Genomic DNA, 144,179 nt, shown 5'->3' with positions numbered 1-144,179 from the left:
TTGAATCCTAGACAGGCTCATTGGTCGCTGTTTTTTGCCGGTTTTGACTTTGTGATTTCGTACCTTCCGGGCTCTAAAAATGTGAAGGCGGATGCTCTGTCTAGGAGTTTTGTGCCCGACTCTCCGGGTTTATCTGAGCCGGCGGGTATTCTCAAAGAGGGAGTAATTGTTTCTGCCATCTCCCCTGATTTGCGGCGGGTGCTGCAAAAATTTCAGGCTAATAAACCTGATCATTGCCCAGCAGAGAAACTGTTTGTCCCTGATAGGTGGACGATTAAAGTTATCTCCGAGGTTCATTGTTCGGTGTTGGCTGGTCATCCTGGAATCTTTGGTACCAGAGAGTTAGTGGCTAGATCCTTTTGGTGGCCATCTCTGTCGCGGGATGTGCGTTCTTTTGTGCAGTCCTGTGGGATTTGTGCTCGGGCTAAGCCCTGCTGTTCTCGTGCCAGTGGGTTGCTTTTGCCCTTGCCGGTCCCGAAGAGGCCTTGGACACATATGTCTATGGACTTTATTTCAAATCTTCCCGTCTCTCAAAAGATGTCAGTCATTTGGGTGGTCTGTGATCGCTTCTCAAAGATGGTCCATTTGGTACCCATGTCTAAATTGCCTTCCTCCACTGATTTGGTGCCATTGTTCTTCCAGCATGTGGTTCGTTTACATGGCATTCCAGAGAATATCGTTTCTGACAGAGGTTCCCAGGTTGTTTCGAGGTTTTGGCGAGCCTTTTGTGCTAGGATGGGCATTGACTTGTCTTTTTCCTCGGCTTTCCATCCTCAGACTAATGGCCAGACCGAACGAACCAATCAGACCTTGGAAACATATCTGAGATGCTTTGTTTCTGCTGATCAGGATGACTGGGTGTCCTTTTTGCTTTTGGCTGAGTTCGCCCTTAATAATCGGGCCAGCTCGGCTACCTTGGTTTCGCCGTTTTTCTGCAACTCTGGGTTCCATCCTCGTTTCTCTTCAGGGCAGGTTGAGTCTTCGGACTGTCCTGGTGTGGATACTGTGGTGGACAGGTTGCAGCAGATTTGGACTCATGTAGTGGACAATTTGACCTTGTCCCAGGAGAAGGCTCAACGTTTCGCTAATCGCAGACGCTGTGTGGGTCCCCAACTTCGTGTTGGGGATTTGGTTTGGTTATCTTCTCGTCATATTCCTATGAAGGTTTCCTCTCCTAAGTTTAAACCTCGTTTCATTGGTCCGTATAGGATTTCTGAGGTTCCTAATCCTGTGTCTTTTCGTCTGACCCTTCCAGATTCTTTTTCCATACATAACGTATTCCATAGGTCATTGTTGCGGAGATACGTGGCAACTATGTTTCCATCTGTTGATCCTCCTGCCCCGGTTTTGGTGGAGGGGGAGTTGAAGTATATTGTGGAGAAGATTTTGGATTCTCGTGTTTCAAGATGGAAACTCCAGTATCTGGTTAAGTGGAAGGGTTATGCTCAGGAAGATAATTCCTGGGTCTTTGCCTCTGATGTCCATGCTCCCGATCTTGTTCGTGCCTTTCATATGGCTCATCCTGGTCGTCCTGGGGGCTCTGGTGAGGGTTCGGTGGCCCCTCCTCAAGGGGGGGGTACTGTTGTGAATTCTGTGGCAGAGCTCCCTCCTGTGGTCACAAGTGGTACTTCGGCTGATTCTCTCTGTGACCATCCGTTGGTGGAGGAGAGTGGTACTGCGGCTTCTGAGTTTCCTTCCTCAGGTGATGTGGGGAAGTCGTTAGGTGCTGCTCTATTTAACTCCACCTAGTGCTTTGATCCTGGCCTCCAGTCAATGTTCTAGTATTGGACCTGTTTCCTCCTGGATCGTTCCTGTGGCCTGCTGCTCTACATAGCTAAGTTCTGCTTTTGCTATTTTGTTTGCTGCTTTTTCTGTCCAGCTTGCTTATTTTGTTTTTTCTTGCTTGCTGGAAGCTCTGGGACGCAGAGGGTGTACCTCCGTGCCGTTAGTTCGGTACGGAGGGTTTTTTTGCCCCCTTTGCGTGGTTTTTTGTAGGGTTTTGTGTTGACCGCAAAGTTACCTTTCCTATCCTCGCTCTGTTCAGAAAGTCGGGCCTCACTTTGCTAAATCTATTTCATCTCTACATATAGTAACATAGTAACATAGTTAGTAAGGCCGAAAAAAGACATTTGTCCATCCAGTTCAGCCTATATTCCATCATAATAATTCCCCAGATCTACGTCCTTCTACAGAACCTAATTGTATGATACAATATTGTTCTGCTCCAGGAAGACATCCAGGCCTCTCTTGAACCCCTCGACTGAGTTCGCCATCACCACCTCCTCAGGCAAGCAATTCCAGATTCTCACTGCCCTAACAGTAAAGAATCCTCTTCTATGTTGGTGGAAAAACCTTCTCTCCTCCAGACGCAAAGAATGCCCCCTTGTGCCCGTCACCTTCCTTGGTATAAACAGATCCTCAGCGAGATATTTGTATTGTCCCCTTATATACTTATACATGGTTATTAGATCGCCCCTCAGTCGTCTTTTTTCTAGACTAAATAATCCTAATTTCGCTAATCTATCTGGGTATTGTAGTTCTCCCATCCCCTTTATTAATTTTGTTGCCCTCCTTTGTACTCTCTCTAGTTCCATTATATCCTTCCTGAGCACCGGTGCCCAAAACTGGACACAGTACTCCATGTGCGGTCTAACTAGGGATTTGTACAGAGGCAGTATAATGCTCTCATCATGTGTATCCAGACCTCTTTTAATGCACCCCATGATCCTGTTTGCCTTGGCAGCTGCTGCCTGGCACTGGCTGCTCCAGGTAAGTTTATCATTAACTAGGATCCCCAAGTCCTTCTCCCTGTCAGATTTACCCAGTGGTTTCCCATTCAGTGTGTAATGGTGACATTGATTCCTTCTTCCCATGTGTATAACCTTACATTTATCATTGTTAAACCTCATCTGCCACCTTTCAGCCCAAGTTTCCAACTTATCCAGATCCATCTGTAGCAGAATACTATCTTCTCTTGTATTAACTGCTTTACATAGTTTTGTATCATCTGCAAATATCGATATTTTACTGTGTAAACCTTCTACCAGATCATTAATGAATATGTTGAAGAGAACAGGTCCCAATACTGACCCCTGCGGTACCCCACTGGTCACAGCGACCCAGTTAGAGACTATACCATTTATAACCACCCTCTGCTTTCTATCACTAAGCCAGTTACTAACCCATTTACACACAATTTCCCCCAGACCAAGCATTCTCATTTTGTGTACCAACCTCTTGTGCGGCACGGTATCAAACGCTTTGGAAAAATCGAGATATACCACGTCCAATGACTCACCGTGGTCCAGCCTATAGCTTACCTCTTCATAAAAACTGATTAGATTGGTTTGACAGGAGCGATTTCTCATAAACCCATGCTGATATGGAGTTAAACAGTTATTCTCATTGAGATAATCCAGAATAACATCCCTCAGAAACCCTTCAAATATTTTACCAACAATAGAGGTTAGACTTACTGGCCTATAATTTCCAGGTTCACTTTTAGAGCCCTTTTTGAATATTGGCACCACATTTGCTATGCGCCAATCCTGCGGAACAGACCCTGTCGCTATAGAGTCCCTAAAAATAAGAAATAATGGTTTATCTATTAAATTACTTAGTTCTCTTAGTACTCGTGGGTGTATGCCATCCGGACCCGGAGATTTATCTATTTTAATCTTATTTAGCCGGTTTCGCACCTCTTCTTGGGTTAGATTGGTGACCCTTAATATAGGGTTTTCATTGTTTCTTGGGATTTCACCTAGCATTTCATTTTCCACCGTGAATACCGTGGAGAAGAAGGTGTTTAATATGTTAGCTTTTTCCTCGTCATCTACAACCATTCTTTCCTCGCTATTTTTTAAGGGGCCTACATTTTCAGTTTTTATTCTTTTACTATTGATATAGTTGAAGAACAGTTTGGGATTAGTTTTACTCTCCTTAGCAATGTGCTTCTCTGTTTCCTTTTTGGCAGCTTTAATTAGTTTTTTAGATAAAGTATTTTTCTCCCTATAGTTTTTTAGAGCTTCAATGGTGCCATCCTGCTTTAGAAGAAAATGCTTTAGAAGCTTTAGAATTGCTTTAGAAGCAAATGCTTTCTTTTTACTGTTAATTGCCTGTCTTACTTCTTTGTTTAGCCACATTGGGTTTTTCCTATTTCTAGTCCTTTTATTCCCACAAGGTATAAACCGCTTACACTGCCTATTTAGGATGTTCTTAAACATTTCCCATTTATTATCTGTATTATTAGTTCTGAGGATATTGTCCCAGTCTACCAGATTAAGGGCATCTCTAAGCTGGTCAAACTTTGCCTTCCTAAAGTTCAGTGTTTTTGTGACTCCCTGACAAGTCCCCCTAGTGAAAGACAGGTGAAACTGTACAATATTGTGGTCGCTATTTCCTAGATGCCCGACCACCTGCAGATTTGTTATTCTGTCAGGTCTATTAGATAGTATTAGGTCTAAAAGTGCTGCTCCTCTGGTTGGATTCTGCACCAATTGTGAAAGATAATTTTTCTTGGTTATTAGCAGAAACCTGTTGCCTTTATGGGTTTCACAGGTTTCTGTTTCCCAGTTAATATCCGGGTAGTTAAAGTCCCCCATAACCAGGACCTCATTATGGGTTGCAGCTTCATCTATCTGCTTTAGAAGTAGACTTTCCATGGTTTCTGTTATATTTGGGGGTTTGTAACAGACCCCAATGAGAATTTTGTTACCATTTTTCCCTCCATGAATTTCGACCCATATGGACTCGACATCCTCATTTCCTTCGCTAATATCCTCCCTTAAAGTGGACTTTAGACAAGACTTTACATAGAGACAAACCCCTCCTCCTCTCTGATTTTTACGATCCTTTCTAAACAGACTGTAACCCTGTAAGTTAACTGCCCAGTCATAGCTTTCATCTAACCATGTCTCGGTTATTCCCACTATGTCAAAGTTACCTGTAGATATTTCTGCTTCTAGTTCTTCCATCTTGTTTGTCAGGCTTCTGGCGTTTGCGAGCATGCAGTTTAGAGGATTTTGTTTTGTTCCAATCTCCTCGCTGTGGATTGTTTTAGAAATGTTCTTACCTCCCTTCTGAGTATGTTTTCCTGGATCTTCTTTGTTCAAGTCTAATGTTTTTCTTCCCGTCCCCTCTTCTTCTAGTTTAACGCCCTCCTGATGAGTGTAGCGAGTCTTCTGGCGAATGTGTGTTTCCCAGGTTTGTTGAGGTGTAGTCCGTCTCTGGCGAGGAGTCCATCGTACAAGTAATTCACACCGTGGTCCAGGAATCCGAATCCTTGTTGTCTGCACCATCGTCTTAGCCAGTTGTTTGCATCAAGGATCCTGTTCCATCTCCTGGTGCCATGCCCGTCTACTGGAAGGATAGAAGAAAAAACTACCTGTGCATCCAGTTCCTTTACTTTCTTCCCCAACTCTTCAAAGTCTTTGCAGATTGTCGGTAGGTCCTTCCTTGCCGTGTCATTGGTGCCAACATGTATCAGAAGAAATGGGTGGACGTCCTTAGAGTTGAAGAGCTTTGGTATCCTATCGGTCACATCCTTGATCATCGCACCTGGAAGGCAGCATACTTCTCTTGCAGTTATGTCCGGTCTGCAGATGGCTGCTTCTGTGCCTCTCAGTAGTAAGTCTCCCACCACCACCACTCTTCGTTGCTTCTTGGCTGTACTTTTTGCTGTCACTTGTTGCTGTGTGCCCTTTTCTTTTTTGCTTGCTGGTATTGCTTCATCCTTAGGTGTGCCATCTTCATCCTCTACAAAGATTTGATATCGGTTCTTCAGTTGCGTGGTTGGTGATTTCTCCATGGTCTTCTTGCTTCTTTTGGTCACATGCTTCCACTCATCTGCTTTTGGAGGTTCTCTGACACTTTTTTCACCTTCTGTGACCAGTAGAGATGCTTCTGTTCTGTCTAGAAAGTCTTCATTCTCTTTGATGAGTTTCAAGGTTGCTATTCTTTCTTCCAGACCCCGCACCTTTTCTTCTAAAAGGGCCACTAGTCTACACTTCTGACAGGTGAAATTTAATTCTTCTTCTGGTCGATCTGTGAACATGTAGCACATGCTGCAGCTCACCATGTAGGTTGTCACATCTGCCATGTTGCTCCTAGATCCTGCTGACTTGCTGTGTGTTTTCCTTCTTGTGTAATCTACTCAGCCAAGCTCTCTTGCAATAATGTCCTACAGGCAAAAATTCTACGTTTGTCTTTTCATCTTAACTCACAGTCATTATATGTGGGGGCTGCCTTTTCCTTTGGGGTATTTCTCTGAGGCAAGGTAGGCTTATTTTCTATCTTCAGGCTAGCTAGTTTCTCAGGCTGTGCCGAGTTGCATAGGGAGTGTTAGGCGCAATCCACGGCTGCCTCTAGTGTGGTTGGAGAGGATTAGGGATTGCGGTCAGCAGAGTTCCCACGTCTCAGAGCTCATTCTATGTTTTTGGGTCATTGTCAGGTCACTGTATGTGCTCTGACTTCTATGTGCATTGTGGTACTGAATTACCTTATCATAACAATTGCCCTCGAAGTGTACTGATCCAGAATCAGACCCTGATGAGACTATGGTGCCCCGTCACGAACGCTATACCACCGGCTTACACGGTGACACAGACGAAGTTGCACACGAGATAGAAGAGGAGGTCATAGATGACCCAGTTGTTGACCCCGATTGGCAGCCATTTGAGGAACAGGAGGAGGAGCCGCAGCAGGCATCAACATCGCAACAGGTTCCATCTGCCGGGCCCGTATCTGGCCAAAAACGCGTGGCAAAACCAGTTGTAGGACAGTGTGGCCATCCGTTTAAAGAAGCTCAGTCTGCAATGCCTGAAAAGGTATCCGATAGTAGAAAGAGTGCAGTCTGGCATTTTTTTAAACAACATCCAAATGATCAGCGCAAAGTCATCTGTCAAAAATGTTCAACTACCTTAAGCAGAGGTCAGAATCTTAAAAGTCTAAATACAAGTTGCATGCGTAGACATTTAACCACCATGCATTTGCAAGCCTGGACTAGCTACCAAACGTCCCTTAAGGTTGTAGCACCCTCGGCCAATGAAGCTAGTCAGCAATACTACATCCCTTCCCTCACTGTAAGCCCACCGTTTACCGCACCACCTGCAGTAAATGTGCAGGTTTCGTCGCCAGGCCAAAGCAGCCAGGGAATCACCAGGTTCGTGGTAGGAAACACTGCATGTAGGGCACCAGCAAGAATACCATCTCCAACCCTCTCTCAGTCTGCCATGTCCACCGGCACCCCCGCTAGTTCCACCATCTGCAGCTCTCCAGTCCAGCTCACCCTACATGACACTCTCGTTAGGAAAAGGAAGTACTCATCCTCGCATCCGCGTACACAGGGTTTGAACGCCCACATTGCTAGACTAATCTCATTAGAGATGATGCCCTACCGGTTAGTTGAAAGCGAAGCTTTCAAAGCCCTGATGGACTAGGCTGTACCACGCTACGAGCTACCCAGTCGACACTTCTTTTCGAGAAAAGCCATCCCAGCCCTCCACCAGCATGTAAAAGACCGCATCGTCCATGCACTCAGGCAATCTGTGCGTACAAAGGTGCACCTGACAACAGATGCATGGACTAGTAGGCATGGCCAGGGACGTTACGTGTCCATCACGGCACACTGGGGTAATGTGGTGGATGCAGGGTCCACAGGGGACAGCAATATTGGGACAGTTCTGCCTAGCCCACGGTCTAGGAAACAGTTGGCTGTAGGCGTTCGCTGCCCCCCTCCTCCTCGTCGTCCTGCAGAAGCGAGAGCTCGTCCACAGACCGCAGTCGCACAACCACTCCATCCGCAGCTGCCACTGTTGCACACGAGGTGTCCCATTATGGGACAGCTAGTGGCAAGCGTCAGCAGGCTGTATTGGCAATGAAGTGTTTGGGCGACAACAGACACACCACGGAAGTTCTGTCCGAGTTCTTGCAGAAAGAAACTCAGTCATGGCTGGGCACTGTACATCTTGAGGCAGGCAAGGTAGTGAGTGATAACGGAAGGAATTTTATGGCTGCCATAGCCCTTTCCCAACTGAAACACATTCCTTGCCTGGCTCACACCTTAAACCTGGTGGTGCAGTGCTTCCTGAAAAGTTATCCGGGGTTACCCGACCTGCTCCTCAAAGTGTGCAGACTTTGCACGCATATCCGCTGTTCGCCCATACACTCCAGCCATATGCAGAACCATCAGCGGTCTTTGAACCTTCCCCAGCATCGCCTAATCATCGACGTTGCAACAAGGTGGAACTCCACACTGCACATGCTTCAGAGACTGTGCGAACAGATGCATGCTGTTATGTATTTGTGGGAGGATACACATACACGGGCAGGCAGTTGGATGGCAGACATGGAGTTGTCAGGTGTGCAGTGGTCGAAGGTACAAGACCTGTGTCAAGTCCTTCAGTGTTTTGAGGAATGCACACGGCTGGTTAGTGCAGACAATGCCATAATAAGCATGAGCATCCCCATAATGCGTCTGCTGATGCAAAGTTTGACGCACATAAAGGAGCAGGCGTCTGCAGCCGAGGAAGAGGATAGCCTTGATGACAGTCAGCCATTGTCTGGTCAGGGCAGTCTACAGGACGAGGTAGCGGGCAAAGAGGAGGAGGACGAGGAGGATTATGGGGATGAGTATTTTTTGAATGAGGAAGCTTCTCATGGGCCAATAGAAACTGTTGGCATTGCAAGGCCGGGTTCAGGTTTTTTGAGGGAGACAAGTGACGTAGATTTGCCTGAAACTGCCCCTCAACCCAGCACAACCGCAGATTTGAGAACTGGAACTTTGGCCCACATGGCAGATTATGCCTTACGTATCCTCAAAAGGGACCCACGCATTATTAAAATGATGACCGATGACGATTACTGGTTGGTCTGCCTCCTTGATCCTCGCTATAAAGGCAAATTGCAAAATATCATGCCACATGAGAACCTTGAACAAATATTAACAACCAAACAAGCAACTCTGGTAGACCGTTTGATTCAGGCATTCCCAGCACACAGCGCCGGTGATGGTTCTCACGCGAGGTGCAGGGGGCAACAGGGCAGAGGTGTTAGAGGTGCACAAATCAGAAGTGGTGTTGGACAGAGGGGTTTTCTGACCAGGTTGTGGAGTGATTTCGCAATGACCGCAGACAGGACAGGACAGGTACTGCAGCATCAATTCAAAGTGACAGGAGACAACATTTGTCCAGTATGGTTACTAACTATTTTTCATCCCTTATCGATGTTCTCCCTCAACCGTCATTCCCATTTGATTACTGGGCATCCAAAATAGACACCTGGCCTGAATTGGCAGAATATGCTTGCTTGCCCAGCAGCTAGTGTGCTATCAGAAAGAGTATTGAGTGCTGCTGGTTCAATATTGACTGAAAAAAGGACTCCGCTGGCTACCCAAAATGTTGATGATCTAACCTTCATTAAAATTAACCATTCATGGATTTCGAATTATTTTGCCCCACCTTTCCCGGCTGACACCTAGCTTTCCTATAAAAAGGTCTTGCTTGTGGACTGGTCTTACTGACTGTTGCAATCTCTTAATCTGCAGCAGCTGTTTGTCCAGCATACGACATGTTTACACCTCCCTAAATGCGCTAATTCCCCCCACGGGGCCGTGGTCTCGCCACTTGGCGCAAGCACCCGTGAGAGTGCCGTTTGTCTGAAGAGGTGGGTGTGCCCGCTTTTGGCCGACGGCACTGCCACTGGGTCCCTCATAGTACAATAAAGTGTCTCTGGCGGTGGTGGTGCGCAACCAACGTCAGACACACCTTTGTAACATGAAGGGCCCTGGGCCTGTACCGCCGGCCACAAGAGAGTTTCCCCCCCCAGCTCAAACAGTGCTCTACCACTTGCAAAATTATCTCTCACAGCTCCACCAATGTTTAGTCTATGCGCTGATATCCTTCAATGCCTGGCACTGACAATACCAATTTGTTGACACGTATGATGCTAGTTAAAATAGTCAGGGTCAGTGTCCTATATTGACACCAGTAAATACTTAGCGGCGCCAAATTACTATGTCTGAAACTCAGCAGAGGAACCCGCCCCTGTACCTAAGTATGCCACCCTTTTGTTTTTTGGATTAGTTGTTTTGAGAGACATTAACATCTATTTATTTTTGGGGAGTACTAACTGTGTCAGACACTCCTTCCAATCGTCCTCCGCTGAACAAACCAATGCTGCCTGTGTACCCCTGCAAGATAATTCGAACTGCATTGAGCCTAATTTTTTTTATTTTAGGACTACTAAGTCTGTCTGTGGTCCCTCCTTCCAATAGTCCTCCGCTGACCACACCAATGCTGCCTGTGTACCCCTGGAACCTATTTAAAAGTGCATAGAGCCTATTTTCTTTATTGTAGGCCTACTAAGTCTGTCTGCGGTCCATCCTTCCATTTGTCCTCCGCTGAGCACACCAATGCCGACCGTGTACCCATGTACCTTTTTTTCAACCTGCAGTGAGCCAACTTTGAGGTGTAAGGCCTACTAGCAGTGTCTGTCTGCGCCACTTAATACAGCTGTTCTCCTCTAAAAAAAAAAAAAGGCTGTTTTTCAGCCTGTCAGAATTATAAAACTGCATTGGGGCCACAAGTTTCGTTGTGGTCTACAAACTGATTCTTCCGCTCCAAGGTGTTCTCCTGGTTGCCTTTCCTGAGCTTCAATCTTCAGGCTCTCGTTAAATAGTTTTTTAATGGAACAACTGCAGTGGGGCTACTAGTTGGGTTGGGGCCTACTACCAGTGTATGCCGCTCCAAGGTGTTCTCCAGGTTGCCTTTCCTGAGCTTCAATCTTCAGGCTCTCGTTAAATAGTTTTTTAATCGAACAACTGCAGTGGGGCTACTAGTTGGGTTGGGGCCTACTACCAGTGTAGGCCGCTCCAAGGTGTTCTCCAGGTTGCCTTTCCTGAGCTTCAATCTTCAGGCTCTCGTTAAATAGTTTTTTAATGGAACAACTGCAGTGGGGCTACTAGTTGGGTTGGGGCCTACTCCCAGTGTATGCCGCTCCAAGGTGTTCTCCAGGTTGCCTTTCCTGAGCTTCAATCTTCAGGCTCTTGTTAAATAGATTTTTAATGGAACAACTGCAGTGGGGCTACTAGTTTGGTTGGGGCCTACTACCAGTGTATGCCGCTCCAAAGTGTTCTCCAGGTTGCCTTTCCTGAGCTTCAATCTTCAGGCTCTCGTTAAATAGTTTTTTAATCGAACAACTGCAGTGGGGCTACTAGTTGGGTTGGGGCCTACTACCAGTGTTTGCTGCTCCAAGGTGTTCTCCAGGTTGCCTTTCCTGAGCTTCAATCTTCAGGCTCTTGTTAAATAGTTGTTAAATGGAACAACTGCATTTGGCCTACTAGTTGGGTTGGGGCCTACTAACGGTGTATGCCGCTCCAAGGTGTTCTCCAGGTTGCCTTTCCTGAGCTTCAATCTTCAGGCTCTTGTTAAATAGTTTTTTAATGGAACAACTGCAGTGGGGCTACTAGTTGGGTTGGGGCCTACTACCAGTGTATGCCGCTCCAAGGTGTTCTCCAGGTTGCCTTTCCTGAGTTTCAATCTTCAGGCTCTTGTTAAATAGTTTTTTAATGGAACAACTGCAGTGGGGCTACTAATTTGGTTGGGGCCTACTACCAGTGTATGCCGCTCCAAGGTGTTCTCCAGGTTGCCTTTCCTGAGCTTCAATCTTCAGGCTCTCGTTAAATAGTTTTTTAATCGAACAACTGCAGTGGGGCTACTAGTTGGGTTGGGGCCTACTACCAGTGTCTGCCGCTCCAAGGTGTTCTCCAGGTTGCCTTTCCTGAGCTTCAATCTTCAGGCTCTTGTTAAATAGTTGTTAAATGGAACAACTGCATTTGGCCTACTAGTTGGGTTGGGGCCTACTAACGGTGTATGCCGCTCCAAGGTGTTCTCCAGGTTGCCTTTCCTGACCTTCAATCTTCAGGCTCTCGTTAAATAGTTTTTTAATCGAACAACTGCAGTGGGGCTACTAGTTGGGTTGGGGCCTACTACCAGTGTCTGCCGCACCAAGGTGTTTTCCTGGTTGCCTTTCCTGAGCTTCAATCTTCAGGCTCTTGTTAAATAGTTTTTTAATGGAACAACTGCAGTGGGGCTACTAGTTGGGTTGGGGCCTACTACCAGTGTATGCCGCTCCAAGGTGTTCTCCAGGTTGCCTTTCCTGAGCTTCAATCTTCAGGCTCGTGTTAAATAGTTTTTTAATGGAACAACTGCAGTGGGGCTACTAGTTGGGTTGGGGCCTACTACCAGTGTATGCCGCTCCAAGGTGTTCTTCAGGTTGCCTTTCCTGAGCTTCAATCTTCAGGCTCTCGTTAAATAGTTTTTTAATCGAACAACTGCAGTGGGGCTACTAGTTGGGTTGGGGCCTACTACCAGTGTCTGCCACTCCAAGGTGTTGTCCAGGTTGCCTTTCCTAAGCTTCAATCTTCAGGCTCTCGTTAAATAGTTTTTTAATCGAACAACTGCAGTGGGCCTACAAGTTGGGTCTGGGTTCTACAAACGTTGTCTTCCGCTCCAAGGTGTTCTCCAGGTTGCCTTTCCCTAGCTTCTATCTTCAGGCTCTCGTTAAATTGTTTTTAATATAACACTGCATTTGCCCTACTTGTTTTGTTGGCCCTACCAACAGTGTCTGCCGCTCCTTGATGTTCTCCTACACTGAACAAACCAGTGCTACCTGTTTACTACTGTTACCAATTTTCAACTGCATTTAGCCTACTTACTGATTTGGGCCTACTCACTGTGTCAGCCTCTCATTACAGTTGTACTCTACTGAACAAAGCAATGCCCCCTGGTTAGTCCTGTTACCAATTTTGAACTGCATTTAGCCCACTTTATTATTTGGGCCTATATCTGTGTTTCCTCCTCATCCTGCCCATTGCCCAGCCAGTGATAGATGAGTCTGCTGGTACATTGACCCAGAACGCTACATTCCCCGTGCACGCTACACAGCAAGAATATGACCCTGCTGAAAGTCAGGTTCCCCTTCCCGCATACCATAACACCTTACACGGGGACAAAGAGGAAGGTGCAGATGAAAGTGCAGGTTCCTTCATCAGGCGGGGGGGGAATACTCGTTGGCGACGTCACTGGCACAGGGCCCCTCATAGTATGCAAAAAGTGTCGCTGCCGGTGGGAGGCGCCCCCGCCGTGCAAACACACCGCCGTACTTTGAGGGGCCCTGTGCCAGTGCCAATGCCAACGAGTGCCCCCCCCTGCTTGCTCAGGATCACAGCACTTGCAAAGTTTAAATACTTACCTCTCCCTGCTCCACTGCCCTGATGTGGTCCAGATTACCTGGGCCCACTAAATACTTGAACCAGCCCTACCCCCCACAACTTTAGCCAAATGACCCCCAATTTCCAATGCCTAACTATTATTATAAGGTAAATTAAGAATGACAAGCTTCAGTAACAAGAATGGATGTTTTTGCCATTAAAATGGGCACTGTAGGTGTTTTCCTGGCCTCCACTCACTGCCGACTATGCTTCCTCATTGACTTGCATTGGGTTTCGTGTTTCGGTCGATCCCCGACTTTTCGCGATAATCGGCCGATTCAACTCGACTCGACTTTTGAGATAGTCGGGTTTCGCGAAACCCGACTCGACCCTAACAAACTAAAAGTCGCTCAACCCTAGTCCCAGTGTGTCCAGCATATTACCCCCAGTGTGTCCAGCAATCTGCCCCAGTATGTCCAGCATTGCCCCCAGACAGTTTGTCCAGCAATCTGCCCCAGTGTGTCCAGCATATTGCCCACAGACAGTGTCCAGCATTCTGGCCCGCCTGGGCCCCCCGGATTGCCGTTAGCAAAAAAAAAAAAAAAAAACCCGAGTTCTCCTCACCTGACCTGTGCGCTCCAGCGGCGAGCTCCCTCCAGCAGCGCGCACTCGCCAGCGACTGACAATGACATCAGACGCCAGCAATGTGTGCGCTGCGACTGCGGCCGACTTCAGCTGCCAGCCTCCAATTGGCTGGCGGCTGTTGTTAACTATTGAGGTGCGGGCGCGCGCGTGTGTCCAGCATTGTTCCCAGACAGTGTGTCCACCAGCAATCTGCCCCAGTGTGTCCAGCATTGCCCCCAGTGTGTCCAGCAATCTGCGCCAGTGTGTCCAGCATTGCCCCCAGACAGTGTGTCCAGCAATCTGCCCCAGTGTATCCAGCATTGCCCCCAGTGTGTCCAGCAATCTGCCCCAGTGTGTCCAGCATTGCCCCCAGACAGTGTGTCCAGCATTGCCCCCAGACAGTGTGTCCAGCAATCTGCCCCAGTGTGTCCAGCATATTACCCCCAGTGTGTCCAGCATTGCCCCAGACAGTGTGTCCAGCAATCTGCCCCAGTGTGTCCAGCATAGTACCCCCAGTGTGTTCAGCAATCTGCCCCAGTATGTCCAGCATATTGCCCCAGTGTCCAGCAATCTGTCCCAGTGTGTCCAGCACATTACCCCCAGTGTGTCCAGCAATCTGCCCCAGTATGTCCAGCATTGCCCCCAGATAGTGTGTCCAGCAATCTGCCCCAGTGTGTCCAGCATTGCCCCCAGACAGTGTGTCCACCAGCAATCTGCCCCAGTGTGTCCAGCATATTGCCCACAGACAGTGTCCTGCATTCTGGCCCGCCCGGGCCCCCCGGATTGCCGTTAGCAAAAAAAAAAAAAAACCCAGTTCTCACCAGACCTGTGCGCTCCAGTGGCGAGCTCCCTCCAGCACTGCGCACTCGGCAGCGACTGACAATGACGTCAAACGCCGGCGACGTATGCGCTGCGCCTGCGGCCGACTTCAGCTGCCAGCCTCCAATTGGCTGGCGGCTGTTAACTACTGACGTGCGGGCGCGCGCCCACACGTCAATAGGTGAAACTGCCGCAGCGCCGGTAGGGGCCTGGTGAGCAGAAGAGACGGGGCCCGATGCGGGCCCCCTCTGCCCACCAGGCCCATATGCCAGTCAGGGCAGTAATGCCCTGATGGCGGTGGGCAATCTGAGTGGTAGCCCAGGGCTCCCCTCCACCACTGGGCCCTGGGCTACCACCCTGATTGACCCTATTATAATCCGCCCCTGATCGCAGCGTTCCGGGGGCATAGGGAAGCATCGCACAGGGAGGGGGCTCCCTACGGGTTTCCCTGAGACACTCGGTACAAGGCGATGTGCTCATCTTGTATCAAGCATCTCCTCCCTGCAGGCCCCGGATCCAAAATGGCCGTGGGGCTACTTCCGGGTCCTGCAGGGAGGTGGCTTACAAGCGCCTGCTCAGAGCAGGCGCCTGTAAGCCTGCAGCAGTGCATGTCAGATCGCTGATCTGACACAGTGCTCTGCAAAGTGTCAGATCAGCGATCTGTCACTATATAGTGATGTCCCCCCCTGGGACAATGTGATAATATAAAAAAAAAATATTTAGATGTGTAAAAAAAAAGTAATAATAATAATTTCTAAATAAAGAAAAAAATATTGTTCACATAAATACATTTTTTTTATCTAAATAAAAAAAACAATAAAAGTACACATATTTAGTATCGCCGCATCCGTAACGACCCGACCTATAAAACTGTCCCACTAGTTAACCCCTTCAGTGAACACCGTAAAAAAAAAAAACAAGGCAAAAAAAAACGCTTTATTATCATACCGCTGAACAAAAAGTGAAATAACACGCAATCAAAAAGAAGGATATAAATAACCATGGTACCGCTGAAAACGACATCTTCTCCCGCAAAAAAACAAGCCACCAAACAGCATAATCTGCGAAAAAATAAAAAAGTTATAGTCCTCAGAATAAAGCGATGCAAAGATAATTATTTTTTCTATAAAATAGTATTTATCGTATAAAAGCGCTAAAACATAAAAAATTATATAAATGAGGTATCGCTGTAATCGTACTGACCCGAAGAATACCACTGCTTTATCAATTTTACCAAACATGGAACGGTATAAACGCACCCTACAAAAGAAATTCATGAATAGCTGTTTTTTGGTCATTCTGCCTCACAAAAATTGGAATAAAAAGCGATCAAAAAATGTCACGTGCCCGAAAATGTTACCAATAAAAACATCAAATTGCCCTGCAAAAAACAAGACCTCACATGACTCTGTGGACCAAAATATGGAAAAATTATATCTTTCAAAATCTGGAGATGCAAAAACTATTTTTTGCAATAAAAAGCGACTTTTAGTGTGTGACAGCTGCCAATCATAAAAATCCGCTAAAAACCCGCTATAAAAGTAAATCAAACCCCCCTTCATGACCCCCTTAGTGAGGGAAAAATTAAATTTTTTTATTTATTTAGGGTTAGAGTTTTGATTACATTTACGTTTGGGATTAGGGTTAGGGGTGTGTCAGGGTTAGGGGTGTGGTTAGGGTTATGGTTGGGATTAGGGTTAAGGGTGTGTTGGAGTTAGAGGTGTGGTTAGGGTTGGGATTAGGGTTAGGGGTGTGTTGGGGTTAGGGGTGTTGTTGGGGTTAGGGGTGTTGTTGGGGTTAGGGGTGTGTTTGGGTTAGGGTTTCAGTTACAATTGGGGTTTTCCACTGTTTAGGCACATCAGGGCTCTCCAAACGCGACATGGCGTCCGATCTCAGTTCCAGCCAATTCTGTGCTGAAAAAGTAAAACAGTGCTCCTTCCCTTCCGAGCTCTACCGTCGCCCAAACAGGGGTTTACCTCAACATATGGGATATCAGCATACTCAGGATAAATTGGACAACAACTTTTGGGGTCCAATTTCGCCTGTTACCCTTGGGAAAATAAAAATTTGGGGGGCTAAAAAGACATTTTTGTGGGAAAAAATGATTTTTTATTTTCATGGCTCTGCTTTATAAACTGTAGTGAAACACTTGGGGGTTCAAAGTTCTCACAACACATGTAGATAAGTTCCTTGAGGGTCTAGTTTCATATATGGGGTCACTTGTGGGGGGTTTCTACTGTTTAGGTACATCATGGGCTCTGCAAATGCAACGTGACGTCTGCAGACCAATCCATCTAAGCCTGCAATCTAAATGGCGCTCCTTCCCTTTCGAGTTCTGCCATGCGCCCAAACGGTGGTCCCCCCCCCACATATGGGGTATCGGCGTGCTCAGGACAAATTGGACAACAACTTTTGGGGTCCACTTTCTCCTGTTACCCTTGGAAAAATACAAAACTGGGGGCTGAAAAATAATTTTTGTGGAAAACAAATGATTTTTTATTTTCACGGCTCTGCGTTATAAACTGTAGTGAAACACTTAGGGGTTTAAAGTTCTCACCACACATCTATATAAGTTCCTTAGGGGGTCTACTTTCCAAAATGGTGTCACTTGTGGGGGGTTTCAATATTTAGGCACATCAGGGGCTCTCCAAATGCAACATGGTGTCCCATCTCAATTCAAGTCAATTTTACATTAAAAGGTCAAACGGCGCTCCTTCCCTTCCGAGCTCTGCCATGCACCCAAACAGTGGTTTACCCCCACATATGGGGTATCAGCGTACTCAGGACAAATTGCACAACAACTTTTGGGGTACAATTTCTTCTGATACCCTTGGGAAAATAAAAAATTGGGGGCAAAAATTTCATTTTTGTGAAAAAATATTTTTTATTTTTATGGCTCTACATTATAAACTTCTGTGAAGCACTTGGTAGGTCAAAGTGTTCACCACACATCTAGATAAGTTCCTTTAGGGAATACATCCAAACAGAGAACAAGAGAAAGCTATAGCCTTAAAATGATATACATACTTTATTTCAATCAATTAAGAATAAACAAAAGGAAACAACGTAATAACGGTAAAAAGACTGTGTGGAAACACACCTTCGTTATATTATACACATGTTTTCACATTCCCTTAGAGTCGGCAGATAACTGTCCTTGTATTAACCATGCATTCCCCACGGCGCATCAGTTTCTGTATTTTCCCCTATCGCACTTTAACCCCATCGTGGGCTCACCCTTGGATACTTAAGTATTATGTCCACGCCATTAGGCCTCCCCTGGTATATCTATCCCCTTTAGACAGCAAGCCGTTCTCCTCTTCGCTAGCCCCATATACGCTGCCCGATGCACATACCCTTACATCCATAGGCCGCTCTTGCAGCGGTGAGCGCTCCCGCTGGGTTTCCTGCTCTGGCGTTGCTGGGGCAACGCGTCTGCTGTGGCGCGGTACCACCTCCCCGCTCTGACGCGTCGAGCGGGGAGGAGCGCCGCTGCCGCGTGACGCCGAGGCCCAGTGACGTCTGTGGATTCCCCCGGCGGGAGCGCCGCCTCAGCCGCTGCCAATTATGTTCGCTTATGATATAAGCTGCAAGCATTCCCTCTTTACACCTTACCCCTCGTAAAAGCTACACGCGAAACGCGCGTCGGGGAATCGCTCCACTGCTAGCAGGTAAATGTGTCTTTGCCACTGTGCGTTACTGTTTCAGGGTCATCACCCTTGGTTGTTGCATTAGGACTTGCTCACTCTCTTGGAGCCTAGTTAGGCCATATATCCTACTCAGATAACTTCCATTTATGTGAAGCCCCATAGTCCTTCTCCTACCAGCCTCCCTCTGCCGCATAGGCACTTTGCACTAAAGCACATTAGCACTTTTACAAACTAATATTGGCACTTATACGCTCTTGGCTGCATTTTGCACTTTATATACCCTTTTTTGATGACCCATGACACTGCCTGTTTCCAGTTTGGAACGATTGCATCAGTTGCACTTTGTTTCCACACAGTCTTTTTACTGTTATTACGTTGTTTCCTTTTGTTTATTCTTAATTGATTGAAATAAAGTATGTATATCATTTTAAGGCTATAGCTTTCTCTTGTTCTCTGTTTGGATGTATTTATCTATTACAAAAGCTGCCTTTCCTAGGCATGTATTTTTTCTGAGGTTAAAGTTCCTTTAGGGAGTCTACTTTCCAAAATGGTGTCACTTGTTGGGGGTTTCAATGTTTAGGCACATCAGTGGCTCTCCAAACGCAACTTGGCGTCCCATCTCAATTCTTGTCAATTTTGCATTGAAAAGTCAAACGGCACTCCTTCCATTCCGAGCTCTGCCATGCGCCCAAACAGTAGTTTACCCCCACATATGGGTTATCAGCGTACTCAGGACAGATTGCACAACAACTTTTGGGGTCCAATTTCTTCTCTTGCCCTTGGGAAAATAAAAAATTGGGGGCGAAAAGATCATTTTTGTGAAAAAATATGATTTTTTATTTTTACGGCTCTGCATTATAAACTTCTGTGAAGCACTTGGTGGGTCAAAGTGCTCACAACACATCTAGATAAGTTCCTTATGGGGTCTACTTTCCAAAATGGTGTCACTTGTGGGGGGTTTCAATGTTTAGACACATCAGGGGCTCTCCAAACCCAACATGGCGTCCCATCTCAATTCCAGTCAATTTTGCATTGAAAAGTCAAATGGCGCTCCTTCCCTTCCGAGCTCTGCCATGTGCTCAAACAGTGATTTACGCTCACATATGGGGTATCAGAGCACTCAGGACAAATTGTACAACAATGTTTGGTGTCCATTTTCTCCTGTTACCCTTGGTAAAATATAACAAATTGGAGCTGAAGTAAATGTTTTGTGGAAAAAAAATAAATGTTCATTTTTTTTAAACATTCCAAAAATTCCTGTGAAACACCTGAAGAGTTAATAAACTTCTTGAATGTGGTTTTGAGCACCTTGAGGGGTGCAGTTTTTAGAATGGTGTCACACTTGGGTATTTTCTATCATATAGACCCCTCAAAATGACTTCAAATGAGATGTGGTCCCTAAAAAAAATGGTTTTGTAAAAATGAGAAATTGCTGGTCAACTTTTAACCCTTATAACTCCCTAACAAAAAAAAATTTTGGTTCCAAAATTATGCTGATGTAAAGTAGACATGTGGGAAATGTTACTTATTAAGTATTTTGTGTGACATATCTCTGTGATTTAAGGGCATAAAAATTCAAAGTTGGAAAATTGCAAAATTTAACAGAAGACTAAGGCGTAAAAGAAACACTGGTTAAACACCAGACAAAAAAGCCAAAATGAAACACCAGACAAAAAAAGCCAAAATGCAATATTGAATCACGCGCAAAGTGTCCAATAAAAGGTAAACATTGATCTGCTGGGGTCTGAACTGCCCAGCAGATGAATTCCAATAGTGGATAAATGAGGTTCTATCAGGCACGGTCAGCAAGTATTATCAGAATGCGTAAAGGTTGATTCTGTTGATACATTGGCTTATTTACTAGCCACAGAAACTAAAACAAAAGCATCTAATAAAATATAAGGTATTAAAAGTCCTAAAACAAATATGTTTTCAACTTTGAACCAAACTCTTCATTAGGTAAAAGCACATAGATATGGTGGATTGCAAGTGACATCTAAAGGAAAAAGGTAAAGAAGTGGGCTACGGAGGTCTACAGGTGTCAAGATTGCAGACTTGTATTGCATTTTTATGTGCAGTTGCATTCAGGCTACCAGTAGAGTTCCTCAGCATTGCTGATATTAATTTAATTCATCATCATTTCTATGGCCACTAGATGTTACTGTAGATATTTAAGGATGTTCCAAAGTTGTAATTCTAATGTGGTTGCCGCTAGATGTCCTTGGTGTGGTTATAATTGTCTGTAGAATATTTTTCATCTATTAGACCTCTGTGTAGGGCCCTCTATTAGTTATTTATTTTATAGCACCATTATTTCCATAGCACTTTACCGAGATCATCAACATATTCCCATTGGGGCTCAACAACCTTATAGAGGCAATCTTATGGCCAATCATGTAGTAGGGAATATAAGGGTGCTGTCATGGGCTCCGAAAAATATTGTTATCGGTAAGTAACTAAGACTTTATTTTGTCTCCCATGACAGCACCATGAGAGAATTACAGAGAGGTAAGAATTTTTTTAGGGAGGGACTACAGACTGAAGCACCCTTATCCCAAATATGAGATCGAATGAGGCACCCATATCCAACCTATAATGGTTATAAAACGTGGAACGAGAAGACCATGTAGCTGCCTTACATATTTACTCGATGGAGACCTCTGATCTTTTCGCCCAGGAAGCTTCCATGGCTCGAGAGGAATGAACCTTGAAACCTTCTGTGACTGCCTTGCCACTTGACGTATCCTATGACTCTTTCTTGATCCCTGGAAGGACACAAATAAGGAATTCTTCTTCTTCAAAAACCAAAAGGGTTTTAGTAATAGGATAGAACCAAGTGTCAAAACAAAAAAAAACCTTTAAAAATTAACCTTTAACCCCTTCATGACCCAGCCTATTTTGACCTTAATGACCTGGCCATTTTTTACAATTCTGACCAGTGTCCATTTATGAGGTAATAACTCAGGAACGCTTCACCGGATCCTAGCGATTCTGAGACAGTTTTTTCGTGACATATTGGGATTCATGTCAGTGGTAAATTTAGGTCGATAATTTTAGCGTTCATTTGTGAAAAAATTGGAAATTTGGCGAAAATGTTTAAAATTTTTCAATTTTCACATTTTTTATTTTTATTCTGTTAAACCAGAAAGTTATGTAACACAAAATAGTTAATACATAACATTTCCCACAGGTCTACTTTACATCAGCACAATTTTAGAAACAAATTTTTTTTTGGGGGGGACGTTATAAGGGTTAAAAGTTGACCAGCGATTTCTTATTTTTACAACAAAATTTACAAAACCATTTCTTTTAGGGACCACATCACATTTGAAGTCAGTTTGAGGGGTCTATATGGCTGAAAATACCAAAAAGTGACACCATTCTAAACACTGCACCCCTCAAGGTGCTCAAAACCACATTAAAGAAGTTTATTAACCCTTCAGGTGCTTCACAGCAGCAGAAGCAACATGGAAGGAAAAAATGAACATTTAACTTTTTAGTCACAAGAATGATCTTTTAGCAACATTTTTTTTATTTTCCCAAGGGTAAAAGGAGAAAGTGGATGCGAAAAGTTGTTTTCCAATTTGTCCTGAGTACGCCGATACCCCATATGTGGGGAGGAACCACTGTTTGGGCGCACAACAGGGCTCAGAAGGGAAGGAGCGCCATTTAACTTTTTGAATCAAAAATTAGCTCCAATCGTTAGCGGACACCATGTCGCGTTTGGAGAGCCCCTGTGTGCCTAAACATTGGAGCTCCCCCACAAGTGACCCCATTTTGGAAACTAGATTCCTCAATGAGCTTATCTAGATGCATAGTGAGCACTTTGAACCCCCAGGTGCTTCACAAATTGATCCATAAAAATTAAAAAGTACTGTTTTTTTTCACAAAAATTTTCTTTTAGCCTCAAATTTTTTCATTTTCACATTGGCAACCGGATAAAGTGGATCTTAAAATTTGTTGGGCAATTTCTCCTGAGTACACCCAGGGCCATATTTGCCACTAGGCACTGGAGTGGCACCAAGACAGGGAAGAAAATGTTTTTATTTTACTTTTTTAACCTTCCCTTGCATTAGACAATCCAGGAAATCTGTTGTCTTTTCTGGGGGAGGGGATGGGGGCGCCCCTCCATATTCACCTCGATGCAGGGAGCTGACTGACTCAGGAAGTAGTGGCGCCACAACTTCCTGGGTCAGAGAGGTCCCTGAATCCGAGGTGCTGCTGCAGCGTCTGTGCATGTGAGGATGATGAGATCATCTCTCACTGAAGACATCACAGCTAAGGAGGAGGAAGACGACATGGGAGGAAACTGGAGCAGGTGAGCGCTAATAGACCTGAAGATGGGGGGAGGCTGGTGAACAGGGGAGACTGGTGACAGGGCAGGCTGTGCTGTATACTGGTGAACAAGGGAGGATGTGACAGGGCAGACTGTGGTGTATACTGGTGAACAGGGGAGACTGGTGACAGGGCAGGCTGTGCTGCATACTGGTGAACAGAGGAGGCTGGTGAAGAGGGGAGGCTGTGCTGTATACTGGTGAACAGGGGAGGCTGTGCTGTATACTGGTGAACAAGGGAAGCTCATGACAGGGGAGGCTGTGCTGTATACTGGTGAACAGGGGAGGATGGTGACAGGGGAGGCGGGTGCTGCTATATACTGGTGAACAGGGGAGGCTGGTGCTGCTATATACTGGTGAACAGGGGAGTCTGCAGCTATATACTGGTGAACAGGAGAGGCTGGTGCTGTTATATACTGGTGAACAGGGGAGGCTGCTGCTATATACTGGTGACAGGGGAGGCTAGTGCTGCTGTATACTGGGGAACAGTGGAGACTGGTGCTGCTATATACTGGTGAACAGGGGAAGCTGGTGCTGCTATATACTGGTGAACAAAGGAGGCTGGCGCTGCTATATACTGGTGACAGGGGAGGCTGGTGCTGCTATGTTCTGGTGACAGGGGAGGCACTGTTTGGGCACACGTCAGGGCTCAGAAGGGAAGTAGTAATGTTTTGAAATGCAGACTTTGATAGAATGGTCTACAGGCGTCATGTTAGGCTGCGTTCACATTTGCGTTGTGCGGCGCTGCGTCGGCGACGCAACGCACAACGCAAATATGAACGCATGCACAAACGCTGCATTTTGCGATGCATGCGTCGCTTTTTGCATGGTTTTGGGCGCAGGAAACGCTGCATCATGCAGCGTTCCCTGCGCACTGATGCATGCGCTGCAGTGACGCATGCGTCGCAAAACGCAAATGCAACGCATGTCCATGCGCCCCCATGTTAAATATAGGAGCGCATGGCGCGTGCGTCACCGCGGCTGCGCCCGACGCAGCCGGGAGCGGCGCAAATGTGAACGTAGCCTTACGTTTGCAGAGCCCCTGATGTGCCTAAACAGTAGAAACCCCCACACAAGTGACCCCATTTTGGAAACTAGACCCCCCAAGGAACTTATCTAGATGTTTGGTAAGCACTTTTTAAATCATTCTCACATTCACACTCTCACACACACACTCATTCACACACTCACACTTGAAAAATCACACACTGACAATAACACTCACACACACACTCACACGCAGCCTCTTGTGTGGTACCACCTGTCTGCACAAAGATGGTGGCGGTCTGATTTACTGCACCTGCATGAATTACGCGCAGATGCAGTGATTTATTCTGCTGATCCCGGTGGCAGATAGGCAACGTGTCTACAGGCAGATGAAGCTGGTCACATTAAAAGGGTTTTCCCACAAACGAAAGTTCATTTTAGAAATTGACTGTCTGACCATGTACGGAGCATACCAGATCTCCTGGGCAGGGGAGGAAGCAAAAGACAATACTGACATTACAGCAGGGGATCACAGTGGATTCATTTTGTGAGGTAAAATATTTCACTGACTTTTTAAAAAATACTTCACCTCGCAAAATGTATCCTCTGCGATCTCCTGCTGTAATGTCAATATTGTTTTTTGCTTCCTCCCCTGCCCAGGAGCTGTGGTATGTTCGGTACACGGTCAGACACAGACAATTTTTAAAATTAACTTTTGTTTGTGGGGAAAACCCCTTTAAAAAGCAAATATCAACGTCAGCGTGGCTCCTCCTAAAAAGTATGCCAATGACAATGAAAGGAAAGCAGCAAAGGCACAACGTCGAAATCAGCAAAGGGCAAATGAGACTCTTGAAAAGCAGCAGCATCACTGGGACAAAAACAATGCATATAAGCGTAGGCGTCAAGCACATGAGTCACCTGATGCAAAAGTCATTAGATTATCACAGGATGCCATTTGGCAACAACAGCGCTGCATGCCTGACCTCATCGTGACATTACCGCCCTCCCGATGTGATAGCATCAGGCCTCTATCTAGTGTTTGAATATTTGTCATTTGACCATTTTTTCTGCATTGGGGTGTTTTCATAAGAAACCTATTTGAAAATACATCTATATATTTGATTGAGTGTTCCTTTTATTTGGGGATTATACTTTGGTTAACCCCCACTTTTTTTTCTCTCATCACACTCAAATATGAGGTTAAAGATCAACCAAAGACATATCTTTATGAGCAATATTATTGCCTTGTTTCAGAAGGCTCATGACATATAGTTATATGGTCACTTTGCATGTCTCCAAAATGCTGAGCTCTTTTGTCTGCACAGCTCAGTAGTTATCAGGCACCAAGAATCAGACAAGTTGTTTTACACTACAGCACTTTATTGGGTGTTTGATGGTGGCTTTGATAAGGAGTCCTGGTGAGGATCAGGGATGGTCAGTCGACATGGAGCAGGGGCGTCACTTCGCTACCCAGGGTGCTGTCAGGAAGGGTCACTTTTAGGATAAGGCACATTCTATCTTCCCTAGACTCTTCCTATTATTTTAATTTTTTGGAATTTATTGTGCCATTGTTGCATATCCCAGTGGATAACTTTCACAGGACTATTGCTTCAAGACCCTGCACCAATTCATTTTTTAAGGAATAATAGTGGTATTTTTTGTAATCTTTGACTTTAAAAAAAAATACATTATAAAAGGTTAATTTTTAAAAGGGTTTTTTGAATTATCCTTCTTCCAAGGATCAGTGACAAATAAGTAATCTAAAAGGCACCTCCTGACATCTAGAGTATGAAGTTTTATCTCCTTCTGGTTCTTAGGATTGGGAAGGAAGGGAGAACTATTTCCTGCAACCTATGGAATTTGGAGGCTACCATTGGCAAGTAAGATGGATCTGGCTTAAAGGGAAGGTTCCGTGATTTTAGTTTTTGTATTAATAATAATTTATTATACAATCAATTATTTTTAATAGAAAACTAAATTAATTACTTTCATAGTTTTTTATTTATTCCCTTTTATTTTTGCCACTGGAGGCTGCCATTTTCGTAAGTGGGGGCGCAAGTGTCTGGGCACTTGCACACCTCACTTACGGCAGCCAATCCATGGGTATAAGAGACTGTGGTCGGATTCAGACCGCATCCCTTACATTGAGGCCGCTCCTCCTGCCTCTAAGCTGTGACCTGGGCACACCCATTGGGTCTAGGTCACAGCTGTGGGAGGAGATGGCGGCCATTTTGTTGCTTTATTTTCCTCTGTCATCGCACACACACAGCTCAGTGCGTGCTTCGCTGTGTGCGATGGCAGGAGCTGCCCGGGAGAAGCTGCTGCTGTGAAGCGAGGGTCTGGGGTAAGTATCTGCAGCGAGGAGCCGTGATTGCAGCCTGTACTTAGTATTACAGTACACGCTGCAATCACTGCCGACCTGTTCAGAGCAAAGCAGGGAGATCGTCACACTGCTCTGCCCTGAACAGGATGCAGCACTTCCTGGGACAGGAGGGAAGGTAAGTACATGTTTTTTTTTCTTATGCCCCTACCACTGCTACCTGCCTCTATATACCACCTACCACTGCTACCTGCCTCTATATATACCACCTACCACTGCTACCTGCCTCTATATATACCACCTACCACTGCTACCTGCCTCTATATATACCACCTACCACTGCTACCTGCCCCTATATATATATATCACCTACCACTGCTCCCTGCCCCTATATATACCACCTACCACTCCTACATATCCCTATATATACCACCTACCACTGCTACTTGCCCCTATATATATACCACCTACCACTGCTACCTGCCTCTATATATACCACCTACCACTACTACCTGCCTCTATATATACCACCTACCACTGCTACCTGCCTCTATATATACCACCTACCACTACTACCTGCCTCTATATATACCACCTACCACGGCTACCTGCTTCTATATACCACCTACCACTGCTATCTGCCTCTATATACCACTGCTATCTGCCTCTATATACCACTGCTACCTGCCTCTATATACCACTGCTACCTGCCTCTATATACCACCTACCACTGCTACCTGCCTCTATATACCATCTACCACTGCTACCTCTGTCCTGTGTATCTAATTCTGTCCTGTGTAGCTAATCTTGTCCTGCGTAGCTAATCCTGTCCTGTGTAGCTAATCCTGTCCTGTGTAGCTAATCCTGTCCTGTGCAGCTAATCCTGTCCTGTGACACTGACTGCTGAGCTGCGTATCTAATCCAGTCCTGTTTATCTAATCCTGTCCTGTGTACAGTATCACACAAGATAGGATTAGATACACGGCTCAGCACAATATCACACAGAATAGGATTAGATACACGGCTCAGCACAATATCACACAGGATAGGATTAGATACACGGCTCAGCACAATATCACACAGGATAGGATTAGATATGTGGGTATCCAAAAAATTCAGCAGAATGTCAGAGGGGGCAACCTTATAGAGACGATGTCAAGAGCGGAATCCAAGTGGATTTTTTCTCTGGATTGTTTGGCCCCAAAGGGCCTGAATTTTGGGCTGGAACTCTATGCATTTTAGGGTGTGGTGATCCAACGACCTGTTGTACTCAGTCAGTTTCCCCATTTAGTAAGACATTATGAAACATATGGGGTTGGTACAGAGTAACTCCTATGTTGTAGCAAGTTCTAGTGTTTTATAGTTTTTATACATATCTTTTATTGTTTTTTATATAGGAAATCACATCCCCTTTTTTAACCCCCGTTCATTATTGCTGGCGCATATATATTGCGGGTACCCTGGATTTTATTTCATCTTATTATGTGTTTAAAACTATTTACTGCTATTTTTATTGAATTAATAAAGCATCATGCAACTTTTTAATTGAAATACACACACACATATATATATATATATATTAATCTTTCGAGTCCTCACCCACTGGGTTCGAACCTGTGTCAGGCACGCATGGTTTTTCTCCCCTCAATGTACAGGTGCATTAGCCCTGAGCGCCACCTCTCTTACATCAGGCTACACAATAACAGCGGTGAGGCACACTAAATTTCAGTATCAGCCCTATGGGCGGGGCTGGGAGTGGGGGGTGGGACACTAGTGGCTATATAAGTGGGGTTTCCCAAGCAGATGGTAACCCTGATGAAGAAGGACTGTGTTCCTTTGAAGCGCGTCGGTTGTCTGCTTGGTCCCAGTGTTGCTCCACACTTTTTGTGACGTCACACAGTGAGCGCTCCCGTCGGCCATTTTTTTTTTCTCTTTTCCTTCACTGTCTCCAGGGACGCCACCGGCCGGGGCGTTCCTGGTTTCCACGCCGACTCACCGCCTTCCTGTTTGGCTGCAGCCACCTGGTGCTGGCTTCCTCGCCCAGTACTTGTTCCTCAGGATCAGCATCTCATGCGCTCGGATCCTTGTTACCTCTGGCACTACGTCTATCATCAGATCTCGGTGAGTCAGACTCGTATTGGTTAGTGCCAACACCTCTGGTACCACGTTGTGCTCAGCATAGTATTTATCACAGTGCACTTAGGCTACGTTCACATTAGCGTCATGCGACGCAGCGTCGCCGACGCAACGCACGACGGATCGGAAACGCACGCAAAAACGCACCCTTTTTGACGCATGCGTCGAACGGATGCGTCGTAAAACGCAGCGTTTTTTGTGCGTTTTTGTTGCGTTTTTGCAAAAAACGCAGCGTTTTACGACGCATGCGTTGTCAAACAATGATGTAATCTTTCAACACAATTTAGTGTCTAGACACTAGATAATACCACCAATGAATAGAAGAGGGTGGGTCTAGTGTCTAGACACTAGATAATGCCACCAATGGGTAGATGAGGGTGGGTATAATGTAATTGTGGTATATATACCCCGGCATAGATTATTTCCAACCATACAGCATCAAGATGGAGCGTCCCATGGAGAGTATCTACCTCAATATGGAGCTGGAATTAGCCCTTGCTATTGCTTATCCTATTGCCTGTCATGAACAGAGGAAAAGAGACAAACTACGGAGAAGGAGTCGTCAGCGTTTTTGGCTACACCCTATAGTGGAAGTCCGAGAGAGTCGTGGAGCCTACCATTGTCTTTTTGGCGAATTAAATGAGAACCAGGAGAAATACTTTGAATACACCAGGATGTCGCAAAACAGCTTCCGATATCTGCTGCGTCTGGTGGAAGGAACCATTTCCAGGCAGGACACGCAGCTCCGTAAATCGATTTCCCCCGAGGAACGTCTGCTGGTGACTCTACGGTACGTAATGCAATGTGAAGGATTTATATGTTCTTGCCATTTTTTAAAGTAACGTGTTGTGGTTTTGTGGGGTGGGGGATTGTAATTAAGAATGAAAAATTCTTTCATAACAATTTAATTAATTACATTTATTTATTTTTCTTCTTGTCAGTTTCCTTGCTACCGGAGAGACCTTGAGATCACTGCATTTCCAGTTTAGGATTGGAGTCTCCACACTGTCTGGTATTATTGCCGACACATGCCGCTCATTGTGGGACAACCTCCAGGAGGAATTTTTACCCATCCCTACAACTGAAATATGGCAGGCCAACGCCCAAATATTCGAACAAGTGTGTTCTTTCCCTAACTGTATTGGAGCCGTGGATGGGAAGCACATTAGGATTACCAAGCCTTCAAGAAGTGGATCTCTGTTTTTTAATTATAAAAAATACTTTTCCACCGTGCTCATGGCAATTGCAGGTGCGGACTGCAGATTTCTCGCTGTGGACATTGCAGCGTTTGGCCGTGCAAATGATTCACGGACATTTAAGGAGTCTGATATGGGCCGAAGATTGTACGATAACAATTTTAATTTCCCCCAGCCACGACCTCTTCCCAACACCGAAGGCCCGGCCCTGCCATTTGTTGTGGTTGGGGATGAGGCTTTTCAAATGAGTGGCAACCTACTTAAACCGTACTCCAGTCGGGGGTTGGACCGCACCAAAAGTATTTTTAATTATAGACTGTCCAGGGCCAGAAGAACTGTGGAGTGCGGCTTTGGAATCCTTGTCTCCAAATGGCGTATCTTAGGATCCGCTATAAATTTGAAAATTGAGACAGTGGATGAGGTGGTGAAGGCGTGTGTGGTTCTCCACAATTTTATTATTGATAAAGAGAGAGTCAACGTGGAACTCGATGAACCCATACCAAATCCATTGCCTGATTATCAAGATCATCCTCTGCGGACAACTGTGGAGATTGCTCATATGAGGGACCAATTTGCTGCATACTTTGTTTCAGATGTTGGCCGTGTTTCATGGCAAGATCAAATGGTTTAATTCATCTTGGTATTATGATACAATAAAAAAACTGTAATGTAAAAACTGTTGAGTCCATGTCATTTTACCAGCCTATGTAAGGTTATTTAAATGTTGTTATAATGTCCCCTGATTGTCTAGTGCGTTGTGTTTTGAAGTAAAGTTCTTGTGCCTTTCCGTTTTCACAAAACAAATCTCCCATATGTTTTTCCATAGTAATCAAATTTTAAAATCCAATGTTATATAAACATTGAGAATAATGGGGATAGGGGAAAATATGTGCAAGTGGGTTGAGAGCTGGCTCAGGGATAGGAAACAAAGGGTGGTTATTAATGGAGCACACTCGGACTGGGTAGCGGTTAGCAGTGGGGTACCACAGGGGTCAGTATTGGGCCCTCTTCTTTTTAACATATTTATTAATGACCTTGTAGGGGGCATTCAGAGTAGAATTTCAATATTTGCAGATGACACTAAACTCTGCAGGGTAATCAATACAGAGGAGGACAATTTTATATTACAGGATGATTTATGTAAACTAGAAGCTTGGGCTGATAAATGGCAAATGAGCTTTAATGGGGATAAATGTAAGGTCATGCACTTGGGTAGAAGTAATAAGATGTATAATTATGTGCTTAATTCTAAAACTCTGGGCAAAACCGTCAATGAAAAAGACCTGGGTGTATGGGTGGATGACAAACTTAAATTCAGTGGCCAGTGTCAGGCAGCTGCTACAAAGGCAAATAAAATAATGGGATGCATTAAAAGAGGCATAGATGCTCATGAGGAGAATATAATTTTACCTCTATACAAGTCACTAGTTCGACCACACTTAGAATACTGTGCACAGTTCTGGTCTCCGGTGTATAAGAAAGACATAGCTGAACTGGAGCGGGTGCAGAGAAGAGCGACCAAGGTTATTAGAGGACTGGGGGGTCTGCAATACCAAGATAGGTTATTACACTTGGGGCTATTTAGTTTGGAAAAACGAAGACTAAGGGGTGATCTTATTTTAATGTATAAATATATGAGGGGACAGTACAAAGACCTTTCTGATGATCTTTTTAATCATAGACCTGAAACAGGGACAAGGGGGCATCCTCTGCGGTTGGAGGAAAAAAGGTTTAAGCATAATAACAGACGCGGATTCTTTACTGTAAGAGCAGTGAGACTATGGAACTCTCTGCCGTGTGATGTTGTAATGAGTGATTCATTACTTAAATTTAAGAGGGGACTGGATACCTTTCTGGAAAAGTATAATGTTACAGGGTATATACACTAGATTCCTTGATAGGGCGTTGATCCAGGGAACTAGTCTGATTGCCGTATGTGGAGTCGGGAAGGAATTTTTTTCCCCAATGTGGAGCTTACTCTTTGCACATGGGGTTTTTTTGCCTTCCTCTGGATCAACATGTTAGGGCATGTTAGGTTAGGCTATGGGTTGAACTAGATGGACATATAGTCTTCCTTCAACCTTAATAACTATGTAACTATGTAACTAATGTGTGTCCCACAAAATTTATGTGAGCACCAGTACCCAAATGGACTGTGACAAAACAAAAAATATTTCAGCCGTGTGTTCCATGGTTTTGACGTATAACATGATCGGCTCCCACCTTGTCAACCATTTTTAATCCTGCATATGGAACCTGGCTTGACAAGGAGGGAGACGATCATGTTTGCAAAACTCTACAGAGTTAACACTATTGCACTCAGGATGCTAGAATACGTCCTGAGTCAAATAGTGGCGACACTGTGAACATTGCTACCACCTCACCTGACCAATATTCTTAAGGTACCGTAATAAAACGATTATCCAACGATACCGACCAGTGATACGACCGGACCGTGATCGTTGTTTAGTCGTCGCGTGGTTGCTGGAGAGCTGTCACACAGACAGCTCTCCAGCGACAAAAAAAGAGCAAGTCCCCGTGTAATCTGGGTAATGTTATGAAGCGCATGGCCGCACTCACGATGTTTTCCCTGTTTACCATTGTAAATGTAATTTAAAAAAATAAAAAAACCCTTACATTCCGGTGTGTGACACGTCCATCGCCGTCAGCTTCCCGTACTGTGCCAGCCCTAAAGCACAGCACAGCGTTTATTATTAAGCCAACGGAGTGCTCTGCTTTACGGGCGGGAATCACAGTGTCAGTCACTGCGGAAAGATGACGGCGAGGGACGTGGTTGACACCTTTTTTTTTTTTTTTGGGGGTATTGTTCACTTTTTTGAGTGTTTAAAACACTGCGCTAGTAACCCAATATTCCCTTGTTTACAGCAAAGACATCGCTGGATCGGTGTCAAACACGCCGATCCAACAATGACAGCGTGTGATCAGTTACCCCAAAAAATTCCTAATCATTCGCTGACACCAAAAATCTCCCAGCAGGGGCCTAATCGTTGTACGATTTCAGAAAAGATAACGTTGGTTATACTGACAAAAACCAACTATATCGTTACTGAAATCTTTGTGTGTTGGTACATTTTAAAATTGATATATTGAGCAATGCTGTTTGTGTTTGTAACATCTCATAGTACAATGAGCGACAGCCCTATAAAAAAATGAAAAAAAATATTTATAAAATATTGTCAGACATTGCACATCAGGTGTTACAAACACAAGATTTGTTTATACGGCGCACGGTGTGATTTGGTGCAAACTTTATTATAGACAATAAAAACTCAGTATTTTGAACAAAATAACAATTTTATTTGGGACACAAAAAAAAGAAATGGGAAATGTTATGGGGTATCTATATCTGCAATTAAGGGGGATTGATATACCCCACTTTTGGGGGGTGTTGAGGAGACCGAGGAGGAGGACGAGGGGGAGGAAACAGCATACTCTATGACACTAGACGGGATGCCGACATCAATCCAGCCAGTTGATGGTGGCGAGACTGCCAAAGCAGGAGGTGAGGGAGGAGGAGGGACGACCAGTGTCCTTGGCTGGCTACTCCTGCTCCGGGTAGACCCAGTCTGAGTGCTTGGTGTGCTCCTTGTAGACCCAGTATTGTAGAGTAAACGAAGAGCTAGCACTCGACATGAGCTGGAGTGTGGACGGTGCAAGTGAAAGGAATCAAATGATCCCTAGTATACGAAGAAAACGGATCACTGCACACGTCAGAAATGAGTCACTTTATATTGAAGTGAAGATATTTTATTCAAGGTGCAACAACAAATCCAAGGACGTAACAAGGCAACAGTTCAAACTCTAACGTTTCGGCCAGACAATGGCCTTGGTCACAGAGTAGTGCTGGAAAGACGAAAAAAACATATAAATCAATACTATATACAATAAATACAATAGATACAATGGTCAACAAAGTTATTTTACATACTATGTACAATTTGATTAAGGTTCCATGTGGAGAGATAAATCACAATGAGAACCAGAGAATAATGGAACACATGTCAATATAACGCAATAGACTAGCAGAGATTGGCAAAAGGTTGGAACCACCCTGTAGATGATGTAGCCCATAGAGGACATAAGGACGAGGAAAAGGGGTTATGGAGGAGTAAGAGATAAGAATCGAGTAAAATAGCAGGACATGAAAAAAACATACCCTTAGTGGTAGTCCTAATGATAACATATGGTCAAATAATATTCAAAAGACGGGTATGTTCCCGTGGAACCCTGGTAAAGCAACAGAAAACAAAACAAAGGGTATTGGTATGTAGGTGAAATGAATCTCATATTTGTATGTAAATACCCTATCAGGTATGGTCACTGGAATGGTATTTGTGATGAAATCACTAAGTGGGATGTCTGAGGATAGATATATATACACATAAGGTATTTACCCAGAAGGAAGTCAGCGGGCACTTAATGCTAAATAATGGATAATCGAAATGCAGTAGTCCAAAATGGGCTTCAGCTGAAACATAGAACACATACATATATCTATATTTATATGTAGAGTGTAGGTAAAACAATGGTAGAGGAAAAATAAGTATAATGTATATATAAATATAGTAAAGGCTTTTTAGACTACCAAATGTCCTAGTATAACCCAAGATCCATGGACCTACACGGGAGGACTATAGGAAGTAGAGGCAAGCAGCATGAATGTGTCCGTGTGAGACAACCGTCAGGTTCTGTAAATAGACGTATATAATAGAATATGAAAATAATTAAGTACGACGGGTTAAAGTAGCTAGTGTGTTGTAAAACACCGAATGGTTAATCTATTTGTGGAGGAAATGCATACCTAGGGTTCTTTATATGGCAAGGGTAGTAAAGGTAGTTATATCCAGGCATTAACCCTTGTGGTGTGTGTTAGTGCAGCTAGAGTACATCTATAAAGTATAAGAGAGGAGATACAAAGTTAAAGGGAAACGGTCTAACCGCATGAATGTACTTATCTGGGGACCGAAGCTCACAATCATTGGTGATGCAGGGGTCACAGCGTCCGCAAGGAGAGTCCGGAGAGAGATGCCGACACGCCACAGTGTCCTGGCAGGAGACGCGGATGTGGCAAGGAGCCGGCCGACGCGGTTAAGAAGCGTCGCGGCCGGAAGTGGGGAGAATGAACTGGCGCCTGCGTAGAGCGGACAAGGCGCGCGAGCGACGGACCAGCCAGAGATGGCTCGCGCCTGCGCAGTGTGGATCGTCTATAAAGAGACGGCAAGGCGAGCGCAGGTGCCGCTGTATAGCGAAATGTGGGAAGGAGCAATCCAGGAGTATATGCTAGTGTGTCAGAGGTACTGATGTATAGTGCAGGTATCGCAGAGGGCCAAGGAAACGGATGAAATAGAAGTGTGTTAGTGATGTGTATATGTAAGGATGTCATGAAGAGAGAGGAAGCCTGACACCATCGTACCCAGTCTATTAAGTACAAGTGGAAGACTCTATTCATAAAGGGAAGGAGAAATACATATATATATATATATATATGTGAGCATATGGACGTTAGTCCAGAACTATAACTTTGTCAAATGCCACCATATTTTGTAAAGCAGAGTCACTAAATATATATATAAGTTGCAAAATGGAATAGGAGTCCATAACACTCTGATTATTCATGGGAGGAGCCTTGAGTTGAAAGGGTCAAATAGGAGGTAATTAAAACATATGCTATAAACACAACTGAAGGACGGTAGTATGAAAAAAAGAATAAGCTATACCTGAAATGAAATAAAAAATAAAACTAATAAATAAAAAGATATGGATGAAAGAAAACTTTTTATAAAAAAATATGGATGAAAGGAAACTTTTTATAAAAAAGGAAAGGAAACTGTTAATAAACTCCTAAAGGGCATGTCTCTTACCATCCTGCTGAGGAAATTTACGAATTCTACAGGTGCAGTGGGTTAAGTCGCCTAAGGGAAAAATAGAAACCTGGTTAGGATAGCCAATCAATTTCCCTATTGAGTCCCCTAGGGTGAAGAGTATCCAGCGTGTATATCCAGTAAGATTCCCGTTGTTTGAGTAGTTGGATATGATTGCCACCACGTCGAGGACGTGGCACCTTTTCAATAACCTGAAACCTCAGTTGTGCAACCGTGTGTTGGGCTTCTTTAAAATGTAGCGGTAGTGGTAGCCAGGTCTTTCCACATCTAATGGTGGATTTGTGACTGGAGATCCTATTCCTGATGGCTTGGGTGGTTTCCCCTACATATAGTAGTCCGCACGGACATTTGATGATGTATACTACAAAGTTAGATTCACATGTGTAGTAGTCCCTAATTGGAAAAGCCTTCCCAGTGTGTGGATGTAGGACCTCATTGCCCTTAATGATGTTCGAGCAACACATACAATTGAGACAGGGAAATGTGCCCGTTCTCTTGAGCCCTGTCAATGTCCTTTGTGGCCGTAGTCTGGAAGAGCCTAAATCGGCCCGTACCACTTTATCCTTTATATTGTTAGGCCGCCTCATGCTCATTAGAGGGGGGTTTTTAAAGATGGGAATATGTGGATAAGACTTGTTCAAAAGGGGCCAATGACCCCGAATTATATTGTGGATTCTGTGCATGGTAGGGTGATGGTTGTGCACAAAAGGGAGTCTGGGGTTTATTTGTGTGGTGTTAGTCACGCTGGTGGTGTGTCTAAGGGCTTTAGAAGACTCGAGTTCAAGGAGTTTTGTGGGGTAATTACGTGCCTTAAATTTGTCTGCCATTTCGTTGACTCTGGTATTCCTATTTGTAGGGTCAGAGACAATCCTAGCAACCCTCTTGAATTGGGATCTAGGGAGACTATCACGGGTCGGTTTAGGGTGGCAGCTATTGTAAAGTAATAAACTGTTACAATCAGTTGGTTTAATATATAGGTCAGTGCTGAGAAGTCCTGTAGGATCCTTAAGAATCTTTGTGTCCAAGAATGCAATCTCTTCCTGGTGTTGTACCAGGGTAAAAGACAGTTCTGGTCTAGCCTTATTAATGGTATTGAAAAAATCATGTAGACTTGTCTGGTCACCTTTCCATATACAAAAAACATCATCTATGTATCTATACCAGGTAAGGGCATTCTGTTGAAAATTAGGGTTGGAGTACACATGTGTAAGCTCAAAATGATTTATATATATTTATATATATGCCACAGATTTGTAAAAATAAATCATCTTCAAACATGAAGAAGTTATGCCTTAGAACTAGGTTGAGTAGATCGATGCATAGATTCTGTAGGTCAATGTCAACATTAGCTTCACGAAGGGTTAATGCAACAGCTTCAATCCCTCTGTCGTGTTGAATGGAGGTATAAAGACTGTTGACATCTAGAGTACATAGAGTGCTCTCTGGTGGGATGTTTTTGAGAGTGTGAATTTTTTCCAAGAAGTTGCTAGTATCGAGGACATAGGATCTAGTTGAACGGGCAAGTGGAGTCAGAATCTTCTCGAGAAAGATTGATAGTGGATTCAATATGGAGTTAGTGGAAGCCACTATCGGGCGACCCGGGGGGTTGTGGAGGTCCTTATGTATTTTAGGCAAAATGTAAAGTATTGGGGTAACTGGGTGGTGATTAGTAAGGTATGTTCTGGTTTTGGAGTCAATAGTCTTAAGTTGGACATATTTGTCAAGTACTCTGTTGATTTTTTGACGTATACGGGAGGTGGGGTCCGTTTGTAATTTCTGGTATGTAGTGGAATCAGCCAGTTGTCGTTTAATTTCTGTGATATATTGGTTCCTATTCATGACCACCGTGGCTCCCCCTTTATCAGCTGGTTTTATGATAATATTCTTGTTATTACTCAAAGCTTCAAGGGCTTGTTTTTCCGAAGTGTTAAGATTGTGTTGCACGGGAAAGAGGCCTAATTGTTGGTCACGAATAGTATTTTTGATGTCCCTGTCAATCAGACTAATAAATGTTTCCACCGCGTGATATGACTTAGGTGGCATGAATGTGCTGGGGTTCCTAAGGCCTAAAGACTCAATAGTAATTTTGGGTATGTCGCGACTAGGTGCTGTACCAAGTGTGTTACCCCTGTCAGTTGTATTACAGTCAAAATGAACCTTCAATCTGATACTCCTGTAAAAACGTTGTAAATCATTCTCCAACTGGAATGCATCCCATCTTGGAGTGGGACAAAAGGATAAACCCATGTTGAGTACCTTCAACTCAAGGGGGGACAAAGAATAATCAGAAATGTTAATTACTGAATTTGGACTCCTACCTGGGACCGCAGGGTCATGTGGCGATCTTGTGCTCTTCCTCCTGGACCTCCTGGTAGGCGTCCATTTGCCCCTAAAAAACGCGGGCCTGGTGATGTAGCTTCGCTGCCGGATCCTGCTGATGAACCTTCCGCAGGTGAGGAGCCCCCTGAGCGATAATTGCCCTTCCGTGTTCGGTGATATCGTTGGCGTTGTTGACGAGGAAATGGATCGTCCCATCTATAGACTTTGTTTGAGAGGTAATCCTCAGTGTCTCTCTGAAACGTAGTTCTTTTCCTCTCTTCCAAGTTTTTCTGATGTGTAGATAATATAGAGTCCACTTTACTTTTCAGAGTAGAGAATTCAGTACTGCTCAATGTTGTAGTCAATTGGTTTTCGATAGATGTAATCTTTTCCTCCGTGGTCTGGATGGCTTCCTGGAGGTACTCAATGGTTAATAGGATAATATCGAAGGAACACTTATTCAGGATCTTTTGAAAAGTTGTGCAATATTTTTCGTTATCTGAAAAAAGGGTGGGGCGTAGATTACACCGTAGTCCACGGGGTATCTTCCCTTGACGATGATACTCGCCCAACGTAGCACAGTGTAGGTCAAATGCAACCAGTCTTTTCCTCTCTTTCTCCCAGTCCCTAGTCTTAATGTCCTTACTGGGAATGTGTAAAAAATCGGTTTTAGTCCTTATCTTAGATAAGATAGTGGATCCAGAAGCGTCGTCGAAAGCGTAGGTCTCTGATGACATGAGTCCGGTCGGTGCTCAAAACTCCAAAAAGTCAATATTGTAGAGTAAACGAAGAGCTAGCACTCGACATGGGTTATGGAGGAGTAAAAGATAAGAATCGAGTAAAATAGCCTTGTAGACCCAGGCTGGGTACTGGGTGTACTCCGTGTAGACCCAGGCTGGGTACTTGGTGTGCTCCGGGTCGACCCAGGCTGTGTTAGGGTGGTTGTTTTTGGAGCAGCCATAGCCAAGGTTGTAGTGCTTGTCGTCTTCTTCTCTTTTTTCCTCCTCTCTCCCTCTGGGTGTGGGTCGGCTTCCCGTCTGTGTGCCCTTGAAGGCCTGGCAGGAGCAGAACTTTGGGGCTCTGTTCTGTGGTGGCGGTGGCGGTGGCTGTGGCCCTCGGCACGCGGAGCTCTGTGGTGGTGCTCTGCAGCAGGAGTCGGAGTCATGGCAGCCAGAGATGGTACTGCGGGCACTGTAGTCGCTGACTGCATGACCCGAGCCTGCTGCAGAGCAGTGACATATGCGTTGTTGCAGCCCTGCATGACCGAAATCTGGAGTTCCGGCGTAAGATGTTCAACCATGCCCTTGTGAATGGCACTAAAAAAATGTTTGGCCGGCCTCGAGAGCTCCGATTCTATGTTTTCAAGACGCCGGTCGATATTGGACATTTTATCGCACAGCGCCTTGAAACCATTCTGGAATACGGTGCTCAAATGTAAAAATTCGGGCAGGACCGCCCTGTCCGAGGCCCGCTGACGCTGTCGGGAAGACCCGAAGGAAGGAGCGACAGAGGCCTCGGCCAGGGGAACATCTGATGGACCGGCTGCCGGTACGCCAGATTGTGGTGGTGCAGACCTGCTCTCGCTGTTTGATGGCTGCGACAGTTCAGATGGCGCTTCACGAAGGACCGCTCCAGAGGGTCGGACAGTCTCGCGGGTGCTGCTGTGTGTTCTGTGAAAACATAAGGAAACCATTAGTATACTAAATATAACATTTCACATGCGTCATTAAATTAACTTTACCGGCGGTATCCATTGCCACCGTTAATATTAACCTATTTTTAATATTGACACTGCATATGCCGCATCAATATTAAAAAAAGAATTCATTTATTTATTTCAAAATAGTCACCCATGGTTGCGGTTTGTAACGCCCGACAATTACGCTTATCGTTGGAACTGCCATGACGTCACGGTCATGTGACCGAGACGTCATCACAGGTCCTGCGAGCTGAGCAACCATGGGAACATAACCTGCCTTGCAGTAGAAGGTATGCCGTGTCTATTATATTTTAAGTTTTTTTGTGTAAAAAAACTGGGATACACCTGGATGGGCAATATACTACTCCACTATGAAATATTGCCCGGGCATGGCCAATCTACTATCTTTCTGTGTTCTGTATACTTTGGATTTCAGGGAAAAAAATAGGAAGTCAAGCTCACCATTGTAGTAATCCCAGAAGGCTCGGAGCACGGAGCCGCTGTGTCAAGCGTGAGAAGACCAGAAATGAATAAAAAATTCGAGGTCACCGAGGCGTGAAAAGTAAAAACTAAATACTTTATTCACTTCAATCAGAAGCAGAGGATGAAACATCAGCACAATACAATAAAAACACTATCTACGCGTTTCAGGTCTGATGTTCCCTGTCACCTGAAACGCGTAGATAGTGTCTATTGTATTGTGCTGATGTTTCATCCTCTGCTTATGATTGAAGTGAATAAAAGTATGTATTTTTTACTTTTCACGCCTCGGTGAGCTTGAATTTTTTTCTTCATTTCTATACTTCGTACTTGCCCAAAAAAATGGCTGGGCAATAAGCTACGTGGCTGGAATATAGTACGTGAATATGCATGTTGTAAAAACTAGGTGTGTGCATAGGTACTATACTTACTCTCTGCTGTCAAGGACCGGTCGCAAGAACTGCAAAATACGGTTGTATTTGTAAACAGAGGTCCTTGACGCTGCAGCACCACTACGGATCTGTCCCTCCTTTTTCAGGTCCCTCTTGAAACGGTCCTTCATGGAGCGCCATCTGGTCTTCAATTGTTTAACTGTGTATAAATTTTTTAAAAAAATATTAGTTTTAGAGAAAATATTGAAAACGATTACGCAACCGTGTGCAATCCCAATAGAAGACATCACAGACGGTTGTGTAATCCTGGCATGATGGGTCACAGCAGCATTTTGGAAATACTTACGAAATTTAGCTTTGCCCATGGGGGAAGCGCTGTCGAAGCCATCCCACAGCGATTGTGCCACCTCTATCCACAAATGGCGCAACACGCCCTGGTCCGCGTGCCGGGGGTCACGGCTGTCCCACAACGGGCCCCGTTCCTCTATGGATGCCACCATCATGTCAATATCCAGTGGGTCATCATGGGCCCGTTGTGAAACCTAGAATAAATGGAAAATATTAATGTTTGCAAGATAAAAATTGTTGTCCCTACCTCCTCCACCACCACCTACCGAATCCACCACCCCCCCCTCCCACCACCCACCATAGCCACAAAAACAAAAAACTAAAAGAAAAAAAAGGGATAGGTTTCACATAAAAACTTACTCGCCGTCCTGCAACCACAGCTTGGTCCCTTGGTCTCTGCTCCTGCTCCCTCTGTTCCTCCTGGCTCTCCTCCTCACTTGAAGAAGCCTGCAAAATAGTTTACAAAAAGTTGAGTGACCAATCTACAAATGACAGCGAATAGTAAGCAATAGTAGATCATGTACTAACCGGAGTCCTCAGCGGTGGGGTGTGGCTGGAGTCGCTGGCCATGACTAATGCAATTCTGAAATAAAGAACAAAATAACATCCTATGCACAATACAGCGGAACATAGTAAAATATAAAAAAAAAAAAAAACATTTACATTTCAACCACAAAGAACATTGCACTCCAACTGAACTAACGCTGAGCAAACAACACTGCCACATTGATTAAAAGAAACAATGGCAAAGACAACTCAATGCCAGAGTAAACAAAAGCCTAAAGATAACAAAACAAATACACAACAGACACTATGTCTAATCCAAAAAAGAGAGTTTTGTTAAAAAAAAATGTACAGTATGCATGGAGCAACCCAAAAAACACAATAGATTTTTGAAAGGAAAAAATTAACAACCCCCAAAAATTAAGGACAGAAACGGCAATCCTGGATACACCGCCATACTTTACAATAAAACCGACAGGGCCGGAGACAATAAAAGGCCACACAACGCCATACATCACAACCAGAAACATACAACAATGTATTTACACAACCACAGTGCAGAACATAATACACAACTTGCAATAAAAATTATTACATTTAATAAAAGGGCGCAGAATCATTCTATACTACCATACAATACAATGAAACCGACAGGGCCGGAGACAATAAAAGGCCACACAACGCCATACATCACAACCAGAAACATACAACAATGTCTTTACATAACCACAGTGCAGAACATAATACACAACTTGCAATAAAAATTATTACATTTAATAACAGGGCGCAGAATCATTCTATACTACCATACTTTACAATAAAACCACCATGGCCGGAGACAATAAAATTCATATAACGCAATAATAAAACATCACAACTGAATACAAAAAAACACCCCCAAACCAATAAATTGAAAAGAAAAATCTATCCTGGAAAGAACAATAATCAAGGCCGCAGACAATGAAACGCCATCCTATACAATGCCATACATCACAACCAGACTAAAAATACAACAATATCTTTAAACAACCACAGTGCAGAATATAATACACAACTTGCAAAAACAATTTAAAAATAAAACATGTAGAAAATGCACATAATCATTCTATACTTACATCTCTGGACAGCAGATGAATAAAAGTAGACGAAGTCTGGTGTGATGTCTTGCCTCTAGATGCTGCAGCAGAAGTGACAAACAATCCAACATTTTCTTTATATATGGGGATGTTTTTATCACTGTTTGCACTGTCTAGACACTGTCTAGACACTTTTTTGTTTAATTTTATTTAACGACGCATGCGTCGCACAACGCACGCACGACGCACACACGCGACGCAAGTGCGTTGTCAATTGGTTTCAATGGGAAATTGTAACGCAATGACGACGCACTAGCGACGCAAGTGCGACGCATGCGTTTTTTAGACGCTACAAAAATGCAACATGTAGCGTCTCCGACGCCACCCAGGTGCGGTGAAACGACGCATGCGTCGTGCGTTTTTCCAAAAACACACGACAACGCAACGCATGTGTCCCCAATGATAAAGATAGGGGCGCATGACGCATACGTTGTCGTGCGTCAGCGACGCTGCGTCGCATGACGCTAATGTGAACGCAGCCTTATCCTTCCACTTTTTCCCATCACATGTAGCAGGGACTCAGCGGGGAGTTTATTAATAGGGGCAACTTTTGTATACTCCACCGATTGGTATATAGATTCCTCAGCACAGACATTTCCCTTTAGCGCGGTATCATCCTGTTTTACTAATATTGTTTACTTACATTGACTGGCTGTTTTGATACCAGCAGCAAAAGGGTATCTTTTCTATTGGTAGCGCTGGTGTTTTTCCTTGGTTTATTATTTTTGTTGTAGGAGACGAGGGAGTCGAGGATTATGCATTCGGTAAGTATGGTTTAATTAAGATTAATAAAGGACTTTATTCTGACCGTGTCTTTATTTAAAATACAACTATAGGATTAGTAATGGATGGGTGCCTTATAGACGCCTCTCCATTACTAAGCCGTGGGCTTCATGTCACCGGACAATATAAAGGTAACATCAACCCCACAAATATGAACCCCACTTGCTACCGCTACAGGGCAAGTGGAAATTGCCAGGCAAAGCGCCAGAAAAGAAGCATCTAATAGACGGCTGAGCCGATGTTTTAGCCTGGGGGGACAATATCCATGGCCCCTTCCTAGGCTATTTATTATTATTATTATTTATTTATATAGCACCATTGATTCCATGGTGCTGTACATGAGAAGGGGTTACATACAAGTTACAGATATCACATACAGTAAACAAACTAACAATGACAGACTGATACAGAGGGGCGAGGATCCTGTCCTTGCGGGCTTACATTCTACAGGATTATGGGGAAGGAGACAATAGGTTGAGGTTAAGGCTATTAATGTCAGCCCGCAGCTGTCTGCATAGCATTTGCTGGTTATTAATTATAGGGGGCCCCCACGTCTTTTTTTGGGTGGTGTCCTCATTTTAATAGCCAGTAAAGGCTAAGTATACGGTTGTGAGCGTGTGAGTGTGAGCACACTCCCCCCATAGACCAGTACACTGCTTTCCTGAAATACTCTGTGCTCCTGTCACCCTGCTCCTTCCACCATACATCTCTGTGACCTCCCTAGACCAGCACAATACCATATGGATCACGTATAATGCACCATATATAGTTATCACATAATACTCCCATAAAGACCACACATTATGCCGCTATATATATATATATATATATATATATATATATATATATATATATATAATTACATAATACTGCCATATAGATCACACATTATGCCACCAAGTATTGTGTGATCTATGTGACGGTATCATATGTGATCTATATGGCGATATTATGTTTGATCAGTATTGTGGAATGATGTAAAAACTATAGGACGGTGGTATATGAAAACTATATTGTGGGATTATGTGTGATCTATGTGGCAGTATTAGGTGAGAATTATATGGTGGTTTTATGTGTGATCTACATGGTGGTATTGTGTGTGATCTATATGATGGTATTATGTGACTAGTATATAGCAGTATTATGTGTGAGCTATATGGCGGTAATATGTGTGATCTATATGGCGGTATTATCTTCAGAAAGGGGACCCATTCTAGGGTGGTTCTGGCTGAGTGCCTGCACACGGGTCTGGGGGTAATAGAGGGGGCAGCATGACCTACACTTAGGTGCAGTTAGGGGAGGGCTGGTGAGGCAGCTGATGAGAGGGGTCTCATTTTTATCATTACTATGTGGCTACATTTCCCCCCAGCCTGTTTCCCAGCGACACCCTGTACTGCGCCTGTCACCTTGCTTTCACACATCGCCAGGACAGGATCGGAGTAGGGGAATGGGCTCTTAGCATGCAATGTCTGGATCAGAACGGGCCATCAATCAGCAGAAATGTTTCCTGGATTTTGTGGAGCAGACGGTCCATCCATGTGTATCAAAGACAGCTCTCTATGTACAATCCCTGGCTGCTCCGCGCACCAAACAGGGTGCCCCCCATAGACTAGCACACTGCTCTCCTGAAATACTCTGTGCTGCTGTCACCCTGCTCCGTCCACCATATGTCTCCCAGAATCCTTGCTGCCTGCCATCCTCTGTGACTGTTTACTTGTCAGTATAACTTTGCAGTCACCAACAAAATGGCTGCTCACTGTGTTCCTGAATCTTCCCTTATCCCTTAGCAAACACCCAGAAGGAGAGGAGGAGTGGCATCACACCCATGTCACCAGACTCTGCCCATAATTACTGCAGTGCAGTAATGTGAGCTAGTTGTACACTAGGTTTTTGTCAAATTTCAGTAGCCTCTCCCCCTAGTGTTTAAAAGTGAAAATGCCAAACTTTTTAAAATGATTTTTCATATTAAATAATACTGTCCAATGGTCCTCTGAGGCTGTTAAGGCTTTTGAGCATCTCGAGGAGAGGTTTACCTCTGCTCCTGTTTTGATCCAGACAGATGAGACCAAGCCATTTCTGATAGAGGTTGATGACTCTTCAGTAGGGGTGGGGGCAGTTCTTTCCCAAGAGGGAGAGGATGGGGTGCATCTCTGTGCTTTCTTTTCTAAACAATTTTCGGAGACTGAACTCAACTATGATGTTGGGAACAGAGAGTTGCTGGCTATTAAACTCGCGTTTGAGCATTGACAACATTTTTTGGAGGGGGCTAAACGTCCGATACAGGTTTTTACTGATCATAAGAATCTGATATATCTGGATGCTGTTAAACGTTAGAATGCCCGTCAAGCTAGGTGGGCACTGTTTTTTGCCCGGTTTCATTTCTCCGTAACATATATCCCTGGGACAAAGAATGTTAAAGCGGATGCTTTGTCTTGTAGTTTCTCTCCAGAAGTTAATACTGAGAAGGAGCAATGTATTTTGCAGAGAGGGGTGGTGGTGGCAGCATTGGGTTCTGAGTTGGAGAGTAGCATCCTAGAGGCAAAGAATGCTGCACCAACTAACACTCCGTATGAATACACATATATATAACAATAAACATATGGCGTGCATTACAGAATAATATTAAACCTATAAGAATGATGCACAGCTCACAAAATCATGAAAAACATAATTTTATTAATCATAGAATAAAGATCACATAACATACATAAAAGGGAAAACGAAAAACCGGGTGGAAAAAAGGAACGGGGTAACACAGAGACCAATAAGGTATATATTGTGGCTCAGAAAATCATATAGTAAGTATGGGAAAAACCCCAATAAATATAGAATTATATTCTATATTTATTGGGGTTTTTCCCATACTTACTATATGATTTTCTGAGCCACAATATATACCTTATTACTATATGATTTTCTGAGCCACAATATATACCTTATTGGTCTCTGTGTTACCCCGTACCTTTTTTCCACCCGGTTTTTCGTTTTCCCTTTTATGTATGTTATGTGATCTTTATTCTATGATTAATAAAATTATGTTTTTCATGATTTTGTGAGCTGTGCATCATCCTTATAGGTTTAATAACACTCCGTATGGTAAATTATTTGTGCCTAGAGCCTTTCGGAGAGCTTTGTTTGCTGAATGTCATGAGTCTTGGTTGGCGGAAACTAGATTTCGGAAACTAGAAAGTCGATCGGTCGAAGTTTCTGGTGGCCAGGGTGGCAAAGAGAAATCATCAAGTGGGTGCGTCAGTTTACTGTGTGCGCTAGTTGAAGGCCTAACATGCCCCGGCTGCAGGGTTGCTGTGCCCTTTGGAGGTTCCTAGTTTGCCATGGTCACATCTTGCTATGGATTTGATCACCGATCTGCCGGTCTCTGAGGGTTTTTCTGTCATCTGGTTTGTTGTGGACCGGTTTACTAAGATGTGTAATCTGGTCCCGTTCAATAAATTACCCTGCGCCAAGACTCTAGCTAAGGCATTTGTGAAAGAGATTGTCAGGCTCCATGGGGTTCCCACGGACATTGTTTCCGATAGAGGACCACAGTTTGTGGTTTGCTTTGGCATGCTTTTTGTGACAGATTAAAAGTTCATTTGTCATTTTCGTCAGGTTATCATCCGGAGTCCAATGGACAGACCAAAAGGAAGTACCAGGATGTCGAGCAGTTTTTTAGATGTTTTGTAGCAGACAATCAGGAGATGTGGTCGGAATATCTACCACTAGCTGAGTTTGCTCTTAATAATCATACATCTTCCTTGGCTGGGTGTTTTCCTTTTTTTGGTGTACAGGGAGGCATCCATCTTTCGGTCCATTTTCTAAGATTGGGGCAGCGATGCCAGAGGAGGAGAGTTTTTCTGGAAATTTGGACAGGGTTTGGACCAATGTACGCAATAATCTGAAAGAGGCAAATAGGAGGTCAACAAAATATTTTGACAAGAAATGAAGGGAGGCGTTGTTTGCAGTTGGGGACATGGTCTGGTTGTCCTCTAGGAATCTGCGTTTGAAGATCCCTTCTAAAAAACTGTGGCCTAAGTTTGTAGGACCCTTGAAAGTGGTTCAGGTTGTCAACTCGGCAGCAGTGAGTTTAGACAACCCCTCGTCCTGGAGAATTCAGCTTTTCATGTATCTTTACTGAAGAAAGTTGACACACCAGATAAGGAGGCAATGCCGACTGTTCCTCCAGTTGATGAAGATGGTGAGTTTGAGATATCACGCATTTTAGATTCCAGGTGGCACAGAGGAAGTTTGCAGTATCTCGTGTCCTGGAAGGGTTTCAGTCCCGAGGATAATTCCTGGGTGAAAGCTGAGGACGTCTCGGCCTCAAGGCTGATTAAGGCTTTTCACAGGAGATTTACGAATAAGGCTCAGCCAAGAGGATGGGGAGGATCGTAGTAAAAGGGGAGGTACTGTTAGAATCTGTTGTGTTTTTGACCATCCACCATCTTGTTGTGGTTTTCTGGCTGCTGTTTTTTTCCCCCTGGTGCTGGATTGTCTTAGGTCAGGTGACTGTATCACCCTTTATTACCCCGCACCTGCCTCCCAGTCCTTGCTGGACAACAGTGCTAATCCGCTAGAGTTCTGGCTAGGTGCTTTGACAGCTTTCTGTGTTTGATATTCTGCAGTTCTGGGATCTCTGGTTCTGCTATCCTTAGTTTCTGTTTTCAGTTGGTTTCTGCAGCCGTCTCTGTGTTTTCTATTAGGAGGTGACCTGTTTTTATACCAGTCATTAGATCTTTCAGGGACCTCCTTTCCCCTATTTATAGGTCTTCGCTTGAGTTTAACCTAGGATCGTCGGTGGGTCTATTCACTAAGAATGAGTCGCTCACTCCATCGTAGGGTATCAGCCCAGTCTCAGTGCATGGCCAGTTTTTCCCCTTTTACCCTAGTTCTGTGTTGGAGTTCCGTAGCAGATACAGTATAATGGTCCCCATATAATGCTCCATACACTAGAATGGGCCCCATATATTGCTCCATACAGTATAATGGGACCCATATAATGCTTCATACAGTATAATGGGCACCATACATTACTCCTTACAGTATTATGGGCCCCATATATTGTTCCATACAGTATAATTGGATCCATATAATGCTTCATACAGTATAATGGGCCCCAGATAGTGCTCAATACAGTATAATGGGCCCTATATGTTACTCCATACAGTATAAAGGACCCCATATAATGCTCATACAGTATAAGGGGCCCCTTATAATGCTGCATACAGTATAATGGGACCCATAAAATGCTCCATACAGTATAAATGCCCTATATAGTGCTAAAAACAGTATAATGGTCCCCATATAGTGCTCAATACAGTAAAATGGGCCTCATATATTGCTCCATACAGTATAATGGCCCCATATAATGCTCCATACAGTATAATGGGACCCATATAATGTTATAGTGTTCCATACATTATAATGGGCCCCATATGGTGCTCCACACAGTATAATGGGCCCCATATAATGCTCCATACAGTATAATAGGCCCCTTATATTTCTCCAAACAGTATAATGGGCCCCCTGTATTGCTCCATACAGTATTATGGGCCCCCATATATTGCTTTATACAGTATAATGGGACCCATATTGCTTCATACAGTATAAAGGGCCTTATATAATGCATCATACAGTATAATGGGCCCCACATAGTGCTCAATACAATATAATGGCCCCATATATTGCTCCATACAGTATAAGGTGCTCCTTATAATGCTAATACAGTATAATGGGCCTCATATAATGCTCCATAAAGTATAATGAGCTCCATATATTACTCCTCTATACAGTATAGTATGCCCGATATATTACTCCATACAGTATAAAGGGCTCCATATAATGTTCCATACAGTATAATGGGCTCCATATAATGTTCCTTACAGTATAATGGGCTCCATATATTACTCCATACAGTATTATGGGCCCCATATATGTTCCATAGAGCATAAAGGGCACCATATAATGCTCCATACAGTATGATGGGCCCCATATAATGTTCCATACACTAGAACAGGCCCCATGTATTGCTCCATACAGTATAATGGGACCCATATAATGCTTCCTACAGTATAATGGGCACCATACATTACTTCATTCAGTATTATGGGCCCCATATATTGGTCCATCAGTATAATTGGACCCATATAATGCTTCATACAGTATAATGGGCCCTATATAGTGCTCAATACAGTATAATGGGCCCCATATATTGCTCCATACAGTATAAAGGACCCCATAGAATGCTCCTACAATATTATGAGCACCTTATAATGCTGCATACAGTACAATGGGAGACATAAAATGCTCCATACAGTATAAAGGCCCCATATAGTGCTAAAAACAGTATAATGGTCCCCATATAGTGCTCAATACAGTGTAATGGGCCTCATATATTGCTCCATACAGTATAATGGCTCCATATAATGCTCCATACATTATAATGGGCCCCATATGGTGCTCCACACAGTCTAATGGGTCCCATATAATGCTCCATACAGTATAATGGGCCCCTTATATTTCTACAAACAGTATAATGGGCCCCCTGTATTGCTCCATACAGTATTATGGGCCCCCTGTATTGCTCCATACAATATTATGGGCTCATATAATGCTCCATATGTTAGAATGGGCCCCATATATTGCTCCATACAGTATAATGGGACCCATATTGCTTCATACAGTATAAAGGGCCTTATATAATGCTTCATACAGTATAATGGGCCCCATATAATGCTCCATACAGTATAATGGGCCCCACATAGTGCTCAATACAATATAATGGACCCATATATTGCTCCATACAGTATAAAGGGCTCCTTATAATGCTCATACGGTATAATGGGCCCCATATAATGTTCCATATAGTATAATGGGACCCATAAAATGCTCCATACAGTGTAAATGCCCTATATAGTGTTCAAAACAATATAATAGGCCCCATATAGTGCTCAATACGGTCTAATGGCCCCATATAGTGCCCAATACAGTATAATAGGCCCCATGTAATGATTCATACACTATCATGGGCCCTGTATTGTGCTCCATTCAGTATAATGGGCCCCATATACTGCTCCATACAGTATAATGGGCCCCTCATATTGCTCCAAACAGTATAATGTGCCCCCTATATTGCTCCATACAGTATTATGGGCTCATATAATGCTCCATACATTATAATGGGCCCCATATATTGCTCCATATAGTATAAAGGCCCCTTATATTACTCCTTACGGTATAATGGGCAGAATATGTTACTCTATACAGTATTATGGGCCACATATTATGCTATATAACAAAATAAATAATCAAATATTAACCTGCCCCCACTTCTCTGGTCTCCTCAGCACCTTCTGACAGCAAAGGCGCCCCGACTCACGGGCCCCATAGTGTTTCCGTGTCCCCGATGGTGAGTGCCTCCCCCCTCCCATTTGTCCATGGCCTTGGCACTTGCCCCTGTGCTCAAGGCACTGACATCGGCCTTAGCTATTTCCGCCATACTCCTATGCAGGGACATCCGGAGGCATGCAGCCGCCAGCAAATACAAAATTGTACTATGCTTTTTCGCATAGCTCTTAAGGTGAGAAAACTTATACATCTTCTCCTCTTGCTCTTTTAACCTAACAGTATTGAGCCAGAGAGCACCTCCCTCATCTCTCCACTATTTTTATTGCATAGACTTTACAAGTCCGGGTAGTCCACATCTTAAGCTCTAATAATGTTCTAAAATGTCACTGCATAGTGCGAAGTTGCATAAGGTCATGCAGCTGTGGTAGTAACGGGCCAGTTGTCAGGCAGTGCCGAACTCCTCATAGAGAAGGCAGATATGGGTTATTGTCATCTCTGCCTTTCTGATTTCTATGTACACAGTGCTGAATAAGGGATGTGTATACAGATTAAGAAGGGCTGATAGTGCTTCTTTCTCCTGCTCAGTGACCATGTGATCTTGGGGTGCCAGGTGGGAGGAGGAGCTTCAGGATCCTAACAGACCCAAATCAACTCTGTTGTGCAGCAAGGAGACTGAATTTGGTAGTGAGGGAGAAAAAGGGTCTTATGTTTTGCAATTCTCTCAAAGACATCATATGTCCTTATGGGGTGCTACAATGTGTGAAATGAATGAATAAATGAATGAATAAAAAATAAATAAAATAAAAAGCTGGTGTCAGTCCAAATGGTTGTTATTACCTCTGCCCCCATGAAAGCCCTTTGTGCCTAATATACTGTATTACTCCTCAACATTGAAACTGCAAGTGCAACACCACGAAGAAGTCATGGAAATAATAGGATCCATAAGCATGTTGAAAGGGTTATCTGGGACTACCTGCTTGTTGTGCTGGTGACAATTTCTGCCAGTTCAGAGTGGTTACGGACAGCGACTCTGCGGCTTCTGGTGACATAACGCAGACAACTTCTCTTTTGCTCTGCTCTGTTGACAGGGAGTGACTGCTGTTATCATGCTGCTTTACTGACGTCTCCTGATGGCTGTCAATCAGTATAACATTAGCAGTCACTGCCTTTCAAAACAGCAGTCCAGAAGAGGAATAACTGCTCCGTTGTTGAGAAGCAGCAGAATCACTGGCAGGAGCGGATTGTGATCTTTGACCCGGAGCCAGGCAGTACAGGCAGGTAGTTAGTAATAATCTGCCTGCCAATTCTTAGCCCAATAGGATACAAATAAAATAGTCCTGGAAAATCCCATTATTGATATGCAAATGATAAAAAAATGGAAACTAAACTTTCAAACATCTCGATGTATAGAGCATGAGCACCAAATATACAAACTGACAAGCCCTGGCATGCTGTTAATTAGGTTATTGCACTGACACACCAATGATGAAGATCTGCTACTGGCAGCTCCCTTTGCAAATGCACATCTCAGGCCTGCTCTATGGGAGTTTAAAGATTCTGGAGGCCATGGTAACACATTTAGGTTACGCAGTCTTCTCAAAGGAGAACGAGCAACACATTGCTTGGTGTTATGTTGAAACATGGATCCTGGGACACTTTAGCGAAACGGCCAATCCACTGGTTCCACGGCCAAATCAATGTAAAGCTGTAATAAAGACTAGAAGGGTCTGGTTCATGCTACCCTTCACAATAATGCCATGAGTAGGACCAGTGTTACGTACCCTTGTGAAGGCTTCTCCATGGCGTTGCCTAATCTCGTTATCATTGAATCCAAGAGAAAAGTGGGACTCATCGCTGAAGAAGATAACACTTTTACTCCAGCCTCCTTTGCATCTTGATTTGTACCATGATAGTCCTTGAGAGCGGTGCAACAGGTCAATGAGGAGGCCTTCATGAGGGCCCAGTCAAAAAATTGTGTGGGGTGGTATAATGTATGGTTAGGAGCTGATGAAGAACAGTTAAGGCCACAGACAGCTCAGGGGGTGTGGACTCCTTAGCACCAGATGTATCATGTGACATGTCACTTGATTTTCTTGTGGTGTGGGGGTCCCTGGGCTACCACTTAGATTGACCTCGGCCGCCATCAGGGCATTATTGCCCTGACTGGCGTATGGGGCTCGGTGGGCAGAGGTGGCCCACCGCCCACATCGGGCCCTGTCTCATCTGCTCACCAGGCCCCTACCGGCGCTGCGTCAGTTTAACGCTATTGACGTGCGGGTGCAGGCTCGCACCCGAACGTCAATAGTTAATAGCCGCCAGCCAATTGGAGGCTGGCAGCTGACGTCAGCCGCAGTGCGCACGTTGCCGGCGTCTGAAGTCATTGTCAGTCGCCGGCGAGTGTGCGCTTCAGCTGCGTGTGTGGCACCCCTAGGGGTATTTGCCACAAAAATAGTTACTGACAGTAAGTACAAATACTAAAATAGCAAGACTGCACTACCACCTCCGGCCAGAAGGGGGAGCTCCAGAGACTCCCCTTGATCCATTCTGGTCTGAGAGAAGAAATGGCAGTTGGGCCAAGGAGCTGATAGTGAGAGGTCATACAGTTGAATCTCTAACAGCCCTGTGACTGTTACCAGGCCTAAATCACCGGCCTGAGGAGAAGAGGGATAGAGAAAAAGGACATTGTGAGAACCGGGTAGCATTAATCACTACCCAGAACAGGCGCAAAGATGGATACCGGATCCGTGGCTGTATTCATTATATATAATACAGCAACCGGAAAAACGTGAGGTGATATCAGCTTCACTAGGGTCGGATGCAGCAACAGACACAGAGTTCAGCGGTACTCCCAGAGGGGGTAAACCGATAAAAGGACTCGGGTTGCCCGTCGAACCAGGACCCGGAGGGGACAGATTGGGCCGGCAGCCAGTTCACATACAGCAGCAGGGCCACACAGAAATTGCGCACAATAAGAGGCGAAGACCCCGGCAGGGTCAAAGTAACTCAGAGTTCCCATACAGACTCCGGTGACAGGACTGGTTGTAAATCCTTTTATGTTAAAGTAAACTGGTTAAACGTTTCAGTGCCTCAGTCTTTCATTTGGACAATAGCCATCTATCCAGGATCGAGATCGTCACCGCTGGGAGAACCTGCTGCTGATCAAGTAAGTGCCTGTCCCCTCATGATACCCCTTACACTGTGCATTGCCTGAGGCCACAGCACCGGGTCAAGCCACCCGTGACATCCCCCTCAAGAGACAGACTCCATTGGTCCGGTGCTGGGTATCCCGGTCTCCTGGGCGTCACAATTGGCGTCACGAACAGGATCTAGCCAGCCCGTATACCGGGTATTGTGTGCCGTGATTGGAGCCCAAAACTGTGAAAACTGGGATGAAAAATCTTGAAAATTGACTTTATTAAAGAAAAATCCATTCCCCATTGAAAACTATTGAAAGTGACTTTTCCCCATTGGTTATAATGGAGTAAAGATGGCCGCCATCCCCTGAGGTAATCACTTCATAACCGTTAGGCACGAGACTGTTAATTGAGCTACGCCATCACCTGAGCCCCAGTCTAACTGAAAAACTTCAGAATCCGCCATTACAGAGCGCGGTGGGTGGGAGCAGCAGGGGGCGTGTCATTGTGGGCGGCACCAAGCTGAGCGCTCTGACATCAGAGCAAGGGGAAAATCGATCCTGCTGCACAGCGGAACGAATCTACACTATCCCGACGGAAGCGGAGGACCGGAAGGGTCCGGATTAACTAAGGGGGCACAGTATGTCGCAGCACGGAGACGCCGCAGCACCCGGCAACGCTAATGCAGCTGAAAGACAGAGTGTCAATAGAGAGTCCGGCAGCGCAGCGGTTCAAGGAGTGGCGCCCATCATGCCGGTGCTGATGCCATATACCCCGGGTGGCCCATGGCTTCCAATGTATGAAGGTGAGCCTAATACCCTTGACGATTTTAGAGAAAAGATGCTGGCCCATTTTGACATGTTCCCTGTGGGTGAAGTTCAGCGTGTTAGTCTCCTGATGATGCAGTTAAGTGGCCATGCTAAGCGAGAAGTCACAGCATGGGCAGCTGATCTAAAAGGCACTGTTGAACGCATATTTGCTGGATTAAAAGCTACATTTGAAACCACGGCCAGCAGCAAAGCTAAAATACGATTCTTTAGTTGCAAACAAAAAGCTAATGAGGGCGTGAGAGACTTTGCCTTAAACCTGCAGGAAGCCCTTAAATCACTTACACTGGCTGAACCCATTTTTAACACCGGAGCGGATAAACTGCTAAGAGATCAATTTATTGAGGGACTCTACACCCCTTCTCACCGGGGGCATGTGAGCATGCTTGTTTTTAAGAACCCTGAATTGACATTTGCCCAATTAAAGGAGAGCGCTATACGTCTCCAGCTGGCAGAGGCACCTCGGGATCAGGATCCTGCGCAACCCATGGCAGAGGCACCTCAACAACAGGGAGTGCCAGTGACATCAGCTATGTCTGGGGCCATTGCTAAGCCCCTGGGGCCCAGTACTAATGAGGCTCTTCAACAAAAGCTTGAATCTTTAGCTGATGTTGTTGCTTCAATGGCTAAAACCATGCAGGAGATGAGAGGACACAAGATGGAGTTGGCAAACTGTAGAGAGGATGTTCCATGGATGAGACCCCGGAGATACCCGACATGGAGAGGACGACCCCGCGACCGCTACCAACCGGATGGACAGCCCATTTGCCGCCGTTGCCAGCAGCCGGGCCACTTTGCACGAGATTGTGATTTAAACGGGAATCCCCTGGGAATGCGGGCCGCTTCGCAGGAATGAACTTTCAAGGCCCAACACCCTGGCACAACAGGTACATCGGAGGACGACCCATTATCCCTATCGTGCTGGACGGAATTCCCCTCAACGCTTTGCTGGACACAGGTTCCCAGATTTCATCTATACCGTATATCCTTTATAAGAGGTACTGGGCTGATGCAGATATTGATAAAGGGCCCTCTGATGTTGAACTAGATATATGGGCCAGTAATGGTAAGTTGGTACCGAAACTAGGATTCAGGGAGATGACCATAAAGATTGGTAAAGTAGAACTGAAGAAACAGGGTTTAATTGTTGTTGATGTTGACCGGCGGAACTGTGAACCAACTGTATTGATAGGAATGAATGTGTTAGAGAACTGCTTTTCCGAAGTCATTTCTGTCTTACAGCAAATTGCTGAAACTGCCCAATCCTGCCAGCAGAGAGTTCTCCGGAGGGAAATAAAAGTATTGATGTTAAGGCAACAGGTAGAAGTTGCAGGTGGAGAAATCGGCAGTGTGAGGGTAAGTGATCCAACGTCTATTGTAATCCCACCAAAAACAGAAATGCTGGTATGGTGTAGAGCAGCCATTGGTACTAAGGGACGAGATTATCAAGCCTTAATAGAACCAGTGTACACCGACAGCAGGCCCACTATACTCACAGCACGAGGGATAGTCGAGGTACACCGGGGACGAGTGCCGGTACGACTTTTGAACTGTGGAGAGGAAGAGGTCACTTTGCCAAGGTATGCTACAATGGCAAAGCTATATACTGTTGACAACAATGCCATCACAACCATTGAGCCCTTAGAACCAACCTGTCAGGTGGAAGGCAATGGCTCAGATGGAGAAATGGAGGATTGGTGCCAACAGCTACACGTGGGCATAAATTCAACACCTACCCATCAAAAACAAGGGGTGTATAGGCTAGTGACGGAATATGAACAAGTCTTCAGTAAACACCCATTGGACTTCGGACGGATAGAAGGGGTAGAACACACAATCCCCACAGGTGACCATCCCCCAATAAAAGAAAGATATAGACCCATACCGCCCGCTCACTATCAATGTGCAAAAGATATGCTGAGGGAAATGAAACAGGCCGGGGTAATAAGAGACAGCTGTAGCCCCTGGGCGGCCCCTCTAGTGATTGTCAAAAAAAAGGACGGAACCATGAGAATGTGCGTAGACTACCGGAAGATTAATAACATCACCCATAAAGACGCCTACCCCTTGCCTAGGATAGAAGAGTCCTTAACTGCTTTGAAATCTGCTAATTATTTTTCCACCTTAGATTTAACAAGCGGGTATTGGCAAGTCCCTGTGGCTGAGAGAGATAAGGAAAAGACGGCATTCACCACACCAATGGGTCTATGTGAATTTAATCGCATGCCGTTCAGACTCTGCAACGCATCCGGTACCTTCCAGCGGCTGATGGAATGCTGCCTCGGACACAAGAACTTCGAGACCGTCCTCCTGTACCTAGATGATGTGATCGTCTACTCAAAGACTTACGAACAACACTTAATAGACCTGGCAGAAGTGTTCGAAGCCTTATCCAGGTATGGCATGAAAGTCAAGCCATCCAAATGTCACCTTCTCAAGCCAAAGGTACAGTACCTGGGACACATCGTGAGTTCGGAGGGAGTAGCACCAGATCCCGAGAAAATAAGCGCCATAAGGGATTGGCCAAGACCTACCAGCGCAAAAGAAGTGAGACAATTCCTGGGATTGGTGGGTTACTATCGCAGATTTATAAAAGGATTTACCAAGTTGGCAGCACCCTTGCAAGACACCTTGGTAGGGCAGACGAAGAAACCTTCAAACCGAAACCCTCCTTTTCAGTGGAACGACGAAAGGGAAGACTCCTTTGAACAACTAAAGAAGGCACTAACCGGAGAAGAGGTTCTGGCATACCCAGATTACCATAAACCTTTCATCCTCTACACCGATGCCAGTAATGTGGGACTAGGAGCGGTGCTGTCACAAAAGCAAGAAGGTCGGGAGAAAGTCATCGCCTTTGCAAGTAGAAAGCTCCGGCCTACTGAAAGAAATTCAGAAAATTACAGCTCCTTCAAATTGGAACTACTGGCAGTAGTTTGGGCTGTGACGGAGCGTTTCAAACACTATCTGGCCGCTGCAGAATTTATTGTCTATACTGACAACAATCCGTTGACCCACCTGGACACAGCCAAATTAGGTGCGTTAGAACAGCGATGGATAGCCCGGTTATCTAATTACAACTTCATAATCAAGTATCGAGCAGGTCGCAAGAATGGAAATGCCGATGCCCTATCCCGGATGCCACACTTGAGAGATGTAGAAGAGGAAACGGGGGAGCTTGAAGAAATTGAACTACCAGCCTTCCATCGTCCCAAGGCAAAACATCATCAGTCAAGTACCTATCAGAAACAACAAGAGGTGAATTTTAATCCGTTAGCACACCATAGATGGGCTGACACCCAAGACAGCAATCCGGCTGTGAAGTTGGTGAAGGAACTGTTGACTGAGCAAAGTGCATATCCCTATGAGGATGCCCCAGAAGAGACGCATCAACTCTGGAAAGAGAGAGGCAAAATGTTCCTGTATCAAGGGAAGCTCTGTAGAAGATACACCAATCCGAAAACACATGAATTGGTTTGGCAGATTATTGTGCCTAAACAAGATGTGAAGATGGTCCTCGAAGCTTACCATAATGGTGCTGGTCACTTCGGTTGGAAAAAGTTAGAAGTACTTCTAAGAGAAAGATTTTATTGGGTCGGGATGAGAAAATCAATCGAACAGTGGTGCAGAAATTGTGGCCCGTGCAACCTCAGAAGAAACGATCAAAAGAACCAAAGAGCACCACTGCAGCCCATAATCACCAAACAACCACTTGAACTTGTAGCCATGGACCACGTGAAGTTGACACCAAGCCGGTCCGGCTATGTCTATGCCTTGACCATCGTGGACCATTATTCACGTTTCTTGGTAGTAGTACCCGTAAAAGATCTGACAGCAAAAACAGCAGCCAAAGCGTTCCAAACGTACTTTTGTAGACCCCATGGATATCCGGAACAGGTTCTCACCGACCAAGGTACAGCCTTTGAATCAGAGATCTTCAGAGAATTCTGTAATATGTATGGTTGCAAAAAGATCCGGACGACGGCCTATCATCCACAAACAAACGGCTTATGCGAGAAGATGAACCATATTGTAACAGACCTACTAAAGACTTTACCTGAGACAGAAAGGAATCAATGGCCAGAGAAATTGCCTGACTTGGTGGATCTGTATAATCATGTCCCGGTGAGCTCCACCAACTGCACCCCAGCTTACCTTATGCGTGCAAGACCCGGCCAATTACCAATCGATCTAGAAATGGGAATTCTGAAACCAGACGCAGAAGTTCAAGACTCCAATTGGGATATCATACGGCAAAAGCAGTATCGCCAAGTGCAAGAGAGTGTGGAAAGAAGCCTTCAGCAAACTAGAGAAAGACAAGAGCGAACTTTCAACCAGAATGCTCTAGCGACCCCATTAAGACCGGGTGACCAAGTGCTCAAGAGAAATCGTCGAACCAATAAACTGGACAATCAGTGGGAAGCCGTACCCTACACAGTTTTACCAACAAGAGTGGATAATCCTAAAATGTGTCTCATTAGCAAAAACGGAGGCTTAACATCTGTACTAGTGTCAAGAGACAATCTTAAATTATGTCCGGAAGCATTGAAAGAGCCAGACTTTGTCCAGCCAGAACCAGAAGTTATTCAACCCATACAGGTTCAACCAGTAAAGGAAAAAGAAGAGGAAGTGTATCACACCTGTATAGGAGACTTTCCCAAAACCCTACTAACATACCATGGTGCAGTAGTGGTTCCCATGGTGGCCTTTTACCCAACACCGAACCCAATACCAGAAGTCCCAAGACAGGAAGAGGCTGACCCCGTACTACAGGAGGTTCCAGGCCAGGAAGAACAGATTCCTGGTCAGAGTAATCCCATTCACGGTGGACTTGCCAACTCCATAGTCGTGGAATTATCTTTAGCAGAGCGGGCAGATACTACATCCGCAGTAGACAGTAGTACACCACATGAAGAGACACCGCTATTACGTAGATCACAGCGTAGTACCCAGGGTCAATTACCGGCCAGGTATGCAGATTACCAACTATAAAGCTCATAATGTGAATTGTATATATGTTATGCCGTATATAGTTAAACAGAAAATGTAGTATAGTCATTGCTATCAGTCTGCAACGTTTAAGCCCAGTGCCTACAGAGACTTGTCTGTATGAACTTATTGCATATTCTTGAACTTTTTATCAGCCCGGAGGCACTAAATCAAAGCTCCGGAAAGACTGCTTTTTGAACTTTGCTTTTTGCTCTTTTTGAACTTTCTTTAGACTTTATATTGATAACTCCGTTGGAAAAATGGAACTAAATTCCTGGACACTACGTACAGTGCCTTTCCTAATACCTTCAAGGATAGAACTGTATTAATGGACGCTATTTGAAGTGACTTTTTACAGAACTCTATTTTTGTTTCCTTGAGTGGTTTTTGTAACTTTTCATTTTTAAGACTCTGTACATATTAATTGTTATTTCAAAATGTTATTGTCCCACAGTCCCGGAGTACTGTTCTTAACTAAGGGGGAATGTGGCACCCCTAGGGGTATTTGCCACAAAAATAGTTACTGACAGTAAGTACAAATACTAAAATAGCAAGACTGCACTACCACCTCCGGCCAGAAGGGGGAGCTCCAGAGACTCCCCTTGATCCATTCTGGTCTGAGAGAAGAAATGGCAGTTGGGCCAAGGAGCTGATAGTGAGAGGTCATACAGTTGAATCTCTAACAACCCTGTGACTGTTACCAGGCCTAAATCACCGGCCTGAGGAGAAGAGGGATAGAGAAAAAGGACATTGTGAGAACCGGGTAGCATTAATCACTACCCAGAACAGGCGCAAAGACGGATACCGGATCCGTGGCTGTATTCATTATATATAATACAGCAACCGGAAAAACGTGAGGTGATATCAGCTTCACTAGGGTCGGATGCAGCAACAGACACAGAGTTCAGCGGTACTCCCAGAGGGGGTAAACCGATAAAAGGACTCGGGTTGCCCGTCGAACCAGGACCCGGAGGGGACAGATTGGGCCGGCAGCCAGTTCACATACAGCAGCAGGGCCACACAGAAATTGCGCACAATAAGAGGCGAAGACCCCGGCAGGGTCAAAGTAACTCAGAGTTCCCATACAGACTCCGGTGACAGGACTGGTTGTAAATCCTTTTATGTTAAAGTAAACTGGTTAAACATTTCAGTGCCTCAGTCTTTCATTTGGACAATAGCCATCTATCCAGGATCGAGATCGTCACCGCTGGGAGAACCTGCTGCTGATCAAGTAAGTGCCTGTCCCCTCATGATACCCCTTACACTGTGCATTGCCTGAGGCCACAGCACCGGGTCAAGCCACCCGTGACATCCCCCTCAAGAGACAGACTCCATTGGTCCGGTGCTGGGTATCCCGGTCTCCTGGGCGTCACACGTGGAAGGAGCTTCGCCCACCACAGGAGCGCGGCCAGGTAAGATGAGCTCGTTTTTTTTTTTGTTTTTTTTTTATTGAGCGGCGATCTGGGGGGCCCAGGGCAGAATGCTGGAGACACATGAGGCAAAATGCTGGGGACGCTGGGGGCAGAATGCTGGACACGCTGGGGGCAGAATGCTGGACACGCTGGGGGCAGAATGCTGGACACGCTGGGGGCAGAATGCTGGACACGCTGGGGGCAGAATGGTGGACACGCTGGGGGCAGAATGCTGGAGATGCTGAGGGCAGAATGCTGGAGACATGTGGGGCGGAATGTTGGACACGCTGGGGGCAGAATGCTGGACACGCTGGGGGCAGAATGCTGGACACACTGGGGGCAGAATGCTGGAGAAGCTGGGGGCAGAATGCGGGACCCGCTGGGGGCAGAATGCTGGAGACAAGGGGGGCAGGACTGTGGAGACAGATTGTGCAGGATCATGGGGCAGGATGGATACGATGGAGACACATGGGGCAGAATGGGGAGATCATATGGGGCAGAATGGATACTCATGAGGGCAGGATAGGAGAACATATGGCTGAAGCCAGGAATGAGACACACAGGGGATTGGATGGGGAATATTATTACCATAGGAGCTAATTAAGGGATATTATTACTGCAGTGATGTATTTATTTTATTTTTTGAGTATATTGTTTTAAATGGGGGGACGGTTCTGTTACTGTGTAGAGTGATACCGTGTCGCCTTTTTTCTTCATGTGGTGTAATGTAGAAGTTGGGAAAAATTAAGTAATGTGTGTTCTGCAAGCGGAGCTCGAGATAACTGTGTTATTTCCTGCAGAGACGAGCCCTGGCTGGAACAAGTGATGGCGATCTGTGCTGGATGAAAGGAAGGACTTCACCTAGAGACATCACTGGCGAGTCAGTGTGTTACCTATACACTGACACTATACACTGTATACTATATACAGAGGTCCTGTGTATAATATCACCAGTGATCACTGTATTACCAATATATTATGTACAGAGCTCCTGTGTATAATATCACCAGTGATCACTGTATTACCTGTACACAGACTCTGCATACTAAGTACAGATCTCCTGTGTATAATGGCATTTATGGTGATAGCATTTTTTTTTATTACTGATCAGTATTGTAGTATTCAGTCACTATGTGGTGGTAATATGTGGTCGGGACATGGTGTTGAGGTGTTTGTCCCTTGTATGTGCTATTTGGTCACTTTGTGGTGGTAATATGTGGTCTGGTCATGGTGCAGTGGTATTTGTTCCTTGTATGTGATATTATTCGGTAGCAGATTCTGCTACAGGTGGATCTGGATAAGTTGGAAACTTGGGCCGAAAGGTGGCAGATGCGGTTTAACAATGAGAAATGTAAGGTTATACACATGGGAAGAAGGAATCAATATCACCATTACACACTGAATGGGAAACCACTAGGTAAATCTGACATGGAGAAGGACTTGGGGATCTTAGTTAATGATAAACTCAACTGGAGCAGCCAGTGCCAGGCAGCGGATGGCAAGGCAAACAGGATCATGGGGTGCATTAAAAGAAGTCTGGATACACGAGAGAGCATCATACTGCCTCTGTACAAATCTCTGGTTAGACCGCACATGAAGTATGGTGTACAGTTTTGGGCACTGATGCTCAGGAAGGATATAATGGAACTAGAGCGAGTACAAAGGAGGGCAACAAAATTAATAAAGGGAATGGGGGAACTACAATAACCAGAGAGATTAGCAAAATTAGGATTATTTAGTTTAGAAAAAAGACGACTGAGGGGCAATCTAATAACCATGTATATGTATATAAGGGATCAATACAAATATCTCTCTGAGGATCTGTTTATACCAAGGAAGGCGACGGTCACAAAGGGGAATTCTCTGCGTCTGGAGGAAAGAAAGTTTTTCCACCAACATAGAAGAGGATTCTTTACTGTTAGGGCAGTGAGAATCTGGAATTCCTTTACTGAGGAGGTGGTGATGGCGAACTCAGTCGAGGGGTTTAAGAGAGGCCTGGATGTCTTCCTGGAGTGTAACAATATTGTATCTTACAGTTATTAGGTTCTTTCGAAGGACGTAGATCTGGGGATTTATTCTGATGGAATATAGGCTGAACTGGATGGACAAATGTTGATTATAATTACATGCCCCCAATTATTACAATTCATTATAATTACATGTTCAGTCTTATTCATTATAATTGCACGTCCTACCCCAATTCATTATAATTACATGTACCCCCAATTACATACTTACACGTACCCCAATTCATTATAATTACATGCCCTTCCAATTCATTATGTCATGTTCTTTCTTCCACCTCGCTCACATCCCCAATTCTCAATTTATTATAATTAGTTATGGGCAAACCCAAACAGTAAAGTTCGGGGTCCGTTCCGAACACCTATTTTTCGGGCACGGACCCCAAACAGAATTCTCCAGAAAGTTTGTGTTACTGTTCAGGTTTGGCACCCCGAAACGTTGGGCATTTCCCACGCTGTCCTCTGCATGATGCATGGGCGTAAGGAGAGTATAACTTTGTTATTTTTAAATAAATTTGTGAAACAGGGTGTGGATTTTATTTAACCCCTTAACGACCGCCGATACGCCTTTTAACGGCGGCCGCTAAGGGTACTTAAACCACAGCGCCGTTAATTAACGGCGCTGTGGAAAAAGTAAATAGCGCCCCCCAGAGTCGGATTTTCTCCGGGGTCTCGGCTGCCGGGGGTAGCCAAGTCCCCAGAGAACATGATTCGTGGGGGTTTTTTACCGACCCCGCATTTGCGATCGCCGGTAATTAACCGTTTACCGGCGATCGCAAAAAAAAAAGCGATCTTTTTAATTTCTCTGTCCTCCGATGTGATCGCACATCAGAGGACAGAGAAAAGGGGTCCCAGATAGGTGAGTATCGGGGGGCTATTTCCCCCGGTGCTCCTCGTGGCTCCCGGTGGGCGCCGCCATTTTCAAAATGGCAGGCGCATGCGCAGTGCGCCCGCCGGCACCGGCAGAATCTTTGGGGTCTCGGCTGCCGGGGGTAGCCGAGACCCCAAAGAACATGATCGGGGTCGGTTTTACCGACCCCTGTTTTGCGATCGCCGGTAATTAACTGTTTACCGGCGACCGCAAAAAAAAAAAAATCAAAGTGTAATTCTCTGTCCTCTGATGTGATCGCACATCAGAGGACAGAGAAATAGGGGGATTCGGGGACCCTATTATACTGACCGGTGTCCCTGGGTCCTCCTGCTGCTCCTCCTGGCTGCCGGGGAAAACAAAATGGCGGGCGCACTGCACATGGCGGGCGCATCTATTGCCATCTGCCAGCCGACAGGAGAAGAGCAGTTGCGGCTAAAATTAGGGTTAGGGCTAGGGTTAGAGCTAGGGTTAGGGCTAGGGTTAGGGCTAGGGTTAGGGCTAGAGTTAGGGTTAGGGTTAGGGTTGGGGCTAAATTTAGGGTTAGGGTTGGGGCTAAATTCAGGGTTAGGGTTCTTTCACACTTACGTCGGTACTGGGCCGTCGCAATGTGTCGGCCCGACATACCGACGCACGTTGTGAAAATTGTGCACAATGTGGGCAGCAGATGTAGTTTTTCAACGCATCCGCTGCCCAATCTATGTCCTGGGGAGGAGGGGGCAAAGTTACGGCCACACATGCGCAGTCAGAAATGGCGGACGCGACGTACAAAAAAACATTACATTGAACGTTTTTTGTGCCGACGGTCCGCCAAAACACAACTGATTGCCTTGTGCAGCAAGATTGCCTTGTGCAGGCATGTACTACGGAGGACAGAGAATGAACTTCAATCCAATATTGGAGCCAGCATGCAGCCAGCGGGTAAGGAAAGGGTAAATCAAACACACGAAAACCCCGCCTCTATGGCTGAAAATTGTTCCCTCCAAATTCAGGTGACAGAGTCCCTTTAATGACCAAGCCAATTTTTACAATTCTGACCACTGTCATTTTATGACGTTATAACTCTGGAATGCTTTAACAGATCCCGCTGATTCAGAGATTGTATTTCGTGACATATTGTACTTCATGTTAGTGGTAACATTTCTTCGATATTACTTGCAATTATTTATGAAAAAAACGGAAATATGGTGAAAATTTTTAAAATTTTGCAATTTTCAAACTTTGTATTTTAATGCCCTTAAATCAGAGAGATATGTCACAAAAAATAGTTAATAAATAACATTTCCCACATGTCTACTTTACATCAGAACAATTTTGGAAACAACATTTTTTTTTGTTAGGGAGTTATAAGGGTTAAAAGTTGACCAGCAATTTCTCATTTTTACAACACCATTTTTTTTAGGGACCACATCACATTTGAAGTCATTTTGAGGGGTCTATATGATAGAAAATACCCAAGTGTGACACCATTCTAAAAACTGCACCCTTCAAGGTGCTCAAAACCACATTCAAGAAGTTTATTAACCCTTTACGTGCTTCACAGGAGCTGAAAGGAAGGAAAAAATGAACATTTAACTTTTTTTTGCAAACATTTTACTTCAGAACCATTTTTTTTATTTTCACAAGTGTATAAACAGAAATTTAACCATAAATTTTGTTGTGCAATTTCTCCTGAGTACATTGATACCCCATATGTGGGGGTAAATCACTGTTTGGGCGCACCGCAGAGCTTGGAAGAGAAGGAGTGCCGTTTTACTTTTTCAACGTAGAATTGGCTGGAATTGAGATCGGACGCCATGTCGCGTTTGGAGAGCCCCTGATGTGCTTAAACAGTAGAAACCCCCCACAAGTGACCCCATTTTGGAAACTAGACCCCTTAAGGAACTTATCTAGATGTGTGGTGAGCACTTTAAACCCCCAAGTGCTTCACAGAGTTTTATAAAGTAGAGCCATGAAAATAAAAAATCCTTTTTTTTCCCCAAAAATGATTTTTTAGCCTGCAATTTTTTATTTTCTAAAGGGTAATAGGAGACATTGGACCTCAAAATCTTTTGACCAGTTTGTCCTGATTATGCGGATACCCCATATGTGGGGGGGGAGGGGGGGGCACTGTTTGGGCACTCATCTGGGCTCGGAAGGGAAGGAGCACCGCTTAGAATGCAGACTTTGATGGGATGGGATGGTCTGCGGGCGTCATGTTGCTTTTGCAGAGCTCCTCATGTACCTAAACAGTAGAAACCCCCCACAAGTGACCCCATTTTCGAAACTAGACCCCCCAAAGAGCTTATCTAGATGTGTGCTGAGCACTATGAACCCCCAACTGCTTCACAGAAGTTTATAATGTAGAGCCATGAAAATAAAAAAAATCTTTTCACCCCCAAATTTTTACTTTCACAAGGGTAACAGGAGAAATTGGACCCCAATATTTATTGTGCAATTTAATCCGAGTAGGCTGATACCCCATTTGTGGAGGGGGGGGGACCACTGTTTGGGCGCATGGCAGAGCTTGGAAGGGAAGGTGCGCCGTTTTGGAATGTAGACTTTGATAGAATGGTCTGCGGGCGTTATGTTGCATTTGCAGAGCCCCTGATATACCTAAACAGTAAAAATCCCCCACAAGTGACCCCATTTTGGAAACTAGACCCCCAAGGAACTTATCTAGGTGTGTGGTGAGAACTTTGAACCACCAAGTGCTTCACAGAAGTTTATAATGCAGAATCGTGAAAATAAAAAACATTTTTTTTCCCACAAAAAAGATTTTTTAGCCCCCAAATTTTTATTTTCACAAGGGAAACAAGAGAAATTGGACCCCAAAAGTTGTTGGCTAATTTTTCCTGAGTATTCTGGTACCCCATGTGTGGGGGGGACCACTGTTTGGGCGCACGATAGAGCCCAGAAGGGAAGGAGCGCCTTTTTGGAATGCAGACTTTGATAGAATGGTCTGCGGGCATTATGTTGCGTTTGCAGAGCCCCTGATGTACCTAAACAGTAGAAACCCCCCACAAGGGACCCCATTTTGGAAACTAGACACCCCAAGGAACTTATCTAGATGTATGGTGAGAACTTTGAATGCCCATTGAATGCCCAAGTGCTTCACAGAAGTTTATAATGCAGAGTCGTGAAAATAAAAAATATTTTTTTTACCACAAAAAAGTTTTTTAGCCCCCAAGTTTTTATTTTTACAATGGTAACAGGAGAAATTGGACCCCAAAAGTTGTTGCCCAATTTATCCCGAGTATGCTGATGCCCCATATGTGGGGGTAAACCACTGTTTGGGCGCACAGCAGAGCTCAGAAGGGAGGGAGCACTATTTGACTTTTTGAGCGCAAAATTGGCTGTCGTGTTTGGAGACCCCCTGATGTACCTAAACAGTGGAAACCCCCCAATTCTAACTCCAACCCTAACCCCAACACACCCCTAACCCTAATCCCAACCCGATGCATAATCCTAATCACAACCCTAACGATAATCACAACCCTAACCCCCAAACAACCCTAACCATAGCCCTAATCAAAACCCTAAATCCAGCACACCCCTAATCCTAATCTCAACCCTAACCCTAATCCCAATACACCCCTAACCCTAATCCCAACCCTAACCTTAACCCTAATCCCAAACCTAACCCTACTCTCAAACGTAACCGGAATGCCAACCCTAATCCTAACCCTAATCCCAACTCTAACCCTAACTTTAGCTGCAACCCTAGCCCTAACTTTAGCCCCAACCCTAGCCCCAACCCTAACTTTAGCCCCAACCCTAACCCTAAGGCTACTTTCACACTTGCGTCGTGTGGCATCCGTCGCAATCCGTCGTTTTGGACAAAAAACGGATCCTGCAAATGCGTTATTTGCCAATAGACTTGTATTGCCGACGGATCGCGATGGATGGCCACACGTCGCATCCGTCGTGCACTGGATCCGTTGTGTTTTGGCAGACCGTTGTCACAAAAAAGTTCAATGTAATGTTTTTTTGTACGTCACATCCGCCATTTCCGACCGCGCATGTGTGGCCATAACTCCGCCCCTCCTCCTTAGGACATAGACTGAGCAGCGGATGCGTTGAAAAACTGCATCCGCTACCCACGTTGTGCACAATTTTCACGTGCGTCGGTACGTCGGACCGACGCATTGCGACGGCCCCGTTCCGACGCAAGTGTGAAGGAAGCCTAACCCTAACCCAAAATTTTGCCCCAATCCTAACCCTAAATTTAGCCCCAACCCTAACATTAACCCCAACCCTAAATTTAGCCCCAACCCTAGCCTTAAATTTAGCCCCAACCCTAACCCTAAATTTAGCCCCAACCCTAACCCTAAATTTAGCCCCAACCCTAACTCTAAATTTAGCCCCAACCCTAAATTTAGCCCCAACCCTAACCCTAAATTTAGCCCTAACCCTAAATTTAGCCCCAATACCTCTAGCTGCCGGCCGGCAGATAATGGCGGGCGCACTGCGCATGCGCCCGCCATTTTCTTACCAGATGAAGAAGCCGGCGGGCAGGAGAGGACGCATGAGGACCCAGGGACACCGGTAAGTATAACAGGATCCCCGAATCCCCCTATTTCTCTGTCCTCTGATGTGCGATCACATCAGAGGATAGAGAATTATATCGCTTTTTTTTTGCGGCCGCCAGTAAACAGTTAATTACCGGCGATCGCAAAACAGAGGTCGGTAAAAACCGACCCTGATCATGTTCATTGGGGTCTCGGCAGCCGAGACCCCAAAGATCTTCCGGGTGCCGGCCGGCGGGCGCACTGCACATGCGCCCGCCATTTTTTGGCCGGAGCAAGATGGCGGCGCCCATCGGGAGCCCCGAGGAGCACCGGGGGATACAGGTGAGTATCGGGGGGCTATCAGGGACCCCATTTCTCTGTCCTCTGATGTGCAATCACATCGGAGGACAGAGAAATTAAATGGCAATTTTTTTTTTGCGATCGCCGGTAAACGGTTCATTATCGGTGATCGCAACCTGGGGGTCGGTAAAAATAACCCCGAATCATGTTATCTGGGGTCTCGGCTACCCCCGACAACAGAAACCCCAGAGAAAATCCGACTCTCGGGGGCGCTATTCACTTTTTCCACAGCGCCGTTAATTAACGGCGCTGTGGTTTAAGTACCCTTAACTGCCGCCGTTATAAGGCGTATCGCCTCATACAAAACAAAAACTGGATGTGCCTGATCAGGAACGTGTGAAAATGGCCTGGACTTGAACTGGTTAAAAACCTGGGCACACACCTTATTTATGTGGTTACAAAAGGCTTGTACTTTCCCCAACCAGGCAATCCGTTCTCTTACATAAATGACTGTAAATGCCACTATGGATCCGCTTCCGCACTCTAATATTACCCTTGCATTGCAATGGGGTCAATCCATGCTGACCTCCAATTTACGCTGCAGGTTTTCAGTGTGTGAAGGAGCTTTCACGATGCTGTTACTGTATTTGGCTATGTGCACACGTTAAGTATTTGCTTGCAGACATTTCTGAAAGATTTAGGCATCTCTTGGCAGGAAGATCACTGTGGCAAAACGTGCGTTTTTGTCACTTTTTTGCATGTGTTTTTGTACAGCAACGAAGGCTTTTTCTGAGCCTAAGATATTTAAAAAAAAATGTTTTGTGATGTTATTTCTTGTTTCAACACCACCTTTTTCATGCTGATGCAATGGCATCAGTTTAATAGGATTAGGGCTTGGTGTCAGCAGCTGTCATTGACACCTAGTCTTAAGGCCCCTTCACATTAAGCGACGCTGCAGCGATACCGACAACGATCCGGATCGCTGCAGCGTCGCTGTTTGGTCGCTGGAGAGCTGTCACACAGACCGCTCTCCAGCGACCAACGATGCCGGTAACCAGGGTAAACATCGGGTAACTAAGCGCAGGGCCGCGCTTAGTAACCCGATGTTTACCCTGGTTACCATCCTAAAAGTAAAAAAAAACAAACAGTACATACTTACCTACAGCCGTCTGTCCTCCAGCGCTGTGCTCTGCACTCCTCCTGTACTGTCTGTGAGCACAGCGGCCGGAAAGCAGAGCGGTGACGTCACCGCTCTGCTTTCCGGCTGACCGATGCTCACAGCCAGTACAGGAGGAGTGCAGAGCACAGCGCTGGAGGACAGACGGCTGTAGGTAAGTATGTAGTGTTTGTTTTTTTTTACTTTTAGGATGGTAACCAGGGTAAACATCGGGTTACTAAGCGCGGCCCTGCGCTTAGTTACCCGATGTTTACCCTGGTTACCAGTGAAGACATCGCTGGATCGGTGTCACACACGCCGATCCAGCGATGTCTCCAGGGAGTCCAGCGACGAAATAAAGTTCTGGACTTTATTCAGCGACCAACGATCTCCCAGCAGGGGCCTGATCGTTGGTCGCTGTCACACATAACGATTTCATTAACGATATCGTTGCTACGTCACAAAAAGCAACGATATCGTTAACAATATCGTTATGTGTGAAGGCACCTTTAGGGTGCCGTCTCACAGTGGCACTTTGGTCGCTACGACGGCACGATCCGTGACGCTCCAGCATCGCACCATTATCGCTCCAGCGTCGTATACTGCAGTCACACTTCGCAATGCACGACGCTGGAGCGATAATTTCATGACGTGTTTGCGATGTAGAAGCTGTTGGTTACTATGCGCACATCGTATACCATATCGTGCACACCTTTGTTACACGATGCGATCATGCCGCCACAGCAGGACACTTGACGACGAAAGAAAGTTTCAAACGATCTGCTACGACGTACGATTCTCAGCAAGGTCGCTGATCGCAGGAGCGTGTCAGACACTGCGAGATCGTAAGTATATCGCTGGAACATCACGAATCGTGCCGTCGTAGCGATCAAAGTGCCACTGTGTGACGGCACCCTTAGTCTTAGGCCGGAGTCACACTACCGCATAATACGGACTAGTGCTATAATATAAAACATCTTATATCACTTGGACCAATTTAAATCTATGGGGCAACTCCCATCATCGTTTTTTTTTTCTCGGCCATATTATACGTGCGAGTGAAATCGCAGCATGCTGCGATTTGCACCGTATATGAGCCGAAACTCACCAATGAAAGTCTATGGGTGCGAGAAAAACACAACGAACCATCAGTGTGACTTGCGAGAGATACGCACAGTTGTCCTTTAGAAAAGCCGGCAATTCAGTGTGGTGTAATGTAAAATCACACTGACAGGTTAAAATATAATAGATAAAATAAATGTCTACACATAGTATAGATATATACAGTGGGGCAAAAAAGTATTTAGTCAGTCAGCAATAGTGCAAGTTCCACCACTTAAAAAGATGAGAGGCGTCTGTAATTTACATCATAGGTAGACCTCAACTATGGGAGACAAACTGAGAAAAAAAATCCAGAAAATCACATTGTCTGTTTTTTTTAACATTTTTTTTGCATTTTATGGTGGAAAATAAGTATTTGGTCAGAAACAAACAATCAAGATTTCTGGCTCTCACAGACCTGTAACTTCTTCTTTAAGAGTCTCCTCTTTCCTCCACTCATTACCTGTAGTAATGGCACCTGTTTAAACTTGTTATCAGTATAAAAAGACACCTGTGCACACCCTCAAACAGTCTGACTCCAAACTCCACTATGGTGAAGACCAAAGAGCTGTCAAAGGACACCAGAAACAAAATTGTAGCCCTGCACCAGGCTGGGAAGACTGAATCTGCAATAGCCAACCAGCTTGGAGTGAAGAAATCAACAGTGGGAGCAATAATTAGAAAATGGAAGACATACAAGACCACTGATAATCTCCCTCGATCTGGGGCTCCACGCAAAATCCCACCCCGTGGGGTCAGAATGATCACAAGAACGGTGAGCAAAAATCCCAGAACCACGCGGGGGGACCTAGTGAATGAACTGCAGAGAGCTGGGACCAATGTAACAAGGCCTACCATAAGTAACACACTACGCCACCATGGACTCAGATCCTGCAGTGCCAGACGTGTCCCACTGCTTAAGCCAGTACATGTCCGGGCCCGTCTGAAGTTTGCTAGAGAGCATTTGGATGATCCAGAGGAGTTTTGGGAGAATGTCCTATGATCTGATGAAACCAAACTGGAACTGTTTGGTAGAAACACAACTTGTCGTGTTTGGAGGAAAAAGAATACTGAGTTGCATCCATCAAACACCATACCTACTGTAAAGCATGGTGGTGGAAACATCATGCTTTGGGGCTGTTTCTCTGCAAAGGGGCCAGGACGACTGATCCGGGTACATGAAAGAATGAATGGGGCCATGTATCGTGAGATTTTGAGTGCAAACCTCCTTCCATCAGCAAGGGCATTGAAGATGAAACATGGCTGGGTCTTTCAACATGACAATGATCCAAAGCACACCGCCAGGGCAACAAAGGAGTGGCTTCGTAAGAAGCATTTCAAGGTCCTGGAGTGGCCTAGCCAGTCTCCAGATCTCAACCCTATAGAAAACCTTTGGAGGGAGTTGAAAGTCCGTGTTGCCAAGCGAAAAGCCAAAAACATCACTGCTCTAGAGGAGATCTGCATGGAGGAATGGGCCAACATACCAACAACAGTGTGTGGCAACCTTGTGAAGACTTACAGAAAACGTTTGACCTCTGTCATTGCCAACAAAGGATATATTACAAAGTATTGAGATGAAATTTTGTTTCTGACCAAATACTTATTTTCCACCATAATATGCAAATAAAATGTTAAAAAAACAGACAATGTGATTTTCTGGATTTTTTTTCTCAGTTTGTCTCCCATAGTTGAGGTCTACCTATGATGTAAATTACAGACACCTCTCATCTTTTTAAGTGGTGGAACTTGCACTATTGCTGACTAACTAAATACTTTTTTGCCCCACTGTATATATATATATATATATATATATATATATACAGTTAGGGCCAGAAATATTTGGACAGTGACACAATTTTCGCGAGTTGGGCTCTGCATGCCACCACATTGGATTTGAAATGAAACCTCTACAACAGAATTCAAGTGCACATTGTAACGTTTAATTTGAAGGGTTGAACAAAAATATCTGATAGAAAATGTAGGAATTGTACACATTTCTTTACAAACACTCCACATTTTAGGAGGTCAAAAGTAATTGGACAAATAAACATAACCCAAACAAAATATTTTTATTTTCAATATTTTGTTGCAAATCCTTTGGAGGCAATCACTGCCTTAAGTCTGGAACCCATGGACATCACCAAACGCTGGGTTTCCTCCTTCTTAATGCTTTGCCAGGCCTTTACAGCCGCATCCTTAAGGTCTTGCTTGTTTGTGGGTCTTTCCGTCTTAAGTCTGGATTTGAGCAAGTGAAATGCATGCTCAATTGGGTTTAGATCTGGAGATTGACTTGGCCATTGCAGAATGTTCCACTTTTTGGCACTCATGAACTCCTGGGTAGCTTTGGATGTATGCTTGGGGTCATTGTCCATCTGTACTATGAAGCGCCGTCCAATCAACTTTGCAGCATTTGGCTGAATCTGGGCTGAAAGTATATCCCGGTACACTTCAGAATTCATCCGGCTACTCTTGTCTGCTCTTATGTCATCAATAAACACAAGTGACCCAGTGCCATTGAAAGCCATGCATGCCCATGCCATCACGTTGCCTCCACCATGTTTTACAGAGGATGTGGTGTGCCTTGGATCATGTGCCGTTCCCTTTCTTCTCCAAACTTTTTTCTTCCCATCATTCTGGTACAGGTTGATCTTTGTCTCATCTGTCCATAGAATACTTTTCCAGAACTGAGCTGGCTTCTTGGTGTTTTTCTGCAAATTTAACTCTGGCCTGTCTATTTTTGGTATTGATGAATGGTTTGCATCTAGATGTGAACCCTTTGTATTTACTGTCATGGAGTCTTCTCTTTACTGTTGACTTAGAGACAGATACACCTACTTCACTGAGAGTGTTCTGGACTTCAGTTGATGTTGTGAACGGGTTCTTCTTCACCAAATTAAGTATGCGGCGATCATCCACCACTGTTGTCATCCGTGGACGCCCAGGCCTTTTTGAGTTCCCAAGCTCACCAGTCAATTCCTTTTTTCTCAGAATGTACCCAACTGTTGATTTTGCTACTCCAAGCATGTCTGCTATCTCTCTGATGGATTTTTTCTTTTTTTTCAGCCTCAGGATGTTCTGCTTCACCTCAATTGAGAGTTCCTTTGACCGCATGTTGTCTGCTCACAGCAACAGCTTCCAAATGCAAAACCACACACCTGGAATCCACCCCTGACCTTTTAACTACTTCATTGATTACAGGTTAATGAGGGAGACGCCTTCAGAGTTAATTGCAGCCCTTAGAGTCCATTGTCCAATTACTTTTGGTCCCTTGAAAAAGAGGACGCTATGCATTACAGAGCTATGATTCCTAAACCCTTTCTCCGATTTGGATGTGGAAACTATCATATTGCAGCTGGGAGTGTGCACTTTCAGCCCATATTATATATATAATTGTATTTCTGAACATGTTTTTGTAAACAGCTAAAATAACAAAACTTGTGTCACTGTCCAAATATTTCTGGCCCTAACTGTATATATATATATTATATACCGTATATACTCGAGTATAAGCTGAGATTTTCAGCCCAAAAGAATGGGCTGAAAGTGCCCCTCTCGGCTTATACTCAATTCATGGTCGGCGGGTGAGGGAGGGCAATGACGGTCACATACTCACCTGCTCCTAGCGCTCCTGACACAGTCCCTGCATGTCTCATGGTCTCCAGCGCAGGCAGCTTCTTCCCCTGTTCAGCGGTCACGTGGTACCGCTCATTAAAGTAATTAATATGGACTCTACTCCCATAGGGGTGGAGCCGCATATTCATTACTGTAATGAGCGGTACCAGTGATCGCTGAACAGGGGAAGAAGCTGCCGGCACCAGAGACCATGCGTCCGGGAGAAGCTACCAGGGTCCGCGCCGGGAGCAGATGAGTATTTCATATTCACCTTCCCTCGTTCCACCGCTGCCCCGTCTTCCTCGTCCTCTGCAGTGACTGTTCAGGTCAAAGGGCGCGATGACGTATTAGTGTGCGCGCCACCCTCTGCCTGAACAGTCACTGCGGAGAGACGGGACGCTGAGGAGCAGCGGGCAGCGATGAGAGGTATGTCATTTTTTTTAATTGCAGCAGCAGCATTATATATGGCACATTGTTTTATGGAGCATCTATGGGGACATAATGAACTGTATGGAGCATTATATGTGGCACATTGTTATATGGAGCATCTATGGGGCCATAATGAACTGCATGGAGCATTATATGTGGCACATTGTTATATGGAGCATCTATGGGGCCATAATGAACTGTATGGACCATTATATGTGGCACATTGTTATATGGAGCATCTATAGGGCCATAACGAACTGTATGGAGCATTACATGTGGCACATTGTTATATGGAGCATCTATGGGGCCATAATGAACTGTATGGAGCATCAAATGGGGCACATTTTTATATGGAGCATCTTATGGGGCCATAATGAACTGTATGGAGCATTATATGTGGCACATTTTTATGTGGAGCATCTATGGGGCCATAATGAACTATATGGAGCATTATATGTGGCACATTGTTATATGGAGCATCTATAGGGCCATAATGAACTGTATGGAGCATTACATGTGGCACATTGTTATATGGAGCATCTTATGGGGCCATAATGAACTGTATGGAGCATTATATGTGGCACGTTGTTAAATGGAGCATCTTATGGGGCCATAATGAACTGTATGGAGCAATATATGTGGCACATTTTTATATGGAGCATCTTATGGGGCCATAATGAACTGTATGGAGCATCATATGTGGCACATTTTTATATGGAGCCTCTTATGGGGCCATAATCAGCATATGTGCAGCATTATATGGGCCAAATATCCATATGGAGCATCTTATGGGGCCATAATCAGCATTTGTGCAGCATTATATGGGGCATATTTTAATATGGAGCATCTTATGGGGCCCATCATGAACTGTATGGAGCATTATATGGGGCTCCTGATTCAATATGGATATTCAAAAACACTTAACCTACTGATGTCTCAATTAATTTTACTTGTATTGGTATCTATTTTTATTTTTGACATTTACCGGTAGCTGCTGCATTTTCCACCCTATGCTTATACTCGAGTCAATACGTTTTCCCAGTTTTTTTATGCAAAATTAGGAGGGTTGGCTTATACTCGGGTCGGCTTATACTCGAGTATATACATTTATATTTCATAGAGCGTTAGGTAGCAGAATAGCCGATAATTCAATTGTCGGGTTCTGTAAAATCATTGCAGAAGCCGACAGGATAGGAGACATGGTTTACATACAATAAACCATTGCAGAACAGTTTATATATGTCCCTGAATAATAATGTTAGTACTATGTGTGTGTAAAATTTTGGAGATGTAGCTGTTAAATTAACGAATCTATTCAGGGAAAAAAATTGCATGGGCTCCCGCGCAATTTTCATTGCCAGAGAGAGAAAGTCAGTGAGTGAGGGCAGATATTAATATCCTAGTGAGGGACCATTGTTATTGCCCCCCAGCTAAAAACATCTGCCCCCAGCCACCCCAGAAAAGGGGCATCTGTAAGATGCGCAAAATCTGGCACTCAGTCACTCTTAGCCTCTCTCTTCACGGTGAAGTTGACAGCATGGGAAAATGTTCAGAAACTTTCCCACGCTAAGGAGTTAATGTTCGGTCAGGCGGGGAGGCTGCACAGGCAGCTTTTCATTCAGTACACAGTGGTTTACAGTCAGTGCGGTAGCATTAGCATCGCTCCCGGTTGTAAACTACTTAACCCCTTGAGATGGATTGAAGACATGACTGTACGGCGGACAGGTATGGGATATTGTTGTTATTTTGGATTTTTTGCAGGAGAACGAGGGTGGGGAGGCTGGGGGCAGATATTTTTAGCCGGTGGGGGGGGGGGCAATAACCATGGTCTCTCTCTCGGCTATTAATATCTGCTCTCAGTCACTGGCTTTCCCTCTCTGGTAGAGGAAATTGCACGGGTGCCTACGCCGGTTTTTTCCGTGAATTAATACTTTAATTTAACACCTACAGTTCCAACATTTTACACACACACACTACTAACATTATTAGTGAGGGACATATAAAAATCTAACGGATATGCAATAGTTTACTGTATGTAAACCATGTCTCATATCCTGTCAGGTTCTGTAATGATTTTACAGAACCCGACAATTGAATTATCGGCTATTCTGCTATCTAGCTCTTTATGAAATATAAAGATATACATATATATATATTATTATTTATTATTATTATTATACATTTTTATAGCGCCATTTATTCCATGGCGCTTTACATGTGAATACGGGGCAAATATAGACAAATACATTAAACATGAGCAGATAACAAGGCACACGAGTATATAAGGAGGGAGGACCCTGCCCGCGAGGGCTCACAGTCTGCAGGGGGTGATATATATATATATATATATATATATACACAGTACAGACCAAAAGTTTGGACACACCTTCTCATTAAAAGATTTTTCTGTATTTTCATGGCTATGAAAACTGTACATTCACACTGTGTGTCCAAACTTTTGGTCTGTACTGTGTATATATATATATATATATATATATATATATATATACACACACATTATATATGTTTTCACGAATAATTGAGGCCATGGATCCAGTATATGTCCATTTAGCAAGCCGGCGAGAATATCTAGTCATACGGATGCTTAGATGCGAGAAAATTGCATCCTCGCATTGCACACAGATGACAAACGGATCACTGTTCAGGGAACATTTCTGCGATTCTCGTGCGTATAAAGCGGACCATATTTTTATACGTTAAATGTGACTCCAGCCTTAGTAATGAAAGGTGTCAGCCCGACACCCTCATTATGAAGCCGATAAGTAAACACAAACACACACAAAGTACACACACATTGTCACCAGCCTACATATGAGTGTTAATATAACGAAAATACATAGGCTGTAACAGCAACTGTTAATTTTTAAGAAAAACACAATGAGGAAAAAAAATCGAGTGGGCTTCTGCGTAATTTTCATAACCAGCAGAGGGAAAACTGAAGGCTGATGTTAATATTTTGGGAAGGAGCCAATAGCCATAAAGGTTCCCAGGCTATTAATATCAGCTCACAGCTGTTTGCTTTGCCTTTACTGGCTAGTTTACAGGGAGACCCCAGAAAAAAAAATTGACAGCGAGTCCCCCTATAAAAATCTAACCAGCAAAGGCTAGGCAGACAGCTGCGGGCTGATATTAATAGCTTAGGAAGGGGCCATGGATATTGGCCCCCTCCCAGACTAAAAACATCAGTTCTCAGCCACCTCAGAAAAGGTGCATCTATAAAAAATGCGCCAAATCTGGTTCTTAGCCTCGCTCTTCCCACTTGCCCTGTAGCGGTGGCAAGTGGGGTTCATATTTGGTTTGGTTTCACTAAACTATAGATTTAAAAACTCCTCCATTCTTAAGAACACAGAATTTTTAATAGAATGTAAATGGCAAAGTTGCCTTATTTTACAAGTACTTTCCAATTTAACCATTAATGAACATGAGACAAACCCTTTAATGGCATGGACTTTCCATTTACAATTTAATGATCAATTAAAAACTGCAGCAACTGCACCTCGGATGTTGCCCTTACAGGTACTCAGTTACTTGGCTTAAGGTACCGTCACATTTAGCGACGCTGCAGCGATCTAGACAACGATCCCGATCGCTGCAGCGTCGCTGTGTGGTCGCTGGAGAGCTGTCACACAGACAGCTCTCCAGCGACCAACGATGCCGGTCCCCGGATAACCAGGGTAAACATCGGGTTACTAAGCGCAGGGCCGCGCTTAGTAACCCGATGCTTACTGTTGTGAATTCTGTTGTCAAGCTCCCTCCTGTGGTCATGAATGGTACTTCGGCTGGTTCTGTCCATGGGCTTCCTCTGGTGGGTGTGAGTGGGGCTGCGGCTTCTGAGGTTCCTTCCACAGGTGACGAGGTTAATTCGTTAGCTGGCTGCTCTATTTAACTCCACCTAGATCATTGCTCCATGCCACCTGTCAATGTTCCAGCATTGGTCTAGTTCACTCCTGGATCGTTCTTGTGACCTGTCTTCCCAGCAGAAGCTAAGTTCCTGCTTGTTTTTCTATGGTTTGCTATTTTTATGTCCAGCTTGCTATTTTGATTGTTGTCTTGCTTGCTGGAACCCCCGGGACGCAGAGGGAGCGCCTCCGCACCGTGAGTCGGTGCGGAGGGTCTTTTTGCGCCCTCTGCGTGGTCTTTTTGTAGTTTTTTGTGCTGACCGCAAAGCTACCTTTCCTATCCTCTGTCTGTTCAGTAAGTCGGGCCTCACTTTGCTAAATCTATTTCATCTCTGTGTTTGTAATTTTCATCTTTACTCACAGTCATTATTTGTGGGGGGCTGCCTTTTCCTTTGGGGAATTTCTCTGAGGCAAGGTAGGCTTTATTTTTCTATCTTTAGGGCTAGCTAGTTCCTTAGGCTGTGTCGAGTTGCATAGGGAGCGTTAGGAGCAATCCACGGCTATTTCTAGTGTGTGTGATCGGATTAGGGATTGCGGTCAGCAGAGTTCCCACGTCTCAGAGCTCGTCTTATATTATCAGTAACTATCAGGTCATTCCGTGTGCTCTTAACCACCAGGTCCATTATTGTCCTGACCACCAGGTCATAACAGCTTACCCTGGTTACCAGCGTAAACGTAAAAAACAAACAAACACTACATACTTACCTTCCGGTGTCTGTCCCCCGTAGCTGTGCTTCTCTGCACTGACTGTGAGTGCCAGCCGTAAAGCACAGCGGTGACGTCATCGCTGTGCTCTGCTTTCCGGCCGGCCAGCGCTCACAGTGCAGAGAAGCACAGCACCGGGGTACAGACACCGGAATGTAAGTATGCATTGTTTGTTTTTTTTACGTTTACACTGGTAACCAGGGTAAACATCTGGTTACTAAGTACAGCCCTGCGCTTAGTAACCCGATGTTTACCCTGGTTACCAGTGAAGACATCGCTGAATCGGCGTCACACACGCCGATTCAGCGATGTCTGCGGGAGTCCAGCGACGAAATAAAGTTCTGGACTTTCTGATCCGACCAACGATGTCACAGCAGGATCCGGATCGCTGCTGCGTGTCAAACTGAACGATATCGCTAGCCAGGACGCTGCAACGTCACGGATCGCTAGCGATATCGTTCAGTGTGAAGGTACCTTTAGAAACATCTACACATTTGTTTTGTTAGGCGCTTTTTACATTGCGTTAAAGCATCCGTTCACTGGCCCCATTAGGGCTTATGTCCGAACCCCCGCAGAACAATTGGGTCATAGCCTATAATGGTGCTGGCAGAGCGAACGTACGCTCTGATGTGCATCACTATTGGGCAAGTATGTCTACTGGAGTTAGACACCCAGATGCAGTCTACTATGTCTTAGTGTCCGCCTCCAGCAGGCATACACGCCTGAAATGTTGCCTGACAGATCACACGTTCGCTCTGCCGGCACCATTACAGGCTATGTCCTCATTGGTCTATATGTCTGACTCCCATTTTGAGGAGTGGTTCGGACGCAAGACCCGATGGAGTCACCGAACGTGTGCCTGTACACAATGTGAAAGCACCCTTATCCACATTTGTATTTTTAAAGGGAATCTGTCACCTCATTTTGTCCCTATAAACTGCGGCCACCGCCATCAGGGGCTTATCTACAGCATTCTTTATTGCTGTAGATAAGTCCCCGATGTAGCCTGAAATATGAGAAAAACAAGTTAGATTATTCTCACCCAGGGGTGGTCTCGGTTCGGTTCCGATGGGCGGCACAGGTCCGTGTCCAGCGCCTCCCATCTTCATACGATGTTGTCATCCTCCTTGCTTCTGTTGCGGCTCCTGCACAGGCGTACTGATTTGCCCTGTTGAGGGCAGCGTAAAGTACTGCAGTGCGCAGGCGCCGGGCCTCTCTGACATTTCCCGGCACCTGCGCACAGCAGTACTTTGGTCTGCCCTCAACAGGGCAAATCAGTATGCCTGTGCAGGAGCTGCGACAGGAAGCAAAGAGGACGACATCGTATGAAGATGGGAGGCGCTGGACCCGGACCTGCGACACCCATCGGACCGGACCGGACTGCCCCCTGGGTGAGTATAATCTAACTTGTGTTTCTTATCTTTCAGGTAACATCGGGGGCTTATCTACAGCATTACAGAATGCAGAGTGTTCCTTAAAGCCAGAAAGTTGCCATTTGAAATGACATTTTGTGCCATGTCTGTCATCTGCTTTTTTTCCACATAATTAAACAACTGAATGAACATCCTCCAAGGCCGGTGATTACATAATTTTTGACAGGGGTTGTATTAGACAATATCCCCTGAGCAGAGAGCAAACAGGTATGTCTAATCGAAACAGATTCCTTGCTAATCTTTTTGTCCCATGAAGGATTTAAGGTTTAAATAAAAAAAAAAAGGAAAATGTTAGGAAAATATTATTTTCTTAGGTCACTGCATTTCACCTCAGCTGAAACACATAAGCAATTGTGCCCACGTCCATTAGTACACTGAGAACATTTCTAGGGCTGATCTGCTACTGTAGAGAATGAATTACCTGAGTCACAGATCATGCACCCTCTCTTTGATGTGTTGTCAATGTGACAAAAGGGTTAGCCATACCAACTGACCACAGAAGCAGAAGAGGGGTTCAAGGACCTGAAGGAAGCCATTATCTCAGCCCCAACACTAGGAATCCCAAATTATGACCTCCCTTTCTGTTTGTACTGTCATGAATCGGGGGGACATGTTATGGGTGTACTGTTTTAAACACAACTTGCCAATGTGCAAGAGACACCAATCCCTAATGCAGATCTAGAGCTTTATGTAGATGGGTCACGTGTTTACAAAGATGAAGTTCCTCATATAGGTTGTGCAATAGTTGATCAACATGAGGTGGTAAAAAGTGAAGCTATACGTTCTAGGATGTCTGCTCGGGAAGCTGCATTGAAAGCACTCACTGAGGCATGTATAATGGCAGAGCATTTACCGATAGTGCCACTCATTTGGCATTTTCCATGATTACGGTCCCATATGGAAGAGCAGAAAGTGTATTGGTTCTTCGGGTAAACCCGTAAAGAGCCTGCAAGATTAGGCCTCTGCATCGGAAAAAGAACAATGGCAAAAGCACTCAGGTGCTAAAGAAGAGGATGGACTAAGGAGAGCGGACAGTAAGTACTGCCTGCCTAGGGCACTATTCTTCATTATGTGTGCCCTTTCTCATGGACTGACGCATCAGTCTAAAGGTACCGTCACACTGAACGATATCGCTAGCGATCTGTGACGTTGCAGCGTCCTCGCTAGCGATATCGTTCGGTTTGACACGCAGCAGCGATCTGGATCCTGCTGTGACATCGTTGGTCGGCGCAGAAAGTCCAGCACTTTATTTCGTCGCTGGACCTCCCGCAGACATCGCTGAATCGGCATGTGACGCCGATTCAGTGATGTCTTCACTGGTAACCAGGGTAAACATCGGGTTACTAAGCGCAGGGCCGCGCTTAGTAACCCGATGTTTATCCTGGTTACCAGCGTAAACGTAAAAAAAAACCCAAAACACTACATACTTACATTCCGGTGTCTGTCCCCCGACGCTGTGCTTCTCTGCACTGGCTGTGAGCGCCGGCTGGCTGGCGCTGACAGTGCAGAGGAAAGCAGAGCGCCGGAGGACAGACACGGAATGTAAGTATGTAGTGTTTGTTTCTTTTTACGTTTACACTGGTAACCAGGGTAAACATCGGGTTACTAAGCGCGGCCCTGCGCTTAGTAACCCGATGCTTACCCTGGTTACCAGGGGACTTTGGGATCGTTGGTCGCTGGAGAGCTGTCTGTGCGACAGCTCTCCAGCGACCAAACAGCGACGCTGCAGCGATGGACATCGTTGTCGGTATCGCTGCAGCGTCGCTTAATGTGACGGTACCCTAAGGGCTCCTACTCACTTGCGGGAGACTCTGATGAGTCTCGCACGGCAATACCCCGGCACTGCACCTGTCCGCAATCTCCGATCTGAGTGGCGGGTTTTAAACATGCGAGACTCATCCTAGTTGCTCGCAAGTGAGTAGGAGCCCTAAGGACGCAATGGTAAGTCAGGTAAAAGCTAATTGGGTGACCCCAGAATTCCATTGTGCTGCTGCTAGATTCGTATAGGGTTACGTAATCTGTGTATGCCTAAATGTGGAAAAAAGTGCACTGCCTGACCATTGTACTTGCTCCTGCTACCTCAAATTAATTTCATACAGCTTCTAGAGGTAGGCATCTATGAATGTGTTGGCATGCATCGACTAGGTGACGTTTTTGATAGTATGACTGATTATTTATTTGATGCTCTAAAGATTGAGTCAGCCTACATGAAACAGCTTATAGTTATTATGAATCAGCATTCCATTTTACATAATTAACTCACAGCCTCTCAAGGAAATTTCTGTCAGGTGGTAGGACCTGCCTGTTGTCACTATATGGATCCTTCCCGACTAATGAGAGTTACTCATGATATAGAACAACTTGAAATCATAAAAGGGAAGGGGTGCGGAAAGCTAATTCACTCAAAGATTTACCCCTCCCTGAATGGCTCTCATGGTTCAATCCCTTGAACCTGTTCAAAGGAATAGGTGGATGGAGATCGGGTGTAATTCATTTCCTAATTCAAGCAATTTTAGTGATACTAATTGCTGTGACAATAAAGTTATTTGATTTCCAGGTGAACAAAGCTAAAATCAATACTGACTCAGATAAAGCAAACTCAAGTGATGACTACCTCGATAAATGCACTCCAACCTGATTGCATATTCTGCAACAAGCAAACCAGTAGATTTGGCTGATTGCCTTTTATCAGACCATTGGTCTTCCTCAATACAAAGAACCCACAGAGAACTTACAAAGACTCATTGACAATATGGACTCTATGAATTATAATAACAAATAAAAACTATATTCTATTTTCTAACACATTTTAATATATTAATAAAAATGTCTATATTATATTATAAGAATATATCTATATTATCCCCTCATAATCCCTTGATAGAAATAGGGTTAGAAGGAACAGAAGGTCTGACCCACAAGTATAATCTGAATGGATACACAGCAAGACAGGCATCCCATGATATGCATCGGATAAGCCGTGTATTTTGTGAAGTAGGGTTATCTTGCAGACCTGAGTAACAGGAAGGGATTAGCTTGGGCAAGGTAGACCAGGTGATAAAAAGAGGGGAGTTGTGAAAAAAGTGGTTAATTTCTGTTCTGAATAAAATGGAAGAAAATAGTATTATGCAAGAATGGCCTATGTTACAGTTATCATCTGTCTACGTGCGGACATTCTTATGGCCAATGGTCAGTTCCTACAATTCCCAGAAATTGTCAAATACATGTCCTTGTTTTCAATATGGTCTGTAATCACCCAAGAATTGTATTTCTTCAGCCAGATTTTCTTGAGAACTTTAACTTTTGAACCAGAACACATTGACATGCTGGAGGTACCCCCACATTCTCTTATATAATTTATCTCATATCCCAGGATGTGTTTGACAACCCATTGTATAACTCATATTTCTGCCAAATTATTGTGTAATGCCTCATTTCCCTTTGATCTTGTACTATAAGATAACACCCTAACTCTCCCCATTAAACAGAGACTATTTGGAATGACAACGAGCAGTGTGTCTCTCTGATTATTGCTTCATCGCTTGACAGACAGAACACTTGAGTAGGTTAGAAATCCCTTCTCTAACACCTAAAAACACATTAAAGTGGCCTTTCATCTCTCCTCACTAATCTATTCCCTGTACTCCTTTCCATGCACTCAAATTATTATTATAGTTGCGTTATCTCCATATACAGTGGGTAGCAATGTTAAAACACAAACATTGCTGTTCACGATTGTAAAATGTGCTTCACTCAATGAATTGTATTCATGCAGATACATCACAGTTTGAAATATATTAATTACTCATGTGATTGGTCTATCTGGGTTTTATGGATTCTCCTATGACCCCTTCTTTTAGACTGAGTAAGGGCGTTTTTGCTAAGCTGGAAACACGTCAGTATTTCATGTGAACATTTTCCATTGCAAAGTGGTTTTTTTAATCCATTCTTGTTATGCAATGAAAAAGATAGCCAGTTTATTCCTTGGATGTGCTGCTCTTTTTCTCTATATTTGTTAAGTGGATGGTTCACTGGAGCATTGGTACCGACAAGCTAGGAAACACTATATAGACTATGGATGTGTTGAGCCTTCATGTCAAATCCTTTGTTTTAAAATAATGAATACAACCATAAGTCTTCTCAATTGATACATTAAAGGGTTATACTGCCCCAAAATTCAAGTTATTCCTCTATCCTCAGGAGAGGAAATACCTTGCCGATTGCTGGAGTTTGGCAGGACTCCAGCGATCTCAAGATTGGTGCTTTGGAACCCCGATAGCAGAGTTTGCAGTGCCATCCTGCTTTAAGTGAAGGTGTACATAACTTGGCCTCCACTCTATTAACAGTCTATGACACTGCTGGAAAAAGCCGAGCTCTGCACTCGGCAGTTCCACAAACATAAATGGAGCTGAGGTTCAGCAAGTGCACCTCCACTTTATTCAGGACAGGGCTGCAGAGCCCAATACTCAAGGTTCCAGAGCCCCAATTTCCAGATGGCTGGAGTCCTCAACAATCAGCATAACTATTCTAAGGAGAGAGGATACCTTGATTTTTTTGAGGAAGAACCCTTTAATTCTAGATCATTTTTCTTACAAGATATCTCTGTATAAGGAATGAATGACTTGATTTGGATCACTTGCTGATAAAAACATTTTACTTTTAACATTCTTGAGAAAGTAAGGAATACAATATATTACAACAATAAAATGAGGTAGAACATTTCACGTCCTCAGAACATCATAAAACAAATGGTTTATTTAAAAATCATGCCTATAGGCTTAAAAGGGGACATCCGGAACTTTGTAAAAAAAGAAAAAAATCTGCCCAATCACTAACAGGCAGGTAGTTGCTACCTTCCTGCCTGTTGTGCCTGGTATGTTCTTTAATGTCAACAGAGCAGCGGCTTCTTTTCCGCTCTGCTCTCTTGACAGGGTGGGACTGCTGACATTTTATTGGCAGCCAGATCCCCACCGCCTACCTGGCGGAGCTGACTGTTAATCAGAATGACGTTGGAAGTCACATTCCCCTGTTGATATAGCAGAGCGAAAAAGAAGTTGCCACTCTCTAAAAGTGACAGCAGAAGAGGCAGCTGAATCGCCGACAGGAGTGGTCTATGACGGAAGCAACTACCTGCCTGTTAGTGCTGATGCAAAATTTTTTTTTTTTTTTTTTTAACAAAGTCCCGGATATCCCTCTAAGGGAAGCACTCGAGTGAAAAGTTGAAGCTTTTTCCCCTTGTGTTTATGTAAAAGTGCACATTTACATAACTCACAAATCAGCAGTGTTACGGTCGTCATCGGCAGCATGTGACCAGCACTGTAAATATTCAGACAACAGAGTGTCTTCTGTGTGGAGCGGCAGTCACTTTCTCTCTGCATTTCTAGGTGATTCACCTGCAGACTGTCCCAGGAATGCAATGACAATGTGATTTCCAGCCTATAACACGGTGGGTCGCATGGTGCAGATGAGGGTTGGGCTGATAGCAGGAGAAGGTGGCAAAATTAGTAAATGTATTGTCACCAGCACACAACAAACATTACAAGGGAACTAGAAGTAACACTTTTCACTGGAGTGCTACTTAAAACTGCTAAACTTTCTTAACCAAAACATGGAAGATTCCACTATGTCTCCTTCATGTAGATATACAGAGGAGATTAAACTCTGCTGAGCAGGCACTTTGGTCTTAAATTAATCAACAAAGAGCTTAATATGTAAACGGGATGACAATTTTCCTGGATTTTGGATAGTCTTCAAATTTCTCAATATACCATCTGTAAAAATATGAAAAAGAGTTAGTGATAATATTGAAGGTAGTTATCCTAATATAGCTAGCTTTCACCTACCTAGAGCGCCCTATTTGAATGGAGAAATGGCCGTGCATACCCACTACCACTCCATTCAAAGAATATGGGACTGCCCAGTAGCCGAAGGCTGATACATTAGTCTTATAAGAATGCAATGTAGTACATGACAATAGCATATCCTGACAAGCCTATCAAGTTAAAGGGGTATTCACAAAATTAAAAGTATCCTCTGTTCACAGGATAGAGGATAACAAGGATAGCTGGAGGTCCAACCGCAGGGATCATAAAACGTGCTATCTATGGAGCTGTGTCTGAATGGAGTAGAGAAGTGCATGCTCCATCTCCGCTACATTCATGGTCTATGGGACCACCAGAGAAAATACGCTACAGCACTTGTCTATTTCCAGAAGTCATAGACAATAAATAGAGCGGAGGTCGAGCATGCGCCTCTCTAATCCATTCAGACAAAGCTGAGCAGAGTGATCTGACCTTCAGCGATCAACAAGTTAGCTCCTTTCCTACTGAATACCTGTCAGTATGAAGTAATGACCAAGCAGATGCTATTAGGTGACCATCCACTTGTAAAGTGAATACTTTTTATTGCTCACAGTCATCTCTCCCGATAAACATTAATGAATACATGAGTGATCTGCCTAGGGAAAATGAAGTAATAAGAGGCTGCCTGCAGGCCCCATATTCCTTTAATGGTCAATGTAAAATGTACCCCTCGTTTAATGACAGAAAAACCCATAATGGTCATAGAAATAATTTGAATCTGACAAAAGTAATAATAAATAAAGGAATCTATGAAAATAAACAAATGAAAGTCAGACATTGCTTTTCAACCATGCTTCCACAGAATTTTTTTTAAAAATCATGCTGCTCATGATGCAATAATAAACACCTGTTGACAAATTCACAATGACAATTCTGACAATTAAAAAGTCTTTGATGGGGTTGGGATGATTACATGGAAACAAACAAACAAAAAAAGATTCCTGTGACGACACAGCTGTTGGGTGACCGGGGACTAAGGGCTCCTTCCCTGTCCCTAAGACTAGGGAGCGCCCTAGCTTGCCCTATTCCCTGGGATACTTCTGAAGATGAAGATGCCGGGGCCTCCACCCTTGCCTTATCTCCCGAGATAGCCCTCTGTCTCTGCCAGAAAAGAGGGGTGCTACTGTGCACTGTAGTACACCAAGCCGACATACAAAGGCTGCACAAACAAGGATTTAATGGAAACAGCAGGCATACAAAATATTCACTCACATATAACAGAGGGGTCATTCCATATCAAGTGATCCAAATATGAATATTTTTTTTACCTGACGTCTTTAGATTTTTTTTATTTTTTGTTTTTATGAAGTACAACTTTAGTTAATTACAAATTAAAAGTTTAGAATTTTTTTCTTCATCAGTTTTTTAAAGTTTTGAAAAAGTGCGGATTTTGGCCTGGTATGGCTTTACATTTTTTATCATATCTTGGGCTAGAATTAAGATACAGAGGTGGGAGAGGCATCATTTTTCTCAGAACGGTACCGGCTTTCATTCGATATGTCACAAGACTATGTTTCTTGATATTTTGTTTTGGAGAAATCAAATTCAAAATTTTGATGCGCAATTGTGAATAAAACGTATGTTCTAAAATTGTGAAAACATGCATGTGTGTTACTTGTGTTCTTCTTTATATTTGTACATGGATTCAACTTGGGACCTGTCAAATTTGTATTTTTTTTTTAAGCCTTGCATCATCTGATTTTATGTTTGTGTGAGTTTCTTCCCTTTTTCTTTTCAAATTACAACTTATTGAATTCAACATTTATATGCAACAATAAAGAAACACAAAAAACAAATACCGAAGTGCCAGAATAAATACATCTTAATCATCATAACACAACTTGCTTTTCAACCTGAATTCTTTGAACAAGCCAAAAGATAAAAGGTGATCACATCCTCAAGTGTGATTTTCCAAATACAGGCTCATCCTAATTCTAGGTTAAAAACAAGATTAAAAGAACCAATATTTTACCACTTATTTATACATGTAACAATTTTTTTTCTATTAATTCACTAAACATGTCATTTCTGAAGTGTTTAAGAAGAATAGTACAGTAGTTAAATCCTCGTTTTATAATATATGAACTAATCAAACAATTAATGGTAGGTTTTTACACTGGCCTTTTATCATCAATGTGTCCCTTCTAGTGGGTGAAATGTCATCTTGTCCATAAGCGCTTACTAGCAATGGCCGTTTCCTTCTGTGTCAGAGTATGTGCGGCCGGTCATGGTGCTCGGCTGCACCTGTTTCGATATCTGATTTTTGTTCACTTTTACAATGTCTGGTTTTCTTGGATACACAAAGGACGGCGCTGGACCAGAAAGTGCAGAAAAGTTCTTTCTACTTCTTCATTTTCACAATCTTTGGAGAGTCCAGTAGTCGCCACCAGCGCCAGTCATAGTCACAGGTCACATCACCAGTTATGTCATCCATTGCCGATCTTGTGCCGCCTTCTACCACGTCATGGACGTCACTCTCTTTGCTGAATGAAAAAACCCTTGTTTTTATTCCTGGTTCACTACATGGGATGACAGTGCGATATTGCTGAGTCCCCTTTCTGCTTCCTGTAACCGAGGTTTTCACAAACTCCCCTCCTCTTCGTAGTCCTGGTTTGTACAATACATGAACTGGATGGTGAGAATATTTTTCTCCCTCCATTTGAGGAGTTGCCTGGGTGATAAGATTTGGTGTGAATATGGCCTCTGGAGCTGCCGGCCGGTCATCTGCTCTGCAGTCACCGTCTACCCCCCTGGTCATTCTCAGCCCTAACAAAGCTTTCTCCTCTGTCCTCTCCTGCTTCTAAGCAGTAACATAATAAAATAATACAGTAATATCTAAAAATCATGGATTATTTGGTAAGTATGGACCCCACACTGTTAGACCACAGGCTGAACAGATCTGAATGCGAGATTTTCGAATTGACACTGTAATAGTTTTATTTTTTAAAATATGATCCCATCACGATCCCATCTTGTATTTTGGTACAGATGTGGATAGGAGCATAGCAGGCACATGTGCAGTTTTTGAAATTTTTAAATTAAATGTTTTTTTTCTGAAATGCGTTTTAAAGTTTTGCACTTGCGTTCGCATAGGTAAAATATCATCAAAGATATTCTTGTGACATATCTGGTGAAAGCCTGTACAGTTCTGAGTAGAATGGTGTTTATTTTGTTTCTCTATCCTTTTCCTAGCCTGAGTTATGGGGAGAAATGTAAAGGCAGGCAACACCGAAATTTGCACTTTTTCCAAACTTTGAAAATCAATAAAAAATTAAAATAAAAAAAATCTAGAAATTTTTTTTCTTCACATTTTGCATTCTCTGACACACTATTACCAAATAACAAAATCTCAAAAGAATTAAAAATATAGTGGTAAAAAATCATTGGTTCACTTGACATGGAATGACCCAGAGGAATGCACCGGAGTGGACGATGGGGAAAAACAAAATAAGAAAAGGGAAGGAAATTACCACACTTTCAAACCACGCAAGTGTCATAGATCACTCCTACAAAACTCCTTCTCATATCCTAAGCCATGCAGCAAATGCTAGCTCTGACATGGATCTGAATCAGGACCCAGATTATAAAGGGGGTGGGAGTGGCTAATCGCACTCAGCTGAGAGCTCAGAGTTTCCAACATGGCCAATTAACCAATCCTGTCAAAAGAAATAAACACCATTAAAATGAAGGAGAAGTGCTTCTTCTCAGGACAGGAGTAGGAGCAATCAGATGCTGCAGTCTTCTGTCTCCTCTCTGTTGTTGTAACCCTGTGACAGTTAATCTCTGATGGGAATGAAGGTTGCAGAAGAGAAGAGATGACGGCAACAGACTATTATGTTTCATCCCGATTTCACCTACAGTATTCCCCTCCCTCACACACACAGAATCAGGCGGTCATCCTGCTACCCAATGTCCAACAAGTTCTGCGTCTAGTGAACCAACATTCTACTCTCTTCATAGGGGTAACCATGTAAATATGTTTTACACGGCCATAGTTGCTTATAATAACTGCAATTCCTTGAATGTGAGAAAAGAGAAACATACTTACTGATGATGTTGCTGTGCTCGAGATAAAAGCACCAGAAATGTGAACACAGCAAAAGCTGCTCCAGGGATGGACCAACCAGCAATAGCGAATCCTGACCATTCCACAATTTCACCAAAAAAGTTAGCACCAGAAACATACTCAAAAAGTCCACCTTAAAATACAATAAAAACAGACATATACATTGAATGTGTAGTAACATACTGTATCATATTACTTCAGCAGTACTATATACTATATATAGCAGAAGGATTCGGGGTATGGCCACACGTTAAGATATGCCTATGCCCTCGTGCTGTTCAGGCTCCGTACATTCTTTACAACTAATCAGTGTAGGGTGTTAGGGTCCCACCAATCCACTTTTGATGACCCATCATAAGGATAGGTCATCAATATAGCTAAAACCAGACAATCCCCTTAAATATGAACATTTTGTCAGAAATGAAATATTCTATTCACTAGCGCAGCATGTGGAAAGTGAGCAGATGTGATGAGGATGTAGGTGTAGAATCTGCATCCGAATCAGGAATGTGTTAACTTAGGGGGCATGTGCAAAAAAAAAAAAAAAAAAAAAAGGAGACATCAATAACCTATAGTGTAATTGCACTTTCAGGAAATGTTTGACCTGTCACAGGCGTACACCATAAGTTTTGATTAATGGGGGTCCCGTGCTGAGTGGAAGGGGTACACCATTTTAGAGATTGGTTCTGCAAACGAGCTCAATAGAAAGTGAATTAGGCGATCTTCAGTTTCAGAGAAGACCTAGATGGCTAGTGTTAGTGATCGGTGGTGGTCTCAACACCCCTTTACTTTGGGGTTCTTGGGTTCTGGGCTCTGCTTTGAAACAAATAGAAACTTATAACATGTCTCTACAACACGTTCAAACATTTTCGGAAAATGCATTTACAAATCAAGATGGGGCAAGTGGTGTCAGGTAGTCTCCCTCATCATTTTACCAGATCATATACGGTATATGCTCTTCTACAGCCAAAGCGGGCGAGATTATTTGGTATACCAGGTCTTTAATTATGTTAGACCAGTGGACACCTCAGCACAGACCACTGTATTGCGCAGAGAAAATGTGTCTTCATATTACATATTAAGATTTTGTATAACTTAATATTTAATATTAAATTCAAGGTCCGGATTTAATAATCATCAAGTGGGAGCTTTCTATGCCCTGCCAGAACATTAACAGTCTTCTGTATATTCAATTATGATTAGTAACGTCCTTAAGCCAAAATAATAGTAAAAATTCCACAATAAACAAAGAAGCAGCTTGGGAAAACTTCTAGTAAAAAAACAAACAAAAAAGAATTGCTAAAACTCTTATGCCAAAAACTGACCCCCTGACCAAACTGATGAAAATTTTAAGTAAAATATTGATGAAAATTGGTCATATTTCTGTGTTCAAGGAAAATCCCTGACACGTGAATGAAGCCTTATTATGTGCTTTTTACATGGAGTCCACACGTGGCCAGAAAATACTGTGTGGCCGCCCATCCCTTGTCACGTGAGATGGAGCTGTACAATAATAACTTGCCCAGAGAGGCTAGCAGGTCACACTCAGGGCTCTCAATGGCTTCAATCTTCTCTGGGATATTCATTGTCACAATGGAGTATAAAAAGGAGACAAAACCTCAGAGAATACCATTTACTGTAGTTATATTGGACTTTGATAGAATAAGAGTCTATTGCTACATTTCCATTATGTGCAGGTTCATCAGTGTAAGGCCTCTGTCACACATCTGTAAAAAACACGTATGTGAAAAACCCGTACTGTTGTCAGTGTCTTTCATCAGTGGTTTTCCAGTATGGGTAGAAATAAATTACATAGCTAGACTTTGCAATGTTAAACAGACAGAATTGTTCATGCTTTCCACAGACCCATAGACTTGGATTGACCCTTGTCATTCGTGCCGCCGCGAAAAAGTACACATATCTCCGTGTGTCCATGCAAAAGACACAGTCCATGTATAAACACGGACATGTGCATAGAGCCATAGGTTATAATGGGTATGTGTGGCATCCATGAGAAAGAAAAAAAATACCACACGTACTGGAAACACGGAAGAGTGAAGGAGGTAAAGAAGTCTGGGATGTCAGCATCATCCATCCCTAATTCCTGATAATGTCTCAATCCTCTTGAAACCATTAACCATGACATGAGGACCAATGGTAATCCTTTTACATCATTTGATCTCACCATCACAAGGAGAGTGAAATTACTCTACAGTCCCTATGCAATCCTGTTCCCGAGTTGCAATTTAGGGGGCAAATTGAAGTAGTGATTTTGGAGGAGCTGTCAGTACTCCTACTTGTCAAGCATGTGTCTATAACATGTTCTGCCATAACCCTGCGTAAGCGTAAAACCGAACATGCACCACCTGTCTTGTGGTGTGCACAGAACAATCAGTAATAGATTGCTCTTGGCAGCACAAGACTTTTTTATACAGGACAGTGTGCTGCCAAGAAACGTAATTGTTTTCATGTCAGTTTAGGCCCCTTTTACACATCAGTTTTTTGTCATCAGCCGCAATCCATCAAATTTTGAAAAAAACGAATCCGGCGACTGATGGTGCCGGATCCCTTTTTTTTCTCATAGACTTGTATTAGCGATGGATTGCGACGGATGGCCTCACGTTTCATCCATCGTTTGCCGGATCCATCGAAAATTGTTTGTCAGGCGGCCGGAGACAACAGACAAAGTAACGTTGAAAAATCGGACAGCGACGGATCCGTCGTTTGCTCGAATGGAAGCCTATGGGCGCTGGATCCGTCAAATGACAGAATCCGGCGACAAATTCCTTTTTTTTTTTTTTTTAACTGAGCATGCTCCAATTTCTTTAGGATCCCATGGAGCTCTGGATTTGGAATGACACGCATAATCAAAGTGAAAAATCAAATTACAGTCTGATTCAACTTCAGTGGAAATGCCTCAAGACAAGGAAATGCTCAGCTGTGCGTGTGTGTTGCCTCCACGTGCCTGTATGACCTCCCTACAATGCCTGGGCATGCTCCTGATGAGGCGGCAGATGGTCTCCTGAGGGTTCTCCTCCCAGACCTGGATTAAAGCATCAGTCAACTCCTGGACAGTATGTGGTGCAACGTGGATGCAACGAGACATGATGTCCCACATGTGCTCGATTGGACTGAGGTCTGGGGAACGGGGCGGGCCAGTCCATAGCTTCAATGCCTTCATCTTGCAGGAACTGCTGACACATTTCAGTCACATAAGCCCTAGCATTGTCATGCATCAGAAGGAACCCAGGGCCCACTGTACTTGCATAGTCTCAGAAGGGGTCTGAGGATCTCATCCTGGTACCTAATGGCAGTCAGGCTACCTCTGGCTAGCACACAGAGGGCTGTGCAGCCTTCCAAAGAAATGCCACCCCACACCATTACAGACCCACTGCCAAACCAGTCATGCTGGAGGATGTTGCAGGCAGCAGGATGTTCTCCATGGCATCTCCAGACTCTGTCACGTCTGTCGAATGTGCTCAGTGTGCTGCTGGGTTGTTGCTTTCATATGGCCCCCCTCTACTGGTATATGCTCCATGCTTTAGACACTGTGTTGACAGTCAAAGCTACCCTTCTTGCCACAGCTTGCATTGATGTGCCATCCTGTATGAGCTGCACTACTTGAGAAACTTGTGTAGTTTGTAGACACCGCCTTATGCTACTGTATAGTACATCGAGGGATGAGAGCAATGACAAAATGCAAAAAAGTGACAAAAACAGCCAAAAGGATGAGAACAGAGAAATGGACTGTGGTCAACACCTGCAGAACCACTTCTTTCTAGGGGTTAGCATGCTAATTCCTTATCATTTCTACCCGTTGCCTTTTCCATTTGACAACAGCAGGAGAAACTGATTCACAATCAGCATTGCTTCATAACTGGACAGGTTAATTTCACAGAAGTGTGATTGACTTGGACTTAAACACAACGTAAGTGTTCCCGTTATTTTATTTAAGGTATATATGTATTTTTAGTAGCTGTTCTGCAAGTTATTGCAGTGTTGGCCCATTTACTAAAACTTTGGCGGACACCTATGTGTATTTTATGTTATATACATTTTATTTGGTATTGAGATTCATTTTTAATAAACATTATAGCTAGTCTCTCATTAACCTCTTATTTATTTTCGCTGTAATGTATTGGAATACATGTGTATGCCAATCAATGAGCATACAACATTATCAATACATGAAATACATACCTAAGGAATGTTAACATAGGCACTCTCACAGCAAACCCCAGGAGCCTTTTAAAAGAGGACCAGTTATTTGCTTAAATAAAAAAAAAAATAGTTAAAAATCTCGGAGCTTGCCCGATTCTGCCACTTGCTTACATTTTGTGCTGCATCGCTCCATTGCAGAGATATTGGCATTTGGCTCTTTTGGAGTGCAGAATGTGAAATCTCTGCTTGTAAATCAACTGTCTCTTAAGAGACTTCTCTGGGAATGTGCGCTTTCAACACTCCCTCAAAGAAGATGCCAATCACAAGGCTAGCAGTCTGATGTTGGCAGCGTGTGGTAGGGAGGGATGAAAGTGCACACCCCAGAGACGACTTAAGACTGCACAGTTGTGGTTGGCGGGATCTCAAGGTGAATGTTGAAGACTCTGAAGAAACGCCTAACTGTATTGCAAGGTGAAATTTCACAATAGCGAGCCCCAAAAGCAACAAATATGAATATCTCGGCAATAGAGTGATGCAGCGGAAAATGGAAATGAGCAGAAAAATTAGAAAAGCTCCGGGATCTTTATCATTTTTTGAGCAAGTGACAGGCCCGCTTTAGCGGTTCAAAGTGTGACACTTTTCTTGGACAGAATTTTTTTATATATGACAACAGGAAGTGCAGCCATAGTTGTCATTTCTCTTCTAATAATGTTATCAATAGGCAATGGCTACAGCTTGAATTTGCTATTCATGAGAATGGAAAGCTGTGGCTGACTCCTGTCACTTTAATAAAACATGACAGCAGATAGGTGATGTTACTATATATTGGGATGATGTGTGACTACTTACCTCTGGGAATTTTATACCCCGTCTCTCCAGGTTCTCTCAGATTTCTCAGTATGTAGTCAGAATGAATATTGACAACCATTCCACAGATAAACAGCACCATTCCTGCAAGCAGGGCATCAAAACTGCAGTCATTTCATAGGTATGAGTGAAAAAAATAAAGTCATCTACAGTACAATTTATTAGGTGCCATATGTCAGAACTCTCTCCAAGGAGAAATGCCAAGGTAGCCAACGGCGAGCTCCTTCCTCTAAATCAGGGATGGGGAACCTTTATTCTGCCATGAGCCATGTGGATTGTTCTGCCCATCTTAATGTGCAGAGAGTTAATTATGTTATTCAAGTTGTGGCCACTGGAGGTCATCAGTTGCCTACTTTTCATATTGTTTACCAATCTTTCCCTCCTAAGAGCAATGTCTTATGGGTTAGTTCCGCCCACATTCTTCTTGTGAAGACAAGCTTCAGTAGCCATTTTTCCTGAGATCTGCAGAGAGGCACACGTGCTCCTGTCTCGCTTACTTTCTTACCCCTGTCCTAACGGAACTCGGTACGTTTATAAAGGTTTAATGCATCTTATGGTTGTGTTAGTATTTAAGCCTTATGCAGCTCCTATAGTCAGATATAGTTAGGCAGATGTGCTTTGCAGCTTGCAGTTAGGTTCAGGTGTACTCTGCATGTAGATAGATGCATTCTTGTATAGAATAGGGCAGTGCTGTTAGAATTACTGTGTAATGCACTCTATATAATTCTTGCTGTAATGTCCCAGTTATTTATGTGATTGCACCCTGTATGTGCATATACTGAAATGCTGTTATTCTTTACAGTTTTTCACCAGTCATCCACTATGATCAGTCATCCACTATGATCAGTCATCCACTATGATTATTCACTGAACATCCACTTTGTACATCAACATCATTCACTATTTGATCATCTACTATGAATACTGTCCACCATTGTTGTTCAACGTTATAGTTTTGGTTATCATCACCCTAATAAATAAGACTTAAGCATCAACACAGTCTGTTTACTGGGATGTGGATGAAGGTTTAGCCGTATGTTGGAATCCACACAGCATCCTACGTGGAGGAAGACAGAACAGTGAAAAACGAGACCGCCAGTCGCAGGCGGTAATTGTAAAGTAAGAACAGATTAGCTGCCTTCAGCGAAACTGATAGCCGGTCGCAGGCTGTAGTTGTTCAGACTGTACGGAACCGCTAACACCCACACTGCTCCGCATTCGGGTATCACAGCAGTCGCCATACAGCCGCGGGACTATACTGCAGCCCGCCAAGAGAAGCTACATCATTCCCGCCACGCGGAAGCTCACCGCACCTAGACTCAGTTTCCCGCCAAAACACTCAGCAGTACGCAGCTAAGCGCACAATGTCTCGAAACAGCACATCCTCACTCAAGACGAGGTCACGAGAAAGCTCTAACAGGTCATCATTAGCAGAGCTGGCTGCTGTCGCTCGTGCTGAAGCTGAAGCAGCCAAAGCGAGGTCCTCCTTTGCCGAGAAAAAAATGCATCTAAAGCTGAGACAAGCAGAGCATGAAGCAGAAAATGCACGTTTGCAGGCTGAAACCGCACGTTTGCGGGCAGAGCAAGAAGCAGAAGGTGCGCGCCTGCAAGTGTCTCTAGAAAGACTTATGGTAGACAAAGAGGCAGCAGCTGCAATAGCTAAGGCAGAGTACTTGGAAGCCATGAAGGATCCTGATTATGAGGGACGCAGCAACGTTCTTGGAACAGATCTAGAGCAGCAAGATCCAGCTCAGCGCGTCGCAGAGTACGTTCATCGACACTCCAGCATGGACAACACCCTCGACAGACTACAACGATCAGCCTACGCCGATTATCATCGATCTAACCCCGAACTTCGCTACTACAAACAAGAAGACGTCCAACACAGAGGAGTCGGCCTCAGCTACCGTTCCACTGAGAAGAAGGTACAGCTCCCACCTCACCTTAAAGAGACATCTTCTTCACCAGAAAGGTATTATGCAGACTGTCCGAAGCCAAGAGCGTCTCACAGGTATGGTGATGCACCACACACTAGACATGGCTATAACATACCGGCTCGTACCAACACTGATCAAGCCACCATAGACTTGGCAAAGTTCTTTACCCGCCGAGAACTGGTAACAAAAGGACTTGTAAAGTTCACTGACAAAGCCGAAAACTACAGGTCATGGCGAGCTTCGTTCCAGAACGCCATTCAGGGACTGGACCTTTCTAGTAGTGAGGAGTTAGATCTCCTGGTAAAGTGGCTTGGAACTGAATCGGTCGAGCATGCTAAAAGACTAAGAGACATTAACATAGAATACCCACACATAGGTTTACGTAAAGTGTGGGAAAGACTTGACGAATGCTATGGGTCCGTAGAAGTAATAGAGAATGCTTTATTCAAAAGAATTGATGATTTCCCTAAGATAGGGCCCAAGGGTTATCAAAGACTTAGAGAATTGAGTGATTTATTGATTGAGTTACAGGTCGCCCAGAAGGAAGGTCACTGGGGTGGATTGGCATTCTTAGACACTGCTAGGGGTGTCAATCCAATAGTACAAAAACTTCCTTACAATCTTCAAGAAAGGTGGATTATACATGGTTCACGGTATAAACAAATTCATAACGTACCATTCCCTCCTTTTACTGTATTTGTTGAGTTTGTCACCCAGCAAGCCAAGATCAGAAATGACCCTAGTTTTGATTTCACTCTGTCATGTTCCACTACCCCTGGTGTCAAACCCAGTAAGACACCCGTGGCAGTCCATAAAACTGATATTGATTCCACAGGTCCTCCACACAAGACAACTAAGCCCCCTACGGAAGAGAGCAAACCTCAGGATGTCAGTAAGCAGTGTCCTCTACACAGGAAACCACATCCTCTACTAAAGTGCAGAGCCTTCAGGGAGAAGACTTTAGAGGATCGCAAAGGTTTCCTCAAGGAAAACAACATCTGCTTCAAATGCTGTGCTACGACCTCTCACTTCGCCAGGAACTGTGGAGCTAGCGTGAAATGTGCAGAATGCAGCAGCACGGATCACAATACAGCCTTGCATCCTGGACCACCTCCAGGAGTGTTGTCACAAGCAGAGGAGCACGATGAGAAACAGAAGAACACCGACGAAGACACCCCTGCGGTCACCTCTCAATGTACGGAGATCTGTAAGGGACTCAAGGGAGGAAGATCCTGCTCAAAAATCTGCCTTGTCCGAGTCTATCCAACAGGCCACAGAGACAAAGCGCTCAAGATATATGCAATCCTAGATGACCAAAGTAATAGGTCTTTAGCCAGGTCCATCTTCTTTGACAACTTCAGCATTGTAGGCCCCGGTTCTCCCTACTCCCTTAGGACATGTTCAGGTACCGTCGAGACGGCGGGGAGGAAAGCAACCAGATACAAAGTGGAGTCCATGGATGGCCAGACCTGTCTGTCACTACCGACCATCCTGGAGTGCAACCAGATTCCTGACAACAGGTCTGAGATACCTTCACCAGAGGTGGCAACGTATCACCCCCACCTGAAGCGTATAGCCCACCTGATACCTGAGTTGGAACCAGAAGCGCCAATAGCTTTACTTCTGGGAAGAGATATACTACGAGTCCACAAGACTAGAGAATATATCAACGGCTCACTGAATGCTCCATACGCGCAGAGGCAAGACCTTGGATGGGTCATTGTAGGAGATGTCTGTCTAGGAGGAGCACACAAGCCGGTCTCAGTCAACAGTATGCTTACCAGCACACTAGAAAATGGACGTCCATCTCTCTTCCAGCCGTGTCACAATAGTCTGCTGGTAAAGGAACTACCGAGCAGCACTCCCCTACCTTGCCCTTTCTCAGTTCCTATCAACGAAGACCACGCCTGTGAAGGTGAACAAGACCACATAGGATGTACAGTCTTCCACAGGACGAAGGAAGACAACAAGGTAGCGATGTCTATAGAAGACAAGATATTCCTGGACATCATGGACGAACAAATAGTCAAGGATACGGCGAATAGTTGGGTCGCACCTCAACCATTTCGACCTCAGAGGAGACGCCTACCCAACAACAAGGAATTGGTCTACAGCAGATTCATCTCTCTAAGACACAAGCTTCAGAAGTCACCTGAGATGAAGGAACATTTCTTTACCTTCATGGGAAAGATATTCCAGAACAACCACGCAGAGATTGCACCTGCACTTCGACACGGAGAGGAGTGTTGGTACCTGCCCATCTTCGGAGTGTACCATCCTAAGAAGCCAGGTCAAAGTAGAGTGGTATTCGACTCAAGTGCCAAATGCGAAGACGTGTCATTGAATGATGTCTTACTGTCGGGCCCAGACCTCAACAACAGACTTCTGGAAGTATTACTCTGTTTCCGTAGAGATTCAGTGGCATTTATGGCCGACATACAACAGATGTTCCACTGTTTTCTCGTCAAAGAGGAACACAGAAACTACCTGAGGTTCTTCTGGTACCGTGACAACGACCCGGACGAAGACATCGCAGAGTACCGGATGCGGGTACACATCTTTGGGAACAGTCCTTCCCCAGCGGTCGCAATCTACGGCCTCCAACATTCTGCCAAAAAGGGTGAAGAAGAGTATGGCTCGGACGTCAGGTCCTTTGTGGAAAAGGATTTTTACGTGGATGACTGTTTGAAGTCCACACCGACAAGTGAGGCCGCAATCAGTCTACTAAAGAGGACTCGTGACATGCTCGCTCAGTCTAACCTAAGGTTACACAAGATTTCTTCCAACAGCCGAGAGTTGATGGAAGCCTTTCCCTCTGAAGACTATTCCAGCGATCTAAAGGATTTAGACCTCAGCATCAACCCCCTTCCTATGCAGCGGAGCCTTGGATTGCTGTGGGACCTGAAGACAGATACCTTCACCTTTCAGATCAGCAAGGATGAGAAACCCTTCACGCGCAGAGGAGTTCTTTCCTTCGTGAATAGTTTATACGACCCCTTGGGGTTCGTAGCTCCAGTAACCATCCAAGGAAAGCTGATGCTCAGGGACTTCACCCAAGACGCTACTGATTGGGATTATCCACTTCCAGCGGGAAAGGCTGACCTGTGGGCAGAGTGGAGGAAGTCTCTTGAAGCCCTGACCAACCTTCGTGTGAAACGACCGTATGCTCCTGTGCCATCCACAGAGGTCAAAACGCAAACACTTTGTATTTTCTGTGATGCATCAGTCAAAGCGATTGCAGCAGTAGCGTACCTCAAATCCACAGACGTAAGCGGACAATGCCATATCGGGTTCGTTATGAGCCGGACGAAATTGGCGCCACTTCGTGAACACACGATACCCAGACTGGAACTCTGTGCTGCTGTCCTCGCAGTTGAGTTGGCCGAGCTGGTCTCGGATGCGATGGGCCTGAAGATCGAGGATGCAGAGTTCTACACCGATAGCAAGGTGGTACTGGGGTACATCTGTAACGAGACACGACGCTTCTACGTCTACGTCAGCAACCGGGTACTTCGGATAAGAAGATCCACCGACCCTAATCAGTGGCACTACGTACCTACTAACCACAATCCTGCGGACCACACGACTAGATCCGTTGCACCCAGTCATCTGAAGGACACTTCATGGTTCACAGGCCCTACCTCTTTGTACCGTTTGATGTCCCACGTCAGCAGGCCTGAAACTTTCGAACTAGTGGGTCCAGACGCAGACGAAGAGATCCGACCTCAAGTGTCTGCTCTACATACAGAGATTTCAAGCTGCCACCTCGAATCTCACCGGTTCAGCAGGTTCTCCACCTGGAAGTCACTTGTTCGAGCTATAGCTTGTCTATTTCTTGTAACTCAGTCCTAAAAGACAGCACTTTCTAGTGATTCTGGAGATCCATCCATCCTTACCCCTGCAATGTTACTCACACAGAAAACCTGTGTCCCGAAAGCTCCACTCAGAGAATTCAATGACAAAGACCTCTACAGACGACAATGGAGGCAAGTACAAAGCGTGTCCAACGTCTTCTGGAATAGATGGAGGAAACAGTATCTCTCCACTCTGCAAAGCAGGACAAAGTGGCAGAAAGACCGCTCAAACATTCAATCTGGCGATGCTGTACTCGTCAAAGACAGTCAGTCACATCGGAACGAGTGGCCACTCAGCCTAGTCATTAAGACCCTTCCCAGTAAAGATGGGAAAGTGCGGAAAGTAGAGGTCAGAGTGTGCAAGCTTGGAGAAAACAAACTGTTCCTCAGGCCCGTTACCAAGCTTGTATTATTATTTTCCCCAAAAGAACCTAATTGTGGCATCTGTTGACGCCAAGCGGGGAGTGTTCTGCCCATCTTAATGTGCAGAGAGTTAATTATCATGTTATTCAAGTTGTGGCCACTGGAGGTCATTAGTTGCCTACTTTTCATATTGTTTACCAACCTTTCCCTCCTAAGAGCAATGTCTTATGGGTTAGTTCCGCCCACATTCTTCTTGTGAAGACAAGCTTCAGTAGCCATTTTTCCAGAGATCTGCAGAGAGGCACACGTGCTCCTGTCTCGCTTACTTTCTTACCCCTGTCCTAATGGATCTCGGTATGTTTATAAAGGTTTAATGCATCTTATGTTTGTGTTAGTATTTAAGCCTTATGCAGCTCCTATAGTCAGATATAGTTAGGCAGATGTGCTTTGCAGCTTGCAGTTAGGTTCAGGTGTACTCTGCATGTAGATAGATGCATTCTTGTATAGAATAGGGCAGTGCTGTTAGAATTACTGTGTAATGCACTCTATATAATTCTTGCTGTAATGTCCCAGTTATTTATGTGATTGCACCCTGTATGTGCATATACTGAAATGCTGTTATTCTTTACAGTTTTTCACCAGTCATCCACTATGATCAGTCATCCACTATGATCAGTCATCCACTATGATTATTCACTGAACATCCACTTTGTACATCAACATCATTCACTATTTGATCATCTACTATGAATACTGTCCACCATTGTTGTTCAACGTTATAGTTTTGGTTATCATCACCCTAATAAATAAGACTTAAGCATCAACACAGTCTGTTTACTGGGATGTGGATGAAGGTTTAGCCGTATGTTGGAATCCACACAGCATCCTACGTGGAGGAAGACAGAACATGGATATTTAATACCATTATTCAGGCACCGTAAAAAAATTATTAACTTGAAAATTATCCTGATAGATTTGGTCACACATTTAATTAACTCCTCCCTAATGTGACGGCTTGAGTTGCTTCTCTTTGGTGCGGCTGTGATGTTAGGTGGTATTGATGATGTTACTACTCGTAACTGCTTTTCCAGATTTGCGTCAGTCTAGTAGGCAGGTGTCCCTTTGTGATAAGTTTTGTAAAAAAAACTTGCAGCAGTAAGTCATATTGAACACCAATGTACTGTATATTACACTGCAGGTCTCCTCACAGTGGGAAATTCATCACTGCTCAGGTTACATTTATAGAACTCGAGCAGAGTGAGATCTGCTGTATACAAAACAAAGGAGACACTGAGACTGCTATATACACATCACATAGGAGACACCAGGGCTGGAGGATAAACAGTGGTGAAAAGAAGTATTCGACGATTTTGCAAGTTTCCCCACCTACAAAGAATGGAGAGGTCTGTAGTTTTTTTTGCAAGTACACTTCAGCCAAGAGAGAAAGACTCTAAAAATTAAAGACAGAAAATCACACTGTATGATTTTTTAATAATTAATTTGCATTCTATTGCATAAAAATAAGTATCTGATACAATAGAAAAAAAAAAAGAACATAATATTTGGTACGAAAATCTTTGCAATTAAAGAGGTCAGACGTTTCCTGTAGTTCTTAACCAAGGTTGCACAGACACTGCAGCAGAGATTTTGGCCCACTCCTCCATACAGATCTTCTCTAGATTTTTCAGATTTTGGGGTTGTCACTGGGCAATATTGAGTTCCAGCTCCCTCCAAAAGATTTTCTATTGGGTTCAGGTCTAGAGACTGGCTAGGCTAGGCCATGATTCTTATGGAGTCACTCCTAGTTGCCTGGCTGTGTGTTTCAAGTCATTGTCATGCTGGAAGACTCAGCCATGACCCATTTTCAATGCTCTGAGGGAAGAAGGTTGTTGGCCAAAATCCTGTCATACATGACTGCATCCATTCTCCCTTCAATACGGTGCAGTCGTCCTCTCCCCTTTGCAGAAAAGCACTCTCAAAGCATAATGTTTCCCCCACCATGCTTCATGGTTGGGATGATGTTCTTGGGGTTGTAGTCATCCTTCTTCTTCCTCCAAGCATGGCGAGTGGAGTTGATACCAAAAAGTTCTATTTTAGTTTTATCTGACCACATGACCTTCTCCCATGCCTCCTCTGGATCATCCAGATGGTCATTGGTAAGTGTCATACAGGTCTGGACATATTCTGGCATGAGCAGGGGGAGCTTGCATGCCCTGCAGGATTTTAATCCATGACAGCGCAGTGTGTTACTAAAGGTAAGGTTTGAGACTGTGGTTCCAGCTCGCTCCAGGCCATTCACCAGGTCCTCCCTCGTTTAGTTCTGGGTTGATTCCTGACCTTTTGAAAATCATCCTTACCCCACGATTCGAGATCTCGCATGGAGACTTAGAATGAAGATTGGCAGTCATCTTGTGAGTTTCTTCCATTTTCTAATAATTGTGCCAACAGTTGTCTTCTCACCAAGCTGCTTGCCTATTGTCCTTTAGCCCATCCCAGCCTTGTGCAGGTCTACAATTTTATCCATGGCGTCTTTAGACTGCTCTTTGGTGTTGGCCATGGTGGAGAGGTTGGATTGTGATTTATTGAGTATGTGGACAGGTGTCTTTTTATACAGGTGACAAGTTCAGACAAGTGCAATTAATACAGGTAATGAATTTTTGCTGGTTGGTAGGTGATGAAATACTTATTTTATACAATAAAATTAAATGTAATTAAAATCTAAATTTGATTTTCTGTTTTGTATTTTTAGATTCTGTCTCTCACAGTTGAAGTGTACCAATGATAAAAAAAAAAAAATTAGACCTCTCCATTCTTTGTAGGTGTGAAAACTTGCAAAAATCAGCATTGTTTCAAATACTTATTTTCCCCACTGTACCTTTCATTGGGTACAATGGGATTGGAGTATATACAGTGGGGGAAATAAGTATTTGATCCCTTGCTGATTTTGTAAGTTTGCCCACTGACAAAGACATGAACAGTCTATAATTTTAAGGGTAGGTTAATTTTAACATTGAAACATAGAATATCAAAAATAAAATCCAGAAAATCACATTGTATAAATTATATAAAAGTAATTGCATTTTGCAGTAGGAAATAAGTATTTGATCCCCTACCAACCATTAAGAGTTCTGGTTTCTACAGACCAGTTAGACGCTCCTAATCAACTCGTTATCTGCATTAAAGACAGCTGTCTTACATAGTCACCTTTATGAAAGACTCCTGTCCACAGACTCAATTAATTAGTCAGACTCTAACCTCTACAACATGGGCAAGACCAAAGAGCTTTATAAGGATGTCGGGGACAAGATCATAGACTTGCACAAAGCTGGAATGGGCTACAAACCATAAGTAAGACGCTGGGTGAGAAGGAGACAACTGTTTGTGCAACAGTAAGAAAATGAAAGAAATACAAAATGACTGTCAATCGACATCGATCTGGGGCACCATGCAAAATCTCACCTCTGGGGTATCCTTGATCATGAGGAATGTGAGAGATCAGCCTAAAACTACACAGGGTGAACTTGTTAATGATCTCAAGGCAGCTGGGACCACAGTCACCAACAAAACCATTGGTAACACATTATGCCGTAAAGGTTTAAAATCCTGCAGTGCCCACAAGGTCCCCCTGTTCAAAGAGGCACATGTGCAGGCCCGTCTGAAGTTTGCCAATGAACTCCTGGATGATTCTGTGAGTGATTTGGAGAAGGTGCTGTGGTCAGATGAGACAAAAATTGAGGTCTTTGTCATTAACTCAACTCGCCGTGTTCAGAGGAAGAAAAATGCTGCCTATGACACAAAGAACACCGTCCCCACTGTCAAGTATGGAGGTGGAAACATTATTTCTTGGGGGGTTTCTCTGCTAAGGGCACAGGGCTACTTCACCACATCAATGGGAGAATGGATGCAGCCATGTACCATAAATCCTGAGTGACAACCTCCTTCCCTCCACCAGGACAATAAAAATGGGTCAAGGCTGGGTCTTCCAGCAAGACAATGACTGAAAACATTCAGTCAACGCAACAAAGTGGCTCAAAAAGAAGCACATTAAGGTCATGGAGTGGCCTAGCTAGTCTCCAGACTTTAATCCCATAGAAAACTTATGGAGGGAGTTGAAGCTCCAAGTTGCCAAGGGACAGCCTCAAAATCTTAATGATTTAGAGAAGATCTGCAAAGAGGAGTCTAGCAAAATTCCTCTTGACATGTGCGCAAACCTCATCATCAACTACAAAAACCATCTGACTGCTGTGCTTGCCAACAAGGGTTTTGCCACCAAGTATTGTCTTGTTTGCCAGAGGGATAAAATACTTATTTCTCACTGCAAAATGCAAATCAATTTATATAAATGTATACAATGTGATTTTCTGGATTTTATTTTAGATATTCTCTCAATGTTAAAATTAAAATACCCTTAAAATTATAGACTCTTCATGTCTTTGTCAGTGGGCAAACTTACAAAATCAGCAAGGGATCAAATACTTATTTCCGCCACTGTACACATCACACAAGACATGGGGCTTCAGGATATACATCACATGAGACACGGTGCTGCGGTATATACAGAAAAGGAGAAACAGGGCTGTAGTATATACATCTCATGAAACTCTAGGGCAGCGGTATAGCCATCACAGGAGGTGCTGGAGCTACCGCTGCTGTCTTCTTCCATGGGACGGCAGCCATTGCGCGCTAACTCTGCCCACGGAGTACGTCCAGACACAGATATTGGTTAGTGTCCAGGTGTAATCCTTCATTGCACACGCAAACAGCGTTCAGTAGTGAGGCTGCGTGCTTGTAGAACAAGAACAAATTAAAAGGGCTGGCAGCTGTGAAAACGCAGTTGCTGGCTCGAGCACAGTGTTCCCTGGGAATATGCCTGGGCTAGAGAGAAAAAAAATTGCTCTCAGGCCTGAGGTTCCCTACTCTAAATAGAGGCTTGGAGCACACCCTGCTAAGATGATCTGTTGTGAATTCTGTGGCTGAATTCACTCCTGTGGTCACAAGTGGTATTGCAGCCTCTGGGCTTCCTCCCTCAGGTGTTTTGGTGAGCTCGTTGGCTGCCTTGCTATTTAACTCCACCTGAGTCTGTCTTCTTTGCTCCTTGTCAATGTTCCAGTGTTGGATCTGAGCTACTGCATCTTTCCTGTGGCCTGCTGCTCTGCTAGATAAGTGTTACTTTGTTTTTGTTTCCGTTTTTTCTGTCTAGCTTTGCTATTCTCTTTTGCTGGAAGCTCTGAGACGCAAAGGGTGCACCGCCGTGCCGTTAGTTCGGCACGGTGGGTCTTTTTGCCTCCCTTTGCGTGGTTTTGCTTTAGGGTGTTAGGCGCAATCCACTGCTGCTTTTAGTTGTGTGAGGATAGGTTCAGGTATTGCAGTCTGCAGAGATTCCACGTCTCAGAGCTTGTTCTATTGTTTTTGGGTTATTGCCATATCACTGTATGTGCGCTGATTACTACACACTGTGTTGCCTGATAGCACAGCATAACAATGATCATTTGATATGACAGAAATTGTGGGAGAACCGTAGCACAAATCTCAGCTTCCTGGAGCCAGTGATATTAGCTTTAATTAGAAAGAATAAAGCCGCACAGCAAGGTTTCTATATGAAGAGTTGTGTAGTTGTGTGAAGCTAGTGGTGTAGGCTTTCCTCCACGGATCAAAAATGGGAAGATAAGGGTGCTGTGAAAACACAAAGCAGATTGTCAGCATCAATGATGGCAGCGAACTTTGAATGTGACATAAGGGGGAGAATAAAAAAAAAAAATGATGTCACCTTTTGCATTTTTTGGGGGGGGGGGGGGGGGAACTTGGCTTTAAGTAGATCGGGTCATGGCTGTATTACATCAATCATCCCCCTCCATGTACATTTATACAATACATATGCCATTACGTGCAGCACAAGCCAATTTACCAGTAATTATCATGGATCTCCTCACTACACACCGAGAAAACATAAAATATCCCTCTATACTGTGAACTCTCCCCTGGCAGGATGGCATAGAGAGGCACATTACTTTGCTTGATAAATAATAAGCTGTGATTGTGAATTATTAATATCTCACCTATGATAAATCTGGGGTCATATGTCCAGTCAGGAGGGAGATCGGCGTACTTGCACAGATAGCTGCTCTGGAGGTATCCATTGCAACAGCAGAAGATCAGTGCTAGAGAAAATGAAGCTAGTGGTGTAGGCTTTCCCCCACGGATCAAAAATGGGAAGATAAGGGTGCTGTGAAAACACAAAGTAGATTGTCAGCATCAATGATGGCAGCGAACGTATCAATATAGCAGTTCTGGAGACCCCATGTGCCTTAATAAAATAAAAGCTTTCCAGATCTAATCCACAGAAGATTATATCATACTAGATGGCAGCCCGATTCTAAAGAATCAGGAGTCTAGAATCCATATATACTTTATTTAGTCAAATGTAAGAATAATACAATTAATAAATAATAGTAAGAAAGAACAAAAATAATAGGCAGTATATGGAGAAAACACCAAACAAAAGTTCAAAATTGGTGTGAAAATGTCACTGAACCACTTCACAACTAAATATATATATAGTTTTGGTAAATGGTATTATCATTTTTTTGACGAAATTCGGCAGGAGCTTGAAGAGCAACGTCACTGGGCCCGCCTCCACGCAGTAGAAACTTGCTGTGAGGTAAAAATTCAAAAATCACACCAAAATGGCAGGCGGAGTGTGTCACAGTACGGCACGTTTCTGATTGGTCGCTCGCAGCAGGCGGCAACCAATCAGACACTGGACACTGTTGACGTCACTTATCTCCGGACATTAGCTCCGGACATTAGCTCCGGACAGGAAGTTGGCACAAATTGCAGGAAGTAGTATTCTAGGCAATTATATATTAGATAGTGCACATGACATATAGCAGCAGTCGTGGGAGTTCCACAATGTCACCCTCAAATTGAGCACTGAAGCATGGCTTCATCATAAACTGTAAAGGGAAAATGAGCATTCAATGATGTTCCTCAGCTGCAAGTTCTTGTCCTGGGAAGTGACACACTGTGGAGGAGTATCTCGCCATAGTGTGGGACCTGCGGAAGCTGCAGCACTACCTGTATGGACGGAATTCCACCATAGTGACCTACCACAACCCTCTCTGCTGGCTGCACTGGATGGCTAGCGAAAATGGTAGACTACTGAGCTGGGGCTTGGCCCTCCAGAAGTAGGATTTTACCATTCATCACAAAAAGGGTAGCGAATGTGGCAACACTGATGGGCTGTCCCATCAGGGGGATGCCTTAGAACAGTGTTCCCCAACTCCGGTCCTCAAGAGCCACCAACAGGTCATGTTTTCAGGATTTCTTTAGTATTGCACAGGTGATAATTGCATCACCTGGACAGGCAAGCATTCAATCACCTGTGCAATACTAAGGAAATCCTTAAAACATGACCAGTTGGTGGCTCTTGAGGAACAGAGTTGGGGAACACTGCCTTAGAAGATGGCTGGCGGACCAATCTCTTAGATCATCTCGAGAGGAGAAGTGCCACTCTCAAATTTAGCATTTAAGCATGGCTTCATCATAAACTGTAAAGGGAACAAGGGATCAGATGGAGTACACAGTATTTGACCTCTCATATAATTGACATCAAAGAGTTGTGAACCCACTTAAGGGTAAGGTGTCCCAAAGGGCACTAAAAGCCATAACAATTCCTAGAACAAAAAACATTCCAGGACTACAGAAATCACATAATAGATTAAATGTTAATGAACTTTACTAAATAAAAAGATATAAAAACATAATAAAATACCAAGTTACCTGGTTGTTCTCTGACACACAGAGACTTATGGGCGGACATACCGCATGTGCAGCCTGTGCGGCTGCATCAGGGCCCATCCCCGAGGCTCCATCATGTACGGTGGGCAGAGAAAATAGTGGAGCTGCAGGAATCAGTCCTGCTTCCTGCCCACGCTTCCTCTCACACACACAGCAGCACTGTTGGATGCCGTAATCATTCAGCGGCCGGCTGTGCCAGAGAGAGGAAACTAACGGTGGCGGTGAGGCTTCAGCTGCGGGAGAGCATGCGGAGAGGCGAGAGGTGTGTATAGAGATGAGCGGTGGTGTGTATGTGCTTGCATGCACAGCGCTGCAGGGGAATGTGCAGAGAGGTGAATGGTGCTGTGTGCGTGTGTGTAGGTGGAGAAGAGGGCAATGATGGGGTAATGGGGAGAAGGCAATGATGGGGATGGTGGAGGAGGAAATGATGGAAGTGGTGGAATGGGCAAGGATGGGGATGGTGAGAGAGGAGGAAATGATGAACTTGGTGAAATGGGCAATGATGGTGGTGGGGAGAAGGCAATGGGGATGGTGGGGGAGGAGGAAATGATTGAGGTGGGGGAAAGGGCAATGAAGGGGTGGGGGAGAAGGCAATGATGGTGGTAGTGGAAAAGACTATGATGGGAGTGATGGAGAGGACAATGATGGGGTTGTAGGGGAGAAAGCAATGAGTGAGGCATGGAAAGGGCAATGATGGGGTGGTGGCGGAAAAAGCAATGATGGAGGTGGTGGTGGAAAGAACAATGATGGGGTCGTGGGGGAGAATGCAATGATGGTGGTGGAAAGGACAATGATGGGGTGGTGGGGGAGAATGCAATGATGGAGGAGGTGGAAAAGGCAATAAAGGGGAGTGGGGGAGGAGGAAATGATTGAGGTGGTGGAATGCGCAATGATGGGGTGTGGGAGGGGACAATAATGGGATGCGGGGGAAGAGGACAATAAGGGGTGTGGGGGATTGGGATGGGAGGAAGGAGGACTTATAATGGACTTAGGAACACTGGGAGGTGGAGGAAGACATTATTATCGCTTCTTATGTCTAACAGTCCCTTAGTATATAGTGTACTCACTTATGTCTAACATAGTCCCTTAGTAAATAGTGTACTCACTAATTTTGTATAACACCTTAAATAGTTACATAGTTTCCTCTTTTGTTATGTATAACACCGTCCCTTATTACGTACCATCCTCTCTAGTTATATATGGTGCCATCCCTTATTATATAGCACCCTCTGCTGTTATGTACAGTGCTGTCTCTTACATAGTGTAAACTTGTTAATGTTATTCACAGCCCCCTCTTTTATTACATAGTCCCCTCTCTTTTTTAAATACAAAATGATTGCTGATGGAGCAGTCGGTGACCAGACGACCAGTCCATCAGCTCCTCCATTAGAAAAGCTTTCCCGTGTCCATCAGCCATCATTGCATTATAGGCAAATTGACAGCTGCCAGATGTGAACAAGGGGGACTTAAAGAATGAGAGCGATGGCGCAAAAGAGTATATACCGATCAGTTGCTAAGGTGGGGCCCCGACATGAGATACTCACCACACATGGGGATATGAACACACACACAAAATGCGCCACACACTACCACGTGCTTGAACACATACCACCCTCAGCACACATTTCACCACACATACACCAACCTCGCCACATAAAAGTCGAAACACAAAAGTCGCCATTCAAAACTCGCCATGCGCAAAACTCGCCACATGCAAAAACTAAGCTCACGCAAAACTCGCCACAAGTGCAAAACTCACCTCATGGAAAACTCGCCACACGCAAAACTTGCACACGCGGAAAAATTGCCATATGCACAAAATTTGCAACACATGCAAAAGTTGCCTCACACAAAACTTGCACATACTCAAAAGGCACCAGACATAAAACTCACCACGCGCAAAACTCGCCATGCGCAAAACTTGCTGCACACAACTTGCTACACTAACCTGTTACATGCAACTCGACACACAAAAAGTTGCTACACGCATGTTGCCACACAAAACTCATCTCACAAAAGTCGCTACATGCATGTCGCCACACACAACTCAACACACACAACTTGACAAACGAAACTCGCCCTAAAACACACACAAGTCTGGTATTAGCCTTCAAAAATAAAAATCTGATTAATAAGCAGACAAACTACAAGAGCAACAAATGTACCATATAGGAAAGACAGCAGCTGTCAGTCACATGACCTGTCTATTATGTGTATGTGTGAGCTAATATATACTGCCTGGGGGAGGGCTTCCTGTTGGCTGGGGATATATCAGGCTGCCAATTTATCTTACAAATACTGAGGTAAAAATACTGAGCAAATAACGTGTTAACGAGGTCTAATACAGGAGATCACACAGGTATATACTATATACAGGGGAGATGACACACAGATATATACTATATACAGGAGAGATAACACACAGGTATATACTATATAGAGGAGGAGATGACATACAGGTACATACTATATACAGGAGGAGATGACATACAGGTATATACTAAATGCAGGAGGAGATGACACACAGGTATATACTATATACAGGAGCAGATTACCTACAGGTATATACTATATACAGGAGGAGATGACATACAGGTATATACTATATATAGGAGGAGATGACATACAGGTATATACTATATACAGGGGAGATGACACACAGCAGGTATATACTATATACAGGGGAGATGACATACAGGTATATACTATATACAGGAGATGACATACAGGTGTATACTATATATAAGGGAGATTACAAACATGTATATACTGAGGTGAAAATGAGAGGTGTGAGGTGAAAATGAAAAGGTGTGAGTGCAAAATGAGTGGAGTGAGGGAAAATAGTGTAGTGATAGGAAAATGACAGATGTGAGGTCGAAATGACAAGTGTTAGGGGGGAATGAGAGGAGTGAGGGAGAAAATGAGAGATGTGAGGGGAAAAATGAGAGGCGTGATGGGAAAATAAGAGAAGTGACATGCTATAACTAACCACAGATATTTACTTTGCCCAGGCAACGCCGGGCTCTTCAGCTAGTATATATATATATATATATATATATATATATATATATATATATATATATATATATATATATATATATATATATACACATATACAGTACAGAGCAAAAGTTTGGACAGACCTCATTTAAAGATTTTTCTGTATTTTCATGACTTTGAAAATTGTAAATTCACACTGAAGGCATAAAAGTATGAATTAACACATGTGGAATTATACACTTAAAAAAAAGTGTGAAACAAGTGAAAATATGTCTTATATTCTAGGTTCTTCAAATTAGCCACCTTTTGCTTTGATGACTGCTTTGCACACTCTTGGCATTCTCTTGATGAGCATCAAGAGGTAGTCACCAAAAATAGTTTTCACTTCACAGGTGTGCCCTGTCAAGTTTAATAAGTGGGATTTATTGCCTTATAAATGGGGTTGGGACCATCAGTTGTGTTATGCAGAAGTCTGGTGGATACACAGCTGATAGTCTTACTGAATAGACTGTTAGAATTTGTATTATGGCAAGAAAAAAGCAGCTAAGTAAAGAAAAACGAGTGGCCATCTTTACTTTAAGAAATGAAGGTCAATCAGTCCGAAAAATTGGAGATTAGATTGTAAATTAGAGACCAGGTCAATGCCACACAGAGTTCTAGCAGCAGACACATCTCTACAACAACTGTTAGGAGGAGACTTTGTGCAGCAGGCCTTCATGGTAAAATAGCTGCTAGGGAACCACTAAGGACAGACAACAAGCAGAAGAGACTTGTTTGGGCAAAAGAACACAAGGAATGGACATTAGACCAGTGGAAATCTGTGCTTTGGTCTGAGGAGTCCAAATTTTAGATCTTTGGTTCCAACCACTGTGTCTTTGTTTACGCAGAAAAGGCGAACGGATGAACTCTACATGACTGGTTCCCAGCGTGAAGCATGGAGGAGGAGGTGTGATGGTGTGGGGGTGCTTTGCTGGTGGCACTGTTGGGGATTTATTCAAAATTGAAGGCATACTGAACCAGCATGGCTACCACAGCATCTTGCAGCAGCATGCTATTCTATCCGGTTTGTGTTTAGTTGGACTATCATTTATTTTTCAACAGGACAATGACCCCTCCAGGCTGTGTAAGGGCTATTTGACCAAGGAGAGTGATGGGGTGCTACGCCAGATGACCTGGCCTCCACAGTCACCAGACCTGAACCCAATCGAGATGGTTTGGGGTGAGCTGGACCGCAGAGTGAAGGCAAAAGGGCCAATAAGTGCTAAGCATCTCTGGGAACTCCTTCAAGATTGTTGGAAGACCATTTCCGGTAACTACCTCCCTCTTGAAGCTCATCAAGAGAATGACAAGAGTGTGCAAAGTAGTCATCAAAGTAAAAAGTGGCTACTTTGAAGAACCTAGAATATAAGACATATGTTCAGTTGTTTCACACTTTTTGTTAAGTATATAATTCCACGTGTGTTAATTATAGTCCTAATGTCTTCAGTATGAATGTACAATTTTCATAGTCATGAAAATACAGAAAAATCTTTAAATGAGGTGTGTCCAAACTTTTGCTCTGTACAGTATAATTATATATATATATATATATATATATATATATATATATATATATACACACATACATATACATATATATACATATATACACACACATATATATATACACACATACATACTCCAGTACAAAACCCTAACCATGGCATACAAAGCCATCCACAACCTGTCTCCCGATACTTACCTGCACGCAACCTCCGATTCTCACAAGATCTCCTTCTCTACTCCCCTCTTATCTCCTCTTCCCACAATCGCATTCAAGATTTCTCTCGCGCATCACCCCTACTCTGGAACTCTACCACAACATATCAGACTATTGCCTGCCATCGAAACCTTCCAAAAGAACCTGAAGACCCATCTCTTCCGACAAGCCTACAACCTGCAGTAACCACCAATCGACCAAACCACTGCACGACCAGCTCTACCCTCACCTACTGTATCCTCACCCATCCCTTGTAGATTGTGGGCCATCTCAGGCAGGGCCCTCTCCTACTGTACCAGTCCTGACTTGTATTGTTTAAGATTATTGTACTTGTTTTTACTATGTGTACCCCTCATCACATGTAAAGCGCCATGGAATAAATGGTGTAATAATAATAAAAATTTAATACATATCTTTGTCGCCATAAAAGGAAGGGGGCCCAGACATTTCTTGCACAGGGGCCCCAAGCTGTCAGTGTCCGCCCCTGCAGGGACTGATATATTCTAAATGATAAAGTCTTTCATCCAACCTCACCACCTAAATCTGACAGCCCCCAACTCAGGCTTTAATTGGGACGAGTAAGTAACTGGGTAAGTAGTGTGAATAATCTAGAAAAGGTTGTCTGGAAGGTTAAATAAGACTTTGCTGAGTGGTGATGCATTTATTATAAATTGACTCAGTCAGCATAAAATAACTTGTCAAAGGAAACACAGGCATTCGGTGATCCATATGAGTGGCCAAAGAGTTTGATGCATCTTCCGTCCCATTGGTTCACTGTGTACAGTATATATGCCCTCTGGAGATAGACTAGAGCAGGGAAAGGGAGAAACCAGCATTGGACTAGTCATCCAAGAAATATTGGCCCCGATTCATCAAAGCTTTCATGCCAGAATTCTGGTGGAAAAAAAAAAAAGAGCCATGAAATGTCACATTATTTTTTCGCAACTCAAAGCTTCGTACACCATTTTCACCTAGCTCTGTCACAGTGGGCAGAGCTGGGTCATAGCGACCGCTGCTCAAATTCATGATGAGCAGTGGCGGCATTCACTACACCACATATCTTACTCCAGCAGGGACTGGAGTAGGATTTGTGGCGAGGTGCACATGAAGAAGCATGCCACTTGTTCGACCACTGAATCATTAAGAGGCATATACTTCTATGAATTAGGACCATCTGACTCCAGGCATGTCCTCTCATCAAGACTGGCGTGAACAATGCCGGTCTTGATGAATAGGGGCCATAGTCCCAGGATGGGGTTTCAAAGTACTCTGAAATGCCAGAGTATAATATACACAGCTACAATAACAGAGCTGTGTCTGATTCATGTTGCCTGTGGTTTGGACAGAATTAATTTGATGACACTTTCCCTTTAAATGGATACGGTTAACTGGGAAAAAAAAAAAATCAGTTGGGACTTTTTTATTATATACAGAGGTAAAATTAATATTAGACCTTATTCACAAACATGATTTTCTTTTTTTTTTTTACATACGAGAAAAACAGTTTACGCTGGTTCATTTTTGTCAAGAACCGTATTTTTCTGACTAGACGACACACCTAGGTTTAGGAGGAGGAAATTAGAAAAAATTCAAAGCAAAAAATGTGGTCAATTCTGCACCAATATCCCTTATCCTGGTATGCATGGCCTCCTCATGCCCATTCTGGTATGTACGGTCCCCTCATCCCCATCCTGGTATGCACGGTGCCCTCATCCCTATCCTGCTATGTATGGCCCCATCAGAAAAATATAAAAAACAAACATAAACCATTATACTTACACTAGCTATTGAACCCGTTCTACGCCCGGGTGGCGAGCATTTATATTGGTATATGGTCTCCATCCTGGTATGTGCTGCTCCATCCTGCGCCCCCATCCTGTCATGTGCTGCTTCCATCCTGCACCCCCATCCTGTCATGTGCTGCTCCCATCCTGCGCCCCCATTCTGACATGTGCTGCTCCCATCCTGCGCCCCCATTCTGACATGTGCTGCTCCCATCCTGCGCCCCCATTCTGACATGTGCTGCTCCCATCCTGCGCCCCCATTCTGTCATGTGCTGCTCCCATCCTGTGCCCCCATTCTGACATGTGCTGCTCCCATCCTGCGCCCCCGTTCTGACATGTGCTGCCTCATCGTGCGCCCCCGTTCTGTCATGTGCTGCTCCCATCCTGCACCCCCCGTTGTCATGTGCTGCTCCCATCCTGCACCCCCCTGTTCTGTCCTGTGCTGCTCCCATCCATATGCCCCATACGCTGCTCCATAAAGGTTTATGGCCCCCATAAGATGCTCCATATTATATGCCCTGTACACTGCTCCATAAAGGTTTATGGCTCCCATAAGATGCTCCATAGTATATGCCCCCGTACACTGCTCCATTATGGTTGATGGCCCCATAAGATGCTCCATAGTATATGCCCCCGTACACTGCTCCATTATGGTTGATGGCCCCCATAAGATGCAATATCATATAAACTATCCTAAAATCATAAATCTTTATTGATTGAACCCATACGTTGGTTCACACCACAGAACGGACAAAAATAGCAAAACAAAAAATACTGTGCTCAAAAACAAACACTAAGTTTAAAAATGGGGTATACTGTGTATCCCTAGTGAGCACTACACTCACAACCTGCCTGGCTGTGGGGGTTGGCACCCTACAGGGAAACGTTATGGCGCCCCCACTCCGCGGCGGCTGTCCCTGGATGTCCTGATATACCCTATGATACCACGGGGCACCCACTACCCACAGCCTAGGACCCACTGCAGGCTAAACAAAGATACTCCTGCACTAAAGGAATACTAGATCCCCATGTATAAAAACAAATATAAAGAACACAGAAGGCAAACAAGCAGTGACGTGCTATTGAGGAAGTCTTTTTGGGGCACAGTCTTTTATAGGTTAATTACACCAGTTATGGCTAATTCCACCAACTATGGCTGAACCGACTGAACAAGGTCACCCAGAGATACATAAATGTGTGACCATATGCATCGATATCATAGTCCAGACACTTATCTCCCTCCATGCGTCGTTTGCCACAGACCACAGCGCCCCCAGACCACAGGCCCCCATAAGATGCTCCATAGTATATGCCCCCGTACACTGCTCCATTATGGTTGATGGCCCCCATAAGATTCTCCATATTATATGCCCCCGTACACTGCTCCATTATGGTTTATGGCCCCCATAAGATGCTCCATATTATATGCCCCCGTACACTGCTCCATTATGGTTGATGGCCCCCATAAGATGCTCCATAATATATGCCCCATATGCTGCTGCGATATATATATATAAAAAAAAAAAATACCATACTCACCTATCGTCGCTGGGCGCCGAGTGCTGGAGGGCATGAGCAGGCGGGGACACCGGCGCGCTGTGGGGGTCAGGTGCCGGAGTCGCCGCCAGCTCAGGCCCCTCAGCACTTGCTATACTCACCTGTTTGTCCCGTTCCAGCGCTGCACGCCGCTCTCTTCCGGGTCCTCTGGCTGTGACTGTTCAGTTAGAGGGCGGCACGCATTAAGCGCGTCATCGCGCCCTCTGAACTGTGAACGTCACAGGCAGAGGACCGGGACACGGAGACGGAGCCGCACGCAGCGCTGGAACGGTGGACAGGTGAATATACTCACCCTCCTGGCGGTCCCTGCCTCTCCTTTGGAGATCGCGGTGTGCGTTCAGTGTTTACGCATACCGCGATCTCCTGGGAGCGTCACTCTGTGGGGTCCAGACTGCGCCGGCGCTTGCGCAGTCTATAAAGGCTTCGGACAAAGTGACGCTCCCAGCGTTATATTATAGATTTCTGCACTCTCTCGCAGCAAATTGTTCCAATGCCAGTAGCTGATTTATGCTTGTAAGCAGTGCATGGCAGCAACATTGCTTACAACCCGAGGACAGCTGCCAGAATACTCGCTGCTCTCCACGCCTGGACTAAGTGCGTGGAGAGAAGTGAATATTCATTGCTCTTTAGTAGCGGGCATAGTGTTAGCCACAGCCGCCAGCTTCCTTGCAGCTACCAGGTGTTCACGTGTGCCTGCTACTAAAGGGAATGAATATTCACAGCACTGCACACCTATAGGAGTGTAGAGCAGTGAATATTTATTGCCTTAAGTAGCGGGCACACGCAAAAGCCCGGCAGTTGTAGGAAGCCAGCTATTAAAGAGAAATTAATAATTACTGCCCTCCACACCCATGGGTGTGGAATGCAGTGAATATTCATTTCTTTTTAGCAGTGCTCTCGCTGTTATTAGGGGCACGGGCGTATGGTGATTGGAGTAGTAGTCCCATGAGCCAACGCCAGTGACCGGTGGCCAACTTTTTATCTCCGATCACAGCCGCGGCTCTCTGATCGGCAGTAATTATTTTACCGCAGATCAGAGATGCCAATGTTGCCGGCCCTAAGATGTCATCCAACTTTTTTCCAAACTAAATTTGGTCATTACACGGTATACCACACAATTTTTTTTTATTGTAGATCTTCTGGAGAGCCCTTGAGCCACAAGGACCATCTTGCTGCATTGGACAGTCCGGCAGACCTAGTTGCCAGTCTCACAGAGTCAGCGGCTGTGTCCGCTAAGAATGCTGCAGCTCTGTGCAACAAGGGCAGGTTGGACAAAATCTTATTTCTTGAGGTTTAACTTTCCAACCAGTCCTCCAGCTGTTGCAGCCAAAGCATAAGGGAACTTGTGGTACAAGTTCTGTCAATTCCCGGTTTCAAACCTGTTGCTGTCGCCTCTCATGTGTGCCTTAGATAGGTGTCTGCTTTCTTGTCTAATGGGTCCCTGAGCACCCCTGAATCCTCAAAGGGTAGCGCTGACCTCTTTGATTATCTTGATGCAACGCCATCGATTTCTAGGGACCTGATCCCATAAATCCAAATTTTATTCCTCATAAGCAGGGGTGGGCAATTAATTTTCCAGAGGGGCCATATGAGAGACCAGGACTGTTGTGAAGGGCTGAACTAATAGCTTGAAATTAATTCTACTCAATATTAATTTATTAATATTAATTGTATCACTTAATATTGAGCATAATTAAGTATGCTGACAACCCCTATATACAGTGGGGCAAAAAAGTATTTAGTCAGTCAGCAATAGTGCAAGTTCCACCACTTAAAAAGATGAGAGGCATCTCTAATTTACATCATAGGTAGACCTCAACTATGGGAGACAAACTGAGAAAAAAAATCCAGAAAATCACATTGTCTGTTTTTTTAACATTTTATTTGCATATTATGGTGGAAAATAAGTATTTGGTCAGAAACAAACAATCAAGATTTCTGGCTCTCACAGACCTGTAACTTCTTCTTTAAGAGTCTCCTCTTTCCTCCACTCATTACCTGTAGTAATGGCACCTGTTTAAACTTGTTATCAGTATAAAAATACACCTGTGCACACCCTCAAACAGTCTGACTCCAAACTCCACTATGGTGAAGACCAAAGAGCTGTCAAAGGACACCAGAAACAAAATTGTAGCCCTGCACCAGGCTGGGAAGACTGAATCTGCAATAGCCAACCAGCTTGGAGTGAAGAAATCAACAGTGGGAGCAATAATTAGAAAATGGAAGACATACAAGACCACAGATAATCTCCCTCGATCTGGGGCTCCACGCAAAATCCCACCCCGTGGGGTCAGAATGATCACAAGAATGGTGAGCAAAAATCCCAGAACCACGCGGGGGGACCTAGTGAATGAACTGCAGAGAGCTGGGACCAATGTAACAAGGCCTACCATAAGTAACACACTACGCCACCATGGACTCAGATCCTGCAGTGCCAGACGTGTCCCACTGCTTAAGCCAGTACATGTCAGGGCCCGTCTGAAGTTTGCTAGAGAGCATTTGGATGATCCAGAGGAGTTTTGGGAGAATGTCCTATGGTCTGATGAAACCAAACTGGAACTGTTTGGTAGAAACACAACTTGTCGTGTTTGGAGGAAAAAGAATACTGAGTTGCATCCATCAAACACCATACCTACTGTAAAGCATGGTGGTGGAAACATCATGCTTTGGGGCTGTTTCTCTGCGAAGGGGCCAGGACGACTGATCCGGGTACATGAAAGAATGAATGGGGCCATGTATCGTGAGATTTTGAGTGTAAACCTCCTTCCATCAGCAAGGGCACTGAAGATGAAACGTGGCTGGGTCTTTCAACATGACAATGATCCAAAGCACACCGCCAGGGCAACGAAGGAGTGGCTTCGTAAGAAGCATTTCAAGGTCCTGGAGTGGCCTAGCCAGTCTCCAGATCTCAACCCTATAGAAAACCTTTGGAGGGAGTTGAAAGTCCGTGTTGCCAATCGAAAAGCCAAAAACATCACTGCTCTACAGGAGATCTGCATGGAGGAATGGGCCAACATACCAACAACAGTGTGTGGCAACCTTGTGAAGACTTACAGAAAACGTTTGACCTCTGTCATTGCCAACAAAGGATATATTACAAAGTATTGAGATGAAATTTGGTTTCTGACCAAATACTTATTTTCCACCATAATATGCAAATAAATTGTTAAAAAAAACAGACAATGTGATTTTCTGGATTTTTTTTTCTCAGTTTGTCTCCCATAGTTGAGGTCTACCTATGATGTAAATTACAGACGCCTCTCATCTTTTTAAGTGGTGGAACTTGCACTATTGCTGACTGACTAAATACTTTTTTGCCCCACTGTATCTTTGAACCCCCCCACAGCCCCTTATATACAGCATGAGCCTCACACAGCCTACTACATATGCGGCATGAGCCCCACACAGATTCTCTATATACAGATGAGCCTTACACATCATCCCTATAAAACCCCTGGCAAAAATTATGGAATCACCGATCTTGGAGGATGTTCATTCAGTTGTTTAATTTTGTAGAAAAAAGCAGATCACAGACATGGCACAAAACTAAAGTCATTTCAGATGACAACTTTCTGGCTTTACGAAACACTAAAAGAAATCAAGAACAAAAATGTGGTAGTCAGTAATGGTTACTTTTTTTTTAACCAAGCATAGGGGAAAAATTATGGGATCACTCTATTCTGAGGAAAAAAATTATGGAATCACCCTGTAAATTTTCATACCCAAAAATAACATCTGCATCAAATTAGATCTGCTCGTTAGTCTGCATCTAAAAAGGAGTGATCACACCTTGGAGAGCTGTTGCACCAAGTGGGCTGACATGAATCATGGCTCCAACACGAGACATGTCAATTGAAACAAAGGAGAGGATTATCAAACACTTAAAAGAGGGTAAATCATCACACAATGTTGCAAAAGATGTTGGTTGCTCACAGGCAGCGGTGTCTAAAATCTGGAACAAATACAAACAACATGGGAAGGTTGTTAAAGGCAAACATACTGGTAGACCAAGGAAGACATCAAAGAGTCATGACTGGAAACTTAAAGCAATATGTCTGCAAAACAGGAAATGCACAGCAAAACAAATGAGGAACGAATGGGTGGAAACTGGAGTCAACGTCTGTGACCGAACTGTAAGAAACCACCTAAAGGAAATGGGATTCACATACAGAAAAGCTAAACGAAAGCCATCATTAACACCTAAACAGACAAAAACAAGGTTACAATGGTTTAAGGAAAAGTAATCGTGGACTGTGGATGACTGGATGAAAGTCATATTCAGTGATGTATCATGAATCTGCATTGGGCAAGGTGATGATGCTGGAACTTTTGTTTGGTGCCGTTCCAATGAGATTTATAAAGATGACTGCCTGAAGAGAATATGCAAATTTCCAAAGTCATTGATGATATGGGGCTGCATGTCAGGTAAAGGCACTGGGGAGATGGCTGTCATTACATCTTCAATAAATGTACAAGTTTATGTTGATATTTTGGACACTTTTCTTATCCCATCAATTGAAAGGATGTTTGGGGATGATGAAATCATTTTTCAAGATGATAATGCATCCTGCCATAGAGCGAAAACTGTGAAAACATTCCTTGAAAAAAGACACATAAGGTCAATGTTATGGCCTACAAATAGTCCGGATCTCAATCCAATTGAAAAACTTTGGTGGAAGTTGAAGAAAATGGTCCATGAAAAGGCTCCAACCTGCAAAGCTGATCTGGCAACGGCAATCAGAGAAAGTTGGAGCCAGATTGATGAAGAGTACTGTTTGACACTCATTAAGTCCATGCCTCAGAGACTGCAAGCTGTTAGAAAAGCCAGAGGTGGTGCAACAAAATACTAGTGATGTTCTGGAGTGTTTTTTTGTTTGTTTTTCATGATTCCATAATTTTTTCCTCAGAATTGAGTGATTCCATAATTTTTCTCTTATGCTTGGTTAAAAAAGTAACCATTACTGACTACCACATTTTTTGTTCTTGATTTATTTTAGCGTTTCTTAAAGCTAGAAAGTTGCCATTTGAATTGACTTTAGTTTTGTACCATGCCTGTGATCTGCTTTTTTTCTACAAAATTAAACAACTGAATGAACATCATCCAAGGCAGGTAATTCCATAATTTTTACCAGGGGCTGCATACGGCATGAGCCCCACACAGCCATCCCATGTACGGCATGAGCCCCACACAGCCTCCCCATGTATAGAATGAGCCCCACACAGCCTCCCCATGTATAGAATGAGCCCTACAGCCTCCCCATGTACAGCATGAGCCCCACACAGCCTCCCCATGTATAGAATGAGCCCCACACAGCCTCCCCATGTACAGCATGAGCCCCACACAGCCTCCCCATGTACTGCATGAGCCCCATACAGCCTTCTTATATACAGCATGAGCCCCAGTCTCTCCACATACTGAATGAGGCCCCACACAGCCTCCCATATACTGCAGGAGACCCCCATAGCTTCCCCATATACCGAATGAGCGCCACAGAGCCTCCCCATATATTGCATGACAATATACAGCCTTTCCAAGGCCTCCCCATGTGCAGCAAGACACCACCATAGCTTCCCTGTGTGCAGCAGGACACCCCCTTAGCCTCCCCATGTGCTGCATGTCACCCCCATTGAATCCCCATGTTCACCCCCCATAGAATACCCATGTTCATATACATGAAAAAAAAAAAACACCAAATACTCACCTTGGTCCCATTCCCAGGCGCTATGCTTCTGTTTCTGTCTCCGATGCGCCGACTCTCCGGCGGTACACAGCTGACGCGATGACATGACGTCATCGTGTCAGCTGTTTCACACGCTGATTGGTGGAGGAAGTGGCCAGAGGCCCCTCGTCCACCAATGCTGACTGCAGGAGACAGAGAGCGAGCGGGCGGATACGGTGCGGCCCGCAGACCTCAGGTTCAGCCCCACAGCTGTCTCGGTCCGCGGGCTGGCCTGAGACAGCCAGAGGGCCGGATGTGGCCCGTGGGCTGCACTTTGCCAGGTCTGCTCAAAAGCATATCTCCTTTTTGAGGATGAGGGCAAAGCACCAGTCTTTTCCGGTTTCCCCCACTCTCTAATAATGAGTGCCTGGATCTTACTAATGACTGGAAGGGGGCATTTTTTTTCTCCTCTAACCCTCCAATCATCAAGTACTCTAAGGATTTAGCCATCTTCTCCTCTAAGCTCATTGTTGATCAAATGGCTTTAAAAGTGAACCTGTCAGAAGGATTGTGCTCCTTAACCTACAGACACTGTCAGGTCGACGTCGTTATACTGATTAATATTATACCTTGGTTGATGAAATCCCTCTTATGGTTGATTCTTGTTCTCCGGGGCGGCCTGTTGAGGGGTCTTTATGTGGTGCTCTGCTTACATATTCATCTGTATGGCTTATGACAGTTCACTGACGCCTCAGTGACCTGCCCCCTATTTTACATACGGAATATAATATACACTGCTCAAAAAATAAAGGGAACACTAAAATACCACATACTAGATATCACTGAATAAAATATTCCAGTTGCAAATCTTTATTCATTACATAGTGGAATGTGTTGAGAACAGTAAAACATAAAAATTATCAAAGGAAATCAAAATTGACATCCTATGGAGGTCTGGATTTGGAATGATACTCAAAATCAAAGTGGAAAATGAAGTTACAGGCTGATCCAACTTCAGTGGAAATTCCTCAAGACAAGGAAATGATGTTCAGTTGTGTGTGTTGCCTCCACGTGCCTGTATGACCTCCCTACAATGCCTGGGCATGCTCCTGATGAGGAAGTGGATGGTCTCCTGAGCGATCTCCTCCCAGACCTGGACTAAAGCATCCGCCAACTCCTCGACAGTCTGTGATGCAACGTGACGTTGGTGGATGGTGCGAGACATGATGTCCCAGATGTGTTCGGATTCAGGTCTGGGGAATGGGCGGGCCAGTCCATAGCATCAATGCCTTCATCTTGCAGAAACTACTGACACACTCCAGCCACACGAGGTCTGGCACTGTCCTGCATTAGGAGGAACCCAGGGCCAACCGCACCAGCATATGGTCTCACAAGGGGTCTGAGGATCTAATCTCGATACCTAATGACAGTCAGGCTACCTCTGGCGAGTACATGGAGGGCTGTGCGGCCCTCCAAAAAAATGCCAACCCACACCATTACTGACCCACTGCCAAACTGGTCATGCTGAAGGATGTTGCAGGCAGCAGATCATTCTCCACGGTGTCTCCAGACTCTGTCACATGTGCTCAGTGTGAACCTGCTTTCATCTGTGAAGAGCACAGGGTGCCAGTGGCGAATTTGCCAATCCTGGTGTTCTGTGGCAAATGCAAAGCATCCTGTACGGCGTTGGGCTGTGAGCATAAGCCCAAACGGTGGACGTCGGGCACTCAGGCCATCCTCATGGAGTCGGTGTCTAACCGTTTGTGCAGACACATGCACATTTGTGGCCTGCTGGAGGTCATTTTGCAGGGCTCTGGCAGTGCTCCTCCTGTTCCTCCTTGCACAAAGGTTGAGCAGTAGCGTTCCTGCTGCTGGGTTGTTGCCCTCCTATGGCCCCCTCCACATCTCCTGATGTACTGGCATGTCTCCTGGTAGCGCCTCCAGCCTCTGGACACTACGCTGACAGACACAGCAAACCTTGTCACAGCTCACATTGATGTGCAATCCTGGATGAGCTGCACTACCTGAGCCACTTGTGTGTGTTGTTGAGTCCGTCTCATGCTACCACGAGTGTGCAAGCACAACCAACATTCAAAAGTGACCAAAATAGCAGCCAGACAGCATTGGCACGGACATGTGGTCTGTGGTCCCCACCTGCAGAACCACTCCTTTATTGAGTGTGTCTAGATAATTGTGAATAATTTCCATCTGTTCTCTATTTCATTTGCACAATAGCATGTGAAACTCATTGCGAAACAGTGTTGCTTCCTAAGTGGACAGTTTGATATAATAGAAGTTTGATTTACGTGGAGTTATATTCTGTTGTTTAAGTGTTCCCTTTATTTTTTTGAGCAGCGTATTTAAATAAAAATAAAAAAAATTCACATTCAGCAGGCAGGTGCTGGCCGTGGCAACTGCACTCTATCATGATCACATCTATAATATCCATTTAATTATTTTGTGATATAAATTTAAAAAAAAAATATTCTCACTCAAAATGGTGACGGCCGCGCCTGCACAGTAGCATGTATCGGCAATCTGATAGATGCTATTGTGCAGTGCCACTATCTTGGTGGAGACAATTTTTTTCCCCCCTCTAGCAAAATGGCACCGGTGGTTGCTACTGCGCAGACGGCGCCATTTTGAGTGTTTTTTTTTCTGAATAAATTGTTATCACCAAATGAAATAACTAAATGGACATTATAGATGCGATCATGCTACAAACGCAGGCGCCTCCTGCCTGCTGAAAGTGATTTTTTTTTTCCAAAGCAAATTATATTCAGTATGTAAAATGATCAGTGGACTGTCATAAGCCATACAAGTGAATATCTAAGCAGAGCACCACATAAAGACCACCCCCCACAGGCCGCCCCTGAGCACGAGCATATCATTAACTGGAAACTGAAAATAAAGATGAAAGAACAGCCACAAGACGGATTTCATCACCCAGGTATCATGTTAATCAGTATAACGGCGCCGACCTGACACTGTGTGTAGGTTACTGTGCACAATCCTACTGACAGGTTCACTTTAAGTAGCTTATCTGTATCCTCCACCGGGAAGACCGATCTGCCCTCCATATCACTGTCCAAGGAGTAAGAGGACAAGGACTCCCTAAGGTATTGTGCTTCTGATAATGGAGAGCTGTCAGAGTTTTTTCTTCCTTTATTTAATAGGGTTGTTAGGGAGCCCTCCACTTCAAATCTGATGACAGACTTAGGGTACCGTCACACTATACGATTTACCTACGATCACGACCAGCGATATATGACCTGGCCGTGATCGTAGGTAAATCGTAGTGTGGTCGCTGGGGAGCTGTCACACAGACAGCTCTCCAGCGACCAACGATGCCGAGGTACCCGGGTAACCAGGGTAAACATCGGGTTACTAAGCGCAGGACCTCGCTTAGTAACCCGATGTTTACCCTGGTTACCAGCGTAAAAAAAAACAAACAGCACATACTTACATTCTGGTGTCCGTCAGGTCCCTTGCCGTCTGCTTCCCGCATTCACTGACTGCCGGCCGTAAAGTGAAAGTGAAAGCACGTCACCGCTGTGCTCTGCTTTCACTTTACAGCCAGCAGTCACTGAGTGCGGGAAGCAGACGGCAAGGGACCTGATGGACACCAGAATGTAAGTATGTGCTGTTTGGTTTTTTTTTAGTTTTACGCTTGTAACCAGGGTAAACATCGGGTTACTAAGCGCGGTCCTGCGCTTAGTAACCCGATGTTTACCCTGGTTACAAGCGAACGCATCGCTAGATCGCATCGCTAGATCGGTGTCACACACACCGATCTAGCGATGCCAGCGGGAGATCCAGCGACAAAAGAAAGTTCTAAACGATCTGCTACGACGTACGATTCTCAGCAGGATCCCTGATCGCTGCTGCGTGTCAGACACAGCGATATCGTAACGATATCGCTGGAACGTCATGAATCGTACCGTCGTAGTGATCGAAATGGCAGTGTGTGACGGTACCCTTAGGGCTTGCTGCAAAGTCAGGGGTCTCCTCACTATTAGTCCTGTGGATGCAGTCGGTGCAGAGATCTTTCTGCCAGTACACTGCTAGCGGGTTTTTGCATAGTGCACACTCCCTGTTCCTCTTCTTAGCTCTACCTTTTCTAAGGCTCTCCTAGTGATTTAAACAACCAATATGGGACCTATTAACAAATGGTGACATTCACGAAGATCACTCACCATCCGCTCTCACTTAAAAGTACCGGATTCGAAGGCTGTTATGGAACAAGTAACGCATCCTCTCTGGACAACGAGGAGTCTTGAGATGCTCTGTTTCTAGCTGGGATGGCTGCTGCTCCTGCCACTGGAACAGCTGCCTCCCCTGTGTCTATGTTGATGGTGAGCTGGTGGCTGCTGCTGCCCATTGCTGTGGTCCATGACAACCAGGCAAGGTGAGCTGGAGTCTAAGCAGCATTCTGTGTCTCTGCTCTCCCATAAGAAGGGGAAGCCAGCGCCTCGTCCAGTCCTCCAATGATTGCCTGTGACCCCCGCAAAAAAAAAAAAAAAGACGGGGCACGCTGTCCCCGAGTGCCCTGGCCGGCGATGCATAGGGAGCCGCCATTTCCTTCCGGCATGCCCCCTGACGTCACTCGGGCATGCCCATTCCCAGCGGTATGCTTCCCGCATGTGTTACTTGGCTGATCCATCATACAGATACCAGCAGAGTATCAAACTTGCCGGATTGTGCCTGAAACAAAAAACCAGATGTGTGAAAGTACCCTTATGTGGTAATAACTCTGGAATACTTAACGATATCACCTGGATGTTGAGAATGTTTTTTCGTGACATATTGTATTTTATGATAATGGTAAATTTATAGACACAAAAGAGCATAGCAAAACCAAAAACACTCAGTTTCAAAAAATCACAGTAATCCGCAAGTGTTAGTAAAAAGATGTAAAAAACAGGCTATTTGGTTGATACGTTTTTTGCAAAAAAAATGTATACTAAGCTGCTCATCCAAACGTCAAGGTATACCCATATAGAGCAGTCCTAACTGATTTATGCTATTCCTATCTGATGTATTTAAAAACCTGATCATCTGTATATTACCTGTGTGAACAGGGTTCAGAGAGGAAATGTCCATGTGGACACGCTGAGTGGAACAGTTTTTGTGCAGATAGCCCACAAGGAGTGGTGGGTAGCTCCCTAGTCTTATGGACACAAGAGAACAATTATGGAAACAGGAACACATGGGCTACTTGCACAGTGAACAAGTCTGTAGGAACATGTTCACACACCACCAAGAAACTTCCCCGGAAGAAGGCACGCACGCCGAAACGCGCGTTGGGGTGGTGGCGCCGCTGGTCCTAGGTAAATATGCAGCAAATATCTTTGGAGTTTCCCTTTTAACTCTTATGGTGCTTTTTTTTTGCTACATGTTATGTACGAGCGCAGTGATATTGTGTCCTTATGTTATGGACCTGCTGTATATATGCTCCAAGGTTAATATAGGGTGCGAATATGATCAAATTGCATAGCATTTGCCTGTGACCTGTGGCTCTTGAGTAGTTGTACCCATCATTGAATCCCATATTAGTATGGTTTATGTATTGTTTTGTGATTATATTTAAATAAAATTAATTAACTTTACTTTTGATCCTGGTTATGCAAATTTTTCTATGTAGGGGTTATTGTTTATTGTTTGCACGGGACTTGCTTTTCAGTAATTTCCTGTATGGGCACAGACACTATATTGAGGTTGACTGTGCATTGTTATCAAAATTGGTTTACAAATCAGCACCATTTGTAAAATGTTTTTAGAATTTTAGAAGGTTTCAAATGTAGACACATTTTTTCAAGGAAAAAAACACATTTTTTTAGGGATCTATTCAGGTTTGAAATGACTTTGGGGGGTCCTATATATTGGAAACCCCCAAAAGTGAAACCATTTTAAAAACTGCATCCCTCAACGTATTCAAAATTGCTTTCAGGTACTTTATTAACCCTTCACGTGCTTTTCAGGAATAAATGCAAAGTGACATGTCAGGAATGAAGACGTTTATTTTTACAACCTAAATGCTGATAACTTCTGAACATGCCACTATAGCTGGAAACTTTAAGGCCATTATGTGGCCATGAATTTCCATGGCAAATGTCAGGACCACACGATCAAGATCTCGGGATGCTGATGGGGTTAAAGAGGGAGGCCCCACACTGTTAATCATCTAGATGCTGTAGTCATTATTGACAGCATCATTTAAGGGGCTAAATGTCTATAATCGTTGCCAACACTGATCGTGGCTGATGCAGCAAGTTGTCAGGTATAGCATACAGCTGAGAGCTGCTAGAATGTCACACGTCGCGGGATGCTAGTCTCAGTCAGTAAAGTTTCAGTTACATACCGGTAATAGGATTTTTTTGAAGCCCATGACATCAACAAGAGAGAGGGGATCCACCCTTCAAGGACAGGAAACCTACAGACATAAAAAGGTGGCACCTCTCCCACACATCAGATGGATTTCAGAGCACGAGAGGACCTCCCATGGTTAATTGCAAAATATACATTAATCTGAGCACCACATAATTACTCAACTGTGATTTTATACAAGTGACACAAGTGCTCACCCACAGGTGAAGGGAGGGAATATAAGGGTGCCATGGGCACCGAAAAATCACATTACCGGTAAGTAAGACTTTATTCAATCCCCCATGACAGCACCACGAGAGAATTACAGAGAAGATTTCAGGGAAGGACCAAAGCATGAAGAACCCTTCTTCCAAAAGTGAGGTCAGAAGAGGCACCCATATCAAGCCTGTAGTGTTTATACAAAGTGGAAGGAGAAGACTATGTAGCCGTCTTACGTATTTGCTCGATCGAAACCTCTGATTTTTCCGCCCAGGAGGCTGCCACTGCCTGTGTGTGGAGTGAGCTCTTAGACCTTCTGGTGCCTCATTATCACTTGATGTATGAGCTAATGTAATGATCTTCCTGATCCAACTAGCTAAAGTGCACTTTGAAACCTAAAGTCCCTTCCTAGCACCCTGAAAAGGACACAAAGAATTATCCCTTTTTCAAGGATTTGCAACATATATATTCCAATAGGCACCTCCTGACGTCTAGTGAATGGAGCTTCTCCTCCTAATTTTTAGGGTTAGCACTGTCTCACAGTATCATCTATGGACCCTGCCACCCTGAGGACCTGTAGATGATCTGCATGTATAGGCACGTGGTAGTATGCATCTTTGAGATCTAACACCGCCATAAAACAATTTTCAAAGAGTAGTTTTATTGCTGTCTCTATGGACTCCATTTCAAAGGAGGGCAGTTTCAGGTATTTGTTTAAACCCTTTACATTTATAAAAGGTCCTAAAAGGAACGGTCTGTCTTCCCAATTAGAAAGAGGGGGAAATATAACCCCCTACCTCTTTCTGACAAGGGAACCTCCACCGCCTTGTGCAACAGTTCCCAGACTTCTGCTTCCAGGGCATGTTGTTCCGCCGAGGAGAATCAAGGGGGAGTTATCATGAATGAGTCCTGGGCAACTGAACAAAACTCCAGCCTCAGACCTGATCTTATGCTATGGATCCAGTTACTACTACCTTTGTTCAGGCAGGGTAGTAGGCTGTCAGACCCCCCCTCCATCTGGGCCAGAAGTCATTGGGGTTTTTTCTTATGCTCTTAGGAGGAGTTTTCAAACATGACAACCCTACCTTTCCTTCTTCTCTCATCCCGTTTGATCATGTCCCTGGATGGCTTTCCACGGATGAATTTCCTCCTGCTGAAGGGACATCTGTAGTACGGAACCGATGGACTAAGGAACTTTTTCTTGTCGTCCCCTGCTTTCTACAAGAGATCATTTAAGACTGGCCCGAACAGGTGTTTTCCTTCACAGGGGATGGCTCACAGTTAAGACCTGACCAGGATGTCTCCCGAATAGCACTTCAGCTATTCCCTCAACATATCCAGTTCAAATTACTAAAAATGACCAACAAAGCCATCCACAACCTTTCTCCTCCATATATCTCTGACCTAATCTCCCAATATCTTCCCTCACATAATCTCCAGTCCTCCCAAGACCTCCTTCTCTCCTCCACCCTTATTTGCTCCTCACCTAATCGCCTCCAAGACTTCTCTCGAAAATCCCCCATCCTCTAGAATTCTGTGCCCCAACACGTCCGACTATCAACCACATTCGGATCCTTCAGACGGAACCTGAAAACCCACCTCTTCAAGAAAGCCTACAGCCTGCAATGACCCCCACTGCCTCCTCACCACCACCGGAGCTACCCCCTCACCAACACCAGAGCTGCCACAACCCCCCAACCCATTGTCTTCTTCCCCAGCATCCTGTAGAATGTAAGCAGGCAAGGGCAGAGTCCTCACCCCTCTGTATCAGTAATTTTTATGTAACCCCTTCTCATGTACAGCACCATGTAATCAATGGTGCTATATAAATAATAATAAAAAATAATAATTCTCTGAGGGCTGCGTTCGAGATGGCTGAGGCTTTTGTTGCCAATCTGACAGAGTCCACCGAAGCATCAGACAGAAAAGCTGCAGCACCTTATTATTGGTAATGAAGCCAGCATGATCTCTCTAGAAGCCTTAGGCTGCCATCACACTAGCAGTATTTGCAAATTGCCTCTTCTGAGAAAAAGAGGACTTAAACTCTATAGCGCCACCTGTTGGAAGTAGCGATCCTACAAGTCACAATCAACTCTTTAACAAGTCGTGCAATATGACTTAGGATAAAAGCCAAATTAGTATCTCAATTCGCAGACACGGTGTTTCGGGCTGTTGGCCCTCGTCAGTGCGAAGCATGAGAACTAATTTGGCTAGGTGAGAGGCTCTAGAGTTTAAGTCCTCTTTTTCTCAGAAGAGGCAATTTGCATAATATATTTCCCAGAGGAGCATTGCACAGCGAATAAGCCTCCTTACCTTGACAAGCCAGAGATGGTATGTCGCTCTCCATAAGGAGTAGCAGTATTTGGTCAGTATTTTACATAAGTATTTGCAAGCCAAAACCAGGAGTGGGTGATAAATGCAGAAGTGGTGCATATGTTTCTATTATACTTTTCCTTTAATTGTTCCACTCCTGGTTTTGGCTTACAAATACTGATGTAAAATACTGCTAGTGTGACGGCAGCCTTATTCTTTATTTAGGCTTCCAGTTGATCCAGCCAGACCATCAATGATCTGGCCATGCACGTAGCCGCCACCGCCGGTCATAGAGATCCCAATCACATCTCCCAAGTGCCTTTATGAAAAGCATCCACTTTCTTGTCCAGCAGGTCTTTTAAATTCCCTATATCCTCAAAGGGCAATGAGGATTTCCTGGCTACTTTTGCTACTGCAGCGTATAGCTTTGGGATTTTATCCCATAATGATGATGCAAGCTCCTCAAAAGGATATCTCCTCTTGAAAGCTGGAGGGAGCCTTTCCTCTCCAGTCTCTTACAGTCTCGCTGTATAAGAGAGCGGATCTTGTTATTTAAGGGGAAAGATCTGCGTGTTCTCTGGTCCAGAGTCCCAAACATAACGTCCTGCACCTATCTCTCTGGCTTGGAATCTACAGTGTCGGCAAAAAAAATCTTTACAAGTTCAATGAAACCACAAAATCTTAATATTCAAGTGGACTCAAGTGTTTTATTGTGGATATTTTATTATAATTAGTATTTTGTCATGTCACCCTTACATTTTATCACCATCTGCAGTCGTTTAGGCATGGATTCAGCAAGGTTGGCTAAGTATGTGGAGTCCATGTTTACCCACAGTGTCTTCAGCACCTCCTTTAGTACTGTATATTTTGGGTCATACCGTGACACGGTACTCGGACGACGCACAACCTTTGAGCCTCCCCTGACCAGCCTGAAAGTGCTCTCATCACTAAACATCACTTTCTTACACTCTTCAGATGTCCAATCTTGATATTTCTTACAAAAGGCAAGCCTTTTCTTCTTCATTGCTGCTGTGAGCAGGGGCTTCTTTGCGGCACGGCAACTTGGTAGACCCAGGTCCTTCTGCAGACGGTGACGAATTGTCCTAGTTGCGATGTTCTGGAGGAGCATAGGGTACTTGTTTTTTAGTTCAACGGCAGTTATAGAAGGATGTGACATCACTTCACGCTTCAGAAGCTTATCAGTCCTTGAAGTCTTCTTAGATGCGCCAGAGCCTGACTTCCTCTGCGGTACCATCCCTGGAGGCAATGATGCCGCCGACAGCTTCAGTTGATAAATTGCTTCTCTTGACACTCCCAGATCTCTAACTACAGCAATCACCGAATCCCCCTTCTCGAGCAGAACCAAGGCACGGGATTTCTCTTCCATTTTAAGCTTCTTTCGACCCATTGTGGGAGATAATAAAAAACTGAGAGAGATAAAAAAAGACTGCCTAATAGCAAAACTGGCTGGGCTGCACATAACAACCAATCAGAGTGCAGCTTTCGCTTAACCAGAGAAGTGAAAACTGAGCGTTGATTGGTTGATATTTGCAACAAAGCCAGCTTTAATATTAGACAGTTTTTTATTATCTCCCCCATTGTGTACACTTTTAAAAAGTGAAATTATGATGTGGATTTTATATGTAAAGTTATTTTTAGCTGTGCAAAGTGTAAAGATTTTTTTTGCTGGCACTGTATTTTCCCCATGGTGTTTATAATCGTTTTCACCAGCTTGTCTATTCTGTCGATAGGGAAGCAGGAACAGCTTGAGCAGTCAACCGAAGAGCAGGAAGCTGCAGCAGAGGAATTTTTTTTTGAAAGAGTCACTATAAGGCCGGGATCACACTGGCATGTGCTATGCGAGTCTCTCGCATCAATACCCGGCAGCATGCCGGCACTCGGGACTGGAGCGTGCAGCTGCATAGAAATACATGTAACTGAACGCTCCAGTCCCGAGTGCCGGCAGCAGTGTCAGGTACTGATGCGCGGGTTTCTCACATTGCACATGCAAGTGTGACCCCGGCTTAAATATATTCAACTCCGGGGACCTAGCCTCTCTCTTCAACAATCTCCCTTATACTGGTAGCGAAATCAGGCGTTTCCACTGCTACCGTCTGCTGACTGAATGATTGGCCCAGTCTCTTTTGATAAAATATTATAAGTAATTCTCACCCATATTGATGTCCATCTGTAGCTCTGGCTACAGATGGACATCATTATGGGTGAGAATTACTTACAATATTTTATGACCCCACAGTGTATTAGGTGGAGTTCAATGTGACAGGTCACTGACCGGAGAACTGTGAGCAATCTCCACGCTATTATAGTAATACTTACCTCTATAGCACTTTGGATTTGGCCATCCCTATATCTTTGGAGAATATGCACTGGCACTTTAGTTTGAACTGATATTTAAAATTGGGGATACTGTCGATAACTATATTTTACCTTTTCCCATGATTTTGTCTCGTTTGTAGCATTATGTCTTACATCTTGGCATGTGTGGCCATATTCGAATAGCTCTGTTTATATACACTGCTCAAAAAAATAAAGGGAACACTTAACCCTTTCACCCCGAAGCCTGTTTTCAACTTCCTGACCAGGACATTTTCTTCAATTCTGACCACTGTCACTTTATGAGGTCATAACTCTGAAACGCTTCAACGGATCCTGGTGATTCTGAGATTGTTTTCTCGTGACATATTGTACTTTTTGATAGTGGTAAAATTTCTTCGATTTGACTTGCGTTTATTTGTGAAAAAAATGGAAATTTGGCAAAAAATTTTGAAATCTTTAAACTTTTAGTTTTTATGCCCTTAAATTAGAGAGTCCTATCATTCAAAATAGTTAATACCGTAAATAACATTACCCACATGTCTGCTTTACATTAGCACAATTTTGGAAACAATTTTTTGTGTTAGGAAGTTATAAGGGTTAAAAATTGACCAGCGATTTCTCATTTTTACAACAACATTTGCAAAACCATTTTTTTTTTAGGGACCACCTCACACTTGAAGTGACTTTGAGGGGTCTATATGACAGAAAATGCCCAAAAGTGACACCATTCTAAAAACTGCACCCCTCAAGGTACTCAAAACCACATTTAAAAAGTTTATTAACCCTTCAGGTGCTTCACATGAATTTTTGGAATGTTTAAAAAAAAATTGAACATTTAACTTTTTTTCCACAAAATTTTTACTTCAGATCCAATTTGTTTTATTTTACCAAGGGTAACAGGAGAAATTGGACCACAAAAGTCGTTGTACAATTTGTCCGGAGTACGCCGATACCTCATACGTTGGGGTAAACCATTGTTTGGGCACACGGCAGAGCTCGGAAGGGAAGGAGCGCCGTTTGGAATGCAGACTTAGATGGATTGGTCTGCAGGCGTCACGTTGCATTTGCAGAGACCCTGATGTACCTAAACAGTAGAAACCCCCCACAAGTGACCCCCCAAGGAACTTATCTAGATGTGTTGTGAGAACTTTGAACCTTCAAGTGTTTCACTACAGTTTATAACGCAGAGCCATGAAAATAAAAAAATTTTTTTTCCACAAAAATTATTTTTTAGCCCCCGGTTTTGTATTTTCCCAAGGGTAACAGGAGAAATTGGACCCCAAAATTTGTTGTCCAATTTGTCCTGAGTACGCTGATACTCCATATGTGGGGGTAAACCCCTGTTTGGGCACACGGGAGAACTCGGAGGGGAAGGAGCACTGTTTTAGTTTTTCAACGCAGAATTGGCTGGAATTGAGATCGGACGCCATGTCGCGATTGGAGAGCCCCTGATGTGCCTAAACAGTGGAAACCCCCTAATTCTAACTGAGATCCTAACACACCCCTAACCCTAATCCCAACCATAACCACACCCCTAACCCTAATCCCAACCCTTATCCCCACCGTAAATGTAATCCAAACACTAACTTTAGGCCCAACCCTAACTTTAGCCCCAACCTTAGCCCTAACCGGAAAATGGAAATACATACATTTTTTAAATTTTATTATTTTCCCTAACTAAGGGGTTGATGAAGGGGGGGTTTGATTTACTTTTATAACAGGTTTTTTAGCGGATTTTTATGATTGGAAGCCGTCACACACTAAAAGATGCTTTTTATTGCAAAAAATAGTTTTTGCATTACCACATTTTGAGAGCTATAATTTATCCATATTTTGGCCCACAGTGTCATGTGAGGTCTTGTTTTTTGCGGAACGAGTTGACGTTTTCAGCGTTACCATGCTTATTTATATCCGTCTTTTTGATCGCGTGTTATTCCACTTTTTGTTCGCCGGTATGATAATAAAGCGTTGTTTTTTGCCTCTTTTTTTTTTTGTTTTTTTTGCGGTGTTCACTGAAGGGGTTAACTAGTGGGATAGTTTTATAGAGCGGGTCGTTACGGACGCTGCGATACCAAATATGTGTACTTTTATTGTTTTTTTTTTTATTTACATAAATAAATGGATTTATTGGGAATTTTTTTTTTTTTTCTTTATCTGGGGATTTTTTTTTTTTAACTTTCTAACATTGTCCCAGGGTGGGACATCACTATATTAGATCAGATCGCTGATCTGACACTGTGCACTGTGTCAGATCAGCGATCTGACAGGCAGTGCAGGAGGCTTTCCGGCGCCTGCTAGCCACCTCACTTCACGACCCGGAAGGAGTCCCGCGGCCATCTTGGATCCGGGGACTCCTTCTGGATCACCAGAACAACGCGATCGCATTGCGTTGTTCCGGTGGGAGAGCGCAGGGTGCCCCGTCCCTGCGCAATGCCCCTCTATGTCGCTGTCACTATTGACAGCGGCATCAGAGGGGCTAAATGCCCACGATCGGCGCTAGCGCCAATTGTGGGCATTGCTGCGGGGTGTCAGCTGTCATATACAGCTGACACCCGCACCCGATCGCTCACTGTGAGGCCGCGCGATCGTGCCGCCGTACTAGTACTGCGCATATCAGGAAGGGGTTAAACAACAGACTATAACTCCAAGTATGTCAAACTTCTGTGAAATGAAACTGTCCACTTAGGAAGCAACACGGTTTGACAATGAATTTCACATGCTGTTGTGCAAATGGAATAGACAACAGATGGAAGTAATTGGCAATTATCAAGACACCCTCAATAAAGCAGTGGTTCTGCAGGTGTGGACCACAGACCACATCTCAGTACCAATGCTTTGGGGCTGATGTTTTGGTCACTTTTGAATGTTGGTTGTGCTTTCACACTCGTGGTAGCATGAGACGAACTCTACAACCCACACAAGTGGCTCAGGTAGTGCAGCTCATCCAGGATGGCACATCAATATGAGCTGTGGCAATAAGGTTTGCTGTGTCTTTCAGCGTAGTGTCCAGAGGCGCTATCAGGAGACAGGCCAGTACACCAGGAGAAATGGAGGGGGCCGTAGGAGGGCAACAACCCAGCAGCAGGACCGCTACCTCAGCATTTGTGCAAGAAGGAACAAGAGGAGCACTGCCAGCGCCCTGCAAAATGACCTCCAGCAGGCCACAAATGTGCATGTGTCTGCACAAACGGTTAGAAACCGATTCCATGAGGATGGTCTGAGTGCCCGACGTCCAGATGGGGGTTGTGCTCACAGCCCAACACCGTGCAGGATGATTGGCATTTGCCACAGAACACCAGGATTGGCAAATTCGCCACTGGCACCCTGTGCTCTTCACAGATGAAAGCAGGTTCAGACTGAGCACATGTGACAGAGTCTGGAGACACCGTGGAGAGCGATCTGCTGCCTGCAACATCCTTCAGCATGACCGGTTTGGCAGTGGGTTAATAATGGTGTGGGGTGGCATTTCTTTGGAGGGCCGCACAACCCTCCATGTGCTTGCCAGAGCTAGCCTGACTGCCATTAGGTACCGAGATGAGAACCTCAGACCCCTTGTGAGACCATATGCTGGTGCAGTTGGCCCTGGGTTCCTCCTAATGAAGGACAATGCCAGACCTCATGTGGCTGGAGTGTGACAGCAGTTCCCTGCTGAGTAAGTAAGAAAAAAATCCAGCTCCGGAGTAAAAGTCATCAATTTTAGTTCCAGAAATTTAAAATTCGGAAAAAGCTGCTTGCAAGTAGCTGCACAACTATTCCAGAAAAGAAGCCATAAGTTAGCTGAACGCGTTTCGAGCAAGCTGTGGACAAAGAGCACCATGCGTGCTCGAAACGCGTTCAGCTAACTTATGGCTTCTTTTCTGGAATAGTTGTGCAGCTACTTGCAAGCAGCTTTTTCCGAATTTTAAATTTGTGGAACTAAAATTGATGACTTTTACTCCGGAGCTGGATTTTTTTCTTACTTACTCAGCAGAGGACGTTGGGCGGTGGCGTTTTCCTTGCTCGGATGTTCCTGTGGACTCTCATGGATTTGCTGATGGGGGTGAGCTGAAACTTAACTTTTTCACTGTTCAAGACAGCAGTTCCTGCAAGATGAAGGCATTGAAGCTATGGACTGGCCCGCCCTTCCCAAGACCTGAATCCGATTGAACACATCTGGGACATCATGTCTCGCACCATCCACCAACGTCACGTTGCACCAGACTGTCCAGGAGTTGGATACTTTAGTCCAGGTCTGGGAGGAGATCCCTCAGGAGACCATCCGCCGCCTCATCAGGAGCTTGCCCAGGCGTTGTAGGGAGGTCATACAGGCACGTGGAGGCCACGCACACTACTGATCATCACCTTGTCTTGAGGCATTTCCACTGAAGTTAGCTCAGCCTGTAACTTCATTTTCCACTTTGATTTTGATCATCATTCCAACTCCAGACCTCCGTGGGATATTAGTTGTGATTTGCGTTGATAATTTTTAGGTTTTATTGTTCTCAACACATTCCACTATCTAATGAATAAACATGTTTGATCTTTTAGTGGTGTCTTTGCTCCATATTTTGGTGTCTGAAAGCAAAAAACGTAGAGTGGGATTAATGTGGTCTTTCTCCTAACATATTAAGGAGGCTGTAATGGCACAGCGAATATAAAAATCGTAGAGTAGGACTGCCCCAAGAGAATGCCGTGAAGTGGCGGGGTGGCTCAAAGAATTGATCAATTGTTTGCTAAATGTCTCATTTTGATATACAGTTAGAAATTAATATGTGCACTTTTCATATTGCGTTCTGACCACAAGCAGCGCTGGCTTCTCCCCTTTTGGTCTGAAAGCATGTCCATTGTTTCAGCCTTTTTCACCCATTCAAGTGAATGAGGAAAAATGTTCAACTAAAAAAGCAACTAAAACTCAAAAGTGTATTTTATACAGTTTTTCTGTTGCCGACATTGTAGTTTTTGGTTCAGAAAAATCTGCTGCATATACTCAGTATATGCACTTACCCTACAGCAATGTTCTCATGATGGGTGGTTGGTGAATTTTTGATGTTGCAGATTTTCTGCACCTATAAAATAAATTCATTTACCGTTGTTTTTACATTGTCTTTTTTAGTGTGTCATGGATTAAATAAAGCTGCTTGGTTTTTGATATTTCCTGGTATTTGATACCTTTATTGATACAGACATGTATGGATTACATGCATTTTAACCTGATGATTCTATGGGGAAAATCAGCACATAAAACTCAGTGCACCTACAGGAGACATTGACACGCTGCGGATTATGTCAAACACGCAACACAGGTCAGTTTATGTCGAGTAACAAAAAAAAATAAAACACAGTGGGCAGGAGATTTCAATAAATTCCATCGACTGTGCTAGAAATACAAAACAAAGTAAAAATGACATGGAAATGTGAAAAATCCCATAGGCGGTAATGGGAATGTGCGCTACCAGTGAGAATCACCTACAACAAAAATACCGACATGCGAGGGAATGAAAAGCACATTCGGTAGTGTGAATGAGCCCCAGGACAGGCGGCCACTCCCGGTCCACTGTGCACATGGAGCAGCGATCACCTCTGTGCCACATACAGGTCACGGTACAGCTGAGAGGAGAGATCCTACTACAGGTCGCGGTACAATGTACAGGTAATGGTACAGCACAGAGTACAGATCACGGTACAGTGCAGAGGACAGTGTACAGATCATGGTGCAGCGCAGAGTACATGTAATGGTACAGATCAGAGTACAGCGCAGAGTATAGTGCAGACTGCAGTGTACAAGTAATGGTACAGATCAGAGTACAGATTATGGTACAGCGCAGAGTATAGTGCAGACTGCAGTGTACAAGTAAGGGTACAGATCAGAGTACAGATTATGGTACAGCGCAGAGTATAGTGCAGACTGCAGTGTACAAGTAATGGTACAGCATAGTGTACAGAGCAGGTCGTGGCGCAGGGCAGAGCGCGGGTCGTGGCGCAGGGCAGAGCGCGGGTCGTGGCGCAGGGCAGAGCGCGGGTCGTGGCGCAGGGCAGAGCGCGGGTCGTGGCGCAGGGCAGAGCGCGGGTCGTGGCGCAGGGCAGAGCGCGGGTCGTGGCGCAGGGCAGAGCGCGGGTCGTGGCGCAGGGCAGAGCGCGGGTCGTGGCGCAGGGCAGAGCGCGGGTCGTGGCGCAGGGCAGAGCGCGGGTCGTGGCGCAGGGCAGAGCGCGGGTCGTGGCGCAGGGCAGAGCGCGGGTCGTGGCGCAGGGCAGAGCGCGGGTCGTGGCGCAGGGCAGAGCGCGGGTCGTGGCGCAGGGCAGAGCGCGGGTCGTGGCGCAGGGCAGAGCGCGGGTCGTGGCGCAGGGCAGAGCGCGGGTCGTGGCGCAGGGCAGAGCGCGGGTCGTGGCGCAGGGCAGAGCGCGGGTCGTGGCGCAGGGCAGAGCGCGGGTCGTGGCGCAGGGCAGAGCGCGGGTCGTGGCGCAGGGCAGAGCGCGGGTCGTGGCGCAGGGCAGAGCGCGGGTCGTGGCGCAGGGCAGAGCGCGGGTCGTGGCGCAGGGCAGAGCGCGGGTCGTGGCGCAGGGCAGAGCGCGGGTCGTGGCGCAGGGCAGAGCGCGGGTCGTGGCGCAGGGCAGAGCGCGGGTCGTGGCGCAGGGCAGAGCGCGGGTCGTGGCGCAGGGCAGAGCGCGGGTCGTGGCGCAGGGCAGAGCGCGGGTCGTGGCGCAGGGCAGAGCGCGGGTCGTGGCGCAGGGCAGAGCGCGGGTCGTGGCGCAGGGCAGAGCGCGGGTCGTGGCGCAGGGCAGAGCGCGGGTCGTGGCGCAGGGCAGAGCGCGGGTCGTGGCGCAGGGCAGAGCGCGGGTCGTGGCGCAGGGCAGAGCGCGGGTCGTGGCGCAGGGCAGAGCGCGGGTCGTGGCGCAGGGCAGAGCGCGGGTCGTGGCGCAGGGCAGAGCGCGGGTCGTGGCGCAGGGCAGAGCGCGGGTCGTGGCGCAGGGCAGAGCGCGGGTCGTGGCGCAGGGCAGAGCGCGGGTCGTGGCGCAGGGCAGAGCGCGGGTCGTGGCGCAGGGCAGAGCGCGGGTCGTGGCGCAGGGCAGAGCGCGGGTCGTGGCGCAGGGCAGAGCGCGGGTCGTGGCGCAGGGCAGAGCGCGGGTCGTGGCGCAGGGCAGAGCGCGGGTCGTGGCGCAGGGCAGAGCGCGGGTCGTGGCGCAGGGCAGAGCGCGGGTCGTGGCGCAGGGCAGAGCGCGGGTCGTGGCGCAGGGCAGAGCGCGGGTCGTGGCGCAGGGCAGAGCGCGGGTCGTGGCGCAGGGCAGAGCGCGGGTCGTGGCGCAGGGCAGAGCGCGGGTCGTGGCGCAGGGCAGAGCGCGGGTCGTGGCGCAGGGCAGAGCGCGGGTCGTGGCGCAGGGCAGAGCGCGGGTCGTGGCGCAGCGCAGAGTACAGGTCGTGGTCCAGACCATGGAACAGAGCAGAATACAGATCATACTACAGGGCAGAGTTAGCGTGCAGAGTACAGATCATGGTAGAGATAAGAATACAGTGCAGAGTACAGACCACACGGCAGAGTACAGTGCAGAGTACAGACCACACGGCAGAGTACAGCGCCGAGTTCTCACCGGTGCAGGTAGTGGCAGATGAAGGCCCCCAGCAGAATCCGGTTCGCTGCCGCCGCCTCCCCACAGACGACCAGCTGATACACCGGCACAGCTAAGGACGGCAGCTCCTGGATGAACCAGGCCACGCGCACCGGCACCGGCGGCCCATAGGTGGAGCTGGAATAGCGTCCGTACGGGACCTGGATAAACCGGAGAAGACCGAATGAGAGCACTCCCATCAGGACGATGAGGACGGCCAACACCTCCAGCAGCCGCCGCTCATCCTGGAAGCCAGAGACCTGCGACATATCGCCTCAGAGCTGCCGCCACTACTTGGACTAAAGACACCGGGTACAACCACCACACGCGCGTCCCACACTGGCTGCTGGGTAACGGCCAATCACACATTAGCGGACGGTCAGTTGTCGGCCAATCAGACACGAGACTGACCTCCTGCTCACAAATGAAAACTGTCATAACTGAAAGGCGACCGCCTCGTGTGCGGCCCCAAGGGGGCGCTGTGCTGGTAGTGCCCGCAGTTCCGTAGTGCTGGTAGTGCCCGCAGTTCCGTAGTGCTGGTAGTGCCCGCAGTTCCGTAGTGCTGGTAGTGCCCGCAGTTCCGTAGTGCTGGTAGTGCCCGCAGTTCCGTAGTGCTGGTAGTGCCCGCAGTTCCGTAGTGCTGGTAGTGCCCGCAGTTCCGTAGTGCTGGTAGTGCCCGCAGTTCCGTAGTGCTGGTAGTGCCCGCAGTTCCGTAGTGCTGGTAGTGCCCGCAGTTCCGTAGTGCTGGTAGTGCCCGCAGTTCCGTAGTGCTGGTAGTGCCCGCAGTTCCGTAGTGCTGGTAGTGCCCGCAGTTCCGTAGTGCTGGTAGTGCCCGCAGTTCCGTAGTGCTGGTAGTGCCCGCAGTTCCGTAGTGCTGGTAGTGCCCGCAGTTCCGTAGTGCTGGTAGTGCCCGCAGTTCCGTAGTGCTGGTAGTGCCCGCAGTTCCGTAGTGCTGGTAGTGCCCGCAGTTCCGTAGTGCTGGTAGTGCCCGCAGTTCCGTAGTGCCAGCAGTTCTGTAGTGTCGTGTGCTGTCATACGGGGACTGTCGCTGAGTCAGCAAAGACTATGCGCCACAGCCTGCACTAACACTAAACTACAGGCAGATTGTACTGATACATTTGTACATAGCAGTGGATTTCTACATACCTGTATTCTAAAGGGAAAACAAAAGTAATTTTTTTCTTCCTATAAAATTACAAATCATAATTACAGTAATAACATTTTTAATGCACTTAAAAAAAATAACCATAACAAATCGGCAGATAACAGCTATAGTTGGTGTCCCTGTAATAATTGTAACAGCAATTATAACCCAACTAACAAATTTACAGTGATTGGGAAATGGCATAAAAAACGGCGTGGTTGACTTCTTTTTCCTCTACCAAAACATAAACTTAAACAAAAATGCAATGCTGAGGCCATGTTCACCCAAAGAGTAAATGTGCAGGGCCGTATTTGACACTAGGCACGTGAGGGCATGTGCCTAGGGCGCCAGGACGCAGGGGGCGGCACCTGAGCAAGTTTTTTTTTTTTTGTTTCAGTTCCGGGGTCAGCCATCAACTTTTATGGAGCATTATATGGGGCATATTATTCTATGGAGCATCTTATTGGGCCATCATTAACCTTTCATGCAGCATTATATGGGGGTATATTTTTTGTATGGGGCCCTTAATGAACTTTATGGAGCATTATATGGGGCGTATTTTGTATGGAGCATCTTATGGGGCCCATCATGAACTGTATGGAGCATTATATGGGGCTCCTGATTCAATATGGATATTCAAAAACACTTAACCTACTGATGTCTCAATTAATTTTACTTTTATTGGTATCTATTTTTATTTTTGAAATTTACCAGTAGCTGCTGCATTTCCTACCCTAGGCTTCTACTCAAGTCAATAAGTTTTCCCAGTTTTTTGTGGCAAAATTAGGGGTCTCGGCTTATGCTTGGGTCGGCTTATACTTGAGTATATACGGTAATTCTCATGTTTTTGTTTGTTAGGAGCATTAAAGGGGATATCCAGGTTAGTAATGAGTCTGCAGTCATTCTTTCTGACTGCAGACTTCTGAATTCTCACAGTGCGCACTGCACACTGTCAGGATTCTCTCGTACTGGCGA

General features: G+C 44.8%; 1 protein-coding gene across 2 annotated transcripts; it reads right to left on the bottom strand.

Annotated features, from left to right (window-relative positions):
- Positions 1–85,210: 85,210 nt before the first annotated feature.
- On the bottom strand, positions 85,211–143,070 carry SRD5A1 (steroid 5 alpha-reductase 1). Of its 2 annotated transcripts, XR_011314045.1 has the most exons (6): positions 142,043–143,070; positions 107,744–107,910; positions 95,516–95,617; positions 94,706–94,775; positions 90,488–90,638; positions 85,211–86,349 (listed from the first exon to the last, which is right to left on the bottom strand). XR_011314045.1 is itself a non-coding variant. In XM_069730583.1 (5 exons), the coding sequence occupies exons 1-5, from the start codon at positions 142,327–142,329 to the stop codon at positions 86,283–86,285; spliced, it is 774 nt and encodes a 257-aa protein (XP_069586684.1). In that variant the 5' UTR covers positions 142,330–143,063; the 3' UTR covers positions 85,211–86,282. The 2 variants fall into 2 exon arrangements, 1 of the variants encoding a protein (XP_069586684.1); XM_069730583.1 differs by lacking the exon at positions 94,706–94,775 and having other exon boundaries at positions 142,043–143,063.
- Positions 143,071–144,179: the final 1,109 nt, after the last annotated feature.

The sequence above is a fragment of the Ranitomeya imitator genome, chromosome 6 (assembly GCF_032444005.1).
Source record: "Ranitomeya imitator isolate aRanImi1 chromosome 6, aRanImi1.pri, whole genome shotgun sequence".
Classification (NCBI taxonomy): Eukaryota; Metazoa; Chordata; class Amphibia; order Anura; family Dendrobatidae; genus Ranitomeya; species Ranitomeya imitator.
This window is presented reverse-complemented; position numbering and strand designations above follow the sequence as displayed.

Bases quoted from the DNA above. Each gene is read 5' to 3' on its own strand.
- SRD5A1 (XM_069730583.1), bottom strand. From the start codon at position 142,329: ATGTCGCAGGTCTCTGGCTTCCAGGATGAGCGGCGGCTGCTGGAGGTG. The intron at 95,618-107,743 runs GTGAGATATTAA...CCCTGCTTGCAG, and splicing joins TGACCCCAGATTTATCATAG to GAATGGTGCTGTTTATCTGT. The intron at 86,350-90,487 runs GTAAGTATGTTT...ATATTTTTACAG, and splicing joins CGAGCACAGCAACATCATCA to ATGGTATATTGAGAAATTTG.